Genomic DNA, 131,314 nt, shown 5'->3' with positions numbered 1-131,314 from the left:
GACTTTTATGAGGTCACAAGTTCACCTCGTGGGTGGACAGCTGGCGCGATTAACATAAGTAATATTCATTTTCCTCCTAAATCTTATAACATCTTGTATTAATTATGAAGTTTTTGTAAATATCATTATGATATGAAAGGATTTTGTCTATTTCAGTAAGAATTAAATAGTTAAAAATCGTTTTTGTTTTCTGCGAGCACAGCAAATTGACCACACTGTACCTGATGGTAAGTGGAGTGGATTAAAAAAGAATGTCGACGGACGAGAGTTGACTATCCCTCGGCAGTCGACAATTATGCATGAACTGAATGTACAGAGGCTGATTCCGGAACGTGACACACTTATGTGGGCCACTGCGGCGTGTTTTAACACCTTGTGTACGTTGGTTGCTATCCGGGCGGATATAAAATATATCCTACCATCAGCAATGAAGTATAAATGTCTAAAGAAAAAATGCTTTTACTAACATTTAATGAGCAACTATTAAATAGACAAAGAAGTAAATAATATAATATATTCAATTTGAATTCCTAAATTTATTTAACAATTTGTTTCTGCTCTATCTAACAAGATAATAAGTGTCTAGTACAATAGTGTATAAGTACAATATTTTAATGGCTTTTATATTTTGATAATATTTATCGAACTGCACCAAGTACAAATATTTAAACTTTGAGATGGGTGGAAATTCTAAAAGTCTGAAAACTTCATGTATTTCATTGGAGATAATAGTTTCTGTTTCATAAACATTATATTAATATTCAAAGTTAACAAAATTATCTGTATCTTCAATCTATTAAATTTCAAATTAAAGGTCTCCTTTGTCGACGGTTGAAACATCTCCAGAACTTTATTTAACAGAAAAAGATTTTATAAAGTAATTATTATACTTTATCTATATCATTAATTTTGTATTGTCGCCTAAATTATAATGTAGAAGCTAAACATTATAAATATGCTATGATTTTCAAATGTTTTTAGTCTATGCAGAGACTAAAGATAAGTTATAGGTAACGGGTTTTTTTGTAATATGACACGTATGTATGTACGTAGCATAAAGTCGAACCATATATGAACTAAAAAGTAATATAAAATTTCAGGCACGTGCCTTCAGATTATAATTTATATTCGGATTTGGAGATGTAAAAATAATAAAATGACAATATTTTTAATTATCATAATTATGTCGACTGGTGAAGTAATTTACCCTCATCCTTTGCTATTCCATCTGGTTCCTACTTTGATTAGCATCAAGTACGGTGAGGTCACTTCGCCAAGCCCGACTATAAAAAAAACTAACGAAACAATTTACAGTAAATATGCAAACGTATTATAAGCTTTGTTTATTTTTATAAATTAGGACATTGCGAAAGGTGACTTTGCATGGGAAATATTTTCCAGCAGATAAGGAAGCTCGTACCATCATTATTGACATCACAATTTATGAATTTAATAATTGTTTAAATTGAATAGTCTTTTAGACCATTTATATCAATTTCAATCTTGAAATAATATAATAATATCAGTCCAGTATTATATACTGTCCCACTGTTGGGCACGGGCCTCCTCTACTACTGAGAGGGAATAGGCTTTAATCCACCACGCTGGCCTAGTGCGGGTTCGTAGACTTCACACACCCTAAAAAATTCCTAATAGAGAATTTCTCAGGTGTTGAAATAATAGACGTTAATTAAGTGGCCGTATAGTATAATTCAGATTATTTCATGACGTACATCTTATAATTATGTGTGTTGTAAAATTTTCTTTTCCTATATTCTTCCACGATGTGGGGCTCGAGAAATCTGTTCACGATGCTCGGGATCCTACAGTCTCGTGCAGCCGCTGCGAAGTCTTCCACTATATTGAACACACGCACCGGCTGCGGCCCCTTCAGAAGCACTATCTCCGATTGTAGTTTGTAATTCGGGTTGTAGTCACGAGCGGCTTTTATCTTATTATAAAAGCCTTGTATCGTATATTTGATAAACTGGTGTGAATGGTTTGAGAAACTATTAAGTTTTTTGATACAAAATTGAACCTTTGCGGTCCAGTCGTGTATATTTGTTATTTCTGGTTCAAGATCATCTTTATTTCGCCCACTGAAGAGACAGTACATGTGCTTCACAATGGCATTTTCTAGTTCTTCGTTATTTAACTTGCCCATGTATTCGTCTATTTGTATTTTCAATGTATCTGGGCTACTAGCCAAGCAGTAAACTAGTCCCGTGTGACCTGAAAAAATTAATGCAATTTATTTTTAGTGAGAATTTTAATTGGCATTTTTAATAAAAAAAATATTTTTATTACAATAAATATAATATAATTAATTTGCTTGTTAAGCGAAATAAATATGATGTAAAATAGGTCGATTTATAAATATACCTCTCGGCTAAAAATAGCAATATCATACCTTCTTTTTTTCTATCAACGATGCCAATTCTAAAGCCACAGTGACGCCAAAAGAGAAACCCAGTAAATAGAATTTCGTATTCAATTGAAATTTTTCTTTGATATTCTGAAAGCAAAATTACGGGTTTACATCTAAATATATCACAATTTCACTTTCTGAACCTCCACTCGGTCCCATAAAGGCAGCAACACATAAAATAAGGTATTTGGTTTGTAATTTTAACAATAAACTTCGTATAAAATGTAGCCCATAATAGATTATCGAAATTTGGCAAAATATCAACAAGTTATATTATATTATTTAAATCTATTGAAAGCAGTAGGCGTCACAACAAAAACAAAAAAAACATAACAAATAAAACCCAATACTTTGTTGAGATTTTTCGAGAGACACTTATAGTTCATTAATTTAAACTTTTCTCTCGTTAAAAATTATTAAATAGAAATCGTTATGTTTTAGTTTGAAGATATCAAGTTTTCTTTATAGAATCTTAGATTGAAAATGCGTTGAGCCATTTCAGATATATTGTCCTCCTGAAACTCTAATCCTGTTTGGAACGTTACAGCCTTTATTTTTAGTCGACTGGACATCGATGTAAACACTTCTAAGCCTTCGAAACCCGGCATCATAAAAAGATAGGTAGCCGATGGATCTACTTCTATGTTCTGAAATTTTTAAATACATTTTCGAACTGCAATAAAATAGTCCAACTATCTTGGAATTTGATCACATTGTAATTTCCAATAATTTATACCTTTAAAAAGCTAAAAAATTCCTCTGCATCATCTCAAACACAATCAGTAGTAACGTTGTTAATGATTCCGAAATAAGTGCAAACCTACCTATGTTATAACTGCTGTTCAATTACAAGTGAAAATAATCCACTAGACTACACTATAATATTATGTAACAGTTCTTTAATTGTAAAAATGTAATTAAGTCAACAAATCTGAGACAACTATAAGTAAAGCTTCCATTGTGGTACACATTATCTCGTTATTAGCTTTCAATTCGTCTCGAGTTAGGGAATTACTTTTCTCGGAATTTTTTAACCTTAATAATAGCTACCAGACGAGATCAGTTAAGGTGACGTACCTCAGTTGAGTTATAATCACTGTTTGACGAAGGCATCAACACGATAGGTTCAGACGCTCTAATTTCATCAGGGTCCACGTCCACATATGAGAAGAGTGCATCCAGACCAGTCTTCACCTCCGTCTTGCTATCATTGTTTCCAAGCGTCGATAAACTGCGAATAAATATATCCCATGTTACGTTACAAAGTTTATAAAGTATTTCAATAGGTGGTGAATTGTTCTCAATTCAATAAACCTTATTCCTTCTCATTCACTATTCCTATATATTCCACTTTATTTTAATTCTCATATTAGTATACTATTAGGTGCCTCCTTGCTTAATCGATCTATATTAATTAGTGAATGACGAAATGAGCAAGTCATTTACCTGACTTGGTGCCTAAAAATAGTTTTTCTTTTAGATGTAAAGAGTATTGTTTACGACTACCAAAATTGCAAGTTACAATTTATTTTAAAGTGCTGGATTACATGTGAAGCCTTGCGATTTTGAGTTTTATGTTTCGTAATGATCTCTTCACTCATAATAACTCCTAGTAATTACAGTGTTCTTTATATGATATTGAAATTATATTTTTATCCTTACATTTCGCAAATTGGATAAAAATTTACAAGGTGGTTTGTTTATTATAACCAGATTACCTGACGATCTGAAGAACACTCTCAAATGTGATTCTTACCTACCTAGACCGATGACGTACAATAATAAATTTATTTCTTACTTATGAATTGTCATTTGTTGTAAATATTCAACAGGATACTTTGTTCCATACGTTGAGTATATAAGAGCTTTTATCTCTTGGAATAGTAAATTGTTTAAACCGAAGTTTATCAAGGGTATATTATCATCGCATGTATCAACATTTTGTTGACCTGGAAAAAAGGCAATTGCTTTATTTCATTGAATAGGTCTTTCTTCCTTTCTACTTGGCATTATACCAACATAGTGTCAAGGTTCTTCGTAATTTTATGCATCCGATTTTGAATATCCTCCTTACTATATTTTATATTCAGTCATAAATTTGATTTAAAAATACCTCTAGTATTGTTCATCATAGTCATATTTGACTATTTATTTATGTAATGGAATCACAAAAAATTATTCACAAAATCATATTTCAAAAATACATATATGAATGGGGCTACAACATTAATGTGTCGCTCGAGCGCATACTGTTATATTATCATAGATAACCAAGTGAAGCTATTATTACATTTTGTATGGTAAATGAAAATTCCAGGAACCAAAAGAATTCCTTTCCTAATCTTCTTCTGGAATGTGTGTGTATGGGTTGCGGTGATCAATTTTTTTTTCTTTTCTTTTTTATTTTTTTTTTCTCTTTGTTAGTTCCACAGAATCAATTAATAGTTACATGATATAAAATATTACTTACCAAGGATTTTTAACAATGTTTGCTCGAAATTTATCGTAAATGGCTCGTTAGTCATTGTGAATGTAACGTCTTTATTTCTTTCAATAGCAGATTCTAAAGACATGAACATTGTGAAATGGTACATGAAATATGCCACTAGAACTGTGTAGCATGGGTTTAAAGTTGAAAATATATTTTTTTTAAATCAAAATACTAATATCATTACTACCTCTACTTTTAGTCTTATTTCGAAGATGATCGCTGACAGTCCCCTTTGCCTTCGAAGTTGACAAATTTTCTTACTTTTGAATAAAATACGTTTATTTGTCTCATCTGGCGATGTGAAGGCAATGACTATAAAAGACCTAAGAGCAATACATTAATACACATTTATAATGAATGTAGTACAGATGGAGGCACGAGTAGTGAGCACACTTGTGATTGGTCAGTTTGATGTCAAACGTGCTGTTTCTCGCTATGAGATCTTTAGTCAATTCCCGTTATCTATAACACTGTTCATTTGTGATCATGACTTATATCACTTGCTGTATAAATATTTTTATGCGTATAATGTAAATATTTTGAAAAAACACACCTGAGTTCAGGAAATAATTTACTCGACACTTCATTAACATTGTGAACAATAGATAATTCCGCTTCATCAAAATCCTCTTTGCTGTTATTTATTTTATTAGAATATTCATAATTTTGTTTCATAAGTTGTTCTATTATACATATTCCATGAACTGGCCCCTTGAGTTTTGATTTTTCGAAGAAGGCGGTACAAACGTTCTCATCCAGTAGATCGTCTGAATATATTGATACAGACACGCCGCACCTATTCCATGAACTGGAAATATTAATTCATTTGATAATAATTATAAATTAATATTAGTAATAGTAACAGCACCATGTTTACATATTCTTCACACAACTCACGTCTCAAGATTTCGAGCGCAGTGGAATACCAAACGATACTTTGTAATTCAATGTTGGATGGTGTTTCTACTGTTTTTGGGCGGTTGTATCACTTAACATCAGGCGAACAGCAAGCTCGTCTCGTCATTCAAAGTAATGAAAAAAAAAACCTAATATCACTTTGACCGATCAAGGGATTGAAACTGAGACATCAGCACTTCAATTATACCGTAACACAACTACGCCACTGGGGTAGTCTTTTATGGAGTGAAACCGTTTTTTTCTGCTTTGCTCGCATGTCCATACTTTCATTACATACCTACGCTATTTGTAAATATTATCAATATGATAGTCATGAGCAAAAATTAAAAAAATAGCTGTAAAAGGTATAAAAGGAAATATAAAGTCATGTTAAAAACTGTGCTCCACAAAAATTTACTCAGATGTGAACCGTTAGTCTTGCCGTAGTTTATACTGTAGATATCCAGATCGTGTCTTGCAATGCAGAACCACATATTTTCCCCTTTATTGATAAGTCTATCAACAACTTCTATTCCTAAATCAGTTGCGTCACTGATGACTATTTGCGTTCCTTTCGAATATGTTATTGTGAAAGGAAAGATATTGTCAAAATTATATTAAAAATTGTTTCCATATATTTTTTCGAAACATAATTTTTGACATAATATTATTTAATCAATTTGATGTATAAATGTACGTTCATACTTTAGTTTAAACGTAGTGTACCATATTAAAATGATTCCCAAAGACTATAGAGTGGAGTGAATAGATCTGAACATACAAATGTTTGTCATTGGAAAACAATTTTAAACCTCGAAAAGGTTGTTATTTTTAATAGCAACGTTTAACTGAAATGCAGGAAATGTTTATGTTATAAAAGTCGTTTGTAATTACGTATTCTTGAAAGATATATTATTTTAAACGTCTCTTAAATTAATTATTATTATTTTAATACTTCGTAACCCATGGGAGAAGTTGAAGGTGAAGCGGCGATAGCCTAGTTGGTTGTGGAACGGTCTGCCGAGACGAATGTCCGCAGGTTCAAATCCCAAGGGCACACACCTCTGATTTTTCTAAAAATTATGTGTGTATTCTTTGCGAATTATCGCTTGCTTTAACGGTGAAGGAAAACATCGTGAGGAAACCTGCATACCTGAGAAGTTCTCTATAGGCATTTCGAGGGTGTGAAGTCTACCAATTCGCACTAGGCCAGCGTGGTGGACTAAGGCCTAATCCCTCTCAGTAGTAGAGGAGGCCCCTGCTCAGCAGTGGGCAAGTATATAATACAGGGCTGATATTATTATTGTTATTATTAACCCATGGTATAAAAGCGGACTTAATGACACAGGCTTATATTGTATACATACGTCGACAAAGCAATTTGCGGTATTTCTGCATTCTTCATATTGAGAAGTACTCGACCCTTAGACTCACTGGCAGTGAATAGCCGAAACGCCTTGCTCACTTCTGTGAGTGGGTACACTACGCGATTGAGAGGTTTTACTATTCCTCGGGCAATGCCTTCACTTATTCTGGCTTGAAGAAGCTGAAAATTTATGATTTGATTTAGATACTTAAACAGTAGTATAGACATTAGTTTAGGACAAGGTGGAGGAAGCGAGAGAAGTATGCCAGAATCGTGCAAAGTGGCAATCGATAGTCTCTGCCTACCCCAATGGGATAGAGGCGTACTACTACGGATGTATGTTAAGATTAACTCATCGCGTGATCCTGTGATGTTTGGTAGTGATTGGACTACCAGAACTCGTCTGGTTATAGATTACTAGCTTTTACCCGCGGCTCCGCCCACGTTATAAAGTTTTTCAGGCTAAAGTTTTCCGTTATAAAAGTAGTAGTTTCCCGGTAGTATATATTGTTTTGTGCGACAACGTGTTAGCAATGAAAGGCGCAATACGAGACTGACTATTTATTAAAAAATTCACAACCACCCGCCGTTACAATGTATTCACGAACTAAGGAAATAATTTATTTAATAGTATTGAAACACAACAATTTAAACAATAAAAAATACATAAGTAAATCAAAAAGATCAGAAAAGAAACCGCTGATTTTTAGCTGAACCCAATACATGATCTACTAACCTGCATATTATAACAAGCAACATCATGTTATATATTTAATATATATAATAAAATTGTAACAGGCCGATGTCCGTACACATTATTAGTGCAGCAGAAGCCAAAGCAACATTTTTAGAATTTTTGTCTGTCTATGTGTGTCAACACGCATCTTGCAAAAACTTCTGCATTAAATTGAATGCAGTAATCACCGATATATCGCTAAAGGTCTAACTTAAAATATAGGCACCATTTTATCCCGGGAAATTATAAAACGGAACTTTTGTCCCGGAAAACTTTTACAAGCGGGCGGAACCGCGAGCAAAAGCTAGTTCATAATAAACCAATTGCAGAGGTTCCATTATACTTACCATAGTCACAAAAGTACTGTAAAAATTAAAAATAACGCTTTTGTTTGTCACGTTATTTTAGGGCGTGACTATATTTTAGTTCGAGTATTAGCCAGTAGATGTCGCTACTTAAAGCGAAGATATAACATTGTTTTTATTATGTCAATAACTTTTCTTTTTTCTACTTGATCATTATGCCCTTGTAATGTAGTTCAAACGCATAGTAATTTTTCATATACGTACAAACACATATCACGCCATATATTCCCGAAGGCGTAGGCAGAGGTGCAACTAGGTTACCCATCCGCCGTGTGTGTTCAACGCATGACCAAAAATTTTCAAGCATTTTACTAAACGGATTTGATTAGTTTCGTGTATCATCGGCAGGAGTCTGTCCCCAATCTCCCTTGGAGTTGTTACCATCTTAAACAAATCGTGAGATAAACCCATACAAAAATTCCAACCTAGGACTTCTTGCATGCATATAACTAGGGCAAGGAGACGAAACATTCCTATTCACTTAATAACAATAGACGCAAAATCCAATGCAGGGTGCGTAGTCCATTTAAACCCACGATCCTTTGTTACGGGCCTAAAGAGAATTTGTTTCCCGCACAACCTCGTCACGTACTCGCTAACTGCCCAAAGTTACTGTATTCTACGCCACGTCCTGATAATTTTCCAGATTTCATCCGTGTCTATAGAATATATTAATCCGCGATGTCATTCATATAAAATACTAGCTGACCCGACAATCGTTGTCCCGTCTTAACTATGAATTTGCAGCGCGCATTCTGTCCATAGCTGACAGTTATTTTAAACAATTAACACTTATATAAAATTAATATTTTCGTTAAGTTTTCTTATTTTTTAAAAAAATTTTCTATCATATATACCTTCTCCTGACAATAACAAGCACAACAAAAAAAAAATGTGAAATCGGTTCAGCCGTTCACGCGTGATAGCGTGACCTAGGGAAATAGGGATTTATTTTTATATACATATATAGATAGATTTCAGTGTGATAACATTTTTTTGAAGATCAGGTTATGGGCGCATTGGATCACTTGGTTACAGAGGATTTTACTATAATTGGTGGTTATGTCGTATGTGAGAGTCTGGCTGAGTAGGTATTAGTGGCAGAGTCTAAAAATCTGATACCTGTCGACTCACCTTTATGTAGAATCTTATTATCATTAGAATCAATTAGAACGGTTTGCGGACGGCATTCATGCATATTAGTACCTATATGTTGTGTCGGATTCTCTTTTGGAAAACTGCACCTTTCGCTATTGTTAAGTACCAATATCTACTTCTACCACTATGCTATATTATGTGTGCCCTTGTGTTCAGATTTGACAGCTATGGTGACAATGTAGTATTGCCCGACCTCAATGACAAGACCAATGCCTTCTTACTTCTTAGCTGATATAAAATAATAGACCAAAGAGGCGATATACCTTTTAAAACATTAATTCTGATTAATTATTGTATGAAAACTATACTGAAATAAAAAAGTGTAAACTCTTACGTCGATCAGGGAATTCAACAAGTGCTTTCCCTTTTACTACTAATCTCATTACCCGCAAAATCCTCGTAAAATCTAGTTTAGTTATCAGCTATCTGTATATTTTATATACTGATCTTATTTTTAATAAAATGGACGGTATTGTGAAACTTAATAAAGGATACATTGCTTATTAGCTATGGTTGGTAAATCCTTTTTATTTTTGATCATGGACAACATATTATTACGTCTATATTGGATGTATCTAGTCTTACTAAAATCTCAACATCGCTCTATTTAAAATACATTGTTGATTCGTCTTTATTTATAGACGGAATACAAAATTAAAATAAAATACTTTTGATGAACTATCACTCGAAATAACAAAATCGTAGTCCGTAATTCCGGACACTTGAAAAGAAAACAAAGACGTAAATGTAAAGGTAAGGCTAACTGGTAAGATTAAGGTTGACTAATAGAAAATGCCTTCGCTATGAGTCCACCTTTATATTTTTTGTATATAGTGTAATAAATAAATAAATGGAATTCTAACCCAAAATCATAACAGTAAATGAAAATACAAACAGTTCTAAAGATTAATCCCATTAAAGCTTGTTTGAAAAATACACACTATGCAACACTAACCTAGGATTCCTAGACTGTGCCATATTCTAAAACTACTCAACCAGGAAAAATTCCCATCGGTATAGATAAAGACTGAACTGACAAATAGTGGCTATAAATTACTATGAACTACGGAATCCTTTTAAAGTACTCACTATTTGTATGGATACCGTACTTTACAATGAAATCGACGTTACCAGGTACAGTTTCGAAAATAAAGACGTTAGTAATGTTCTTCTTTATATTTTAGTCGTGTTTCTTTTTCCGGATGAACCGGGATGTGTCAGACCGGGTGATATAAAAGCAGGCCCTGGTACTAGTTCGGGATAACGCCTCGTAGAAAAGATTTATCCAGGAGTAATGGAACTTATGTATATAATTCAAAATCTAATCTATATGTCAGTTTTATTTAACAAGATTACAGTCATAAACGAAACGCAAGAGCATTTTAGCAATCTACAATTTTAAGATTTTAGTTTTGAAATCACTACTTGTTTCATTAGTTGCACCCGAATCGCTAAAAGCAGCCATATGGATTTCGCAGGTCGAAATATAAATGCATCATTCACATCTACTTCCGTATTTATGGAAGAGTTTTCTAGCTTGTTATTTTTAAGCATGATTTTTTCTATTACCTAACAAATGAAAATAATTTATTAAGTTATAAAAGATTATAACCATAAATAGTTGTAACAATCAAGATTACAAATTACATCTAACAACGCTAAACGACAACATAAACGAAACTAAGTAAAAAATTATTTCAAATTTCAATTTGCTTTGTATAAAATATACGACGTCCCCAAGCAATAATTTAAGAGTGAACGTCTTGAAATTGGCCATAAATTATTGTGAGCGAGCATTTGAGAGCCTTTTAAAAGGCATTCTTTAAAAATATTTACCGAAATATTAAATATTGAAATATGATCGCCCCTGTTGCCAAATACAAAGCGTGTAGTAAGATGTTTTATATACAATAGCATTGTTATTTTGTATCTAGTCGTCTTCCAGATCATTGACACGCGGAGTCTCGTTTGTATTATATTAGCTCCATTTTGTGATGTTTTATTGACCCCACAAGACGTATTAAGAACTATATAATGTGTTTATCTCGCTAGAAGTTGTACTCTTATCTCAGTGGATACTTCTGGACACACCCACGACTGCAGCTCATGTAAGCCAAGATCATGTGGCACGTATTTTATGAGACCCAGCGGTGAAGCTTGATAAGTCTCAGGGGCCACTAATTAGTCTCAACACGCATTGAAAATAATCAAATAAAAGATAGAGAGAACTTGTATTTTTTTCACTAATATTACGGATACTATTGGATAGAACGTATTTTCGTTTTGTCTATTTCTGTCGCGTAGCAGCAACACCCATTTCTGTGTTCCAGTTTGATGATTATTTTCATGTAAAATTTTTTAATTCAAAGTTGTACCTGCATTACTGTATGACCAATGCGTAAAATTTATTAGTGTTACTGATAGGTCACGAAAGATGATTACCCCACGCTAGTTGACACGAGCATACCAGTCTATTTTGAACCGTATATACACAAACTAATCTTGAAACGCAACTTACCTGAGCCACTGTGATAGGTTTAAATTTTGTTTACAATGGTCGCTCTCCTGACGGATATAAATACCGACTAGCTCAAAACCGGCACACCAAAAAAAAAAACAAAAGCATGTTAAACGATACTCTGAATTAATTAAAATTTCTACCCACTATTATACTGCACGTCCATGGTTTATAGTTACAAAGCATACATTATTTTTACAAGCTAATTTGTGTAGCGGAAGGTGTGTTAGGTCGGTACCGCGTTGCGAAGGATATCGTTTGTCATATTATTACGCCAGAGCAACCTTGTTAGTCAGGGTTGGAGAGTGAGTGAATGGAAGTGGCTTTAAATTAATAATAATAATAATAAATTTATTTCGAACTCGTCGGGTCTATAGAATTTTTGTGAGTTAAACAGTCTTACTTATCAACTTGTTTTAGTATTAATAGGTGGTTAAGAATTGATTAAAAAGCTGTCAAAACATCACCGGTTCCTAGTTGAAACGTACTTAAGAGGCAAGATGGCGCGTTTTTTTTACAGCTGATCGAGTAAATTTGTGTTTAGAGGTTAAATATTATTGTAAAGGCGGGGTATTGTGATTTTTATCAAAAATGGATTTCTATATGTATAATTTGCTCTGATGTAAAGTTCGCTATGTGTTGCTTGGTAATTTATTCATCGTTTTTGTTTTTGTACTCCAAGTTTTTGTAAGAAAAAGTTAAGCATTGATTAAAAGTTTAAGAGAAGATTAGTCAAGACGTAATTAAGCATGGCTTTGCGATATTTTTATAAGTAAGACTGAGTAAGGCTATGTTAGAAATAAGTTAGTATTATTTTATACAATTGAAAAAAGTAATGGCAGTCGTCTGCTATTTAAAAATTTCCTGGGGTTGTACTACGGGAGTTAAGGATTTGGTTGATCCTGGCCTAATTCGTATTGCCATTTACATAGCTTTGAAACTGTTACGTCATGTTTATACCCTATATCGAGATTTAGGAATTAAAAAGTTGGCTGACAGCAAATGTATTAAAAGTGGATATTCAAATTTAATAAAACCATACATAGTTGAAACAGATTTTGATGAAATATCAAGGCATCACGATATTTAGCTATTTTGTACCTATGAATATGAATCTCTCCTAGCCGAATTTCTGGCTACACCGGCTAATCTTAATGGAAATCAGCCAACTACGCAAGAAATATTAGTGCACAAGTGTATTCGTAATACATTGGTGTACTCACTGTTCCTTCACTCTCATAGTCCGGTGAGACGGTAATCCGACATGATCGGAGAGAAATCAAGGGCAGGACCAACGGCTTTACGTGCTTTCCGAGGCACGGGGGTATCGCACCGCTAAATTTTCCACTCCAAATTGCGACAAAGTAATTTTTAAATTAAAAACACCCAGTGACTATTATTTTTGGCCTGACTAAGAATTTGACCTCCCTGAACCCTGGACCTCAGCGTGGTAGTTGTATTTGTACTGCGTAAGCATAACGAATACGCCACCGTGACAGTCAAATCTTATGTAGTTATAACTATATACTTTAGATTACTGGTTCATTTCAACTATAATTTAATAATATATAATTTTAACCGTTTGTTATTTTTTATTTATATATAACACAGGCTTGAGGTTTTCTCATACTTGTGACCTATGATAGACGTTTGTTGCTTCTTTATAAAGTTTTCCGTTAAATTATGAACAGTGGTGTTGGTTACATATTTATTAATGCAGTACATGTGTAATTGAAATCTTTACTTATTTAATGTGTAACTATTTTCTGTTCCTCGTGAATAAAATAAAATTAAATAACATTTAATTCAACATTTTCGGTAATATATTTGTTTAATAGTTTTAAGTTGTATTATTGTGAACAAATTCGACTAACCTTAAAAAAAAACACCTTTTTTTATCCATCCACAATTACTAAGGGTTGTCGTCCTTCCATTAACATTCGAGGGCCATAAATTGTCTATTCCAGTAAATATTGTTCCACGGCAGTCATAAAACTTTGCTGTTTAGTTCCCGTACTAAAACAGAGTTGAGAAAATATTTTTAACATGGTGCAAATTAAGTTTAAGGCGTTGTTTTTGTTAAATTTATTTTAAACACGCTTCTCAGCTCTACAATCTTAGTAAATTTTAATTTTGCAACGTTGAAGTGAAAAGTGGATTAAATTGTATGTTTTTTGTGTGTTTAATAAGCTTTATGTATCCAGCTGTTTGTGTATAATATATTCGATTTTTTTTGAGAATATATTACGTGATATTAATTATATTTTTGAAAATAGATGCCAAATTTCTAACCTTACTAATTTTATGTCAGATACATGGTTTCTTATGTTTAAAAGGTACCGTATCGCATAAGGATAATTTTGCTATACATCCGTATGTCAAGATCTCACTTCTCCGGAAGGCGTAGTCGTACCAAGTTGAAATTTATATCAAATACCCGGGTCTACGGTTTCTTTCAGCAGTAAAAAAATTAAATTAGTAAGTTAATGCGATCAAAAGATATGATTGTTTTTATCGAATATTTTGTAATTCACTGGGGAATGAAAACCCATAGGGTACTTACCGTTGACATAGAATCATGAAATTTGGCAAGAAGTAATGTCTTATGAAGGCGAATGTTATTTTGGTCAAAACCTTTTTTTTATTGATTTGAATGACGTGACGAGCTTAACGTTCACCTGATGATAAGCGATACGACTGCCCATAAACAAAAGAAACACTATTCAACACCTTGAACTACAAAGAGTTGTTTGGTATTCCACTGCGATCGCCATTCTGAGATGTTAACTCTTATTGTGTCTAGTAGTTACACTGGCTACAACCACCTTCAAACCGGAACACAACAGTGACTACACATAGTTGCTTGGCGGCAGAAATAGACATTGCGGTGGTACCTACCCAGTCGGACTCTCAAATATGAGAGACCTACCACCAGTACCCTGTAACACCACCTTGTTGGTTATTGACATATGAGAACAGACCTAAATGCTCTAAAACATATTCGACACATTGTAAAGGACAACCAAATTATAGCGTACCAGTCATACATTTCCATAACACTACGAACATCTTTAATCGGTCGCATTGATTGCATTTCCGTGTGTGCTCGTTGAATTATTCCTGAATGGCGCTAGGTTAAAGAATTATGGTTCTTTTGTGTAACAACATAAAGATGATTTTGTTATACCAATCGTTAGGCCTGAAGGAAAATAGTATTTTAAGGGGCAGAAAATCATACGGACGTTTTAGTTTTTATATTTAAATTTAGGACTCAAACCGCAGCTTGCAACTCCTTTATGCTTGAATATAAGATTTCATTTTTAACTACCTTTTCGGTTTACTGGCGGAGTCCGCCACGTGAAGAAAAGTGCTGCAAGGCCTTCGAAACATCAGAAGAAAATTAAAATACAAAGAACCATGATAAAATCCGACAACTAGTATTATTTCGATATCTAGAGCATTTTCTTATCTCCTAGCAATGAAGTTACTTAGTTAGCTGATATTGTTTTGTGGACTTGATATTATTGACTTTGTCTATCTCAAACAACAAAGAGCAAATGTTCATCTATATTTACTTTTAGAAAAAAAATACCTGATAGTAATTAACGTTGGGTCCAAATTAAACCCCGACTGACGAGAGATGATTATCTCTCGCCAGCAATATAACTAAACCGGCATTTATAAATAAGATTTTTATAAAAAAACTAGCGACCCGCCCCGGCTTCGCACGGGTGCAATGCTGATACTAAATATACTACAGAAAAACTGTGAACGTTGTATATAAAAACATAGCAGCCCGCTCTGACTTCGCACGGGTATAGCATAACAAAATAACAGTATTTCTCCACTATTTAATGGATGTTATTATACATATAAACCTTCCTCTTGAATCTTTCTATCTATTAAAAAAAACCGCATCAAAATCCGTTGCGTAGTTTTAAAGATTTAAGCATACAAAGGGACATACTGAAATATGTTTACTTCAGTTTTCAATGTCGTATAAATTATTCATATAGGCGAAAATCAGAAAAAAATACGTGATCGTGTTTGATAAGTACATTTCGTTCAAAAATAGATGATACATTAATATGATTGTCGCGTAATTATTGCCTATGTATGATGAAAATCTTTTAATTTACTGAACGAGCTTCTGCTCGCGACTATGCTTAGAATCAAAAATGGATGCTAGAGTATCATCATCATCATAATCATCATCGTCAACCCGTTGCAGTCCACTGCTGGACATAGGTCTCTACATAGGGACAGAGCAAGTGACTTTGTTTTATACTAGTAGTGATATTAAAATCTCACAAGCCTATCCTACGCCTTAACGTATCGACAAACGATCGCCACCGCACACAATGCGATGTAATTGCGACCGATCTCCTTTGACAGAGGATTGTTTAATTTTTTTTCCAATGCCCCTACGGAAGTGCAATGAAATATTCTTTCTCCGGATCGCTCCTTCCGATTTTTATTTTGAATTTAATTGAAGTCGTGAACTGGGAAACGGGATGGGTATTTTGTTCGTGCTGGGACTTTTTCTATGAAAATTATGCGAGGATACCCTCATGGTAAGGATGCCCTATCCATGCATAAAAGAAGCTGTCTTTAATTTGAATCAAGTAGTATCGAAGTGTATAAATGCAAAATTAATTAAATATAACATCTGTTGCAAAATAATTTCGCTGCAGTAAATCAAAATTCACAATTCATGCTCATAGAACTGATGGCCGTTGGGGCGAAAAACTTCTGGAGTGGCGACCACGAACCGGAAGATGCAGCGTAGACGGGCCTCCTACGAGATGGACCGAGGACCTGGTGAGGGTTCGACGGAGTCCGATGGATTTGGGCGGCCCCGAACCGATCCCTATGGCGCTCAATGTGGGAGGCCTATGTCCAGCAGTGGACGATTCCAGGCTGAAATGATCAAATTCACCAACTTTTCTGGCACCCTTACATAATTTAAGCCATTTGAACGTCACAAAACACACCCTAAGCTAGGCAAAGCCGCATTCAAAAGCTAGTAATAACTGTCCGCGGCAACATCAGATACGGTGACAATATGCATAATGTAACTCGCACGTGGCGCGCGCTTATTTTGAATTATGACTCTATTACGTTGGGGTGACCAGAGATTTTGAGGCCTCAGATGGGATAAGTCTCAGAAGAATATTGCCGTTTATTCCTTTTTCGTTAAAGTCCACAATGCATTAAGCGGCGTGACCTAGTTGGGTGTGGACACGACTGCCGAGTATCCGGAGGTTCTGATCCCAGGGGCACACACTTCTGACTTTTCTAATATTATGTGTGTATTCTTTGTGATTTCTCACTTGATTTAACGATGAAGGAAAACATCGCGAGGAAACTTGCATACCTGAGGAGTTCTCTATAGGAATTTTTAAGGGAGTGTGAAGTCTACCAATCCACACTAAGCCAGCGTGGTGGAATAAGGTCTAATCACCCTCAGTAGTAGAGAAGGCAGCCCAGCTGTGGGACAGTATAATATAATACAGGGCTGATATTATTATATTTAAAGTTATTTTGACTGTGTCTTCATAGACAATGGTGACCATTTCATATTCATTGAACAACTTACTCATGTAAACTTGAGCTGACATAAGTATTTTATTTTCCTAAGCGCTTAACTCCACGAAGAGGTAATCAATGCCATGAAAATAAAATATACAATTAAATCAAAACCATAACATTTTGATTAATTTTACTGTTAAAAAAATGTAAGGATTATAAAATATAAATATTACAGATAGAATCCAACCACATAAAATAGTATCTTTTAGAAATCCTAAAAAGCCCCACAGCTTGGCGACAACACACGAGCCTCGTTACCTCAGCAGCTCGACACGTTCAGTGCCGTTTAAATCATGTTGCAATTTAAACGTTATATGACTTTTTATACTCTCTGAAAGGCACCTACAGAGTCTCGCGTACGGAAGGTGTATTAGGAAGGGTCTTTTACGTTGAAGAAAAACAAGCCTTATTACTGAAGAATTAGGAAACAGCAATTAGTGTGCCAGACTACCACAATGTAACTTCTGAGCCACCAAGCAAATGAGCTGAGTCTAGAAATACTTGGTTTTAATCCTCAACAAAATTAATCAAATAGAAAGATGGGATTTAGAAATATAAATTGTCATAGTTATTAGTCAAAAGTCTTATTGTAAGACATAGGGTAAATACCGGTTTGTCTAGTTTTGCGATTATGTCAGCTAGCAGTACGTTTAAAGGATTTATATTTTGCTAAGTGGGTCAATGATGTTTAATTTTAAATGGCTTCTTGATGAACGCGGCGAAATACCACGTAATGTAATTTTTAATCGGTGTTATTATTTATTCGTATACAATATGTGTAACGTCGCTTCACGTCAAGCGACGTGTTCATACTACTTTAGAAAAATAAACTAATTTAAAATTAGCTTTGAAACACGTTAAATGAAATTAGACTAGACGAACAGAGTAAAAATGGTGTCACAAAAATACTTTCAACCGAAAATTCCAATATTCCCAATCTTTTCGCATAAAGAGTCTATTATATTTCCAAATACAAGAAATTTTAACGTTATTCCTAAAACGATCTTATAAGTATCGTCGCACTATGAATTTCATAAAAAATAAAAAGTCAACAATAGAAACCGAATTGTGATAATCATTATATTTTTAGGTTATTGCTAAGTCTGTCAATTTGTTCGCAAATCTCAAACAGAAAATACTGTAATGAAGGAAGAGATCTTCCACTGCCAACCATGATCGACAGCTGGAGATATTAGGTCACTTTTCATAAGCCTAAGAATCCAATCACGCCTAATTTTAGGAAAGCTATGAAAATGTTAAAATATGATGAACAAGAATGACCATTGCAAATCGCTGCTAGAGTATGTATTCTCTAATGCTAGTAAATTACAAATGTTCAAGAACACAGTATAATAACATTTTGGCACATTAATAGCAGACATTTGGGCAGCCATTGCATCTAATCCAAACTGCAGGGCAACTTAAAAGTAATAAATTGCTCTTCAATGTACCACGACTCTGCACTCCGGTGGTTTAAGTGCACTGAGTTGGGAAACGACGTGTGATTTGGGATGTGGTATGTTTAATTTGTATTATTTAGGCTAATTTTTCTGTAATATTATAAAGATTAGGCAAGCTGTTTGTATGCCTGTTGCAAGTACTTACACGCAGAAGTTGAAGTTGATTTGGATGTTTGGTACCCAGAAAAATCATGCAAGTGGATTAATATAATGTAAGATACTTTTTATTCCGAAAATACACACTGCTGCAGAGATAAATCATCAGAGATTAGGAATATAACACAAGAGACATGAACATGAATGTGATACAGGTGATTAAGTATATATTAAAAATGTAATGAATTTAGGTCCTTTTTCCTGAATTGTTAATTTATAGTATGTTTATATTTTCGCATGCTGGACTATAATGATTCATTAACATATTTATAATTTTCCATATTATGCTCTATAGTTTCATAACTTAATGAATATATATTTTATGGTAGTTTTAATTATAATTTCCTACAAAACTAATTTGGATAGTATTTAAAGATACTTACCATATCTATAACTGAAATCTTCTTACATCACAGCTACAATGAGTTTCAACAAAGTTTCGGAATCGACTACGTAGATTCAGTTAAACCGCTTAATTGTTTTCGTTTGCAGCAACGATTTTTTGTCAGCAGCCAATCAGCTACGTTAATGTTCTTTATTGACTCCAATAAATACTGCATACGATGTGAGGAATGAGTTGACTCTGAAGTGAGAGGGAAGAGATTCGATGTTAGTAACATTTATTTGTGAATTCAGAGTCATGAAAAAAGTAGGTTAGACCTAAAAAATATCATTAACTTAAATATTAAAAATTATCTATGGCAACACCAAGTGGTAGAGTATTCTAGACAGTAATTAGCGACCGGATGAATTGTGATGGTACCAAAATATCACAGAAAACCAACATGAAACGGAAGTTGGTATGTGAAATTACCGAAGACCTAATAAATTCCTTCCCATTGCTATCTAACTTTTTTTATCGTTAATGATACAAAATTCATTCTTCTAGTACTGTTAGTCTTCATGCTGGTAAAATATATCATCAGGTAACTCCTATTCGTTTAGTTTCTGGTACAAAAGTCAATTAGCAAAACTTTTCAATGATACCTTGATATCAACTCATAGGCCAGGTTAGCATTCTAAAAAAAGCTAAGAGACAATAATAAGGTTGATTAAGAGGCTGAATAATTCATAATAGTATTTTAAAAAACATATTTTAACAACCAGATAACAACATAACATCAAAGTGAAATTCGACCTTAACTTCTAGAAGTTCGCCGTTCACTTATTTACTATAGCGTACTTCATAGTCTGAGTAACTTGTTCCTGATGATTACTCGACGTGTTAACAGACTACGCTAGTTCCAAACTACGGCTCAAAGTTCGTCCCATCTGGCTTCTTTGTGAAAACTTTCCTATTTATAATATTCGGATGCGTGCTTCGCTGATGTGCGGATTTCTTCGCGTTAATGTTTCTTTTTAAGTGTTGTAATGGTTAATTTGTAAATTTGTAGCTTGGTCGAGTTTTTCAATTAAATTAATTTACGGATTTTATCGCGGTTTTAATATTTACTTTTATCCTTCAAGACACCGTGAGCTCATTCTGCTAAGATCGGAACACCAACAGCTAAAAATTTTATAAAATGTTGTATATTTATAAAATGTAGGTAGATATTGTAACTCTGACTTTACGAATGAACAACACCTTAGTCCCTCCGTAATTTATATGTTTATATGAGGAAACAAGCAAGTAGGTCGTCTGATTAAGCAGTATTCATAAGCAGTAGCCACACGAACCAAAGTTTTTATTTATTATGATACATAGCATTGCCAACTAAGCGCCAGTTCCATCGCCTCCGAGTTGAATAAAACATACAAGCCCGAAATGCCAAATTCATTATTTAGCAGTTAAAGTTACTTAAATACTATTAAATTGTCTACCAGTCTCCTTCTTACTATAATCGTTGCAACAATTATAGTAACAACATAAAGTAAAGATGATATTCGGGTATTGACTCAAGAGGTCAGTTAAGTCTAAATCCTTGGTTTGAGACTCAATCGACCTCTTGAGTAGCGCGGTGCAGTACTCGATACTCTGTAATTCAAAATCGTTTATGGATGCATGACGCATCATCAAAGCGAGTTGCCAATTTTGGTTTCATTAAAGAATTCCAACATCTGATCAGTAGCTTAAGGATTAACCCTATACCTATATATATTATAGTATACTTACTAATGTACCATGTTTCTTTTATGATCTCAACCAGTAAACATTTTGCAACGTTCCATATTATAGAAATATTACCTTTAAAAATGAACTAACGAAATACTACTTGAATTCCCCGAGTTCGCTAATTGCTGGATACTTATAAAAAGATACTTTGAAAGGCCATTTCGAAATCTGCAAATTCTGAGGTTGTTTAAGCGGTAGACTACACATTAAGGTACATTAAGGCTCGCTATTCAGTGAGTTTGTGGAATTCCGTGGGCATATCTATGCTTAACGGAGTTTTTAAGACTAAATTTACTTCAAGTAGGTTTGCGGTTTGGATGTTGGTTTTAAAGTTGTAGATATAAAGCGTATAATAATATTATCAATGGGCTAATTTTCGTAATAAAATTCATGAATTTATTTTTCGACGTCCTATTCTTTGGAACTACTTCTCCGATTCTCAACATAGTTTTACTATTAAAAAGTTATATAACTTTTTCTCTGCTAAATATTGCACCTTCTTAATTAGTACCTGAGCGTTGACCTTGAATGTTTAGACTAATAACTAATGTCTCACTTCTTTACTCACTTCTTGTTAAACACAATAACTGGCAAAAAGGTTTCCACAATCTTGATTTTAAGCCTATTCAAAGCTATTAATCAGTCAAAACGTATAAATAAATAGATTTTTAATTCTCCTCAAATATATTACCAAAAACTTGTAAATCAGGAATAACTTCATACATCCGACACGAAAACTAACTAAGTTTTTGCTCATAACCTCAAAAAGGCGCCGTAACGAGGAGTTCAGGAGTGAAATTAAACTACAGCCTTTGTGAACTTCGAGGATTTGTGCTAACTTCAGTGTGATGAAGTGTCCCTACATAGAGCCTCTACAATTTGCCATACCGCTGTTCTGCATTGCGAAATATAACTTTACGTAGACTATTGGTCTAGTGGTATAGTATTTTGGCTTTGAAACGGGGGTTAGTGGGTTCGGTTACCATTTAATAATTTTTGGTTTTTACACTTGTTTTATGAAGAATTGAAATATTGATATGGCGATAGCGTCGTAACATTAATTAATAGATACATAGACTCGGCAAATTATGTGAATACTATTATTCAAATAATGCAGCTATCTGCATCTCTGCTCACTTCATCGTCTAAATAATGCGGCTTAAATGCCTTATCTTGGATGATATAGTATGCGATGACATTGCCTTTCTAAGATTTATAAGGAAATTGAAGACCGGGTTATGAATTCTAATCGCCAGTGACCGAGGCGTTTTGAGTAAGTGTGAAGCATTTGTCTTTTAGTGGTGAAGTAGTAGTTGGATAATAAACTGGAGAACGGGCTTTGTAAATCAAAGTTAAGGTGGTGTAATTTTTTTTTATTATGTGCACGGCATAATGATCTTACTGCACCTGATGGTGACTGGAGTGGGGTCCAATACAATGTCGACTGTCGAGAGATGATTACTTCTCGGCAGTCGACTCAATTATGCCGACCTGTTGGAACCCTATATACACAGGCTGATCCCGGAATGGGGCACACTTACGTGGGCCACTATGGCGGGTTTTAACACCTTGTGTACGGTGGTTTTTATTCGGGTGGATATGAAATAGTTCTTACAACCAGCAAATGCGTAAGCTCATCATCATTTCGTGGTCAACAGTTTGTTTGCCGTGTAATTTCTTTATAAAAAAATATTTCAAAAGTTCAAGAGATAACATAGGAGCCATTAAACTCTACTCGACAACTTAATTTTAGACTAGACATTTTCAAAGTATTTATTTTAAGAAAACATTTAATTTTCTTTCAAACTAATTATTTTATTAGACAATGAACTAATTGAGTTAACTTTTTGACAGCGCGAGAAAAAAGAAACAATTTGCTTAGTGGACTCAGAAAAATAATAATAAAAACTCCGCAGAAATGAAGCGGCAAAATAAATTGTAAAATAGCTGAAAACGCCTTCAGCAATTAGTACATTTTGTACAGATTTAAACAATCTAGAAGTGTCATATTTTTAATGAATTAGTTTTAACTTTTTTTTTTAACGCGCACGTTAAAGTGTCATTCGTATAACTGATAAGTGGAAGAGAGTCCAGAAAGAGTGCGACTGATGTGAGATGATTACCCTTGCCAGTCGACACAATTGTGCCGGCCTGTTTGAAACAAAATATACAGAGGCAAACCAAATACACAACAATCTTGTTATTATCTTGTCATTATTAAAGTCCATTCCTCTGCAAATATTTTAGCCAATACTCGCTGATAATGTAGTTTTTTTTATCAATGAACTGATTTTGTAATCCACTATTGACTGCTGCCTGAACACTGTTATAGGGGTTCTATGTTCAGCAGTGTACCTATTATGGCCAATGAAGGACAAATTTTCAGAATTAGAGCAATACTTGAAATATGTGATATTCAAAAAAACAATCAGCTTTATAACATTATTAATACAGGGAGATAATACACTAATGAAATTGAATTGATATAAACCAATATCTGTTCTGGTCATGGAAGCTTGTTAGCCAAAATAATTTGAACATTTATCTGTAGTGTACAATTATAGAGTTGCGGTGCGCGGTTTTGACAAGCTACGCGTAATGTATTGAATAATATTACTAAGTAAATCTGCCTTATATACAAACGTCAATGATTGTAAAGATGTTCCAATATTTGATATCGTGCAACCATACTAGTCATCATTTTATATTCGCTGGTGGTAGGATATTTTTTATATCCGCTCGGATAGCGATCACCGTACACAAGGTGTTAAAACCTGCCACAAAGTGTTATAGTGGCCCATGTAAGTGTGCCGGGTTCCGGAATCAGCCAGTATGTATCCGATTCCAACAGGCCGGCATAATTGTGTCAATTGCCGAGGGATAATCATCTCTCTTCAGTCGATATTTTACGGGACCCCACTCTTACCATCAGGTGCAGCAGGGTGACTTTTTTGTGCTCATATAAAAAAATATTAGAGTACTGTTAGATGAATCTATATCTATATACATATAATAAAATAGGAGAATCCGGTGTGCATTTGCATTGAAAGTAAACTAATAAAAAAATAAATTGGTGACTATAGAAGAGTAATAGAACACATATTAGCGATTATTAGAATTATTTTTAGTCTGTCTGCTTTCCTTCTTGTTTGGGTGCGCATTGCAAACATCTCCGAAATTACTGAACGAATTGTCACATAGTTTTCTCAGGTGCGCAGAGTATAATTTTGAGCAGAATAAAGGTTTTCTATCATTGAAATAGGATATAGGACTTTTTTCCTACTCCATGCGGAAGCACTCGCGGCCACAGCTAGTTATTTAAATAAAAATCATTACGATGAAAAGCTTTCATTTCACATTTAACAAATAGTGGTTTTACCCTGGTCAAGACATTCAAAGCAAAAGCAAAGAAGACAAAATGTACTAACGAGATAGTAGACACATCTAGTATGATATAGAGCGTTGACGACGCGCCCTGGTGCCTCATAATTAGGCAACTTTAATTTTACGCATTATTTGCCCACCTCGAGAGCTCGAGACTCGTTTATTGCAACAGTTTATAATATTAAAATAATATTCCATTTTTGAACAAGTTAATTGGTTAGAGAAATTGTCAACTCACGGTCTTGGGGGGTGTATACTTTGAATTGCTTTTACTTAGAAACTTTGTAATGTTTTTTAAACGTTCCGGGGTAAGCAGTGTATATCCAAGTGTTTAAAACAGGTCGAAAAAATTGTGTCGACAGGCGAGGGATAAACATCTCTGGTCAGTCGACACTCTTATTTGGACCTTAATTCACTGACCATTAGGTTCATTGTGATCATTTTGCCACGACCGCATAAATAAAGCTAATACGTTATTTTTATCTTATACCCACTTGTGTAAATTTCATAGTCTACGCCATATAATTCGTTTTGGTGGTGTTTCGGCAAAATGCCGCAAGCTTCCGCTGTAGCGTTTATCTAAAGCCAGTTTCAGAAATGTAATCAAATATCTACCAACATTTCCTTATTAGTAACAGAATGCTTAAAATTGGAGCAGTCGCTTGGAAAATTTACACTTTATAATAAAAATAATAATCTCTTCAGGCTAGGCTAAGCCTAGTATAGGGCTCATTGTAAAACAATGTTATTGTGTAAAAAAAAATTTAGACAAACATTTCTTTCATCTTTTTCTTTCTTCCTTCATATTGTTTTATTAGTGTTAATTTTAAATATAGCTTTTGTTTCAACGATACAAAACCATTTACCGAATTCAGTTTACACTTGACCAACGTGATATGACACATTCCGACAGAATACGTGAATACAATGACGTCACGCTCACAATATTTAGCGTGACGTCACTTTTGACAAATTAATCTCGTATCGAAACCGTTTTTGTTTTCCTTTCATGGCAGAATGGAAGCGTCGCGTCGCTTGTTTAATTTATCCGCTGGTCTTTTTTGAAATACCCTCTATAATTGATAAAAGTAATAGAAATTTTCATACTAAAATCTGTCGAGGTCTTCACTAGGTCTAAAGTAATGTTTAGTTTTTTACTCTGTGTTTCTTTAGCTGATCCTGACGACTCCTCTAATAGTAAAGTCAATGTCCTGGATTAATGCACTTGAAGAAAACGAGTATGTAGTTGGCCTGCAAAAAGCATTACAAATACCTACAAAAGAGTTGAACAGGTCTGTTTACCACCGTAAATTCATACACATAAAGTGCATACACTGTTTCATCCCCGTTTGCAGAACAATATAGCCAGCCTAATTACTATCAATCCACACTAGACCAGTGTGGTGGGCTAAGGCATAATCCCTCTCAGTAGTGACGGAGGGCCGTGCCCAACAGTGGGACAGTATATGATATAGGGCTGATATTATTATAAGTGAGGGTCTCAAGAGCAGTATCATGAAGTTGTTAATAAATCGAAGTGCTTGGTTCTGTTATCTCTATAATATTATAATAATATCAGCCCTGTATTATATACTCGTCTACTGCTGAGCACGAGCCTCCTCTACTTCTGAGAGGGATTAGGCCTTAGTCCACCACGCAGGCCTAGTGCGAATTGGTAGACTTCACACACCTTCGAAATTCCTATAGAGAACTTCTCAGATGTACAGGTTTCCTCACGATGTTTTCCTTCACAAAGAATACACACATGATTTTAGAAAAGTCAGAAGTGTGTGCCCTTGGGATTTGAACCTGCGGACATTCGTCTTGGCAGTCCACACCCAACTAGGCTATCGTCCCCTGTATGCTAACATTTAAACTACTTGGGTGCCATCCTTCAGTTAAAAATGTTAAATGCACGCAATAAATTATCCAGAGTGGTTATTTATAGTATGCACAAAGTTTAATTTATTTTTGACCCTGACTGATGAGTTTTGTTTGTAAAAATCCTTCAGACTAAGGGCAGAGGTCACGAGTTGCAGGTCAACTAGTTAGTATTTAGTAATTCGCCCTTCATTTAAAGACAAAAGTTAAGTAACATTTGGTTTTCACTAGTTGAATATTTTTTTCTAGTTTAGATTGTGAGGAGACCTACTCGAGGCAGGTCTTTTATATTTGTGAGTCTGCCTGGGTAGGTACCACCGGAATGTCTATTTCTGGTTTGAAGAACATTGTAGCCAGTGTAACTACTGGACATAATAAGACTTAACATCACATGTCTCAGGATGGCGAGTGCAGTGGAATACCAAACAATGCCAAGTAATTTAAAATGTTGGATGGTGTTTCTACTGTTTATGGGCCATCGTGTCGCTTACCATCAGGAGAAAGGAAAACTCGTCTCGTCATTCAAAACAATAAAACAGAAAAGAGACTTATTAAATGCTACGCTAACTTGTAAATTCAAACGTCCTCAACAGTTCCTGACACCCATGGTACAAAATACTTGAAGTTTACACAGATTCCAGCAATATTATCCATAAATCATTTAAACCAGCCCTACTCTCTACAACGCCGTACGATTGTGTAACCAACTAAAGTAATTAAAATTGCATATTCATACTAAATATTGACCTTTGTAACAATCGACACCACAACAAATAAAACTTAATGTAATCGCGAAGAAAAATAATTAAAGAGTTTACAATACATTGTTTAAATGATTGTCTCGGTGGAGTCGTCGTCTTACGATTCGACTGCAGTGCTGAGCTCTCGGGTTCGATCCCCGAGTTGGGCAAAGTCATATTAGGATTTTCTAGTCACTAGTACCCTGGAGTTATTTTTTTTATTATTGTTATTCACGAGAAGAGCTTGTCGTTCGCCTGATGGTAAGCGATAAGACCGCCCATAAATAGTTGAAACACCATCCAACACCTTGAAATACAAAGTATTGTTTGGTATTCCACTGCGTTCGTCATCATGAGACATGACAGAGTAAGTTTTATTATGTCCAGTAGTTATAATATTTTCCAATTTATGTCTAAACGATTACTCAGTATTTTATAATTTAATCCATACATTGATCGCAAAGTAAAGCTTACGGGCATTTCATATACAATTTCTGAAGTGGAAATCTCGCAGAACAATTATAAAATTCATTAATAAACTCTCAATGTTCTCAGTACTGCACCATTTAAAATTGGTAAATATTTAAAATTATTTCAACAGTATTTTGTTAAAGGACTCTGTAAGTACCTACATCAAATATTTTCAAACATTTGATAGAAATCGAGTTTTTATCTCTGAACTTAAATTTCATTTCTTTGTTTAACTAAATGAGAGTTATAAAAATGCAATTTATTTCTGCAAAATTTACAGATATTACTGAATGAGCAGGTAAATTTGGTTGTGGTACGTTTGGAGATGTTAAGGTAGACGATGATGATGATTTTTTTTTAAATTATTTCTTAATTTTCTATGTTCTTCATGAAAAACTATTTTAGCCAGTTCATTCTTGGAGAAGATGGTTATAACTTCACTTTCACTTTCACTTACATACTGCTATTGGCGGCAAAAATATAGAAAGTATTGCTACTTTTCCAGAAGGGTCTGTGAAAGCGAGAGAACTATCATCCAGTCCAGAAATAGACCTAGCTATGATAGGTATCTATGACTTCTTTGGAGGGGTAGGTGTAACTGTACAAAGTACCGTGCTGACGTCCTGGGTTCGAATCCTGAGTCGGGCCAACAAAATATTGTAACAGGCTATTCCCATCTTGAAAATTACACAGTCGCAGCTCTGAGTCAGGAAGTTGGAGGTGTAATATCCCCGTGCCTCGTAAAGCATTTAAAGCCACTGGTACCACCCCTGGTCTTGTTCTCGGATTGCCAAGCCATCTCACCGGACTGTGCGAGTAAAGGAACAGAAAGTGCACCTGTGTATTACGCACAAACTTGTGCACTATAATATCTCCTGCGTGCATGCCTGATCTCCTTTGAGATTGGCCGCCATGGCCGACATTCGGCTAGAAAGGATGTCTATGTTCTATGTTGAGGGGCTCCATTTTCCACATTTAGCTTGTAGCAAATCGGGCCGTTGTGCGTGATATGCCAGCTATACGTCTAGCTAGAAAGGAATCAATAAACCTATCTATATAAATAAAAATTGTCAAACGCGCCTTCAGCCTTTGTTATAAAAATGTATTGTCTACTGACATACACTGATCTTTATTCAATGCAAATAATGTAAGGTAATTAAACGCAATGTCCATTTTGTCACCTTGGTACGGCATATGTCCCTAGGTCGCGTTTTTTTAAGGGTCGCTTTGGAGGTCGACTGCGCTGCGGTTCATCAACTTAATTGAAAAAGTTATTTGAAATGTGACAAACTTTGTTCTAAACGGTATGTAAGTGTAATTGATGTGGCCGCACTTTAAACTTTTTCTTGTTACTATTGTGATAGTCAGTTATGATTGTTTCAATTATTTCGCTATTTGATTAAATTATATTGACTTAAGGATCTGATTTGGTTTATAGAATATTTTTTGGAACCCATCAATTCGACATTCTATTGGAAGCCACTCCATCAGGTGCAGTCTGATCACTTTGTCATGCCGGTAAAAAAAAACAACTGATTTGTCTTGTTTTACTTTTCTTTGGTCATCCTTTTACTATATTTTATATTTAAATCTACTGACACATTAGGTTCTACTGTTGATCATATTAATTTTATTTACTCGCATAATTGCCGTATTTTGAGTATCTGCATATTTATTTGGTTTTTGTATTTCATTCAGCCTTTAGAGGAACTTTAATTTAATTTTTATAAGGTCATACGTATAAATAATCGATTGTTATTGTAGTTCAAACTGTGGACAGTTTATTTCGTACAGTATCAATATACGCTCTGAAATGTACAATATTTATCTGCACGTGTAATTAAAAATTAATTTCATTGTGAGTTCCATTCTATAATTCCATAACGAGTATTTGTCTGTTCTAGGAACCTTCATTTGAAAGCGTGTTTATTAGTTTCTTTTTAATCAGCCAATTCAAAGATCTGGAGTTCTTCGTAGCGGACGGATTTTTTAACCATTAATTTCTAAAAATTTCTGAGAAGTTCTGATAATATGGCGGCAAGTAGAAATAACGACCTTAACGACAAGATTGTGATCAGTGGCATATCAGGACTGTTTCCAAGCTCGAACAGTGTTAATGAATTCATGCACAACTTATATAATAAGGTGAGTAAATATTATTTTATCTTACTAATTAACTGACTTCAAGAAAAGGAGGTTCTCAATTCAACGATTTTTTTATGTTTGTTATCTCAGAACTTTTGACTGGATGAATCGATTTTTATGATTTTATTTTTTTTAAAAGCTGATACTACTTGTGTGGTTTCATATAATTTACATTCTTGTTGGACTCTTGACTTCGGTGATACATCAGAAAACTCTTAAAATGTTGTCGTCAACGTATATTGATTTTTACTAACACAAAAAAGCAAAAAAAAGATTTTTAATATAAAATGATACCGCCTTCAAAAACCAAAAAATAATTTAACGTTATTTATATACTGGTTACCAATTTTTGGAGTCGGTGACTAATTAAAATTAAAAGCTAGGTTAATACTTGACCAAATGTACGAAACCAATGTTTAATTTCTAATAGTCACCGACTCCAAAATTGCTAACCAGTATATTATAGGTAACGTTTAATTTTTTTTTTTTTTTGGTTTTTGAAGACGGTGTAATATCCTACGAATATTGCGAAAGTTTGTAAAACGTTTGGATGTTTGAAACATTATACACGTAGTTGTATTGCGGACGCACTACGACCATGACTCGGATATTAGGTAGTTTGAGTCGGCCAGTGATATTGGGTTTATCGGTTCAGTGTCAGCCCGGAGTTTAGAATTTTGCTCGATATGGCGATAGGCTCGCCGACTACCCAATCATGGGAAAAGTAAGCGCACTAGTTGCACCTCTGACTCCCCCTTCGGCGATAAAGGCGTGATGAGTGTTGTGCATTGAATTAAACAATTTTAAAGGTCAATACTTTACATGATTAATTAACGTGTATTTGCCAATTATAAACATTTTAATTTAAATATAATAGATTGTAATTAACATATGATTCACAGTTTAAACGGGGTCACACGCTTTACATAGTTTAAATATGTTTATTCAATATTTTAATTACGATCAGTAATAAAGCGTATTCTATAGCAATTCAAATTTATAATAATGATATAATTTAACCGCATAAAACAAATAAGCAATGCCTTAATTGTGAATCAGTGATAACTAGTCAAGGCCTTATACATTCCTTTCATAGATGTGGTTTAAGAAGTAAATGAAATTGTTGTTAAAAATAAGCGACACGGTCTATAAAGGAGCTACACAGAAATACGAGGCACTGTATTGCGCTGTATATTGTGAGATACGATGTCCAAAATTGAGAGTCATGAAACCCAACAATCACCACAGGCCTAGGATACATGATAATTATACTAGATACCATGTGTCGAAGCTGAAACATGTAGTTGTATTTTTTAAATAAATATCAGTACAACACCAATCGAACCTGGAATTACGAACTAATGTGTAGAACTCCACCACTCGTCACCCTGAGACATTAGATGTTAAGTCTCATAATCCTCAGTAATTAATCTGGCCTCTTACTACAATGTCCCTCAAACCGAAATACAAGAGTGCTGACAGTTTTGCTTGAAGACAGTAGACATTAGCAATAGAAAACAACAAGATGTTAAAACTTTCACTTTTACAACGACTAAAATGTTATTTAGTAAAATAATATTTTTTTAGGTGGACATGGTGACTTCTGATAATCCGAGATGGAATCTCAATGATCCCAGCATACCCAAACATATTGGCATGGTGGAGGGTTTTGATAAATTTGACGCGCAGTTCTTCAAAGTCACTTATCCGGTAGGCAATGTAATGGAGCCTATGGGAAGGAAACTTCTTGAGGAAACTTATGGTGCTATTTTCGATTCAGGTATTAATTACCTCATAATTTATAAAATATTTCTTTAATGATGATAAAATTGTACAACATGTCGTCGTAACGCTTAATGGCTATCACCTATCATTAGTAGATCTCTTCCTTGTTTGTATCCTCAATAAAAAAAAAAAATGGTATACGAATCAATTCCCGAAAATTTAACAGAGACGGTTCTCATTGTATCTTCGTTTTATATAAATAACTGAAATATGAGACTAACAATTATCGCACAAAAGCATTTAGCCTAGATGTTACAACTGTTGATCTTTTTGAAGTTAATTCCATCTGAGGAAGTTAGTATTTTATAATTTAGGTTTCGAACGCTGGACCTGCAGGTCTACTACCAGTACACATTGCTAAGTAAATATTAAATAGTGATAACAATTACCATATTCTTTCTCTTTATTTAAATTTTAGGTACTAGCCTGGCTTCACTCAAAGAAAAAAAGATTGGGGTCTTCATCGGTTCTTCCTTCACCGATAGCAGTGCTATGATCATTTATGAACTTGGCAATTACGGAAATTTTATTATTAATGGGTAATTACCATATGTATATAATCCTCAGCAGAAAGGATACAAGTTTTTTTATAAAGACGGCAAAGTGACTATTGCACTTGATGGTTTGTCCAGATGTGTCCAGATAGAGTGTTGATTAATCAGAAATGATAATCCCTTGCTAAGTGACACAATAATGCCGGCCTGATTGAAACCGAACTTATAAAGGCTCAATCTGGAATACCGCACACTCACGTAGGCCACTAGATAGTGTAATTCTTGTGTATAGAACTCTCATGAGAATGTATCCTACCAACAGCAAAACCCAAATCGCTTTTTACTATCTCCCAAAGAAATATACCTCCTTTCCACAGCAGAACCACGCATGTTACCATGCAAAGCCACAGATTAATGGATAAAACTATCACGACTTGAACCTATAAGTATGCTATCTTTTTCTCTCTCTCTTTCGTTCTTTGCGGCACATCAGGCTTTAGAATCCCTCAGGTTTATAAGTAGGACCCAACCCTTTTCCGTAGCCTGAAGAGGCATCTTACTCGGCATGACTATGTAGAAAGGCATGAGACTAGCCATCTGTTGTCATTCAATATATTATCTGGATGGCATCGTGTTTACCATTAGGTGCAATGTCACTTGGCCTTGCCTGAATAATATATACCTATATATAACTGAAGCATTATTTTCCAATCAGAACCAGCAAAGCCATGTTCGCAAATCGTATATCCTACTGGATCGACGGGAAAGGTCCGTCATACAACCTGGACTACTCCTGTGCTAGTTCCACTGCCTGCCTCGAGGTCGCGTGCAGCAGAATTAAGGCGGGAGATTGCGACGCGGCTATCATTGGTGGTTGCAACCACTGTCTATATCCTAACGTGTTGAGAAATATGCGATGGTTAGTTTCTTTGATATTTTAAATGTGAAAATTTGAATTGTCCGTTAAAATGTAAAAATGAAAATCATATGTAAAATGTTAAATAAAATAAATGATATAATGTAATGTCAAATTATAACAAATGTGTAATGAAAGATTATTTAAATGTTACATTAATACTTATGAAGGAAATATGGTAACATTTTTATTAATGGTTACGTACTTTGTATGTTGATAGCGCGGGCCTTTTATGTTTGGATGGGAAGACAAAATGTTTCGATAAAAACGCCGATGGCTATGTCAGGTCCGATGCGGTGAGCTCGGTGTTTTTACAAAAGGGGAAGGATGCAAAAAGGTATAATGCTGGATGTTTTTATTATTAACAAACGAATTATACGACAATATAAATTGGTTGTTTAATAATCGCCATAATAACTACCCCTTCTGGAAAAAATATAATATCGTAGGACATTAGTGCGCCCCCGTTCCCTAGAAATTACACTTGAATGTAATAAAGTTCAATAATTTAAAAAATAGAAGGTTAGTAAAAGAATTATCTAGTGTAAATATAGGTTAAGCAGTGATATCTACCCAAATGAACGTTCGTGTAACAGCTTAATTAAAACATCCAACAGAGGTTGCAAAAAAAAAATCATAAAGAGATGTTTCAATTATTTAAGAGCGATTATTTTTCGTAATGATCTGTATCCACACAGTTAGCCCCTATTTTTATTTATTTTTACAATTTTATTCCCTTATTCTATTTATATCATCAACAATTTGGCAGGATATATGCAGAAGTGGTACACGTTAAAGGCGAATACAAAACAAAACCTGACGCTGCATTCCTGCAGTTACGAGAACCCGATGATTTACAGGAATTCCTAAACAAATTTTATGTGGAAGCAAAAATTGATCCAAGTTGTGTGGAATACGTCGAGGCTCATGCAGCTGGTATGTATGAGCACATAGTCGATCTTGTCAAACTAATTAGCCTTTTGAAAGAAATTGAAATAAGGATCTTTTTTTATTGTCGTTGCTCGCTATGATATATTAAGATTTATTTAACATGAGTACTATTTCCGAGGATAACCATAGTAAAAAGTACATAATAGCACTTACACACTTGCTTAGCATTCTTAATTAGCAACAACAAAATAAGCAATTGTTCATTACATATGCAGTTCAATGTTATCTTACCATAAATGTCAATACGACTACAACGGATTGAAATATGCGTGCTTTGATCTGCCTACTTTAAGAATTGTGTGTCTTGAGTAATAGATATCAATTAACGTACCCGTGCTAAGTATTCCAGACCTAACAAATATAGAATCAGGATACTAAAGTACACAAAGAGCTTCCCAAATGAGTAAAGGATTCAAAAATATAGTTGATATCTTTTTCTGTTTGATAATTTTAGCCATTGCGAAAGCAGATCGAAATGAAATTCAAGCAATCGGCAACGTTTTTGCTAAAGAGAAAGTAATTAAAATCGGTAGTGTTAAATCGAATATGGGGAACTGCGGACCTGCTTCAGGGGTGACTGCCCTCACCAAGGTATTGTATATTTATTTTAAACTATTTGATTCCGATAGGTGTAAAAACAGAAACATTAATATTAATAAGTCCGTTGTTGGAAAAATAAATTGCAAAATCTATTGTTTTCATAGAATGAACTTGACGGTAATTAATTCAATTTACTTGATCTGGGAATCAAGAAAAAAACTCCATATCCATAGTGCATATTCTATGCTGCATCTAGAACAATTAGCCAACAACCTGTGATTAGAAATTGTATTCTAAAAATAAGCACTGATTACGTTGCTGCTTTCCATTAATTTTGGGCTGTAATGTATAATGATTTATTTTCAGCTTTGCCTTGCTTACCATCAAGGAAGATTACCAGCTAACTTACATTACACTGAACCTCATGATTTACCAGCAGTACAAGATAACAGGGTTCAGGTTGTGACAGAGAATGAGGAGTTCAACCGAGGTTATACTGCCATAAATAGTTTCTCTATGACTGGTGGTAATTACCATGTGCTTTTGAAAGGACATTATAAGAAGAAGGTTAAGTTTAAAATCTGTTTTTTTTTTATATCAATTGATAGACTGCCTTGGTGGCGTAGTTGTAGTGCGTGCGTGGTAAGACAGCAATCTGAGGTCCTGGGTTCGAATCCCGGGTCGGGAAAAGTGATATTTAGGATTTACTGCTCGGTATCAGCCCGGAGTCTGGAATTTGTGTCCGATTTAGACGGAACACACTTGGCGAAAAGTAGGTGCCCTGATTGCGCCACTGCACACGCTTTCGGGGATAAATGCGTGATATTGTGTGTGTGTGTGTGTCAATTGATGCATCTACGAAACCGACAAAGATGCAGAAATCATTTTGTAGGTTTTCACAGTTGTCATTTTACAACCATAAGTTTGGACGTAAGGCTTGTCTTTGTTTATAGGATCCGAAAAGGTATCAATGTACAATCCCGCAAATGGTCTTGGCTTCTGGAAGACAAGAAGAATGTGCAAACAAAGTTTTTGATATGTTAAATAATCAACCAATAGATTTAGAACAAATCGCACTCCTGCGTAATATTTTTGCGGATGACATACTTGGACACACCGTGCGGGGATATGTCATACTTGGTAAATTGACTCGATTTACTAAAACAAACAAATTAAGTTCATTTTTTTATAATAAATTCTTAAATTTAGTACATAGTAAGAAAATAAGTAAAAACCAGCAGGTAAGCAATATAAATGCAAATTACAGACAGGAAAGATGTTAAAAAATTAGAAATAGATTACACATCAGGTAAATTTAAAATTGAAATAACTGTGTGTTAATTCAATAGCTCTTCAATGTACATTGGATTCAAGTACCGATGTCCTATCCAATTCTTATGTTGTCCATTAACATCAATAACTATAGTGATCCCAAATCCAATACTACTACCTATTACAATATGTTGTTTCAGACACAAATGAGAACAATGAAACAGTTTGTCTGTCTAAAAGTGTCAACCGCTACCCAGGTGTGAAACAGCCTGTCTGGTTCGTTTACAGCGGCATGGGTTCCCAATGGGGTGGGATGGGAGCTGATCTGATGCGGATACCAATATTTGCAGACGCTATGAGGAAGTGAGTTACATATGATTTGGAACAGTATGTAGTAACCATTATTTATTAGTCAATCCATTGTTTTTTAGAGATCTTGCGTCGGGAGTTAATTATGCAAAAGATCAGAAATTGGTCGTTTATAATCTCATAAAAAAATTCAAAGTCTATTGAAGCATCGCATATTGAGGTTAGGCTTTATCTAAGACGAAACATTTTATTTAAAATATATAAATGAAAGATAACTCCCCGAATGAATAACAAAGAACAACGCTTACGTTTCGGTGTAAGAAGATTTTTTCGCATTTCACATTTATCTTTCTTAAGCACCTTATAGTTTGCGATACATTTACTCTATTTTTATAAGCAAAGTGTAGATTTTATACGCTCGAGTATTAACGTTAGGGATAAATATTTTTGCTCCAAAGATTTCGGTCATACGTTTAAAAATCACTTTTCTTACAATTTTGAATAAAATAGTTAATATCAAATAATTAAAATTTTGGAATCAAATATTTTATATTAATAAAAAATATTTTAGTAGTATGAGAGTAATTTGTACATTACTTTGCTAAATGAAATCACGTAGTTATCTAAGATACTTCTGCTAACAATTTGCTAAAAATTATCCATAAAGAAACGGTTTTGGTCATAGAAGAAAGAAAGAAAGAAAACACATTTATTTCTCACAGCTTATAAACTATATTACGTACTAATACTATTAAAGATAAATTAAAATAAAAACAAAGAGATAAGATGCGGGGCTTCGTCGCATGGTCGCTGTGACATGTAGGACCAATCGGCATGAAACGTTGTGCTGTACCGCGTACAACAGTAAACGCTGATGTTCAATGGTCACATTGGGTAACATGCTGCTATTTATGGGTTTTGTCTGATTTTTGAATCATCGTGTAGTTTACTGCGAACATGGTATGTCTGTTCGAGTGTATGACTGACTGTATGAAGTTTTACTCTGACAAATTCTCATAGTGTTTTAGTAGTGGCCATAAACCAGAATCAAAATTACTTTTTATTGTTATTTATATAATTCGAAACAAAACACTTTTTCATTTTACATCCATTGTTAGAATAACTTATGGTAAAGTGTTGTTATCAAAAAGACAAATATAATATGGTTTATTAAAGCAATGTCAAAATGATCCTGTTTAATAATAATATTATTATATACAAAATAAAATAATATATACCAATAGAAATTATTATTAGTATAAACCAACGAAGGAAAGCAACATCAAATTTAATGGGCAGTATCAGATTACTTGAGAGGCTTAAATAATAAATCTGTATTAAGTTATAAGTCGCAGTAATTATTACATATTTTTGGCTTGGCTTCCTGATTTCTGCTTTAGGAAATGAGGTCGTCCCTTCCGTGTATCAAAATTGAGACTCGATACTGAACCTTTTTGTTACCTACTTGTTTTCGAATGCAATTAAAACTAACTCTTATCATCATTAAACTTAAGTTAAAAGATGCTTTAATTAATTTATCAAAATAATAAATTATGTTCTAATAACTAGCAGCTAATGATCTGCTTATTAGTTTAACTATTTATTGAAGTAATTGGCAGTTTAACAGTAACATATTGACAGCTCGTTACCGACATTTTTTTCTGTGCATGCAACAAGCAAACGGCACCTGCGCATAGCGTTATATCAACGGTATATTAGCTGTCCATAGATCAATATATTTCCATAATTTTAAAAGAAACCTAACTTTCATTAGTTGTATTAATTTTCATTAATGATATTATGATCAACCAATATTCAATACGGATTGCCGAGACGAATGTCCACAGGTACAAATCCCATGGGCTCACACCTCTGACTTTTCTAAAATTATAATATGTGTATTCTTTATGAATTATCGCTTGCTTTAACAGTGAAGGAAAACATCGTAAGGAAACTTACATATCTGAGACGTTCTCCATAGGAATTTTGAGGGTGTGTGTAGTCTACTAATCCGCACTAGGCCAGCGTGATGGACTAAGGCCTAATCCCTCTCAGTAGTAGAGGAAGCCCGTGCCCAGCAGTGGGACAGTATATAATATCCAAAACCTAACCCGACAAATCGGTTACCATTTATCGGTAGTCCGCGATATGGTTTTTATAACGCACATACAACCATCGAAACATTTCCATTTTTGCACGTGTCCAACCATATTACAAGTTATAAAATCCTCGTCCGTTTTAGGCCATTTCCAAACTCGTACAAATAGATCAGAACTGGAATAAAATTTTGCTTTTACGTTGGATCTGTGTGAGTGGTTTTGTGCCTATATTTATTGACCACGGCTTCGAAGCTTAAAGCTCCCTGTACGGAATAAAAGCTTCTAATGAAAAAAAAAATTGACTGCATTATTGACAAATTAATGACTTGCGGAACTGTTTAAAAGTTTGAAAGAAACATGGATCAGCTTGTGTATATCCGGTTCCAAAAGCCGGTACAATTGTGTCGACTGTCGAGAGGTAATCATCTCTGATGAGAGAGAGGTTTCTCGACTGATGAGTCGACAGTCTATTGGACCTCACTGTTCTTACCATCAGGTGCAGGTCACTTCCAAGCACGGATAAAATAAAAACTATCTTACTTTACTTTTTATAAAATGAGGGTATTGGAATATTATTATTTTTTCTTATTAATTTAGTTACCACATTATTTTTATATAGAACAGGAAAGATCATCATAGTATGTTCCTTAACATTGACTGTAACCAATTTTTTTTAGAATATCTATATTCCAAAATTAAAGATTAATTTTATGTCTTCCACAGGTGCAGCAAAGTTCTGGACCCAAAAGGTGTGGATCTTCTAAAAATAATAACGGAGCCGAATAACGCATTGTTTGACGACATCTTAAACAGCTTCGTCGGTATAAGTGCTGTCCAGATTGGCCTTACAGATATTCTGACGGCAATTGGAATCGTTCCTGATTATATTATTGGTAAGCATAAGTATACAACATCATTTTGTAATGTTATTAGCGGCAATAGACTAGTTGGGAAGGAACGGAATGCCTGATAATTTTTTTTCCGACTTACTTGATAAGTATTATATTATGACCAAATTACTCAAAACCAATATAAATTGTAGCCTATGTGTTATTTTTATGTATAACCAATATCACTGTAAAGTTTCATCCAAATCCGTTCAGTAGTTTGTTCGTGAAATAAGCACAAACATACATACATCCATCCTCACCAACTTTAGCATTTATAGTATTAGTAGGATAATTAGTTTTATATTATAATAAAAAATGGTTATTCTAGGTCACAGTTTAGGAGAAACAGTTTGTGGATACCAAGATAACACTTTCACAGCTGAAGAAACGATATTGTGTACCTACTGTCGCGGTAAAGTTTCCAAGGACACTTCATTTATAAAGGGCGCCATGGCTGCAGTAGCTATAGGGTATAATTCAGTAAGTATTATTCTCTTTACCTTAAGGTTATAGCTTAAGGTCCATTTTTCATACATTTTGTTTTACCTTTAATCTGGGTAACTAAACAAGTATTGACAAGTAAAGAATTTAAATTCACGTCTAGTTAGTGATTAGTTCTCGCAGTTGAAAGAAAAACGTAAAAATAATTAATATGCATGGATATTTCGGCCTTTAAAATTTAATACGACGAAATTTACACATTTTATAAATTACACGTTTTTATTTTAAATGTACTCGAACTGTACATTTAAAATAAAAAAGTGTAAGTGTCGCACAAAATAAATATCAATTCAAAATAATTTTAATATTGCTCGCCCTAATGCCACCACTACTCCTAGAGAATTCGTCTAAGCGGCACTCACACACTTAAAGCCAACAAGACACTCACGCACACGCCATATTCGCAATAAATTATAAATTAATTAAAAAGAAGTCAAGGATACCATAAAATATATTTTGGTAAAACACACTGGATATTAAAAGCATATTTCTTCATCAGATGGTGAATCAATGTCCTCCAGACATCGATATAGCTTGTCACAACAGCTCTGATTCATCCACTATATCGGGACCTTCAGAATCGGTGAAGAAGTTCGTCAATGAGCTGACTGCTCGTGGTGTATTCGCTAGAGAAGTGGCTTGTGCTAATATTCCGTATCATTCAAGATACGTATCAGACGCTGGTAAGTAGTAGTATAGCATCTGACTCAAATCGTAATGGTTTAACGAAGAACATTCTGCTTTCAACATAGCATCTGACGCAAATCTTAATGGTTTAATGAAGAACTTTCTGCTTTCTACGATGTGTCTTTTTTATGCGTGCATGGCAAAGTGATCCCAATGCATTTGATGGTAAGTGGAGTGGAGTCGAATAGAATATAGTTGTGTCAGTCGACACACTTATGCCGGCCTGTTAGAACTGGATTTACACAGGCTGATCCCGGGACGCAACAAACTTACGTCGGCAACTATAGCGGGTTTTAAAACCTCGTGTATGGTGGTCGGTAATCGGGCGGATATAAAATCCTACCACTAACCTTTTAGGTCTTTAAGTCTTTAAAAATAATATCTAAAATCCAGTATGCGATTAAATTTTGTACGTTATGAAATTGGTGTCATGTTTATGTGGAATTCGCTTCACTGTTTCATAAGCAGAGTATGGCATATGATCACGATTCAATCATGACAGTCCACGATTATTCAACGAAATATAAAGAGTTTATCACTAACAACTAATAAAGTAATTATCGATCTTATTGCTATAACTTAAATGGCGTTTTTTGCACGGTTACCAGTGCAATAACTAGGCATTATGCCACTTAAAATCTTATGTTCGATAATGACTCTAGTACAATATCACGCAGTACTTTGTAATTCAAAGTTCTGTATGGTATTAATCACTGTTTTTTGGTGGTCTTATAATTTACCATCGAGGGAGCGCTATACTCTTCTCCTTGTTTAAATGCAATAATTAACAAAAACCTATTAAAATCATTTAATATTTTCGTCCTCCAGAATTTAAATAAAAACAATCTTTTTCAGGTTCAGTTCTTCTAACACAACTCAGAGACTTAATAAAAGATCCCAAACCCCGCAGTAAGAAGTGGCTTTCGACATCCATACCGCAACACCAATGGGACGAGCCCCTAGCACAGTACTCCTCTGCTGAATATCATACAAATAACGCATTGGTAAGTAAAGCTTCATTTGGCAGGACAGTAAAATAATAAATGATAGGAACAGTGAATTCAAATCAAATCGAAATCATTATTTTACCCTACTTTAATATTTTGAAATTATCAAAGTTGCAACTGTTACATGCCACGATACACACTTCTTCTTCTTCTTTAAGTGCCTCTTCATTATTGAAGGTACTACCTTCTTGTATTTCTCTTTATCATTGGCCAGGCGGAACAGGCGTTCAGGAGGTGATACCGGTCCACTCCCGTATGTTTTACAGCCACAAACCACTAGTATTTCCAAAAATAAAAAATAGCATTATCTACTATCTTTTCCGAACACATACTTGAAGAAAAAAAAAAAGTTAAATTTTTTGGTTAAAGTTATTTAATGATCCGTAATTTTGGTGTCCTAGCATTCATTAGACAATTTATACAGCTTGATAGTTTTTACTATGTTTTATTATTCATTAAACATACCTCACTTACGCACTTTTAACATTCATTGATAAACTTCAATCTGACATGTGAACTACATACTGTTTGTTACTCCTTTTGTATCCATAATTTTATGCAAAAAAAAAAAAAGGATGTATGAAAATTTTAACTCGCCATTAACATATAAACAAGAATTCTGACTGCACATTTAAATAAATTCTTACCGCTTCTACGTACGCCATTTATTTATTTTTTAAATAAAAACTATTGGTGTATAAGTATAATAATATTAATGATTTCTAATATAGTTAGTTCATTTTCATCATTTTCAACTTTAAACATTTTTTATAGTACTTGACTGATACATTATTTATAAGAAGATTCCATATCAGTAAGTATGTACCATTTTCTAGAGTCCAGTATTATTCGAGGAGACAGCTAAATTGATACCTGAAAATGCCATAGTAATTGAGATAGCCCCACACGGCTTGTTGCAAGCAATTATGAAGAGATCTCACAAAAACTGTACACACATATCCTTGACCAAACGAGGGGTGAAAGATGGTGTCAAATTCCTGCTGGAAGCCATTGGAAAGTATGTAATAAAAATATTTTACCATTACTATCGTTTTCAATAAATTTATTCGCAAAAAAAGAACTAATAACTTCTGATTTTTCTAAAAAAAATAAGTACCAAGTCTACATACAAGGTTGTGGCGACGAATAGATGAGGGTTCCTTTATAGTGGCGACTACCTAAACGTAGCTACAAAGCTATTGAAGTGGGTAATGTTAAGACTCATTTTTCATATTGTTTGCGTATATATTAAACAAACTAAATAACCAGACAAGCACGAGGGTTCCGTACAAATTTAGAGGTAAAGTATCTGAGTATATTGTAAGATCAAATTCACAAACTTAACTTTGCCCGTCCATCCCTAGACATGGTTATTGCACCAACCGCAAATGATAAGTTTGTAATAGTAAATTCGCTTTTTAGGGTTAAGTACTTTTTTTTTTGGTTTCGCGGAGAATGTCCCTTATTACTACCGCCCAGCCTTCGTGGGGGGCGACTGAGCGGTTATGCTGGGGTAACCGTGCCTTACGGCCCGGCGTTGAGCCGCCCGGATTTGATGGTGACCTTCGGGCGACCGCCGGGCCGAGTCCCTAACCCTATATACAACTTAACCTATGTACGGCCTACCAGCTAAAACTCCGCGGTGGCCCTCTTCGGCGCATTAGGGACGGCCGCGGGCTTCCTCTGACGTTGAAGTGTCTAGTCTGCGACCGCAGCCGCCGCGCGGTGCCGCCTTGCGGCCCGTCTCCTATGGGGGTGCTCAGAAGCCCGCGCACCGAAGGACGCCCTCGGCGTCTACGGCAGTGTGAGGCCAACAGCACACTGCCGTCCATCCCGGGGGTCAACCGAAAGATGTGCAAAAATGCACAAAAATGCACTAGGGCGGACAGCCCCCTGCTGCAGGGTTAAGTACCTAAAAAAAGGCCTTATAGGATCGCTTTTAGTCCGTCCGTAAAGACTCAAGACCCTTTTTCTCGAGAATGCGTAGAGCTATCAAGCTGAAGTTTAAGTATATTAAATACTCGGGACTACCGTTTCAAACTCTCAACTCGGTCAGACGGATAGACCAACCACAAAGTGATCTTGTAAAGGTTCCCGTTTGAGTTACGGAACCCTAAAAATATAGAACACACTAAGATTAGTTACGTTTTCGGTTACAAAAAAAGTGATAGATTTACGTTGCGAAAATATACCTAACTTCTCATAAAATAAAGTCTATTTTTATGTTTATTAATAGTATTATATTGTGTCGTATTTTACCACGTCTTATCGTATTTGAATCTGTTTCATAACTATTACTTGTTTTCAAAATATTTGATACGGATACAAGCATTTTGTTTTAAATGTTGATATTTTTGCTTATAATATGTTCAAATTATTATTTTATTACGTATTTGTTTATAATGTAAACAAACTTATATTTATGTTTTTGTATATAAAAGCTTTTAAAATAGAATTGGATAAAATCCGGTTTGGATTAAACATACAATTTGCTGGTGAAATATTGAAAACATATTATTTATAAATAAATGTTTCAAATTCAATAATTTCAATAAATATTAAATATATTAATTACTAAGTGTTGCTCGCGGCTTCGTTTGCGTGAAAAGTTTTTCGCGCTACAAAACTCTAAACAATAAAATAAAAATAAAACTGCTATAATTTATAATGCCACTATAAGACGTTATCTTCATCTATTTAAAAATTATATTCCATTATTTCGCATGAGAGCTAAGTATCGGAATAGAAATTTATGTGTTAATCCAAGATATGGTTCTATCTGTGTGAAAGTTCATCCAAATCCGTTCCTCTATTTTAACATTTACTTTTAACATACAAACAAACCAAAACCAAACCAAACAAAGTAAGAATAATAAATTAAAATAAGAAAGTAATAATGATAATAATATTAACCGTGTATTAAATACAGTTCCACTGCTAAGCACGGGCCTCCTCTGCCACCTCTGACAGTGATTAGGCCGCAACGCTAGCCTAATGCGGGTTGGTAGACTTTCCAAACCTTTAAATTATAATGTGGAATTCTTTAGGTATATAGGTTTCCTCGCGATGATTTTCCTTCCTCATTAAAGCGCATGATAATTGATAATTGACTCGTAACTTCGAAGAGTCAGAGGTGTGTGCTTTGGGTTTTAAACCTACTAATGTTCGACAACAAGTTCCGTTCCCAACTAAGCTATCGTCGCTTAAGAAAGTAAGAACAAGGAAAGATATTGATTGATCAAAAGTGGTATTAATTATTTTTCAGAATGTACGAAGCTGGCCTGAATCCAAAACTGGACGCATTATATCCGAAAATAGATTATCCTGTGTCGACCGAAACGCCTTTACTTTCGCACTTTGTTCAATGGGAGCATAGTGAAGATTGGTAAGCTATTAAAGACAAGCTTTTGCCTGCGGCTCTGTCCGCTTAAAAGTTTTTTTCTAGACAATTATTTTCGCGAGATAAAAAGTAGCTCTTATTTTTTATATTTATTACTTACGTTTATAGTTGTTCTGTAGAACACAGAGACTTGTGCTGTGATATTTTTGGTACAATTTCCTTGAATTTATAATCTGAGTTTTCAGGCCTATAAGAACATTCAATAAATTAGAAAAGATTACAGCAAGATCGCGGAAAATCATCTTGTCAGTTCATGATGATGAGTATCAGTACCTTGAAGGACATGTCAGGGAAGGTAAGTGTTTTTTTTAATTACTATATTGAAGTCTTATGTGAGATTAGCGCAACTAACCTTATTAAGGGAGTTGACAATTGAAATTCGACCGGCCACCTGCCACCAGTCAACTCTATGCCAGTCAAAGTTTCTCCACCCGGGATCTGAACTTAGTTCATTCTGTTTATATTACTTATACTAGACTTAGAACGTGAGATAATAATTCTTGAATTTCTGTTAGTTCCAAATTGGCAACAGTGGCTTCAAATAACACAGCAAATGTGTCATATGGACATGATTTATACGCGACGTCGACATACTCAAAACAATCCTCTTAACCTAATAGAACACACAAGAGTGACACGTGGTTCTGTGGCCATATGTTGGTTGTAAGACTTAGCTTATGGGGCTTATGGCTTATGAGGGCATGGCTTCTAGTTGAGGATATTCATTTATAAATGCTATGTGTAGTAGCATATGTAACCTTCATTCTAGTTTCTTATATAATGTTCAATATTTTTTAAATTTATTATTACTCTTTAAAAGGCTACAATAGTATAGAATTTCAAAAACAATGTGATTGAATAGAATTTAAAATGTATAACTAACAAAGGATCAACGTGATATTACTATTTATATGACTGAATGTCGAAATGTAGCCTGCTTAGATCCTAAGCAGCATACCTGGACAAAATATTAACATCACTCAGAATTGGAAGATAAGACATTACGTGTTATTGGCACTTTGTTTCAAGAGGCATTATCCATTAATTCCATATCGTTCATAGATTATTTTTTATATATCATAAAACGCTTAACAATTCTATTAAAATTTTGTCTTTCTGCTTAATCATCAAAGAAAACTTAACAGATCTTCAGAAGTGGGCACAAACTTGCCCGTACTTCCGGCGGCCATCAATCATAAGTTTTATCATAAACTGACAAATATGCTAACGACACCAACAGCTATGCGCGTCTCCAATTTTACTGACGACCAACTTTAGCTTGATAAAAGATCTTAGTGGTTTAATACGTTATATTAACCGCATCATGAATTCTCAAGGAATAAGGTGGTAAACTTGGTACAAGTCCTAAATTAGTTTTTACTAATGATATTTCAATAGATACTGTAGATTTCAAGATAATAATATAATTCCGTAAACGCAGATAAAGCATTTTCGATCCCTCTGCCATTATGATTTATGTCAGTATTAATCAAATATATTATAATATGTTTATATTTCTCTTTGCCTTGTTGTAGACGCGCCAAGATATCTCAAATCTTGTCCATTCCATTCACATGTCTGGAAGAAATCGCGGAATGCAATAAGACCAGTAGTACTATTGTGTTAATTTTATTATTATTTTTATTATTATATTTATTTTTATTTTATGTTTGTACTTTCACTATTGATGTAACAATAAACTGTAATAAATACATAAATGTAGATATCCGACTCTGCAAAATGGATACGACATTAAAATGGTAGTCTTCCCTTCAAATTATTCTATTACGAGTGATAACCGGCCAACCACTTCTGCTTCTGAAAACTATCTTTTATTTCCAGGTAAAAACGTGTTACCAGAATCAGCTGTTCTGGTCCTTGTGTGGGAGACTCTCGCTATGTACCGAGAAATGGATTACAGCAACCTCTCGATAGTGTTTGAGAATATTCATTTCTTAAGCGAAGTTGTTATTAAACGTGATAGTTCTCTGAAGTTGTCTATAATGATTAACAGAGGAGATAGTAAGTTTGAGGTAAACCAAAATTATTTTATATCAGTCTAATTAATTTCTAAAGTTTGAATGAATGAATTAAAATGTTGAATTTGTATTATTACAGATACACTTTACCGTACGCAGACAGTTTTGCTCATTGCTTTTATATTCCAAACTTTACCACTAATATATTACTATTATACTGCATCGATATTTTAGGTTTGCTACGACAACACGTTAATAGCCACTGGTGTCATAAATGGTGTTAAAATGGTCCATTTCCAGCAAGTGTTCGAAGAAGAGGAAAAAGACGATGACATTATTTTGAACTCTGAAGATATTTACAGAGTATTTGAGACGCGAGGGTTTTCTTACGAGTAAGATATATATTTCAAAGAATTGGTGAATATAGTCTTTAGAGCTAACTAGACTAACATTAATTTACAATAAGTGAATACCCTACTTTCAAAACTTTTTGAACTTGTTGGATTAATAACTTCCCGAAATGTACCATAAAGATGATTATATTCCGAATCAAATTTTATGTAACGTTAACATGTTTCAGTGGACAGTTCAAATCGATCCACTCGTCAAACATCGAATGTAACAAAGCACGTGTCAAGTGGACAAACGAATGGGTTACATTCCTGGACTCTCTGATGCAACTGAACACTCTAACGCGAGACTGTGAAGGGGTGTCTGTGCCTAAATTCATTAGAAAATTGAGTATCAGTATGGTCGAACAAGATATCTATAGGCAAAATTTTGATGGGGACTACTGCAGTGCGGTTTTGAATCACTTACAAGGAATAACAAGGTAGTTAAGTATTATGGTTTGATATAAAATTTGTATGATGTTCATACATCAACGTTGTTGTTAGTTTATATGGTTTAAGTATTTTAAAATGAGAACCTTATTCAACTATATCAAACTAATATTTTGTTTAAGATGTGCAGGGGTGGAGATCGATACCGTTATTTTTACCGATAAGCCAGTTTACGAAAAAGAGTGTGATGTTTTGGAAACAAGATCATTCTTTCCCTATTATTCTATGAACAGAGTTGACGTAAGTAAGAAAGTAATGTGGCACATTATATAATTTTCCATTAAATTGATAGAAACGAGTGTCTGCCTTGTGATTTATAGTAATCCAAGGTAGGATAATCATATTAACGCGTTTAAATATTATAATATATTAGTGAGCACGGGTGTTCTTTACTACTGAAAGGGTTTCAAGCCTTTGTTCACTACGCTGTGTGGGGGACAGGCTTCACATACTTTTTAAATTCATAAACTCAGGTGTATGTGCTTTAGGTTTTACCCTACAGATATCGCTCTCAGCAAATCCTTCCATTTTCAACAAGTCCATTGTGTTTTTAATAATTCCTTTTTTTAGTTAAATACTTCGTTGCACATAATTTTGCAAATAGTATCTGAAAATGCTGATACCAATATAATTAGGGTAATTGCAACCACCAATTCTCAAGGTGAAATCATCGCCTCACTAAAAGAAGTAGCTGATAAAATGCCAATTGAAGTGGAAATAGAAATCAATCTAGTAAATGGACAATCAAATGAAATTATCGCCAAAACTAAAGATACTGAAAAAACGAACGTGCTTATTATTGAAAATCTGTTTGGGAATCAGCAGGTAAAACTTAAAGAAAATATTTATAAAAAAATAAAGTAGATGATATATTTTAACAAAATTTTATATCAAAATACATTTTTATTTTTAGACACTACATACCATAAGGAACATATCGGAAGAATCCTTCATATTGACGTTAGAACAAAGCGTTCCCAACATTCAACCGAATTTAAGGGAACATTTCACAATAATCACGTCTTTGTCTGATGGAAAGCAAATACTAATTTTACTAAAGAGGGCTCATTTGAAACAGGAGACTATATACGTTAAGATCAGTTCGGATAATAAATTCTCTTGGGTGCCACGTGTGTACGGCGAGTTGAAGACGACGAAACGTGTGGTTTTAATCTCGGAACGACAGGCTTATTGTGGCGTCTTAGGTAATTGGAACAATCTGACTAATTCATTGAAGTAATGTGAGTTTATTTCGGCAATCAAATTTTTGTATCGTGTGAGACGTCAAATTATATTTTATTGTGACCATTTCAATGTTGCTCATTAGAATAATGATTCTAGTTGTAACGATATTAAGTAGTATTTCAAAATGTTCCGATGTAATCGATGCTCGTGGTAAACCCTTATCAATATGTTACTGGCTTTATTACTTAAACTTGTATCAGTCGACTAGTTAATTAAAAATTAAAACGTATCGACAGACACGTGATTGGAGCTTTGTTTGCGGCAAAGATAAACAGAGTTTCTACGCAAGCAAACCTATTTATGTCATAAATACAAAAGTTTGGACATTTAGATTCTGGTTGCTCAATGACTCGTTACACTGATATGGATATAGAAGTTTGTTATGTTTATAGGTTTCGTTCACAAATTACGGAGAGATGGTGCGAAGAAATTATGTGCTGTTATTATAGATGATTTCCAAGCAGCTAGTTTTAACCCTGAAATTAATATTTATAAAGATCAAATTGAGAAGAATTTAGCAATAAATATTATGAAAAAGGTATGTTTTCTATTGTATTTAAAAAATATCAGATCCAAATACCGCCACAGAGTTATTATAAGTATTGTATGATATAAACAAGTGACGCAGCAATAAAGAGCTATGAGTTTTTTTGTCTCCAACATTTAGAATGTGTAAATATTATTGCTGATTTAAAATTATTAAGTGACCTATTTTCTTTTTCAGGGTCAGTGGGGTTCATATTACTATACTCTAAGCCCCAAATTTGTTACCCTTCGAAATGCTACTTTGACGAAAATAGCACCTAGTATCCAAGATGGGCTAGTCTGGGTGGAGCAAGCTCCAATAATAGCTAATAATAACTTAGTACAGGTATAAATATTTTCAGTAAATATCCCAGTTCCACTTTTCTGTTTTTTTGACCATTTTGTAGTTTAGTGCGAGTATGGCATGTGGAATGCAAGTTTCATTTATTCGTAATAAAAAAAAAATCTTATTGATCTAGGTTTCCTTCGCCGGTCTATCCTTGAAGGATTTGGAGAAGGCTGTGAACAACGAAAAAATTGAAGATACTTCATTCGGATTGGACTTCAGTGGTATTGACATAAGGTATGATTGTTTACATCTGTTACGCAATTATTTGTGTACTATAATAATTATGGTACTAAGTCAATAGCTGCTATTTTTTCATTGAGATAGTTTACATGATGAACAATACAATTTTTACACCATGTAAACGATGCAATATAAATAACTTGTTATAACAAGTTATTTATCTTATATGTATGTCTGAATGTCTTAAAGTCAACAACCCATAGATAATTCCTCTCCAAATCACAAATCATCAGGTTTCATTTTCCCGGCTCAATGTATATCTGTTGTTACTAGTGGTGACAGAGTAATGGGTATAATAAAAGGATCAGTGAGCAGCTCCATCGAAGCTGACTTTGATTTACTTTGGCCTGTTCCTGACCACTGGAGTTTAGAAGAAGCTGCCACAGTACCTCTGCCTTATGTTCATGCTTATTACTGCCTTGTAAGTTTATTTTTATTAATATTATGAACCTAATTTGTTTGTATTTGGATATACCGAATTATTTAGGAGTGCCATCCGATAGTCTTCGAGTATAAGCCTCAGATATTCTCAAAGAGATTTTTTATTACTATTTCAAGCATATTCTTGAACTTACGATTTGAGGTCGTATTGTCATCATCATCAGCAGTAATCAGTATAACCTAATTTTTTTTCTACAAGATCTGAGAATACTTTGATTCAGCCTTAATCATTTCGCCTTAATCATACGCGTTTTTATTGGACTACATGTTTTTTTTTTTATTTCCCAGACCATGAGAAGTGAGCTATGCAAGGGTCAAACAGTGCTTGTGACAGGTGGAACAGGGGCTCTCGGGCAAGCCATTATTTCATTATGCTTGAATATTAACTGCAAAGTCTTTACAACAGTCAGCACTTTAGACAAGAAGAAATTTCTGTTAAAATTATTTCCCGAACTGAATGGTGAGTAGTTTTACGTATACGATTTATATGTTTAATAGTGGTATTAGATTGAGAATTTAGGAAGCAGGTTTTATTTATTTGATTATTAAATATATTGTTATTTTCGCTATTATTACTGGCCATTTATATTTACATAACATCATAATAATACATAACATCACGCATTTTATCCCCGAAGGGGTATGCAGAGGCGCAACTAGGGCACCCACTTTTCGCCAAGTATGTTCCGTCCCATGATGTGATAGGGGGCGAGCCTATCGCCATATCGGGCACAAATTCCAGACTCCGGGCTGATATTGAGCAGAAAAACCCAAATATTTATATTTACTACTAAAATAAACTGTTTTGCACAGTTAAACCTTCTTCCATCGGATTTTGGCACGTACAATAGTGTTGTTGAATATTCCGTGTTTAAATCCAAACTCAACCAAATGGGACTGCATTTTTATTTGTCAAAACAGCTGTCTAACACACCGCATTGGAACAGAATCCTCCTTCTACGTTTCTAAAGGAATTTTGGTTTACAGATTACCTATACGTACTTACTGTACTCTTTATAATAAAATAGGATGAGAATGATTATTTTGTACTGTATTGTAACAAAAAAGAAGAAAAATTAAATCCTTTTAACAAAAAAAATCTCTCTTCAAATAACACTACAATGTAAAAAAAAATTACTTTATATACGGGTTAATACGAAATTATTAAAAGACAAATATGGTAATTAAAATCAATTTATTTTGCTTAAAACATGGTATAAATAATGTAATATTCATTAAAATGTAATTATAAAAGTTAATTATATAATTTAATTATTCATTTTTTAAATATTTAGTAATAGTAGTTATAATAAAACGTTCCCAATAGTTAGTACTGTACAAGTATAATATGTAACTTATTTTTAGGAGTCTGTACTTCAAAAAGAACTGTTATAGGATCACTCTTTGTTCATCCGTCTGTCTGTCTGGCTTCACAACCCTTTTTCTCAGGAACGCGATGAGCTATCAAGTTGAAATTTACATCAAATACTCGAGAATACGATCTATTTCAGCTGTAAAAAAATCAAACTTCTAAGTCCATGCGATCAAAAGATATGACCGTTTATGTCGCGTCTTTTCGCATTGTTTGTGATTTTACAAGGGAAATAAAACCTATAGGGTAACTCTCGTCTACATAGAATCATAAAAAACTGGCAAGACATTGAGTCTTCAGCACATGTAAAGAAGAACAAATTGAAAACTGCAAATATGTGCTTTCATAACAAATAAAGAAAAATTTACCATAACAAATATTATTTGCGGTCAGTGTAAAAACCATGCGTAAGGATCGAACTGCAAAGTTAAGTTTGTAAAGTTTGGACTTAGACAATTTTCCTACAAGTTTTAACGGAACACTGGATGAGTGAATCCAACTCGCATTTGTCCAGTTTTTATGTAACTGCATAACTAAGAAACTAAGCCACTGATCAGGTAATCAGAGGAACGTATAAATTAAGACAGTCGCCTATCAAAATCTTCCAGTGGCGAAGGGTGAAATTTTTCAAAACGTAACCCGGTGTGAAAAAATTTGCGTCAGTTAAGATATCGGGAGCAATTTATGGGAAAACAAAAACTAAGACAACGAATTAGTCTTGATTCGAAATCGACTAACGTTGACATACCTACTAAATTACCTATTATGCGTAAATAATTGAAACATTTATAAAATCGAACAATAAATGTGGATAATTCTCCTTCCATTAATCACAAATATAAGTACTTACCTATTAATTTGTTATAACAGCAACAAAAGTAAGTATTAAAATTATAACCTCCAAATAGGTAAGTATCCGTATTTTTTTTTTCAAAATAAAACTTTAAATGTAATTACCTCATATAGAAATAGGTATCACGATCGCCAAACAGACCAACAGTTTAAAGGTACTTACATGATAAACGTATATAATTATCAATTTAAATAATCAAGAAAGGTTATTCGTTAACTTTTGCTTGTATCGTTTTAAATTCAGTAAAATATAATAAGTAAGTATTTATTTTCTTCTAACACACATTTTGTGTCTAAAATCAAAAACTTTCTGATCTACTTTTAATATTTAACCATCTAAATACTAATATGTGAAATTACAGACTAATAATATACTTACGTAAAGGTAGACATTAAACTGATCACAGGTAGTTAATTCCATTATAATACACATTTACTTGTAGTTTCTAAATAAACAAAGCGCTGGTAACTAAATATCACAAAACTATCAAAAAATAAAATGAATATGACAATTTACAAACACCGCAACTTGGTAGCATAATAAATTATGACGTTTAATGGACGTAAAGAGTGACAACTATACGAAGTCGGTTAACGTGAAGCCGAAAATGCTCGGGTTCCCTTTCCCCATATCTTCCGCGCGATTCCGACAAACACTAGCATAGAAAGTCATACAAAGTGCTGCCATCTGTATTAAAAAACATACTACGACATTAAGCCGCTTGACAGCGGGTTACCTTAGGCCAGTGGCGTCACAATTTCACTTTGGTAACGGAATTTCTGGGAAACTAAATACAAGGTGCGCCATCTAACGTTATTTAAAACAGGTAATCGATATCGATTAAATTAACAAACAACGGGCTATTCGCCGATAAATGTCATTATTAAGTGATCATTAATTAATAAGTTAAGCTATTATAATTATTGTCCACTGTATGGTATGTTGTAAATTTATATTTGCCTATTAAATATTTTGTTTAGTATCCCCGAAAACCTAAAAGGGAAGCCGGTGGGAATCGGCTTATATGGACGCTTCGCCACTGAAACCTTCATAAACGAGTGCCAATTGAACTGCGTTTGACAATCGCGACATCCCTAATAATTATGTAAAATTTGATAATGACCAGTGAAATAGACAATACAAAGATACCTAATCAAATAGGCTGTGCCCCCCCCCCCCCCCCCAGGTATGTCTTGCGCGCTCAGTCTCCACACCAAAAGCACGCCTATGTACGATGGACATTTGCCGCCGCCCTAGCGAGGTGTGTAAAAATATATCAAACGAATAGCAGAATAAATATCCTAGATAATATTGTTTTGTATCACCTACCCAAGACAACTAATGAGAATATAAGACGGCACTTGAGAATTATAGATCAGCTTCAGTTGGTTTTAGAGAACGCGTGTAAAAATATTTGCAAAATAAAACCCGAAACCCTTAAAGAAACAATGAAGGTTTTGTCAATTTTAAGTTATCTCGAACAAAAAGCTGGGCGATTTTAAAAATTCTTTGTTCTTTCCAAACTTATATTCCAACGGGATCCGAAAACTTTCAGACTTTACGGATAAAGCTACTAAAACCTTAAAATGATAAACTTTGCAGAACATCACGTCGGTTACTCTGGAGACGATTCATTTCACAGTATGGTTACTATTTATACGAAGAACAAAGGCTGCGATTTAGTCATAAATTCTTCTACTGGCTCTTTGCGAGAGGTAATTATAAATATCCTTCTTAGTATTTTGAAAAGTCTATAAATGAAAAAGTCCTTACTGATGGGGCAAAAGGGCTCTGTAATTTAGTGACCATCCTTTGGATGTGTAGGTACTATGACTATTTTTCAATCTGTGTGATTTCTACTGTGTGATACAATAGATTTGGTAAATTCTTGTGAACAAACACCCTAAACAAATAATTAAATTTAAAAAATTACCATAAGATTTACTTCATATTTTTACTTCTTTTAGCGCCTATTTTATGATTACTTAATGAATCTTTCTCGTGAAATATAATATAAGACGACAAATTAGAAACGTTTTAACTATACATCCAAATTAATAATGTTACATCGTTTTTATATATTTTAATTTATTTCCAGGCTGCCATGAAATGTGTAGGCGTTTTCGGATTATTCCTGGACTTGAGTAAATATGATATGGACAATAATAAAGTTATTGGTATGGCATACCTATGTGGAGTTAGAAACTACAGAGCCGTGGACCTTAGTAATATATTTAGACCTGAAAATAATAAAGATAAAAAGGTAACAAATTTTACTATGTAATCATAACTTAGGTCTCCAAAAAGAAAGATCTTCATCTATACTTCTCGTGTCTGAGTTATTTGGATTAAACTAATCTTTTAATTCCTATCCATCAGCACCTAAGCTGCTCCAATATGGAAACTGCACTATATTTTTTCTAAACACGTTGCTGAAAAGATGGAGTCAACTCCTAAGGAGATATTTATATAAATTATAATAAAGTTCATAACACATTTTCAATATTACTATTACGTTTCTAGCTGTTACAAAAAATGGTTAGTGAAGGCATTGCAAATGGTATGGTGAAACCATTAACTAGAGTGATTTATTCGCCCAAAGACGTGGCAAGGGCGTTCAGATTATTATCTGCTAGCAATCATAGAGGAAGAGCACTTATTCGAATGAGAGATCCTATTATAACGAATCAAGGAATGCTGGTATCGCCAAGGTACGAATATACATCACGTCTTTTTCTGCGAAGGGGTTGGACAGAAGTCTATTCTAGTTCCAACCAAGGCACTCACTTTTCACCACCGTATTCATAGGGCGATTCTATCGCCATATCGGGCAAAAATGGTCACTAATAATATTATATTAAAAACAGCAGAGCTTCATCATTTCGCAAAAAGGATTCTAGATGAGACATTGTTTCATATAATATTACGTATTGGATGTTTTATCGATCATCTTCTCAAGTTTTACTTTCTAAATAGAGACAAGATTTCATGCAATACATAATTATATTTTTCCCCAAATAGTAAACGACTAATACATACACTAACATTTCATTTCAGATTAACATTATCAAATAAAGGAGTATACATAGTGATAAATGATAACAAAGACCTAGGAATCGAACTAGTTGACAGATTGGTTAAGCGAGGAGCTAGAAAAATAGTCATACACACGAGATCTAGACCAGTTTCTGGCTATACTCAAACTAAATTTGTGTAAGTTTTCTTAATTTAATGTTAATAGTAATCCTCTTTGTCACATTAATTGGCAATTATAATGTTTCCAACGACAGCTTAACTGCTAATTAATTATATCACGGTTGGAAGCTAGTAATTCGTTTAAAATATTAAACGAGGACCCTTGTCGCCGATTTCAGTTTCAATATTATCATTTCGCTGGTAATGTGGTTGGAAGCTTTATATATTTTTAAAATTTTAAATGAGGTTAAGATATAATATTTATGAATAAAGAATGAAGTATTATTTAAATCATAAAAAATATTTCGAGGAACTTAAGTTACCAAAGCGGGTGCAAATAATTAAGAAGTTTTCAGAACATGGATGAGAGAGGATGTGGCCATAAAATTAAATTCTGAAAACCTTCAAACTGAGCAAGGATGTATAAGGATGATCAAGGACGGTACTAAAATTGGACAAATTAAAGGGATATTCATTGTTCAAAATTTGGAAGGTTTGGTTAAAGTCAACCAAGATGAGAGTAATGAAGAATTTTCAAATAAATTTAGCAAATTAGTAATGATTGTGTCTAACTTAGATGTTATTACTAGAACCTATTGCAGTGAATTAAGGTAGGTTTAAAAATCAATGTTTTGTAGTCAATTATTAAATTTGATATTTTATGATTCTACTTTGAATGCAATGGTAAGCCAGGACATATCCAGTAAAATAGTCATCATAATAATACAAATAAGTGTTCAAACGAAACGTCTCCCGTGGCTTGATGTTATAATATTATTCAAACTAAACTTACCATTATTTTCATGATAAAAAATCCTAAAATGTTGTAAATAATCCACTCTGTATTCGCCATTTAATTTTTCCCAGCCATTTTGTGATACTATCGCCTTTATCACAAAATGACGCCGATGAGTACTCTGTAGCCATCGTCGAGAAGATATGTCGAGCGAGGAACGACATCGGGTACCCGGCCTTGGTTTTACGTTACAACGGTTACAATGATGTAAGGAACGGTGTTGTGTACATTATATAAAATTGAAGTGATGTGGGTTTTATTTGTGATTTAGAAGTATTGGTTGTATTGTACAAACGAAACCATTACACAGAAAAGTCATTAGCTATTAATTTCATGCCGTAAGTAGATAATACCGTTTCCTAGCCTAACGCACTACTATATGATACCTACTAGACCTTCGAAACAAAAAACTACCTCAAGTTAGTTCTTGTTACATGATACATTAGTTGGACTAACTCATTCATGACAATCAGGCTATGGAATGGTTTGTCTACATACGTGTTCCATCCTTCCTATAACTTGGGGTCCTTCAAGCAGAGAGTGAAGAATTATGCCGGCATGACTGTGCCGACCATCCAGGGATGCTCGTATATTTTGCCGGTAGGCATTTTCTTTGGACTTCACTTCGGTTCATATCAGCTGCAGTAAACTTTGCCAAGCCCTGGTAAAAAAAACTAGACAAAACTGTGTACAGCTTTATCGTGAATTCCTGAGTCTAACATCAAAGAATTTAATATATAGAATATGGTATTCAGGCATCGCTATTCCTGTTTCGATAAATAACATTTATTTTACAGTCAGAGAACAAATTCATCGGATCGTGTGACAAATTGTTACCTGCACCGAGGTCGGCGCTTTTCGATGCAATGGAAAAGAGTTTGAAGCTAAAACACAAATACGTTCGCACGTTCAATTTGAAGAATACCAAACGTTTGGATTTTATACAGAAAATATCCGATGTAGTGGGTGAGTTTTTTTAAAGTGAGAACTTGTTTATTACTATCGAACCGAAAACATTGCAGTTAGTTGCGGACCGGAGTATGTTGGCTTTAGTCAAAACCTAGATATTAGAAAACTGAAGTTAAATTAAAGTATTTTTAGAATATTGCTTATTATAAAAAAAAAAAATAAGAATGGGAATAAATAATATTTAGAGAGAGAATTCATATTCATAGAGGCTTGGTTTTAAAGAACTAAAAAGGCTTATCATTCCTATTATTTTATATTTTAGGTACAAAATTCGTAGAAGACGCAAACAACAAAAAGACCTTAGGAGATTTGAAATTAAATAATAGTACTTTGACAGAAATAAAGGCAATTATAAGTGAATCTTATAATGTAGATTATCATCTTGAAAAGATTCAACATATGACTATTCAAAGGTAAGTCTTTTTTCATTATTTCTTTGAATAACGTGACTAGCTTCCTGTTCGCCTAATGGTAAGCGATACGCTCACACTTATACAGTGGAAACACCACCCAACACCTTGAATTACAAAGTATTATTAAGTGTTCTACTGCGCTTGCCATACTGCGACATCCAGTAGTAACTACACACTGCTACTTTGTGGCAGAAATAGACCTTGTGGTGGTACCTACCCAGGCAGCCTCGTAAATATGACAGTCCTGCCACCAGTGCTATTAAGCTCTTTTATCAAGTTAATAATATCAGCCCTGTATTATATACTTGCCCACTGCTGAGCACGGGCCTCCTCTACTACTGAGAGGGATTAGGCCTTAGTCCACCACGCTGGCCTAGTGCGGATTGGTAGACACCGACACCTTCGAAATTCCTATAGAGAGAGAACTTCTCAGATGTGCAGGTTTCCTCACGATGTTTTCCTTTACCGTTAAAGCGAACGATAAATTCACAAAGAATACACACATGATTTTTTAGAAAAGCCAGAGGTGTGTGCCTTTGGGATATGAACCTGCGGACATTCGTCTTGGCAGTCCGTTCCACACCCAACTAGGCTATCGCCGCTTTTATCGACTTATCTGTGTATAATTTATAATTTAATTTTGTTATAAATTGAATGTAGAACCATAATTATACATTTTAGTCTCAAAAACCTTGGTAAGGACGATACAAATAAAAATGACGAAATTACAAGCGGACCTGGAGTATTTTACACGCACATCGAATCTGAAAAAACACACATGTTGGATTCACTTCCTGTTGTACCAATGATTACTTTATTAAATGATGGAACTGAGGTAAATATGAATGAAAGCTTTACTAAATATTATAAAAAAATACGGCAATATTTTGTTAACTTATGCAATATACCACTGTTGTACATTAATGATATACAGGGTAATTTTGACATCGCGTTACTAAATGAAACTACAAAGTTGTCTACTTGGAAATAACACTATACAATACGTTACTTGAGCTGTTGATGTAAAATAAAAAAGCGTAAGTTTAGAACAAAATAAATATTAATAAGAAGTAATTTTTATTTTACGCGCCCTAAAGCCACTACTACTACTATAAGAGAATTTGTTGCAGTGTCAATATCATTCATATAGTCAAAAATACACTCACGCACACGTCATATTCGCATTAAGCTACAAAATGATAAAAAAATCAGAAACTAAAACTAGTATTTTTGGTGAAAATATTAGTCATTAATGGATGATTTTTGGCACAATGTCAGCAAAGGTGGAGACGAGTATCTGGTTTCATTTAGTAACGCAATGTCAAAATGATCCTGTATAAAAGGATAATATGCGCTTACAGTCCCTTAAATAATTGACTTGTTCTGTGCTTGCATTAATAATATTGGGTTGAAATAATATGATAGTTTATGTGCACAAAATATAAACTATTTATTTATTGCACACTAAAGCTAGTGGGGTCATCCTTGTTTTGTTACTATTTTGAAATTAGTATTTAGTATTTACACCCATCGGCGCTGATTCTTCTTCATTGTGAGTACAAAACAGATTTTATCTAAGATGACGTACAGATCTGATGACCGGTCACATAACATTCGTTTTTAACAAAATAAAAACTACAACACTCGTCACAACTAATTTAATTTTAATTATTTCTTTCATAGTATTTTTTTTTTAGAATGATTTGGATCCACAAGGGACGTATCTTACGATGATACCAGGTTTTGAAGGCAGGTCAGATATATTTACGTCAATAGCAGAGAGACTGAAGATACAAGCTGTTACAATCCCATTAGGACCAGATATGCCACATGACAGCATACCAAAAATGGCTGCGGAAGTCAGAAAGGTAAAATTTAATACAAGATTTTAAAACTATTAAATGTCTAAATTGATACTATTGTATCGTCTTGTTGTTGCTAACAATAAATTACCTAATTATCATAAAATAAACCAATTCATAGTTTCTTGGAATTGCAAATAAATTTATGAACACTAATTTTATTTTTAGACCATGAAAACTAAGTTCGAGACGAAATCAAAGTTTTATCTTTTAGGATATTCATTCGGGGTTAACATCGCATTAGAATTGGCAGCATTGTTAGAGAAAGAAGGTTAGTAAGCCTTATAAAATATTTTAAATGTTTATTAAAGTTAGCTCTTAGTAAGTCTATTTAATGAACAATGATATTAAATATTGATAATTTAATGGAAAAAGTAGAAGAAAATTTTGTGACGGCCTTTAGCTAAGAGATCCTGATGTTATGCTCATGTGATTACATTAGGTCTAAATTGGTTCATTCGATGTTTATTTATTTATTTCAAACACACACACACACACACATACGCCTTCTATGTCCAAAGGGGCGGCGGCAGAGGCACAACTAATGCACTTTTTTGCCCCATAATGTGATAGGAAGGCGAGCTTTTCGTCATATCGAGCACAAATTCCAGACTTCGGGCTGACACTGAACAGAAAAATCCAATCACCTTTCCCGACTCGGGGATCGTACCCGAGCCTTCAGCACTGCAGTCTTACCAGAATACCACTGACACAGTCAATTATTTTCAAAATTATTAATCAATTCCGGAATTCTAAAATGACAGTTTTAAAGTATCTATTCACATAGTTACATAGTATATTTTCGCATAACATCCAACGAAATGTAATAATGATACACATAATTCATTTCAAATCACGAGCCCGCTTCATGGCCTATATTTGATCGTAACTAACCTTCATAAACCATATTTTCAGGTCACGAGGGCATTGTGTACTGTTTGGACAGCAGCCCAGACGCGTTACGGGTCCAGATTAACGTTTATCTAGGCAATATAACGCAGGCGCAACTGCAAAATACTGTCATAGAACATGCGTATTACCTAATAACTGGTTTTGAATCTATCGAACTAAAACATGATTTGGATAATGCCATAACGTGGTCGGAAAAGGTGGAATGCTGTTTAGCTAAACTAAAAGGTTTAGTGAACTACTCGAACGAGTATAAGAAGGTGATATTGGAGTCCATGTACCAGAGGTTTAGATTGGCCCAGGAGTATAAGCCGAAGATAAAGTTGCGTTCCGAATTGGTTCTCATAAGAGGCGTTCAGAATTTAGAACAGCTTTCAGATGATTATGGGCTAGGTGTTTACAGTGAGAAGAAAGTCAGTGTGCATAACTTGGGAATTGAGTATAAATTAGTTCCACGCGACTGCAGAGTCCCGAATATAATCAATAGACTGCTTGAGCCTTCTCTGCTAGAAATATTTAGAAAAAAGAATCTTTGCGATACATACGTCATTGAAGCGTGATTTGGTTATTATTAATATAGGATTTACTAATAAAAGGTTAAAAAATAAATGTATTTTCTTTGGTTACCTGGACTCTAAATCGTGTAAAATGATTTCTAGAAACCTTAAAGGATCATAATTTAAAATTGTTATGTTAGTGATTTTGGACTGAAAGTCCTTCTTGATTCCTAAAACCGACAACTACTTTTACTTTAGTGTCAGATCAAAAGATGTGTAAATTTCGGGTTTATTTAATAATGTACATTTAAAATTATACTCTGCTATAATATTATATATCAAATGAGTATACTTTGAAAAGTTACGTGGAGCGTGCCTAATTAAGATGAACACTAAGAAAAGAAAAAAAAAACAAGACGCTTTCAGACCTTAAAATATCAAATATTCAAAATATTTGGCACTGAAGACAAATGTTTGCTAAGTTATATTATAATCTTTACTTTTTTTTATAACAACATATCTCAAAATAATCTTAAATAGATTATATGACAGGAATTAAAATTAGATTCATACTGGAGGGTAATTTTAAAACAAAGCAACTAGGACCAAATAAATTTTGGAACGGCATACTAGATAAACTGCATAAAGATCATGATTTTTTGTCGTTACTTCTAACCGACGGATGGTATTCCTCTGATGCACGGGAAGATTTATAGTCAAATGGATGGTGTATCGTAAACCGCCGCGAAAATCCTGCTATCCTGATTTAGGATCTGTTTGACAATTCTGCGGTACCCACCGAGGATCGTTTAACATTGCATATGAGAGTCGAAGGCGCGGGCCAAGTATCGTCATACAGCAACCACCGTGAGTTTACCAAATCGTTGTCAAGTAGAGTGTGTGGTTACTCGATAGACTCGGGCGACGGGTTTACGGCGAGTTGGCATGATTATGTTGTGCGCCGGCCTGATGATAAAGTGATGATGGGAGAACATCCTAAAGTGGTTAAAGCTAGGCGCGTGCGAACTTAAATGCTGTGAAGGTACTCTTTTTTATAAGTAGGTTTTGCTCGCGGCTCCGGGCCTGTGCGAAAGTGTCCCAGGATAAAAGTGCTATAGATATTTCCGAATTAAAAAGTTGCTTATGTTCTTTGAAAGGTCTTAAAATATCTCCATAGCAAATTTTATCGCAATCGGTTCAGTGGTTCAGCCGTGAAAGGCTATCAGATTATTTTCACATTTATAATGAAAGTATGTATTTCAAAATCCAGAGGATGCTAAGAGATAAGCTATATCAATATTCCAACAGATAGACGCATAAAATTACGCTTTAAATATCAGCATTTTTTTATTAATAGAAATATGCTAGTATCTTTTGCAATCGTTAATATGAGTATCCAATTTGAATAACTTCACTGAACATATATTTCATATCAAACAGTCGAATCTAGTAGAAGTGTTTGATTATAAGTGGTAAATTACACGTGATATAGGCCTAATACGCATGTAGCATGTACGGTGTTCTCATTAAACGGCCAGATGCTTATGCCTTTGAGTAATTACATGACATACCATCGGCTGACCGGCAGTGGGACAACAAGTCTAAGGCTACGTTTCCACCAGATACGCGCGAGAACACGTAGCGACGGTGTGAAACATTTGTTTGTTGGTGATAGGGTATATTTTATATCCGCCCCGCTAGCGACCACCGTACACAAATTGTAAAAACCTGCCATCGTGGCCTACGTAAGTGTGTCGTTCCGGGATCAGCCGGTGTATATCGGGTTCTAACAGGCCGTCATAATTGTGTCGACTGCCGAGGGATAATCATCTCTCGTAAGTCGACATTTATTGGACCTCCCCCACCCCACTTACCATCAGGCACAGTAGGGTCATTTTGCCGTGCGCGTATATTAAAATTAAAGAAAAATAAACAATAGCTTGTACAATGTACATTTAAAATAATATAATAATAGTATCAGCCCTGTATTATATACTTGCCCACTGCTGAGCACGGGTCTCCTCTACTACTGAGAGGGATTAGGCCTTAGTCCACCACGCTGGCCTAGTGCGGATCGGTAGACTTCACACACCCTCGAATGAATGTACATTTACACAATTAATAATTTTTTCTACATATAACATTTTTTAAATTATAATTATTGTGAGCCGACGAGCTATATTGACGAACCTAAATTTTATATAAAACTTAAAGCAGATAAAGCAATCACTGATCGTAATTGTTTTCATACCAAATATGTTAGAGGTAGATAAGAGGTGTGAGGATGGGTAGCGAGGTTGTAAAACAGTGTATAACGTTACAAGGGTTTGCAGTGGCCTGTTCACACTTTCTGTGCGTAAGCGAAGTGATCTCACACACATTTATTTCACACACTTATTTCACGAGCCTATAAATGAACTGCTCTAAACTTTTTTTTTTCTTATCACTTTATCATGTAATGTAGTCTTTACCCTAAACTGATTGAAAAGAGCAACACCAGAGTTTCTTGCCCGTTCTTCTCTGGTGAAAACTGCTTTCCGAACTGGTGGTAGAGTTAATATTGACTGAATCTAAATAATGTATAACATTTTACAGATTCAAATAAATCATTTCATTTCATTTCATTTCTTCTGTCTCTTGCATCTCTTGCCATTATTTTATGTTCAAATACCTCACTTTTTTATTTCTAGAGCTGCACTAAATGGGTCTAAAATAATAAAGCGATACTATTAGTATTTTTCTTCTCGTTCTGTTTATTTCTCTCGCTCGCGTCTGGTGGAAACGCAGCCTAAGGCAGTAGTCTCACCGCTAACGAGAGGGTCTCGTTGTCAATTATTTTGTCGTTTGTGATGATCTCCTAATAATTTCGCAACTGTAATATATACTTGATAGGTGTTCGATCCTTGGTATTTGTGTGCAGCGAAGGGCTTGCATGATCCAAATTTAGGGACACGACAGTTTAATTGTTTAGTAATATGAGATTTAAGATTCATTCCCATTTTTATACCCAGATCGGGCACACATTCAGACTTCGGCTTATACAACAGAAAACCTAATATCCTCTAGCCAGGGATTCGAACCTGGAGCCTCAGTCCGGCGTATTAACGCGCACGCAATGTTACAACGCCATCCCGTAGGATATATGGATAAACACGTGATGTGTGTTTGCTTCTTTGTTTGAAATCTAAGCAAATTCGCATTTATAGGAGATGGACTTAAAAATCAGTTCACAGGAATAACACATTGGCCCGAAGTTTTTGCTTATTCTCAGAATCAGATATCGGAAATGTTTTTTGATTAATTCTATTCATATACAAATGTGAAACATGAACAAGTCGATACGTGGAATAATTTTGTATCGATAAATGATAATAGTCACCAAATAATATGTTTATGCGAATTTGAATTTATATTATTAAATATTCGGAACTGCAGTCTCTTTCAGCTATAAAAAATTAAACGTATACGCGATCAAAGCCATCTATCTAATTGCATATTTTTGATTCTTTTTTCGATTTCTTAAAGGATGCAAACTTATAAGGTACTTCTCGTTTTTATTTTATATACCAACTTATATAGTTTATTTATTTTATATATTAAATAAATAAACTTGATCATATACGACTTTGAAACTGTTGCTTGGTTTAGTAATAATTGTACACACACAAATAAATTTTATGAATACAAAATATTGACAGTTTACGCCATTTTGTGTCATATCTGGTGTATCAAGTTAATACCATCTTCGTTGTGCTTCATTTTTTTACAAAGCTATCTATCACGTCGCCCTAAGAGGAAACAAATGGCATAGTCGCTGAACCCAAGATAACGATGTGATTTACTCCAATTGTGTTTTTATATTCGGGTATAAGTATACAGCCCCTAATAACAATCATTTTACTGCTTATCTCGTGACTTATTGAAGACCTTACTCCGTTGTTATACGGTCTAGTTTATATTATCACATAGTCGCTACACCATTGAGGTATCTACTTAAGAATAATAAAATAATAAAGAGGACTTCGCTCTCGCCTTTGCTAATATTAACCTCTGTATTAGTGTTCTGCAAGACCATGTCTTCTTTCTTTTATAGAGGATCCGGCATATTGTTCTTAACGTTGGCCTAATAATGGATTGGTAGAATTTACTTATTATCTTCTTATCCATATGAATAGAAAACTGTATAAAAAAGTGATCCTTATGCTTTAAATTTTGTATTATTATGTCAAGTACTCGCATTAACCGAATGTAAATGTTGTAAAAGCGGCGATAGCCTAGTTGGGTGAGGAACGGACTGCCAAGACGAATGTCCGCAGGTTCAAATCCCAAGGACATACACCTCTGACTTTTCTACAAAATCATGTGTGTATTCTTTGTGAATTTATCGTTCGCTTTAACGGTGAAGGAAAACATCGTGAGGAAACCTGCACATCTGAGAAGTTCTCTATAGGAATTTCGAAGGTGTGTGAAGTCTATCAATCCGCACTAGTCCAGCGTGATGGACTAGGGCCTAATCCCTCTCAGTAGTGGAGGAGGCCCGTGCTCAGCAGTGGGCAAGTATATAATACAGGGCTGATATTATTATTATTAAATGTTATATACTTATAACTTTAATAGGGTTATCGATGAAAGATCCTCAATCTGTTGGAGATCACTGATTCAATAACACTACTAAACTATAATTAAAACGTATAATCTCCTAGTAAGAATTTAAAAAATAACTTAAAAATAGGGTAGGGTTTATTTTAAATAAATTTACCAAAAATTTATGACATCCTAAATCTACCGGAAAAAGAATTAAACAATTCCACGCAATAATAAATAAGTTATAAAAGCTTTTAAATTTAGTGGAAGGGGTAAGCTTCAATTAACGGTAAAAGCAAACTGTGACGTCACCGAGTATTACTGGCCATAACGGTGCGTATATCAGAAGGGGATAGCGCCATAACCCTATCACGCGCGCACTATTGCTCATAAAGAATTTCAAATATTAATAATTGATTTATTTTTAGAGCAATTTTGATGCTGATTTCACGGAAGAATTCCTTTTTCGTATCGATCTTGAAAAATATAAAATAATGTATAAAATCATACATACGAGCCTACCTTACTAATTGTATAAATTATTTATTTATTAGGTCGTATGACGGTACATAATAAGTAGAAATCATTTTAAGTAATTTGGTACACTGCAGTGGCGAAGGGTGAAAATTTTCAAAAGGGAACCCGACGAAATATTTTTTGTACAGTTAACATAATATAATACGCTGTTCATAATCAATTCAAATCAGTAAAATATCATAATACTTAATAATTTCCTTCTAAAATATTATGTCTAGTCTCTAAATTTAAGTACAAAATAATCGTATATTTTGAACATGGGTACCTAAAAGAGTTCAACAAGAATTAATAACGCACAAGCACTAATTACTTATACATTCTAAATTATTAAAAATATTTCGCGCCAATAGCTCAACATGAAGCCGCAAATTCTCGGGTTACCCTGAAGTACACAGACACGCACGCACACATGTAATTTTACGTCACTTCCAAAAGATTAGACAAAGACACCGTGCTGCGTGTGAAAGAGACAACAATATCGCGAGGGAAGCTATGCGCGGCCGGGTTCACTTCAAACACTATAAGGCGCGAGCACTGCGCGCGAGTTTCAATTTAACGAATTGATAGGAACGACAGATATCATTGAAGTATTGATTAATTTAATAAATATAAGATGACGTATTTGAATATACTATTTTGATTCTAATTACATTGTTATGTTTTTCTTTTATTATTTTTAATTAATTTACAAAAGTAACCCGGTAGGAATTGGCTTGTATGGACGCTTCGCCACTGGTACACTTGTTTAGTGTATATTGGCAGGAACAAAAAAATCTTAATTAAAATATAATAATCTACCAATTATTTAACAGAAATAGAAATCTGAGATAGAAACCAACAAAATGATACGAGAGTCAATGACCATCTCCCACGATCCGTCAAACGCTCGATGTTTCTATAGCAAAAAGGAGGTCACGTCAAAAACACCCTCACAAAAATATTTTTATCTTAACAATATTATTTAAAAAGTATAAATGAAGCAAAGATAAAAGTTTGGCAAAGTTCTCAATAACAAACATGTTGGATAAGTTGGCAGCTTTCAATATGGGTAATATCTAATCCGATTACGGTAATGTTCAAAACAAAGGTAACCAATTTTTACATTAACCTACATTCCGCAAAAAGTAAACTAGGTTTCTATGACTATCATAAAGATATCTAAATGTTCACCGTAATACACACCACGTCTTTATCTCCAAGGGGAAAGCAGATTCAACCAGGGCACCTTTATGTCATGCATGGTACGCCTCATAATGCAATGGGCGAGTCTATTACCATGTTGGGCACAATTCCCAACTTCGGGCTACTCAACAACACTTTGCTTAATCCAGGTTTCGAACAAGGAACCGCAGAGCGGTGTTAAGGCTCAACAAAATAACCATACCAGAGAGGCAGTCAGTATTGTTTATCTCCGAAGGCAGACGACCTAAAGACGCACCTGATGATAAATGGTCACCGTCGCCCATGGACGTCAGCAATGTCTGTGATATAGACGAACTGCTGCTTACTGTAAAAATAATTTTTTATACCTCGTTTGAAGAAGGACATGTCATAATGTCAAAGAAACACTGTTCTGTTCTGAAAGGAAGTTCATACCAGAGTGCAATCGAACAAATTATCTGGGAGTTTAGGAAACACACGCTCATTTATCAGCTTATAGAATTAAAAACGCCACACCATTATCTCCAACCCGAGCCAAATATAATAGGCTTATAAAAATGTCTTTCAACCAGCCTGAGGCTCGTAATTCTATTACTTAAGCTAGCTTAGTTTAGCCAGCTTAGGCGCATAGATTAACTCTCGGTTGGAGCCGGACTAAGCTACCTCAAAGGTCCCACAATTACCATCACTGAGCGTTTTTATCCAATTTAAGTATCTTATTTATAGCGGTTATGATTTTCCAACTTAATGACATGACGGGACAGATTTGCTTGAAGTTTATTAGGTCCATCCATAAAGTTCCAACAACATCAATTGCTAACATTGCAAATAACTTATGTACATTAACAGGTTTTGCGTTTACTTACTTACTTATATATTTATATAGTTAAATAACTAATATATAACTATTTATAAAATACAGATTATTAGAAAAAGGCCTAAAGCATTTTTCATGGAATGCAAATAGCACTTAGTGATTTGCTACGCAAAATTAAAAAAACATCTGGTCTTGCTAGTGGTGGAGTGTTTCCCAATAGAATGTCGACAGATGAGATATGATTACCCCCGGCAGTCGACACAATTATGCCGGCCTGTTGGAGCCGGATATACACAGATTGCGACACACTTACGTGGGCGACTATAGCGGGTTTTAACACCTTATGTGCGGTCATTATCCAGGCGGATATAAATATCCTATTAAAATTTTAATATCTTATGACTGTTTTTTTCTGCTCGTGGTTATTTCATACACATTCTCTTTAAGTTTACGGTATTTGTCTTATAAGTTTATAGCTATTCCTCTTGGCTCAGCCCGCGTTAAAGAGTTTACCTGGGATAATAGTCCTGCAATATATTATGCCGGGACAAAAAGATACCTAATTCTTTCACAAGATTTCTAACTATCTTCCTACAAAATTTTATCGCAATCGGTTCAGCCACTTAGCCAGGAAAAAGTAATAGTTACTTTCTTATAATATAAGCATGAATTTATTTGAATCCATTCAAATAAATAAGAAGCAATTTATTTACTAAATGTACGTGATTTTATTCACTACATTTTTCGAGGTGTTGCTACTCTTCATGGACAGTTTTGTCACTCTCTTATCGTGCTCTGTATCAGGCCAATATCATGTCTTCACATTTATTAGGAAAAAAATATGAAAGTTTTAAGTTTGTTTAGCTACTTATGCGGCTGACTGTACATCAGTGGCTAAGGGTCCATAAAATCCGATTTTTATCGGCTCACCTCTATGTAGAATCTAATTAACATTAGAACGATTTGCAGACTGTATTTATGCCGTAGTACCTATATCTTGTGTCTGGTTCCCTTGAAGCAAATTTCATCATTCGCAACACACACACGTACATAGACAATAAAATGTTAATGATTCTTTACCAACAAACATCGTTATCACTAATATAGCTATATATAGCACCAGAAAATATATTGCTTCTAATATAGCAGTTATTATCAACTATACTATAAAACTAGACCGTAATGAAAGCATACTAAACCTTAGGCAACTTAGAGCTAAGTTAAATTAAATTTGCTTAGGTTCGAATAAGTTAGACTGGATTATATTAGCCCAGAGTAAAGTTAGTACTTATTCTTATGTCGAACGAGGTTCAAGAATTTAACTAGTGATTAATTGGGTCTATTAATATCACTGAATGACGGAGGCCTGTGTTCTAACGAAACTTTTAAACGTCGTCGAGTTTTTAAAACTTAATGACGTCACTTGCCTGTTTTTTAAGCATGGGCCATTTTTATTCGCGGGCAAAAACGCGTTAACGGTACTACTGGGGGATGAGTGGAACGGTTATGTTGTTTTGCCTGTTCTTATGGCTCAATGTCGACACTCGGGAGTATAGCATCATGCGGATGAACATTGGACCGAGTCCATCCCTGACAAGATTTATATCTAATATTAAGTCTTCAAGATATTTATAGGCATTGTGTTGTAGACTAGCTTGATTGCCTGATCAAACAAATGGAATGGTAGCGAATCTCTGTAATGTCACTTTGCTTCTATTTATATAAATCATGTATGCACGATACAAAGGTGCACTCTCTGTTCTTCCACTTTCATAGACCAGTGAGACGCCAAATCCAACATGAGCGGACAAAGATCAGACGCAGAAACAACAGCTTACGAGCTTTCTGAAAAACGGGGGTATCACACCGCTGACTTCATGACTCCGAGCTGTGACTGACTAATTTTTAAAATGGAAAACCCAATCACAATTTTTTTGGCCCAACCTGAGATTCGAACTCACGACCTCAGCGGGGTAGTCCTACTCGTGCCGTGTGTAATTACAACTATGTCACCGAGACGGTCAAATCAGTATCAACTCTTATAATGTGCAGCCCATAAGCCTGTTACAATTTTATTATAATTAAAAAAATATACATAATGTGATGTTACAGTTTCTTTTTCTGTTAATTATGTTATAAAATTATGGTGTTAGTAACTAGTAAGTCATAATAAGTAGGTTGGTAGAGTATGTATTAGGTTCAGCTGAAAATCAGCGCTGCAGTTCTCGTTATAACCTAAAGCTAAGCTGGTTTTCGTTTTCTTTTCTGATTTTATTATATTTTGTTATTAGTTGAATTGTTATATTTTGAAGTGTTACTAAAATTAAATAAATTATTTCCTTCATTCTTTGACTTAATGATATGCTTATTCAATATTAATTAATTGGAAGTAACAAATTAAACAAAACAATTTATTCTACATACATGTCGCCGTACAAAGGTTGCATTATACAAATGAATGTGACTAGCAATTATAGAACGTCGTAGTGATGTAGACAATGTTACCAGTCGGGTTGCCACGTATCAAGTAGTAGTATTAATAATAATAAATAAAACAGTATTGAAAAAAGAAACAAAATTTTAAAACCACTAAAACAAGAAAAAAAAAATAATGGGCATGCATCTCATACTTTTTAACCTTTCATTTGACAACGTATAATATACTATAGATATAGTTAAAAAAAAATACACTTACTTTCATTCCTCCTAAACATAGTAGATCTGATGGTAGTGGTGATTCTTTAGGAGAAAGAAAGTACGACACTCATATTTTTCAAAATGAAGAGTTATCTGACATGCCTTATAAAGGTCCTTCGATTAAGTCGTCTTGAAAAATTAAGCTTGTTTTCTGAGGATAATTTTGCATTACTATGTCATAAACAAAACTATCTCGTTCCTTAGCCAAATTCAGAGGAAAATCGATCTCTCACCGCATGTTAATCAGGAATGTATTACACCACACAGTGATGATGAATTAGTGACTTCTCATTCGATTATTACTTATTCTTCATAATGGTGAATCTACATCTACGAAACAGCCGGCCTATTCTCTCATTGCAGTTATATCTTCACGTTCATCCTGGAATCGAGATTAATCCTCTATTCCATCAAATATTTCTTCTCTTCCCTCTGATTTAAATATATCCTACACCTCACAACTTAATTGTCAATGCCTCCAATCAAAAGAAACTCGACTAAACGAATGATTACCGCATAAAAAATTCTTTCCGTGCTACAAAGAAACAAAAAAAATTACTATTGTTAACCAACATACTTGTAACCAGCATACCTGAGAAGTTCTTTATAGGAATTTTGAGGGTATGTGAAGTGTGTCAATCCACACTAGGCCAGCGTTGCGGACTAAGGCCTAATCACTCTCAGTAGTAGAGGAGACCCGCGCCCAGCTATATAATATAATACTGGGTCGATATTATTATATGCGTTAACTTGGACACGTAGCCTAATTAAATTTTAACATCATTTTCTTATATTTGTTCATGTATTTACTTAGCAATTTCAATTATCCTCCGACTCCAAAATTGGTAACCAGTATAATAATATATAAAATATATTATGCTGTAATTAAATGTTAATATTTTTTTTATAAAGAAGTCTTGATTTTTCATATAAAATGCGAAGAAACTTTTTCCCCAACCTTATAATATATTTTTTTAGCTTTTTTTGGTCTTTAAGGTGATTTAATTTTTTGTAAAAAAAGATATTTAAAAAGAATATGTCGTATCTATTTTCAAGGTGTCAGATATTCCCATAGTAAATTTAACAATAATTGGTTCAGCAGTTTGGGTTGTTTAACCCTTTCTTTCTGGAGTTAGTAAAAGAAAAATGATTTGTTCATCACATAGGGGAACATAGTTGCACTTATAAGTCTAGGTACATGAGAATATTTAATTATTATTTAAATAAAATCGCTTATATAACTAAAGACATTTTATACTGGACAAAAAATAAATAAACGACTTTAAAGTAAACAAAGAAGGCAGCTCGGGCTGGCAGACAAGAAGAAATAAAAAAGATGTATATAATCTTATTAAGATAAAGGCAGGAACGCGTCGCGATCCTCATCGGTGAGGATGATAAAAGCCCTAACCTAGGTAGTATACCACCCTTTTACTAATTACCTAAGCGATGACTACCCGAAGAAGGGCAGAAAGATATTCCGGCCTCTTTTGTAATAAAATGTTCAATGAAGTGTTCGTGTAATTAAATATTTTGACGTGGTAAAGGCCCACATTTTATGGTGCTATAGAGAAAATACAAACTTCCGGATGAACATTGAAAACCTAGCAATTAAAGAAATTCAAAATTAACTTATATATTATGTCTGCTGCAAATAAACGGAAATTCTTCACTAACTCTGGAGAACCCAGTATCACTTGTTTGTGGCGAAATAATAGCAAAAGTACAAGCAAAGATTTAATACGAATGTAAATGTAACTGGCATTGAGTGGTATATGATTATTTTTCTCTATTTCTGGTACTCGACAAATCTATTAGAGGTAACCCTAGCTTAAACCTTGCTTCCCTCAATGAGTACGTACTAACCAGAATCATAATGCACGACAACCTTGAACAAAGTCAAAACCAGTGACATTATTCCAGTAATACATTAAAACTGAGTATAAAAGCATTGCGAATTACAATTACTTCAATCGACCAGCGAATATGGCAACGACTCCGCAATCATTAATTGTGGATAGCTCGAGTTCGTATTCAGACAGCCTTACCGGTAATGAGATTGTCATTACCGGCATATCAGGCTTGTTTCCAAAATCCGACAATGTTGTTCAGTTCATGGAAAATCTATATAACCATGTAAGTACGATTAAGTTTATAAACAATCAGACGCTAAGTAGATATGGACACTGACAGAACCAACACGACTGCTTCGGTAGTGTAGCTGTAATGCGTACGTGGTACGTATACTACCGGGCTGAGGACCTGGGTTTGAATCCCGGGCCAAAAATAATTGGTACTGCGTTTATTCATCTGAAAAATTACCGAGTCGCAATTCGGAGTCATCGGATTGCCGTCTCACCGTACTATGAAAGTGCATATTGCGCACACACATGTGCACTAGAATATTATTTATTTTAGTATTGTACCATTACAATTTTAAAACGGAAACAATCAAGAAATATAATTTATAAGTGCAACAATTTTTTACAGCTAGCTCCACATGCAAAAAATAGGTTAATGATACATTAAAATAAAATTATATAATTCACAATAATAAAATAAACGTCACATATTAAGGCCAAGTAATTATAATAATAGATTTATATAAATAGGATAACGTGTAAATTTATAATTAAAATATGAATTATACTTATTAAATTTCAAATAAACTAAATCTAAAATTTATAATTGTATAGTAATGTCCGACAATTTTTTATAGGTTTTAGATAATATCTTCTGCGTACGTGGCTGGCCTCTGTGATTGGCTCCCGTTGCCGTAATTCTGCTAGGAGGGATTTAATAAAAATATAACATAATATAAACATCCTTACTTATCATAAAACAAAGTTCTTCCTCCTCGTCTGACTATCTAAACGCGATAAACACAAGAACTACTAAACCGATTTTCATATGGTTTTTACCAATGAACCAAGTGACTTAAGAGGAATGTTTATGTTAATTCATTATAGTTTTGTGTAATATATAAAAGTGGTTGTAATATGACAATTATTATTGAAGATGTCGGAAAAAATAAAGCTAATTGGGAACTTTCATTGACAACGCAGCCCTTTGAAATACAACGAAACAATGTATGGTGGAATTGTTCCTCTTTTATTGGTCTACAGTCCCCGATAGCAGTGATAAGCCTATCTTTTAAAGATACTATAGCTATTTTAACGTTTTAAAACAATGGTCATACATAATACGAAAGCTATATACTCACATACATCTTTATCAAATTAAATACATTAGTTACATTCGGCATTTCATGCAAATTATAGTTGCACTTTACATTATTAAATTTGAATTAATGCTTATTCGCGCAGCAAAATAAATTCAAGCGGTCTCACACCAACAAATTACTTGCGGTCACTAACTGTTATTATGCTGAGGAAGCAGCCTGAGACATTAAGGGTTGCGAACGCTTAAAGTTTCATCCGAAAGAACTGTGATGCTGAATAAGCCGCGCGTAGATATACCAGTGATAGGTTCAATAAAAAATATGGAACAAATAAAGCCATGTAGGGTGTAAGGGAAATGGCACCGAAATCAGACAGGTGATAACGATGACATTCATGATGCCACTAAAAAAAATTGCGATCGAATGGTTAAGTACTATTTTACTAGGATGTTTAAATATTTTTACAGTGTCAAATGTGGATAGATAAATGAAAATAATATTTAATAAAAATAATTAGTATTTAAAAATATCGTAATGTTACATGAACACGATGGGGTATCGCGTATGGCTAATGCACCTAGTATGCAGTTGCTCTGTAGTTTGTACCCAGTTGTACAATCGCGATTAATTATGTCCGCCGGAGTAATAATAACTACATACCTAAAACTGACATTACCAGGTACTAAGTTAACAAAATCCCATGTACATACCTTTCACTTGCTTTCAATTTTAGTAATTAGTTAATTTAATTACTATAACTTGCAATAAAATGTCGGTTTATGCCTTAATCAGAAACTGTCTTATTTTATGATTCCACCCGCGTAACCTTGCCATTGACATAATGTCCCAGCGATGACACAGAGGCGCGTGCGCTGCTCTAAGCGCCTTCTGTTGCTTCGACTTTTATAAGCTATAATTTAGCTTAACTTTTCTCGACGTTTATGTGGGCCCGATCAATGGACATTACGTTTTGGATTTATATTATGTTGAATTGGTAATTTTGTTCGTTTTTAAGTTTGTGTTGTGATAAACAAATGATAAGCGCTTCCAGTTATAGTGCTTGTGAATAAGGTGTAAATGTGTTTCTGAGAAGGTCACAGAAATGCTTTTTGTGTTTTAAGACTTCACCTACCGACTGAAATTCCATATTCCCAATCGTCTAGCATCCCGCTGACTCTCATCAATCGCGTAATAATGGAACTAAATCAGTGCATTTAACAAAATTGTCTAATTACTTTCTCTAGCCGAGTGAGTTTGTACCATCGTAGTTCGCACATGGTTTCAATACGACCCCCTCAAGTGAGATTCTTGCTAATGTACGATACATTTATGAGTGTGACAATGTAAATTTGAGACGCGTCGTAGGATCGTGAGGCTCTTCGATAAACTACGCGCGAAGCACAGACTGTGTCGAAAATCCTACCATGATGTCCCGTCTTCCAAGACACTCTGGAATCCCCCGGCTTAGGGACTGCAGGGCCCTGGAGGAAAGTTGGGAGACGATAGCTAGGGAGCAAGTGTGAGTAAAGGATAGGGAAACCTCTTAGGATGGGATGAGGGCAGAAGGCCAGGAAATGTTTGCGAGCCCTCATAGGCCTCAATGTGAATTGGCAAACATAAGGTATAATAACCATGAGGATCCTCGTCCTCTCGAAGAAAAATGCTTAACATTGTGCTCTCCTTTGCTCCACAGGGGACTTGCTCTGTATACTGTCAGTTAACATAGAATATACACGTTGTTTTATTAAATAATATACTATTTTTGTTCGTGTGTAATATTCTAATTATTCTTATAGGTGGATATGGTGGAACCTAATAGACCTCAAATGTCTTTGAAACATCCTGATATGCCAAAATTTATGGGCAAAATCAACGAGTATTATAAATTCGACAATCATTTTTTTAAAGTGCCGTACCGCCAAACTAAATTTATGGAACCATACAATAGAAAATTATTGGAAGAGGCTTATAGCGCAATTTTCGATGCAGGTCTGTATAAGTTTTATACAATACTCTAGCTTTCTTTCAGATGCGCAATGCACACGCATTCGCCTACATTTACGATAATATTTTCGGTCAATTCAAATTAATATTATAAAGATAAACGCAACAAACAAACATAATGTCAACACATGACGTGGCCACATTAGTGGCCGTGGCCAATTTGGTAGATTTATAGATGTTAACACTTATTTTAAAAGAATTTAATCGAAGATATTTTTTATTCATTATCTCCATGGCTTGGGTTAGCCAGGACATGTAAATAGGCTAATGTTCTATTTGTACGGATAATGTTTGACTGCTTTGGAGGCGTAGTTGTATTCAATGGTCGTGCTTTAAGGTCCCAGGTTGACGCCCAGGTCAGGAAAAAAATCATAATTAGGTTTTTCTGCTTACTAAAGTTCGAAGTCTAGTTTGGTATCCAATATGCAAATAGACTTGCCCTCTATCACATCATAGGACGGAAGATAAATGGCGAAAGGTGAGAACCTTGCACTTTTGTCTATCTCTTCAGGTATAAAGAGGTGAAATGTGTCTGATTTTTAAAAATGTAGTGCTGCCTCACACCACATTTGATTTTTTATTGAATATAAATAATGAAGAGTTGACAATGTTTACTAAAAATTTTCCTATTATTAGGTTTGGATTAAAATGTCACCAAAAGCCTCTAAAATTCAAAAGAAAAAAAATGGGTATTTTAAAGTAAATATTTATCTTAATTTTTCAGGTGTGAACCCTGCATCGATATCAAGTGGAAAGATTGGCGTTTTTATTGGTTCTTCATTTAGCGATCAATCTACATGCGAATATTTATATAATAAAAACATCCATTCTCCTTATAAAGTAACAGGGTAATTACATTTTTAAATACATTAACAGTTGTTGGTAGGACGTATTTTATGTCCGCCCGGATAGCGACCACCGTACACAAGGTGTTAAAACCCGCTATAAAGGCCCGAGTAAGTATGTCGCGTTCCTGGATCAGCCTGTGTATATCTGGTTCTAACAGGCCGACATAATTGTGTCGACTGCTGAGGGGTAATCATATCTCGTCGGTCGGCATTCTATTGGACCCCACTTCACTTACCATCAAGTCCAAGAGGATCACTTTGTCGTACACGTATATTTGTTAGGACCGACTGCCCGAATGTCGTCAGCGTGTTATGCAATATAATACATACATACATACATAACATCACGCATTTATCTCCGAAGGGGTATGCAGAGGCGCAACTAGGGCACCCACTTTTCGCCAAGTATGTTCCGTCCCATGATGTGATAGGGAGCAATGGACAAATTCCAGACTCCGGGCTGATACTGAGCAGAAAAACCCAAATATCACTTCAATATAAAATGGGCTTTATTTTAATACTGGGACGGCAGTAGCCGCACTGCAACAGATGGTAAGTGGAGTAGGATCCAGAGAATGTAAACTGATGGGATATGATTACCCTCGGCCGGCGGCACAAATATACCGGCCTGTTTAAAACCGACTATATAGAGACTGAGTCCGGGACGCGACACACCGTGGGTCATTATAGCGGGTTTTACACCTTTTGCATTGTGGTCGTTATCCGGACGGAAACAAAGATCATATATACCGCAGGGCACAATGACTGTAACAGCTATTGTCCAGTATAGTAACTTCGCCAGGATATAAAAATGTATAATAAAATCCTTAATGGAACTTTAATAGAAATATAGAAATAGGAATATATTTAGGTTCAGTTCACATCAGTTACATCAGTTCACGGCGGTCACAGCACTAGGCTCCAGGCCCGTATCGTATCGCAGTTGACCAAATAAGAATTAACAATATGTATACATTTGCATATGGCGACCAAATCCATTCACATCTTCGGTTTTATTAATGGTAAAAAAATGTAATCACGCAAGGTTCTTTTTAGATGCAGTAAGGGAATGTTATCAAACCGCATATCGTATTGGATCGACGGCAAGGCAATGTCTTACACTATAGACGCTGACACTGCTAGTTCGACTGTATGTCTCACACAAGCTTATAAGGCTATTAGAAATGGATTGTGCGATGCTGCTATTGTTGGAGGCTGTAATCATTGTTTAAATCCCATGTTATCTGTTAGCATGCGAAGGTAAGTACAGTAAAACGCGGGCGAAGCCGCGAGCAAAAGCTATAAGTATAATTTCACGCTTAGATGATATTTTATTTTAACAATTTGCATTCTTTCAAACAGAGCCGGTCTCCTTACATTGGATGGGAAAACTAAATGTTTTGACAAGAACGGAGATGGGTACGTCAGGTCTGAAGCTTGTGGAACGATCTTCCTACAAAGAGCCAAGGATGCGAAAAGGTCAGCCAATATTTAGATACTAGATGTTAGTTATAGCTTCTCCCAAAGGTCTGTCCCAGTACAAAACTCTCTAAACATCGCAGTCGCAGCGTCACCTGCCTGACGTTAGCACCATTATTTAAAAAATCACTGCGCAAATTCCCAGTATAAAAAGTTGCCTATGTGTTCGTCCAAGGTATGGTCCAATCATGTGACAAATTTCATCCAAATCCTTTCATCTGTATCTAACATACCACCAAACATCCAAATATTTTCAAAAACTTTCCAATTATAATATAAGTAGCTTGAAAAGTAAGATAATATTCGTAAGAAGTAAATTACTTACTGATCTCATTTCTTGAAATAATGAAAGCAGGTGGATAAAGAAGAATTATGCTGCAAACAATGAGACATAATTAACTGTATTCGTGACTATTTAATTTATTTATATTTTGTAGGATATACTGTGAAGTGTACTATGCGAAGGAGAAATTCTTTATGAGCCCTGGTGGAGTTATGTCAATAGTGCACCAGCCAGAAGATTTGGAAAAATTCTTGTATGAGTTTTATAATGAAATCGATATATCCCCTGATATGGTGGAGTACATAGAAGCTAATGCAGTTGGTTAGTAAATGTGTTATATTTGTTAGAAGCAGTAATCGCTGAACAGGTTTGGATGAAATTTGGCACACGTATAGACCATATTGACCTTTATTCCGATAATTCGGTCGCGTGGAATTTTGAATTTTAAGTGAATGGCGCTAGCGTCATACAGATGGCGTAATAAATTGCCAAAGTAATTCAGGGATTTTGTAGTGGAATGGCTTTTTGTGGAGGCAAAGCCGGTAGCACATCTTATACATAAATATTATACATAAATATTAATACGCATTTAGTCATATTTACATTTCATTTCATTATATCTGTAGCCTTTATACTATTTTCTCCCAGGAATAACTCCTTCCGAGTCCTTAATCGTCGGTAATAAAAGGACCTCTTCACTTTTCACCTAGAGTTCTTCTCGCCATATCTTTTGTTACCCATATTCTTATAATATTTTCTCACCTATAAATAAATCTAGTTTATATCTCTGTATGATTTATATTGGAACGACAACAAGCACGCCATTTTTCGTTGAGAAAGTTTCATTCTTTGAGAAAACATTGCGGAAAATGATGTTGTACACGACTAACTATAATGACATAGATCTGCTAAACAAATAAATTATAATACTGACAGGTATCGCAGAAGCCGACAGTAACGAACTACAAGCAATTGCAAATATATTCGCTAAAAACAAAAGCATAAAAATAGGATCTGTGAAATCGAACATGGGACACGGTGAAGCTGCTTCAGGAATCTGTTCTTTGATTAAAGTAAGATTTTATGGCTACACATTTTTTATTTATTTTCCAAATACAACTATTTTACATGTAACAAAACGATCGTGTAGTATAGTGACTATAATATTTTATTCCTACGTATTACATTAGAAGCCATTGTGAATTCCGTCAAATATCATGAAAATATATATCAAGCTGGTTAGACAAAGCATTGAACACACGCAGCGCGCGCGTCAGTGGTGCCCTAAGAAGTTGGTGCGAGCTCGTGGCACAGAGAGCGAAGGCGGTCGCCGCCGCCGCCCTACATACCTTTCCTGGACCCACAGCCCAGCTGCTTGTAGAAGGCTGGGATTGTGTATTTTCCCCAGATTCGTTTAAAAAATATATTTACCAATAATTATTTCCCTTCTTACTTTCAATTTATAGTAACCTGTTATTCCCAGAACAAATCTAAATAATTTTGTAAACATTTTTACCTAACGTCGCTTAGTTATCTCAATGGCAAAGTAGGTAGCTATTTGGACTTGAACACATCGCTTTACAAATTAGATATGGTACACAGGCATATAAATCAAGATGCTGTAGTGGGTCTCTTAAATACAAGTATGGGTTGACTCGAATACATGCAGTAAGAAGAGCCTCAAGATAGCCGCAACGAATATATAAAAAGCTCAAACATGGAAATTTATAATATATCATAGCAATCTCTTTTTACTGCAACATAATTAATAATATTTCCAGATTTGTTTAGCTAATCATACTGGGATACAGCCGGCAAATCTTCATTATCATGACCCCCCAGATAACATAACGGCTTTAAAAGACGGACGCATTCAGGTGGTGACCAACAACATGCCGCTCAACAGAGGCTACGTTGCCCTTAACTCTTTCAGTTTTGGAGGATCGAACGCGCATGTTCTTTTGAAGAATATTTACAAACCAAAGGTACATACATCAAAGTTAAATCCTAATTTCAATTCGTTCATATATAGAACTAAATGATATCTTAATGATTTGCTGGTGGTAGGATATATTTATATCCGCCCAGATAGCGACAACCGAATACAATACGTTAAAACCCGCCACAGTCGCTCACGTAAGTGTGTCGCGTTCCGGGATCAGCCTGTGTCTATCCGGTCCCGACAGACCGGCATAATTGTGTCGACTGCCTAGGGGACACTCTCGTCAGTTGATGTTATATTTGACACCACTCCAGTTACCATCAAGTGCAGTGGAGTCACTTTTCCATGAACGTACAAAAAAACTTTGTAATTATCATTTAATTCTTTCAAGTATTTTTTATTAATATTTAAGGATAAAAGGAAATCCATAAGCCCAATTCCTCATCTGGTACTTGCTTCAGCAAGAACTGAAAGTGGTGTAAAAAAAATTATAAATTATCTGAAGAATAAACCCATAGATCCAGAAGAGATTGCGCTCCTACACAATTTCTACAGCACGGATGTGTCTGGTCATGCAGCAAAAGGCTATGTCATTCTTGGTAATTGAAATCTTTTTGCTTTTTATTCCTTAATTATCGATAAATGCAAGCATTTTTAGAATAGGTTTTAGAAAAAAAAAACATCAAAGAATATTTTATTCCAGGCGGTTCAAAATTTTAATAAAATTCTTAAATTATCGTAAAGATGATTGTTTAGTTACAAATATATAAAACACTGATTCTAACTGTTATGGTTATTAACAATTCAAGTATCACTCTTATTTGTGTAAAAAATCGTGACTGTAGATTCACGAAGTGGTAAGGTCGATTTTCATTCAAAAATTACAAAATTCTAAATAACTTTTAAATTACGCAATATCGGACAATAAACATGGGGTTATATAATTATACATAAATGAAATGATTTATTTGAATCCGTAAAATGTTATACATTATTTAGACTCCGTCAATATTAACTCTACCACCAGTCCGGAAAACAGTTCTCACCAGAGAAGAACGGGCAAGAAACTCTGGTGTAACGGGCATATATATGTATATATATCCAGATTAGTCGTCATTTGGCTATGCACTACTGTTTATTAAATAATGATTAATTCATTAAAACATATGTTTTAGATACCGACAAAAATGATAAAACAATCACATCTTCGGAAAGTACTCAACTTTACAACGGTGCGAAAAGACCAGTGTGGTTTCTGTACAGCGGAATGGGGTCGCAGTGGGCTTCTATGGGCGCTTCATTAATGAGAATACCAATATTTGCCGCTGCAGTTCAAAGGTAATTTATATTTTTTAATTATTACAGTTCAGGTAAGTATATAGTACTAATCTAGGCGATAATGTACAAGATCTTTACTTCTCGGTATGCCTCGACTTTTCTGTTTCAATTATTTCTATTCTTTAATATTGGCAGATTCATCGGGTACTTACGCCAAAATAAAATAAAAAACTTAGCGTATTTATATATTTTAACTCCATTCAATAATGACAAAGCACTTAATTAAACGCATGTAATTGCTCTTCTATTTATGTAAGTACCTACATCAATGCAAGATGTTGTAGATGCTGCAAGGTTCTAGAACCAAAAGGCGTAGACATCATACGGATTTTGACTGAACCGGATGAAACGATTTTTGATAATATTATGAATTCATTTATTGGCATCGCTGTCGTGCAAATTGGTCTCACAGACGTATTAAAAGAACTGGAAATTGTTCCGGATAATGTTATTGGTAAGTATCTACAATTAATTTGGTTTTTATTTACTAATTTAAGTACATCTGAATAATAACCACATATATCTCAAATTTCATCCTAACTATATCTATAGTGTCTTTGGTTTCAGAAACTCTAGAAATTTAATTTATAATAATACTAAAAACGAATAGTTCTTATTTAAAAAAATACCTATGCCCGCGACTTCCTAGGCGAGGATAACTTTTTTTTTTTCAAAATTATACAATATTGTGCTCCTAATTATACTTCGTCCACTTGTGAAAACTATATGACACTCCATTCAGTAATCTTGGAGATAAGCGCTAACAAAGAGGAAAATAGCGGGGTTAAAAGAATTTTTCATACCGCTGATTTTTATAATGTTGTACTTCTCTAGTTCATTACATTACTTTTACTACACATACCAGGTTCTGTTGTTCTATACATTAGATATAAGCTTTTTTGGTAATTTAAAAGTATTATTCTGTAGACAAGGTGGTGAGGTATATTGGAGCAGGTACTAGGACGTTTGATCTTAATAAGTGAAAAAGACACGGTTTTTCTACTGCGGGCGGCTCAATGTGCATATCACGTGCCAGTGTTAAACTGAGTGGCATCAAGTTTTAGGACCATATTGCCTTATCTATTTTGCATAGATAATGTGTATATTTGGCATATAATTAATATTTTAGGACACAGCGTAGGTGAGTTGGGATGTGCGTATGCACTTGGGTGCTTAACAGCTGAGGAAATGGTACTAGCTGGGTATTATCGCGGGCTCATCAGCGTGGAAGAAAAGCTACCTAAAGGAGCCATGGCAGCTGTTGGACTCGGGTATAAAGATGTAAGTTTCCTATCCAAAATAATATTTAATTCAATATAAAGCGATAAACCGCGGAACCTAAAATGACGAAAAAAATATTTTGTAGGTGTTACCTATATGTCCACCAGAAATAGACATTGCATGTCACAACAGCTCAGCATCATGCACAATATCGGGTCCTTGTGAAGATGTCATGAAATTTATTGTTGAGTTGAAGAGTCGTGACGTGTTTTTTAAAGAATTGAGGACTTCAAACATCGCCTACCATTCAAGATACGTCGCCAAATTAGGTAAATAAAAAAAAACTAGTAATGCAATACTAAGCGGCGATAGTCTAGTTGAGTGTGGAACGGACTGCCGAGACGAATGTCCGCAGGTTCAAATCCCAAGGGCACACACCTCTGACTTTTCTAAAAAATCATGTGTGTATTCTTTGTGAATTTATCGTTCGCTTTAACGGTGAAGGAAAACATCGTGAGGAAACCTGCACATCTGAGAAGTTCTCTATAGGAATTTCGAAGGTGTGTGAAGTCTACCAATCCGCACTAGGCCAGCGTGGTGGACTAAGGCCTAATCCCTCTCAGTAGTAGAGGAGGCCCGTGCTCAGCAGTGGGCAAGTATATAATACAGGGCTGATATTATTATTATTATTAATGCAATACTAAAGTTATTTTTTGTGTTGTAAAAACTTTGTAATCTTTTCTATGTTACATTGGTATTTTTGATGAATATGACCATAGGAACATTTATTCAAAGAGTTAGTTATGTATGATAAGTATGTGGTGCGATTTTTTTTTAGGTGACATGTTTCGTTCAAAACTAGAAGATATCGTTCCCATAAATAAATTGAGGACCAATAAGTGGCTATCTACATCAATTTTACCACAAAATTGGGACAAACCAGAGGCACAATATTGTTCAGCAGAGTACTTTAACAATAACTTTTTGGTAGGTAAAAAACAAGTTTTAATAATTGCCAAATATGCTAATATTTACTAATTTATTCAGTTCATTATGATATATATAATATTTTAGAGTTCTGTCTATTTCGAAGAAGTGGCCACAATGATACCAAGTAATGCAATAGTCATTGAAATAGCTCCGCATGGTTTACTGCAATCTATTTTGAAAAGTTCCCACGAGAGTTGCATACATGTGCCATTGGCCAAACGAAATCATCATGATAGTCTGGGTTTCCTTCTCGATGCTATAGGCAAGTAAGTTAGTTTTGACATCATATATGTAGTTTCACTGGTCTATAGAGGTATCAGTGCGAGGAAGAATTTCATATTTTTTTAAGGGTAGTCTTAAAATCTCTCTCCACTATCACTCCATCCAACAAGTTGCTTCAAAAATTGCTTCTCACTTTGCTATTTTTAAATATTTTCTAATTGTAGGTTATATGAAGCCGGTTTGACTCCAAAGATAGACGCGTTGTACCCGAAGGTAACGTTCCCCGTGTCAACTAAAACGCCCATACTGTCTCATCTCGTTGAATGGGAACATAGTGAAGACTGGTATATTATTATTATTATTCTAGTAGATAATCTATTTTAGTATGCCACAACTGATATTTGCTTACTACGATAATTAAATTTTATTTAGGTTGAAGAGTGGTGGCGCGTATGATAATATAGCACCATCTCGTGAGGTCATCTTCTCAGTCCATGACGACGAATGGAGTTTTATGAAGGAACACGCCAGAGATGGTAACGTAATATTTTGGTAAATATAGTTTATGTCGCGTTTGAATTTAACTTTTCCATTGCGTAATATTAGAAGTGCTGTGGCTTTCTCAAGGTGTCAGTAGAGCAAAATTAAAAGGGCGATATTAAAATAGATGGTTCTTCTAACCCACGTATTGCATCAGATCAAGAAATATGTTTATATAACGACTTCTTTACACTATAGAGTATCTTATTGTATTTTTTTTTAGTATCAAATGATGAATAATGTCAATTTTAGAAACAGTATTTAAGATTTTAGTTAACTATCCTGTAATGTATCTATAACGACAGGTTTGCCGTAGGTATTCCCGTGGTTCCCGAAGCTGCAATCCTATTTCTGGTTTGGGAAGAACTAGGAAATAGTCATGGCGTTGAATATAATAAACTTTCTATAGGTTTCACGAATGTTGAATTTCATGGTACTATAAATCATTTACAAGAAGATTTAATAAATATAAATGTCAACATAATGAGAGGATCTGAAAAATTTGAGGTTGGTGGACCAGATAAATTTAAACTATCCATGAAAATGGGCTATGGGTCGGGGGAAGCGAGTCTCAATACAGACAACACATTGATTGGACTTTTATAATAAGATTTGCTTAGGAATGAATACGCAGCGGTGTTTAACTATAATCCTAAAATAAAGTAATTTGCTGGTGTAAAGAAATGGTAAAAAATTACTACTACATGCGTCGAAGAGTTTATGGTACCAACCACATACTGAAGTAGTAAAAGACGGTTTGAAAAGGAAATTTGTACTCTTATGTATAGATCATCAGTATAGTCACGCAATGCCTAAGTTAATCTTCAGACCTAATGCACTGCGTATGGTTTATACCGATGTGGAATTTGGTGATGATATTCAAGAGCACGATGCGACATGCTATATTTACTTATATGCTTTGTACGGTACACATTCCGGCAGAAGCATCTGTATTATATCAAACATATTTTTATAATCAGTACTTATTAAATGTACTATGTAATATGGTCACCTATATTTAGATCTTCTTCCCATTTACTTAATGTCTAAACCCTCTTGCAGTAAGATTACGATCCGACATTGAGAATCAATGAATTCGTCAGCTAGCATAATCCTTGAGACGTGGAAGTTACGTTACATCTAACTTTTGGATAATTACTTTATAGTCGGACTATGAGGTTAGTAATAATCAACATAATTATTTGTTTTACTTTAAGGTGAAATGGAAAGGTGAAATAATTATTGCAACGGGTTACATACATGCTTATGATGAAAATTATTTGCACGATTATGTACACCTACTCGAAGCAGAAGAAAGCAACATGCGACTCAACTCGAAAGACGTGTATACAATTATGAACTTAAGAGGACATTCTTATGGGTACGCATTACGTAGCCTATTATTATAATAAAATCAGTTTTAAAAGAAGAAAAATGTAAATTGATAATTACAGGTAGTTAAATACTAATACTGGTAATCATAATCATCGGCCTCTAGCAATACATAGGTATCTTGCAATATTCGATAGTTTACATTATCGGCTCGTCGCATCCAGTTTCTGCCAGCGACCTTACGTAAATCGTAACTCCAGGTAAATAGAGGGCATCATACTCTACCCTTGCCGACCGGTGGTCTCCACTCTAGAACTCGTATACTCCAGCAGTTATCAATTCATCTACAGATACGATGAGCCCACTGCTAGTTTAGCTAACTAATCCCATATACTCTATCAGCAACTTTGGTTCTCTGTCGAATATTCTTGTTACGAATTTTATCTTTCAAAGAAATTCCTAGAATACCATGTCCCAAAGCTGGAGAGGGACTTTCAATTAGAATAATACAAATATACATTTAAATAAGTAAATCTACTTTATTTAGTAATATTATTTATATTTGCAATTCAAGGTCTAAAATGCAGTCCATACATTTGTGCAATTTCAAGCGTAACGAAGCAAAAATAAATTGGAATGGTAATTGGATTATGCTTCTTGACTCACTTCTGCAATTAGGCGCATTGGCGACAGATTATACAGATATGGTGGTACCAGTATATATAAATCAACTGTTCATAGATACTCTTAGACATGAGGCGCTACTTAATAAAGGAAAATATAATGCAGTAGTCACGGGAGTTGATGAAAAAATAATCCGGTACGTAACTACGTACTTAGCCGTTATCGATATAAAAAATACTTTTGGGGTTTTTATTGGATTTACTTTATCTTATTAAAATGCATTTCTCATGTATAAAAGATTATTCCAATGATATTCCGTGTATCGGTGGCAATCTGAAACTCGAATTTGTACAGTGTAATAAATTACACGTTGGACCGAAGAAATGAAATGGCGGCGGATAGCCGATGGTTACTTGAGGAGGCCTACGTGCAGCAGTGGACGGCGACGGGCTGATTAATTGATTAATATACTACGTGTAATGACAAATATTAATATGAGCTGTATTTTTATTCGTTCTGGTTTAAATATGTCAATTCTTCTACACGACGTTAAGATTGTGACCTTACTTTTTTAAAAGCATTGTTATATTCACGGCATGAAATTTTTCAGATGCGGACCCGTCGAAATAAAGAATATCGTGTATAAGCGAAAACCTAGGTCTAAAGATGAATGTGTTGTGCCACAAAAGGTGACGTAAATAAATAAGTTGCGTGCGTAAAATTTTTAAGCAATTTTGCCTACTCATTTATTGGCCACGTGGTAAATAAGCGATAAATGATTTGCGAGAAATCGTAGACTACAAATGGTTTGCCCAAACTATGATCAAATGGTCACCTTTCCCAGTATATTTTTTTGCATTATTAATAGTATAGTCAAGTATTCTAATCTAAGTGTTTGGAACAAGATATGACGATAAAAAATGCAATATGTTCTAAAAAATTGTTACTTACAGATTATTAATCCAGATTATTTATACGAAGAAAATAATGATCCACAAGAAATAAAATTAACTAGTATGGGGTGTGGAAATTTTGATAAATTGTATTGGGCTGCATTTAATGACATAAAATGCAGTGCATCAGTGCAGGTAATAAGATCTTTATACCGGGTGTCCCAGAAAATAGTGTCAAGCGGAGGTCTAGAGAGGACCCTGTGGGGTATCCGAATCAACCCCAATTACGTTCCGCAATTTTTCATAATTTTCGACTTTTGAAAATTTTTCTGAATTTTTGAGAATTTTCGATTTGAACGATTAAATTGTTTTTTTTTTTTAAAGTAGATGACTTATTCGAGATTTTTTTTTGTTGCAATAAATTTTTTATTAGTTGTACTTTTTTGCTAAAATATGGTGTTACTTTTTCCTATACTGTTAAAGGTTTCCTACGCTGGAGTATCGATAAAAGATTGCTACAGATTAATGGGAAATATACCTGAATGCGATTCTTTTGGCATGGATTACAGTGGTATCAATGAAAGGCGAGTTTTAAAATATTTCATATTTCTACATAATCACTATAAATGCTCGAAGACTCGATTTTTATAGTATTTGTCGCGATTCCTCTAGCCTTTTCACTATATATTTTATACGATGTGCAATATTTTTGGGTTTTCACATTTTGTACGTCACATTTAGTTATTAGTTTTTTTGTCATAATCTTTTTGATTCGGTAATCAAATTCTATGTATAAAAAAATATTTCATTAAATCTATTCTGTGAAAATAAGCTTTGACAGACTGAAAAGCATGCAACAGTAATTTAATGGTTTCCTATTATGGTACAGTATGATAAAAAATAAATAAAGCATTAATATTTTCATCAGGAATGAACGAGTGATGGGCGTCGTCAGTAGCGGTGCTATGGCGACTTCAGTGGAAGCCGACCTGGACTTGCTGTGGCCGGTCCCTGAACATTGGAGCTTGGAAGATGCCGCGACGGTTCCGATGCCGTATCTTCTAGTCTACTACGCTTTGGTATTATACCGATCATTGTATTATTGTATTATATGCATAATATTCATACGGTGGAGGGTAGGTTAGGTTTTGCAATGAATAAATCAGTCATTCGCTAGCTTCCGTGTTTCATTGTCGTTACCGGTATTTCTAATTATAATTAATACTACCAATATAAACTTAGTGAAGATATTGAAATTAAACTACTTTTCGGATTCTATCGCGGTTTTTTTATATTTTAGTTTTCTCTGAAAACTAAAATATAAAAAAATAGGGGGGACTGAGGTGTTCATCCGTAAAGTCAAAGTTACAATAAAACATAACATCACGAATTTTATCCCCGAAGGGGTATGCAGAGGCGCAACTAGGGCACCCACTTTTCGCCAAGTATGTTCCGTCCCATGATGTGATAGGGGGCGAGCCTATCGCCATATCGGGCGCAAATTCCAGACTCCGGGCTGATACTGAGCAGAAAAACCCAAATATCACTTTGCCCGACCCGGGATTCGAACCCAGGACCTCAGAGCGCTATTGTACCGGACATGCAATACAACTACGCCACCGAGGCAGTCAAAGTTACAATATCTACCTACATTTTACAATTATACAACTTTTTAAAATTTTAGCTGTTGGTGGTCCGATCTGCGCAGAATGAGCTCACAGTGTCTTGAAGTCTGGCAGCCGGTCTTTTGAGTTCCGATTTAATTAAATGTAGAACTGGATCCCAGGCTTGTGCAAACTTCCAACCATCTTCCCTATTGAAATTAGGATGTTTTTTAATTTCAATAGCCTCGCGAATCATCCTGGGCAGGAATCGGTGTTCTTTGGCGAGGATTTATATCTTGTTTAGTCGCAGATAATGATTGGTGCCCCTTTCAGAGTGTTCTGCGACTGCAGACTTCGTCGAGCGTCGGTGTTTCACGTCAGCTATATGTTCTTTAACGCGGGTCCCTATATTTCTTTTTGTTTGCCCGATATAAGAGACGCCACAGTTGCAATCTATTTTGTATACTCCCGGTTCTTGATGAGGTATATGACACTTGACAGGTGGTAAAAATTGACTAATCTTCTTAGGCGGCTTAAAATAAGTTTTTATGGAAGCCCGTTTCAGGATGTAACCAATCTTGTCGGTGACTCCTCTTACATATGGTAATACAACCGGAACACGTTCAACTGTGGCTGGTTTCACTCGGTTTCTGTGACGGCGGCGTGGAATTTGGAGCTTGTTGTCTCGCAGTACTTGCTTGACATGTTGCGGCTCAGCGGCCAGGTGTTTATCGTCACAGATTCCTTGTGCTCTCTGAAACAAAGATTTGCCCACGGTAGCAAACTGTTTTGAATGGTGATGAGATTCACCGTTCAGATATTTATCAGTATGGGTCGGTCTCAGTGAAGATGTTTCTCAGAAATTCTATATATAAATCGTGGAGTGAATTTAGATGTTAGGTATTTAGATAGACCAACTCCTTTTTCTCGCGGAAAAGCCGTTTCAACACTTGCAGAAATACAACCCGGAGCCATTCATTTTATCATATAAAATTCTAGAATAGAAATATTAGAAATATACTTTCAACTGTTTTTGGATTATTCATGAAACACTTATGCCTTTAAGTTTTATAATATTTGTTAATGACTTTAAATCCTTTGTTTCTTTTTTCATCTTCAATCAACAACGCTAACTTTGTATATCGTGTGTGATATGTTAGCTATATATAACTTACTGTGATGATATTCCAGACAATAAGAAGTCAGATCAAGAAGAACCACAGTATTTTGTTACTGGATGGAGCTACTTCCCTCGGTCATGCGTTCATATCTGTATGTCTTGATATTGGTTGCAATGTATTCACAACCGTTTCCAATTTCGCGAAGAAGAAATTATTGCTAAAGTATTTTCCAAAACTAAAAGGTTTGTTACATTTAAATTCAGAGTAAAAGTAAATTATTTATAAAAGCATAGGATAGAAAAACCGATATGAAAGTGTCTCGTGAAAATTGCTATAATATTATCGAGTTACATTATAAAAAGTAACTTTACAACGAGACGTAAAAGGAAACAACTTGATAGAGTGCGCGTGAGATGCTATCACGCAGCGTGCGCTCCTTTTGCGAACAATTGCAAATGGTGGACGTATATTTGAGGCGCATTTGCCGCACATTTTTCACGTATTCTTCATATTACCTAATGGGACAATCCTCAATTTTTGTGATCCACAAATGTTAATTTTGGGTATCACTTATGTAGTGGGAATGAGAGTCCCCATTTTGATTGTTCACTTGATACTATAGTAAATTGGGGTGGATTCAGTGCTGTGTATGTGACTCTAGATCTATATATTTATTCTTTCATTGCAGAAGAAAACACGATTGACTGTAGTATTAAAGATATCAAATCCGTAATTGGAACCAACGGTGATAGGTCTTTATGTGATTTTGTAGTAAACTGTGGACATGAAGTATTGATAGAGGTATATGGCAAATAATACGAAATAAATATGATGTATCCAAAATTAACAATACTTACCAACAAAGAAAATGTTTTAGAAATACTTCCGATGTGTCGCCAGCTTCGGTTACTTGTTAGATATCATTGATGTGCCGGAGTATAAAGTTATTGGAATGAATAATTTGACACCAGACAAGAATTTTATTTTAGTTTACTTACCCAATTTGTTCAGACCAAACCATTTGGAAGAAAAGAGAGTGAGTTATTTTCTTTCTTATCATTTAGCTCATAAATGATTTTTTGATAATTATATTGCAAAAGGTTTTATGAACCCATCGTGATACTTCAGTCAGATTGAAGTAGGTAACATAATGTACTAGCTTCCCACGGGTAGTACTTATTATAATCTATAACACGCACATTCACGCTTTTATCCCACAGGGGTAGGCAGTGACTATGGATTGCCACTTTACACGATGCGAATATACTTTTCTCGGTTCCTCCACCTTCATCAATCTTTTCATGCATACCCGCCGGTTCAGAGCACTTTTCACCTGGCCTTTACTAAGAATATCAGATATCTGACATTCCATGGTTCGGTTCAGTCGACCTCTACAGGCTCTTCCATCCACATTGATCTTATATATCCTCTTTGTCAGTCTCCTATCATCCACTTTCCCCAAATGTTCATACCTTCTTACGCTACGCCCATACCCTTCTTAATTTGTCATTCCACATATATCCACTGTATGTATGTACATATATATACTGTTTAAGTATCTCAATTAAATCACAAACTTTCAGCTTCTTCAAGCCAGAATAAGTGAAGGCATTGTCCGAGGAATAGTAAAACCTCTCAATCGCGTAGTTTACCCACTCACAGAAGTGAGCAAGGCTTTTCGGCTATTCACTGCCAGTGAGTCTAAGGGTCGAGTGCTTCTCAATATGAAGAATGCAGAAATACCGCAAATTGCTTTGTCGACGTATGTATACAATATAAACCTGTGTCATTAAGCCTAATTTTATACCATGGGTTACGAAGTGTTAAAAGAATTATAATTAATATAAAAGACTTTTCATGAAATAAACATTTAGTCTATTTCAATTGAACGTTGTTATTAGGGGTCGCAATACCGGACCATTTTTCAAAACCGGTATTTTCGGTATTGACCTAAAATAAATTCCGGTATTCCGGTATTTTCGGTATTTCCGGTATTTGAAGAAATATTAGAAAAATAGGAAATATACGTTAGTATTAACGTTAACTTATTATTATTTAAGTTAGTAATTAAATGTAAAATTTTAATGACAGTTACTGGTTAGTTAAAGGCTGAATGAAAAGAGATTATTTTCGTAAGCCAACGTTCATGCCGTTCTGATTTCTGAGGGCTGGCTCAAATCTCCTTACCTTCCTTCTACCCTTCCCTGGTTTCATTTTGATTAGAAATGATCGAGTTGACAGGAGAGGGGGCGGAGTCGCTATATATTTACGTAGCGACCTGAAATATAAAACTGTAATATCTTCCTATGCTTCTTATTCTGCTTATGCGAAATTTCTGTTTCTTGAGGTTTGGGTCAAGAGAGTGAAAACTTTACTGGATGTTACTTACTGTCCCCCATCTCTTGATTACTTCTCCAGTCTGAAAACAGTTCTGGAATTTATAGGATTAGAATATGCTCATCACATCATCATGGGTGATTTAAATACTGATCACCTTGCCAGCGACTCTTCCCGATCTCCTAAACTCCTTACTGTCCTTGACTCTGCTAAACTGCATGTCCTACCACTGCAAGCCACCCACCATAATATGGATGGTCACGACACTTGATTCTGCTCCTTCCCCTATTTTCTCCCACGATCAATTTCCCGCTCCTGGCTTCTTTCACCATTATCTCATCTACATGTCTTACGCCCTAAAACCTCCCAAGTTCCCCTCTAAGATATTGCACTTGTGTAGTTTTGGTCGCATTGATGCGGATAAGCTGAAAGGAGACGCTGCTAACTTTAACTGGGATCACCTATTGGCAGCCACCTCTGTTGACGATAAAGTCGCAATTTTTAACCGCGCTGTCACTTCACTCTTTGATACCCATGCCCCTTTAAAGAAAATTAAATTAAAACGTCCTCCTCGATGAGACGAAGGGATCGGGCTTTTTTCCAGTACAGAAGGGATCGTTAGGAGGTGAACTGATGCCTTTTTAATTCTGCAAGGAATCGGTGTAACCAGATGGTAAACGCCGACATATTCTCAGTAATATTTCTTCTTCCTCGCCAGTCAGTATCTGGAGATTCCTCGGAACTCTGGGTATTGGTAAAGTTAAAAACATAGATCTCCACGGTGCGACTATTGGTTTGGATGACATTAATCAACATTTCACATCTGTTACCATAATTGATCACCAAACTAGGCGTCGTACCATGGATTTCTTAGCGGGTCTATCCAGGCCTAACATTAATACTTTTCATTTTTCTTCTGTGCCGTTGGGTGAAATTAGAAAAGTCATCCTGTCCATTAAATCCCATGCCACGGGCTGTGACAACATCAGTCGTCGCATGACAATCCCTATCCTGGACCAAAATCTACTAATCATGTCCCATATCATTAACGCCTCCCTCAGGACTGATATCTTTCCGTCTTTGTGGCGAAGAGCTATTGCTATCCCTCTTTCTAGAATCCCTAACCCACATCACTTGCTAAGCATTTCCGTCCCATATCCATTCTCTTTTTCTCTTGAAAGTGCTCGAGGCCTGTGCTCACAAGCAACTGTCTGAGCATATGCACCGAAACATCCTACTGTGCCCACTCCAGTCTGGCTTCAGGCCTGGCCATAGCACTATTACTGACCTCCTCAAAGTGACTGGCGATATTAGGGCGGGCATGGAGGAATCCAATGTCACTGTTTTGGCTTTGGTTGATTTTTCCAACGCCTTCAATACAGTCAGTCACGACATTCTTCTTGCAAACCTCTCCCACCTTGTGATCTAGCCCAAGGCACTGAATTGGTTCTCGTCATATCTTCAGGGACGCCAACAGTTGGTGATTCTTCATCTAACTGGAGTGATATAGACTATGGCGTCCCTCAAGGTGGCATACCCTCCCCATTATTGTTCTGTATCTTCATAAACCTCTTAACAAAAATCTTCAATGTGCGTACCATGTGTATGCTGATGACTTGCAAATTTATCCTCAGGAGCAAGTCGATTGTGTGTCCGCATTTGTAGATAGGGTAAATAAGGACTTGACTTATATCAAAAATTGATCCGACAATTTCGGCCTTTCGGTAAACCCCGCGAAATTGCCATGAAATACCAGGCCATTATTGTAGGCAGCTCAAGGCTTTTAAACAGGTTGTATTTTACATCTATTCCCCCTGTTATGTTTCTCAGCTTTGTTTATCTGACAGCTTGCTGTTTGTTCAGCTTTGGTTATCTGACAGCCAACTAGATTTAAGTTGTATCACAATATTAGCCAATCACAACGGCCCTACGTCTACGCACTGCGAAGGCTGCCGTCAGCACTGAGAAACAGACTTGTTATCACAGCAATGCTCCGTCCTTAGATAAATAACGTCTATGAATAATGAGGAGACTTTAAAAGGAATGAGATTTTAAAGAATAGAAAATATTTCTAATAAATTCTAATAAAAATAACAATTAACAGTTAACACCACTGTGTTTAGAACAAAACAAAAGTAACAATATAGCCATAAGCCATGTATTTTGCTCGCTCTTTATAGAATATACGCCTATACGAATAAATGAAATTGCAAGCAGCTTAAATTTTTGCGATTAAAAACTCGAGAAATTAATAATTATACACACATTTTGTGCTGAATTTTATTTTTATAAAATACCGAAAATATCGAATATCCCGGTTTTTGTAAAATCAATACCGGTATTTTGAAGTTCTGAATTTGGTCCGGTATTCCGGTATTTTCGAAATCCGGGATACCGGTTTGCGACCCCTAGTTGTTATGTAAAATAACCTTTTCGTGGTTTATAACTGTTTCCCAGTGACAGTACATTTGTATGGTTTCAGATTTATTGATTTCCAGTCTATGTATAATCTGGGAGAATCATTTGTAATATGGTACACTACGTTTAAACTAAAATATGAACGTACATTTATACATTCATTGATAAAATAATATTATATTCAAAATTATGTTTCGTACAAATATATATGGGAACAATATTCAATATAATTTGGACAATATCTTTTCTTTCAGAATAACATATTCAAAAGGGACGCAAATAGTCATCAGTGACGCAACTGATTTAGGAATAGAAGTTGTTGATAGACTTATTAATAAAGGGGCAAAATATGTGGTTCTGCATTGCAAGACACGATCTGGATATCTACAATATAAATTACAGTAAGATTACCGGTTCACATCTGAGTACATTTTTGTGAAGCATAATTTTTAAGCATGACCTAAATAGCTGTTTATAACTTTTGCAGCCATTTGTTAGCTTCTGCTCATAAGTATCATTTTGCAATATTGTATTTAAAATAGCGTAGATATATAAGGAGAGTATGGACATGCGAGCGATGCGGGAAAAAAATTATTTTACGCCACAAAAAGACTGCCTAAGTGGCGTAGTTGCGTTACGGCACTATTGCATTACTGAGGTCTATAGTTTGATCCCCGTGTCGGTCATTGGTTTTTCGACTCATTGGTTTTTTTGCTTAGTATCAGCCTAGAGTCTGGAATTTTTGCCTGAAATGTTGGTAGGCTCACCCCCTCACATCATTGCACGGAATATACATGGAGGAAAATGAATGCATCATTTGCGCCCTTGCCTACCCCTTCGGGGATAAAAGCCGTCAGTATATGTGTGTGCTAAAACAGCTACTTAATTTTTACGTTGCTTTATTGAGATTCTAGTTGGATCAAAAATTTATCTACTAATTCTTAACGAATTAATTCATATTTTCAGTTCATGGAATACTTGTGGCGTGTCTGTATCAATATATTCAGACGATCTACTCGATGAGAAAGTTTGTAACGCCTTTTTCGAAAAATCAAAAGTCAACGGGCCAGTTCACGGAATATTTATAGTAGAACAAGTTATGAAACAAAGTTATGAACATTTTAAGAAAATAAATAACTGCAAAGATGATTCTGTTGACCCAGAAGTATCTATTGTTCACAATGTTAATGAAGTGTCGAGTAAATTATGTCCTGAACTAAGGTATAACTTTTCAAAATGTTTACATTATACATAATTTGAAAAACTAGCTTCCGCCCGCAGCTTCGCCCGCGTGGATTTCGGACTTCAAAAATGGACGAGGTGCTCAATTTGTCGGGATGTTTTTTAATGTATGGTGGTATGCAGGTGGTCCGATTGTCCGGTCAGGGTCTGATGATGGGATCCTGGTGAAATCGAAGGAAGCATATAGCATGATTCAGTATTCACGCGTGATGGCTTATTATTAGCGTATTTCATGTATAGCTTTGGTGTTTCTATACCGATTTCTATGATTCTTTTTTATGGAATATTTAATAATGTTAACTTTTTTAATTAGGGATGACTGAGAGTGTTATAAACGTAAGAGTAGACAAATATAATGAGAAAGCTTCGAACTGCTAAGCTATCGGGAGTTACACGTGTTATTGTGAGTCAACCATAAAAGATAGACATATGCTGTCGTGGGATATTTTTTATATAATTTTAAGGAGAACATTTCCGTCATACATTATTTCTGTGTAGCTTTAACCATTAAGGTTGCACACGCGACGGAAGCTCAAAAAATGGAGTAACTTCTCTCCCATTTTCCCAACATTTCCCTTCACTGCTCTACTCCTATTAATTGTAGCGTGATGAAAAGTATACTATAACCAGCTCAGGAGTATGAAAAATAATTGTACCAAGGTTCGTTAAAATCCGTCGAGTAGTTTTTGTTTCTATAACGGTTATACAGACAGACAGACAGACACACAAAAATTTTACTAATAGGGGACCGGACAGGTATTACCAAAAAATCTGAAATTCAGTTTAAAGTAAAGTTTGTAATATTAAAAATATTATCTCATATTTGTTTTTGTAAAAGAGTTGTGATTTGTATTTTTAAATCAATAAATAAAATACAATAATTATAATATTTTTAGTCTATTCTTTACGGCAAATGAAACACCAATCACGGCGCATGACGTCACACGTGGGTAAAATGTCATACCGCGTTGTGTTATTTTAATGCTTTAAAGGTGTTTTTTGACACAGAACTGCTCTAATAATTAATATTAATTTATACGGGACGTTGTTACTATCTTCCAGCTTAACGTTTACAGATTGTTTAATCGTTAATCATAATGGACCGCAAAAAATATCGTTGGTGCGTCGTACCTGAATGTAATAATACTTCTATATCTTTACCAAACAAATTATTTATTGATGTACCACGAAAAGCAGATATACGAATAAAGTGGTTGCAGTTAGCAAGACGAACCTACGACGGAATGTCTGCAGACTCACCGATTTAGTTTTGTGAGGATCACTTTGATGTAAGTAAATAAAAAATAGTGTTTCGGTTTAAAATAAATCGATGAATATTTCAATTAATTAAATCATTTGTACACCCAGGGAGGTTATGGTTATGAGATGTATTTATTAATGTTTTAGCTGCCACATGATATGGAATAGAATATTTATTTATATAGAATTCTGGTTGTTACACAGTAACCTGAGATTGCCCGAGAGTCTTGTTGCCAGATCATAAAATCTCTTTACCCCAGGATTATTTGGAATTAAAAATTTTACCCTTAAACCAATCATAAATAATTCGGTACTTTTTTTTTCTATATCCTTATCTATGCAGACGCCACTTCTTTCTTGACTTCCACTTCAATAATTATTAATTTAATTATCTCATTTTATTAGGAACAACTAGCTGTACACGAAAATTGTATTGAATAAAAATTATAATTGTTTCATGGCCTACAATTTTTGTAGGAAACATCTTTCTCTAAGCTCAATATTTATTACAATACCGTGAAACAATAGCTTTAATACCTTAACTCGTAGAATTACCCCAAAAATTACCATAAAAAAAATACCCTGCTGATTCAGTTTTACCCTAAATCTAGGGTAAATAACCCTAATCTGGCATTATTGAATCACTGTTCAAAAGACAAGACTTGTCAAGTTGCTTTATCCACGTATGACGTCACACGAGACGAAATGACATAATGTAGCGTTTGCGCGGGAATTATAGCTATTTAACATTTAGGCATGGTTTTATGTACTTTTTAAGCTTTATTTGTGCAAAATACTATTTTTCTTGGCTATTTATATCCACAATGATCAATTTAAAACACCTTCTGAAAATTTGTCCGGTCCCCTATTGCATTTTTGGCATCAGTATCGATCCCTAATCACCCCCTGATAGTTATTTTGGAAATATATTTCATGTACAGAATTGACCTCTCTACAGATTTATTATAAGTATAGATAGATTATTTATACAGTAAGTGGTATAAGTCATGATCACCTCTGAACAGTGAGATAAGAGGGGGGGGGGGGGGGATTTCGCATATATACAAACGTGTAAGTCAATAGACAACGAGAATTTACTAAAGAACTAATCGCTAGAAACATTAGCACATTGGACATCAAACTGACCAATCACAGGTGTGCTCACCACTCGTGCTTCCATCTGTACATTCATTATAAGTGTGTATTAATGTGTTGCTCTTAGGTCGTTTATAGTCATCGCCTTCACGTCACCAGATCAGACAAATGAACGCATTTTATTCAAAAGTAAGAATATTTGTCAACTTCGAAGACAAAGGGGACTGTCAGCAATCATCTTTGAAATTAGACTAAAAGTAGAGGTAAATAAATATATGAGTATTTTAATTTAAACAAATATATTTTTCAACTTCTTATCCAAGCTACACTATTCTAGTGACACATTCCAAGCACTCTTTTAATAATAATAAGCTTATGGATATCGTCACATCAATATTATGTTGTTTATTCCGATTTGACTTTTATTGCAGCAAGCGGAAAACATTGAAAATTTCTTAATAAATACAAGTTGTAAAAATCTTTCGACAATGTTCATGTCATTAGAATTTGCTATTGAAAATAATGAAGACGCTACATTCACACTGACTAACGAGCCATTTTCTATAAATTTTGAACAACAATTGTTAAACATTCTTGGTAAGTTATATTTTATATCATGTTAACTACTAACTGATCAACGCAACACATTACCAGAAGACGATTAGGAGAGGAAAAGGAATGCTTTTGGTTCCGGGAATTCTCATGTACCTTTCGAAACGTAACAGCAATCTGCCCTTAGTTGATTGTCTATGAGATAATAGTATGCACTTGGACTAACCTAGTCATGTAGTAGCCCCATTCACACATGTATTTTTGAATTATAATTTAGTTTAACAATTTTTTGTGACTTTAAAATACTATATATTTTTTTTAATAAAATGTATGATTGAACATATAATATTAATGGCAGTGCGGAGGATGCTCAAAATCGGATGCATGAAATCAAGAAAGTGAACCTTGGCACTATGTTGGTATAATGCAAGGTGGAAAGAAGGAAAGATATTTTTAATGAAATAATTAACATTTTTCCAGGTATACAAAATATTGATACATACGATGATAATATAGCTTTGATAAGCTTAGGTTTAAACAATTTACTATTCCACGAAATAAACGCTCTTATATACTCGATGTATGGAAGAAATTACCCTGTCGAATATTTACAACAAATGACAATTCAAAAGTAAGAACTAAATTTACTATCGTACGTCATCCATCTCTGTAGTTAGGAATCGCATCTGAGAGTGTTCTTCAGATCGTCAGGTGGTCTGGTTATAATAAACAAACCGTCTTGTAATTTTTTATCCAATTTGCGAAATGTGAGGTTACAAATATAATTTCGTTATCGTATAAAGAACACTGTAATAACTAGGAGTTATTATGAGTGAAGAGGTAATTAAGAAACATAAAACTCAAAGTCTCAAGGTTTCACATGTAATCCAGCACCTTAAATCATTTCTAACTTGCAATTTTGGGAGTCGTAAACAATAATCTCTACATGTAAAAAAAACTATTTTATTCTAGGGACCAAGTCAGGCCAATGACTTGCTCAATCCATCATTCAGTTATTAAAATAGATCAATTAAGCAAGGAGTCTCTTAATAGTATATTAATATAAGAATTAAAATGTAATGGAGTAAATATAGGAATAGTGAATGAGAAGAAATAAGGTTAAGTGAATTGAAAATAACTCACCATCTCTTGGAATACTTTATTAACTTTGTAACGTAGCATTGAAAATATCTGTTCGCAGTTTATTGATGCTCGGTGACAAAGATAGCAAGACGGAGGTGAAGACTGGTCTGGATGCACTCTTCTCATATGTGGGGCCTGATGAAATTAGAGCGTCTGAAACTATCGTGGTGATGCCTTCGTCATACAGTGATTATAACTCAAGCGAGGTACGTTACCTCAACTGATCTCGTCTAGTAGCTATTATTAAGGTTAAAAAATTGCGAGAAAAGCAATTTCCTAACTCGAGCCAAATTGAAGGCTAATAACGAGATAATGTACACCGAAATGAAAATTTTACTTATAGTGTCTCAGCACCAACAGGTGACGCAATTACAAGTAAAGAACTATCACATAATATTTATGTTACTTAAGCGCTAAACATCTCTTTGTAGATAATTTTCGCTCGTAATTGAACAGAATTTATAAGGCAGGTATTTTTATACTAACTTCAGAATTAATAACAATGTTTCCCTACTGATTGTGTGTGAGATGATGCAGAGTATTTTTAGCTTTGTATAGGTATTAATTGTTGGAAATTACAATGTGATCATACACTGAGATTATTACATCATTTTATTGCAGTTAAAAAAGTTTTTTTTTAAGTTTCAGGACGTAGAAGTAGATCCATCGGGCACCTATCTCTTTATGATGCCGGGTTTCGAAGGGCATTATGAAGTGTTTACATTGATGTGCAGTCGACTTAAAATAAAGGCTGTAACCTTCCAAACAGGATTAGAGTTTCAGGAGGACAATATATCTGAAATGGCTCAACGCATTTTCAATGTAAGATTGTATAAAGAAAACTTGATATCTTTAAACTAAAACATGACGATATTCTTTTAATAATTTTTAATTTAACGAGGGAAAAATTAAAATTAATGAACTATAGCTGACTCTCAAAAAATCTGAACAATATATTGCATCTCTTTTCTATTAAGTGACGCTTACTGCTTTCACCAGATTTGAATAATATAACTTGTTAATATTTTGCCGGATTTTGAAAATTATTTTGGGCAAGATTTTATATGGAATTTAGTGTTAAAATTACAAGTCACATATCTTATTCTATGTGTTGCCGCCTTTGCAGGATCGAGTGGAGGTCCAAAAAGTAAAATTGTGATATATTTAAATGGACACAAATTTTATTTTTCAGAATATCAAAGAAAATTTTCAATTAAAAACAAAATTTTATTTACTGGGTTTCTCTTTTGGCGTCAATGTGGCTTTAGAATTGGCATCGTTGATAGAAAAAGAAGGTATGATATTTCTATTTTTGGCGATGAGATAAATTTATAATCTATTTTTACATGATTTTTTTATTTGCATAATAAATAATTGATATTATGTTGATGAACACAAAAATATGTTTAAGATTAAAAATATGACTTCAAATTCTTAGTAAAAAAAACATGCATTGATGTTTTCAGGTCACAGGGGATTAGTTTACTGCTTGGCTAGTAGCCCAGATACATTGAAAATACAAATAGATAAATACATGGGCAAGTTGAATGACGAAGAACTAGAAAATGCCATTGTGAAGCACATGTACTGTCTCTTTAATGGGCGAAATAAAGATGATCTTGAACCAGAAATAACAAATATACACGACTGGACCGCAAAGGTTGAATTTTGTATCAAAAAACTTAAAAGATTCGCAAACCATTCACACCAGTTTATTAAATATACGATAGAAGGCTTTTATAAAAAAATAAAAGCGGCCCGTGAGTACAAGCCGAATTACAAACTACAATCGGAGATAGTGCTTCTGAAGGGTCCGCAGTTGTATAGTGAGGAGATTGCTGAAGACTATGACTTGAGCAAGTACAGCGCGCAGCCGGTGCGTGTGTTCAATATAGTGGAAGACTTCGCAGCGGCTGCACGGGACTGTAGGGTCCCGAGCATAGTCAACGGATTTCTCGAGCCCCACATCTTGGAAGAATATAAGAAGCGAAAATTATACTTAACACATAATAATAAGATACACTTAATGAAATAATCTGAATTATACTATACGGCCACTTAACTAACGTCTATTATTTCAACTATGGTTGTCCTTTAAAAAAATCTATAACCATTATTAAAATATAGCATAAAAGAAGTTAAATGTAAATGAGATTTCGTTATAAAAAGCTAAAGAGCAAAGACAATAAACATTATAGTTAGTTACTCAAGACTAAAACAGGATGCGAAAAGTTACTTACAGTTAATGAGAAGGCGGAGGCTGTGGACCAAATCTTCGTGTTAATTCATTCTAAACCTAGTAATACATTAACTAAATGTGATTATGAATAAACTTCTCATATCTATATGAAATAGTGGCGCACAATAATCATCATCGTCATCAGCCGCAGGGTGTCCACTGCTGAACAGGGGTCTCCCCCAAAGAGTTTCAGATCAACCTATTGTATGCGCCCACATCCAGCGATCTCCTGCGACTTTTATGAGGTCATCTGTCCACCTCGTGGGTGGCGCACAATATGGATGAAGTTTCTAGCAAGCACTAGTTGGTAGATCTGTTGAATGTAATGAGGCATTTCGAGTGATAGCAAGTCTCGGGGGCCGTCCATTAATTACGTCAGGCAATTTTTCCCCCTTCTCTATAAGCTTGCGTGAGGTTGTCCAAAATATATATTTTCATTTTAAATATGTTAAAATATGGCTTCCCATGATCGCGATAAATATTATTGTGAGAATCCGCCTGGGTAGGTACTAGCGCAATGTCTATTTCTGGCACCAAGCAGCAGTGTATAGACACTGTTGTCTTCTGGTTTGAAGGATATTGTAGCCAGTGTAACTACTGGCCATAATAAGACTAAACACCTCATGTTTCAGGATGGCGAGCGTAGTGGAACACCAAACAATACTCTGGAACTCAAGGTGTTGGATGGTTTTACTACTGTTTATGGGCGGGCGTATCGCTTACCATCAGGCGAACTTTTACTCAATTAACCCTAGAGTTTTCATAATATTGCGCTTTTTTTGTCAAAAAATATAGTGTATAAATATAATTGCTAGAAAACGCTTACCCCACGTAACATTGGGTAAGATTAAGCTAGACACCGTCCTCTCCTAAACGCCTCACATAATTAATGGACGCCCCCTCTTATTCAGTAGCCAAACACCGTTAAGTTCCCGAACAAGTTACATTAACGCAGTTTAGTTTTGTTTAGTGCAGTATAGTAGTTTAATCATCGATTATCTCGCGATTAAAATTCGATAGTAAAATCCAACCAGATGTTAGAATAAGCTTAGTCTGGGAAGCTTTAGGGTAATAAATTGCATCCATTTCATGAAAATTTATGGTTTATTGAAGGCGATACTTTTTAATACTTTATGCGCGGGGAGACAGTAAAATTTTCATATAAGAAGTAAAGAATCAACAGTCACCTTGCATTGCTAAGTCATAACGCTTTTCTTCCTCAAGGAGGTTATTTTTTATTATAAACTAGGTTATTCTCACGGCTTCACCCACGACAAAGATTTTTTTTATGTTATTAAAACTAGCTATGTCCTTACTAGAGTTTCAACCTATCTCCTTACCAAATATTATAGAAATTCGTTCAGTAGTTTATGAGTTTATCGCGTTTGGACAGAGAGACGAAGTGGAGACTGTTTTATAACATTTAACGATGATTATCTAACTTCGAATAGTTTATAGACTTTCATACCTGTTGCTACTATAACTCAACTGTGGTTCACCAACCCGTTAGACACTATCCCGCAGGCTACCGCTTTCTGCTTCGGTGTGTTCGGTTCGAGATCCCGGAGTCATTGTAAAGTGCGGATGGAGACCACCATGGGGTTTTTAGTCGGAAAACATCCGACATATCCCTACATATGCACTTCGGGGACCCAAGAGGATTATCCCCATGAAAAATAAAGAAAGGTTGCTGCTCTCTGTTGTTTTCAATACAATGTAAACAATTCACTATGCGATAATAATATATTATTAAATAATAATAATAATAATATCAGCCCTGTATTACATACTTGCCCACTGCTGAGCATGGGCCTCCTCAACTACTGAGAGGGATTAGGCCTTAGTCCACCACGCTGGCCTAGTGCGGATTGGTAGACTTCACACACCTTTGAAATTCCTATAGAGAACTTCTCAGATGTGCAGGTATCCTCACGATGTTTTCCTTCACCGTTAAAGCGAACGATAAATTCACAAAGAATACACACATGATTTTAGAAAAGTCAGAGGTGTGTGCCCTTGGGATTTGAACCTGCGGACATTCGTTTCGGCAGTCCGTTCCACACCCAACTAGGCTATCGCCACTTTTTATATTTATTAATATATTATTAATAATAAACAATTTATACATAACAATGTATTAAAGCCAGCGTTCGACAATTTCAGTTATTTTGAAAACAACTAAATATGCAGAAAATCGTTGTATTTTTAGAACAGAATACAATGCCCAATCAAACACAATATTGCAAAAACTTGCAGCTGTTCTCAACACACTCAAAACAAGCGTTTGACGCAAATATACTGGCGTTGCTGCAACGCGAAAGTACAAGTAACGGTGGACTCAAAAACAGTACGGATAAGGTTCAAAATAGCGCTGTTGAAGCGGGTTAGGAATTTTCTACAAAAGAATAGAGGGGAATGAAATTAACACCCCGGAAGTTTTTGTTAATATGGCAAACAAGATTAGCAATTCCTCCGTGGCTTGTTTATTAGTACCTTTATTATTTTAATAAGGATCCGTACAAGGTCTTGGTAAATTAATTTTTATTGTTAGTAGTGTTAATACTGGGATATTGTCAATGCACGTAGATATTGTCGTTACTGGGTCGGACATGCAGCCCTTGTATATTTTTAATGTTACAACTCTCCAGTGTTATTAACTTGTTTATTTTTGGTTCTATACTTTTTTTATATTCTTCCGATTTTGTTTTCGTTTCTGTGTATGTTAATTTGGCATTTTTAGCTTTTATTTTTTCATGGAAAATAACGTTATTTTTTACAACCATTATATGCATTAAAATAACATTATATTTACGAAATAGGGCTTGTCCCGACGTACCTCCTACGATTGTAACTTCGTCTTATTTCAATTACACAAACGGCTCAAAATTCAAACGATTGTTATATTATTAGACGCTTTTAACAATAATAGTATTGACAAAATGGCCGCTGACGTAACGAAGGTAAAATTAACTATAATGAAATTAATCCCAGTAGACTGTTTGGTTTTATTACGGTAAACGGAAATTATACGGGTGTCATACTAATTTATTTCTGGTCACAGTTTCACATGTACTAAGATGTTCATTAAAATATGATATATTTATTGTTAAGTCAAATTTATGATTTATTATATTCTGATTGAAGCGCGATGGGTTGATGGTATCTTATTAAAACCAAGTGAAATTGTATCAAAAAATATATTAATCATACCATAGTATCGTATTTTAGGTAGAATTCGCTAGTATGCCTGTGTACCCTCTGTTTGTTTTATATGAAAATACGTTATTTTTGTGTTGTGACTTTTTTCTTTCCGATGTGCGATATACAAGGCCATTCTGAGATTAATAAATGAAACCACATACTCGGCTTCTTGAGCGCAACACTTTAGAATAAGTCATGATAACCATAAATGTAAAATACAGGGGGCATTAGTATAGTAGTGGAATTCATCATCATCATCATTTCAGTCCTAGAATCGTCCACTGCTGGACATAGGCCTCTCCCATTGAGCGCCATAGGAACCGGCTCTGGGCGGCCCTCATCCATCGGACTCCGGCAACCCTCACCAGTAGGGTAATTACTACATGGAAACAGTTTGTCGGAGCGGCAATGTCATACTTTCAGTCAGAAAAACGCACACCATATTCGCTCTAAACACAAAACTGCTAAAAAAAATCAGAAAACTAAAACACGGATTTTTGCCGAATATACTGGTTATTTCTGGATGTTTTGGCACAATATCGGCAGAGGTTAAGAGGAATATAGTTTCATTTAGTAACGCAATAGCAAAATGACGAGCATGGCTGCTAATACTATTGTATCTTATGCTTCCATGTGTTTCATTGTGTCTTATATAGCTTTATTTTATGTAAATAAAGGTATTTAAAGCATAATAATATTATCATACATAAGTCATTATGAGCCTCACTAAGTTTAATGGACGCCCTGTTTGTTCAAATGGGTTAATGGACCTTTGTACAGGAAAGATTTTGGATCATTAACATTTAATGTGAAGAATCACAAAGATTTTTGCTAGTCCGACACGAAAACTGAATCTACACAAGTAAGTTTCATTCAAAAAACAGTTTTTAATTATGTTTTAAAGATTTTTGTAATGCTACTTTTGCAGTACGTTTTTGAAAGACATTACTAAACTGCAAAAGATTTTATGTTACAGTTTTCGAGTAGAAACCGGAATTTGTAATGAACTCCCTGTATCGGTGATCCCCTAATGCTATGACTTGTTCTTTTTTAAATGAGGCTTAAAATGAGTGATCACTTCCCGGTAGACCCCGGTTTGGCTGTATCTCTGGCATTGCAAAGTCCGGCGGATGATGCTTGCCATCAGGCGAACTGCTTGTTTGTTTGCCTACTAAGGCAACATGAAAAAAGAACGAGCGTTGGACAGCTTTGTCTAAGTTTATAAACTTATACTAATATTGATTAATAAATATAAAAGATTTTGGATTATTAACATATACTAGGTATTACTCGCGGATGCTGCGCGTAAAAGGCCATGCCATATATGCAAATACTACAGACACATTTCACCTTACGCCACTTTTCGACATATTATGCGTTCCGCTCTTTTTGATTGGGTACAAAGTCCAGACTCCGGACTGATACTAGGATGTGGCATAATTGCCTCGTTGGTATAGTTGTATTACGGTACTACTGCAGTGCTGAGGTTTCGATTCCCGGGTCTGGAAAGAAATTTTCCTAATTAGTATCAAAGCCCGAAATAGCTATGCTAATTTGTTTTTGAATACGGACTGTTTTGCGCAAAACATCGTGTACATGTAATTATTTTTATGACATTGTAAATCCTATTTTTTTAAATACGTCGGCAAATGAATATGTTAGTCACTTGTTATATATTTTCCTCCACCCACAAGTAACTACAATGTATACGCTAAACTATGCCTCACATAAACATTAGCAAGGACAGAGGGTGTGTCAATCCCATGCTAAAAAATATCTACATATGACGTTATAACACGGATATGACGCGATGAACATGACGCGACACGTACACTTCTCATGACAAATTAAAGAAAACAAATGACAAAACCGGTTCCATTATAAAGTTTTAACGAGAATATCTCAGTTGCTTAACATAACCTTTATTTACCCATCTGTTTGTCTGATTGTTTTTGCTTACTTTAACAGAAATTCGAGAGCAATTGTTGCTTTATTTGTTATTAATTTACGCACTCTACAGTTTTCAGCGATGTTTCCGATTGAAGTGTGAGTAACTTTGGTTATTCGAGGTCAACGTTAAACTTAACAAGTTCGAAAGGGGAGATAAGTATATATACTTATTTAAGACAATTGAACAATAAAAACCCTTTAAACCATTTGCAGTCTATTGTGCAATCTCTTTCGACTTGTTGCTAAAAAGACTACACTTTTAAACAGGCCGGCATAATTGCGTCGTCTTTGTAAAAGGTAATCATCTGTCGGCAGTCCACATTCTGTCAGAACCCCAATTCACTTACCATCAGGTACAAATGGGTCACTTTACCCGTGTAAAAGAATACTATGACGTCTAATCTTCTTGTATGTACATTTATTTATTTATTTACACTTTGTACACATGGTATACAGGTGGACTTAATGCCATGGGCATTCTCTCCCAGTCAACCTTGGGGTGGTGTAAAGAGGACGGAGGCAGGTGTATAATAAAAGAAAGTGAAAAACAAATAAAAAGAGTAAGTATATTCTAGTCCAAATATCACATGTCTAAAACGAATATAAAATTGTAAATTAGCACTAAAACTACAAGATACCGCAATAGTGATTCAAACAACAATAATGATACATTTAAATAACAATTTATTAAGCAATATCAATTATAATTTATGTCACAATAAATCTTTTCAAACTGACACATAAATGATATAAATCATAACTTACTTTAAATTCATCTTTTTACAATTTATGGACAAAGTTTAAGGCAAACATTCCTAGCAAGCAATATTCTCATCAGCATAATCTTCAGCCTTTTGAAGGCCACTGCTGAACATGGGTTCCCCTAAAGTTTTACACATTGACCTATTAGTAGTCCCTGATATTAGCACGTTCAAACAACCAAACCGATTAGTTTTATATATGAGTATAGATTATACTTTTCTTTTATATCAGATTTTTGCTTTCGCTATCGACTCTATTCGCATTTAAGTCCATTCCCGTGGTAAAAGCAGCGAACAACAGTTGAGTATAATGTTACTTGCTATACCTATATAAAAATTTTGAATCATTATTTTAGAAATCATTCCCTACATCCGAACTTACAGACTTAACTTCTTTATATCAATAAAGAAAAGAACGAAATTACCATGTTTTATAACCGATTGTCGGAGTAGATGCCGAAAAACCTAGAAAAGTTACTTTAGCTATAGCGTATCCATATACAAGCACATTATCAAAACTTAGTCGTATCCATTGCACACGTAACTCTTACCTGTCAAAAAGACGGGAAAACACATCTGTCCTGGATAGGGGGTACAAAGGTGGGGCGTAGAGGCCCACAAAATAAAAAAAAAAAACTCTAACCTGTCATCACCTTTACCCTTTACCCTACAAAACTCCTATAAATTCCAAAACAAAATCTAATAAACATACACTAACAAAATGAGCCTCAAAACTGGAGGAACAGGTAAGTAAAAATACCACTGCGTTTCTTTCATTGTATCGTAAAACAAACAATATTTCATTCCAATCATTGCCAAGTCCAAAAAGAAAATCTATTAGAGTCGCGCAATGCAGAATAGAGACTAGTTCCAACGATTACCTAAATTAGCCCAACAATTTCAAGTCACGTTGGCTTGGTGTGCTTGGACGTGGGCCCAGTCGTTCTGAGAGTTGAACTACAAGCTAACGTAGGCAATTTATCATGTATACAGATGCAGCACTGTACGCTATACAAACTTATGGAGGACTACGAAGTAAACGCTTTGCGTGAAAGGTCTATGAAGGTAGTCATTCTTATTGACCAAGAGAGTTAGTGGCATGGTTATAAGGTATAATGATTTTTATGTTTACACGAATTTTACGGATTTTATTGTGGTTTTGTCAAAATTATTGGTAATGTAACCCCTTAATTCTTTCCCAGATCCAAATGTAGAATCCAGCACGTCTTTTATAACTACAAAATTTTATTGTAAAATATTTAACGTAATTCACTTTACCTAACACCACGTACAGAATTAAAATATAATTCTTTACATTTGTTCGAAAGGAAATCTCAAGAACTACCAAATTCTAAAAAATCCTTTACCAATTGACTTCCATTCCAAAGCTGAGCCGCGAACTAAACCCGATACAAAAATAAAATGATTGTCACATCTCAATATAAAGCCCTGTCCCAGATTGATTACTCAACGATATTTTTTGCTATCTAGTCACGTACGGTATCGATTTCTGCCGTCACACAATCATACATAGCTTTAGTATATCACTAATGTTTTGTACGCCGTATTGGTGAGATACAGTAGGTTTTGTTTATGAGAGATCGGATTGTACGAACTTAAGAAGACCCAAATATGCAGAAAATTATTTAAGTATACAAGAAAAAGAAAAATGAAAAGACACTAATTAGTGTGGTATATAAGCATACTAAAATCGTAGATACGTCGCCAAAATCTAGAGTATAGTATTTAGAATTCAAACACTTATCACCATCTATTATTTAGATTTTTATATCAGTGTAATTTTCATGTTGGAAAGGTTTCTAGTGCATCAGAGTTGCTTGCCCATTCTTCTCTGGTTGTGAACTGCTTTCCGAACTGATGGTAGAGTTCATATTTACGGAATCAAAATTTATAGGTACCAATAAATTATTTTATTTCATTTAATTTCACGCTATAAAAAAAATTGGGCACACTTACCACATCTTATCCTTGTTTATAATATATTAAAAATGGCATGTTTATATATACACGATACTAAAACAATATTCTAAATCAGTTTAATGAAGTATTCGAACCGGATACGGAACTCCAACAACCACTTAACAACCGGCCGGCAAAATAGAAAATTGTTTAAAGTAATTACGTGACATTTTCACTTGAGTTCAAAACGAAATGAAATTAAGTTTCATATCCGGAAAGCTTTTAGTTTGATTCAAAGTTTCCGCCACGTCCACAAGAGTTTGTTTAGAGGAAAAACTAGGGTTAATTACTTTGCTATGTTAATTTAAATTAGGCTACAGGGAGAAAATATACACATTTTCTCACCTATAAACATCCAGGGAATAGATTTCCTTAGATATAATATACATTGAAGTTTTATACAGATAATGTTAAGTAATTACAATGAAATTCTTACTATATAGTTAGGGAGTTGATTTTTAGGGCCGGTGGTTGAGGCAATGTAAAACATTGTTAAAAATGTTTTTATTTATACCTGAATATGATGATTCAGACCTGTGAGGAATATTGGTTATTGAAAAATTAAATCATGGAGTTTATAAATAAAAAAAAAACAATATTTCTGGCCAAGAACCGAAACCTGTTGATTTTGACAAAAAAAAATGCTTTATTTTTCACGTAGGCGAACATAGTTATGAAAGTCAATGTACATGAGAATATTTAATTATTATTTAAATAAAGTCGCTTATATAACCAAAGATATTTTATATTGGACTAAAAACTATCATTCATCCATTCAATAGTTAATGAGGCTCAAATTCTGAGAAGCAATGACATGCGCTAAACTAAAGGAGATGACTCATTTCCTTCGATTGTTTTATATATCTTTGTAAATACCTGGCAAAGGCTGGAATCCGGTTAAAAGATCTGGTGTTTTTTTTAACTCTTGAAAGAGTAAACTCTCAAATATTCAAAATGTATAGTATCATAAATATATTAAATTGTCTAACTCAATACATTTTACGTGTTATTAGTTTTCATTCTCGAACAAACTCGAAGCCAGAGAGAAATACGACCACGTGGTGCTTAACACCTGAAAAATAAAATAATTCTTAATACCCAAATAAATAACGCACACAAATAAATTAATTTATTATATACGTTATGTTATGACTACCACGTTGGCGAAGGTGTATTGCATATGCGGTACGACACTTCTCTGGGGTCCCGGGCTCGAATCCCGGGTCGGGCGAAGTGATATTGGATTTTTGTACTCAGTATCAATCTAGTTTGAAAACGTGCTATTAAAGGGCACAAATCCTGGCCCTTATAATAAAGGTGAAATATGAATGCCCTGGTTGCCTCTCTGCCTACCCCATCGAGGATAAATACATGATAAATGTTTTTATTAATAACTACCTGACTTGCTATGAATATTGAATCATCAACCGATGTATTAAACGATATTGCAGCGCGCATTCTGTATCGCTGACAGTTATTTCAAACGTGTTATGTAAAATTATTATTGTCGTTAAGTTTTCTTAATTGTCTAATGTTCCGCTCAACTTCATTATTTTTTTCTTTCATAAGAATCTTCTAATTATTGTCAATTAACACAACAAAAAGGGATTTGCGAAACTGTTCCACCCATTCACACGTGCTGCGATGACCAAGGGAATAGACATTCATTTTAATATAACTAGCTGACCTAGGAAACTTCTTATTGCCATATTTTTTCTTTTGTCTCAGTGCCACACTCACTTTTCTGAGATTTTTAAAACATTTGCTATTTTCTATAGAAACCTTCTTGCAATAATGAACACAAGAAAGGAATATTTATCCAATTTGGTGCAATCGTTTGAAAGATATGCGAGTACAAACATTTCGGTAATTCATTTTTATTTTTATATATTATTATTTATTTTATATATTATAATAATAATCATATGAGCCCATATACTGTCTCACTGCTGGGCTCGGGCCTCCTCTACTACTGAGACGGGTTAGGCCTTATAGTCCACCACACTGGCCTTGTGCAGACTGGTAGACTTCACGCACCCTTAAAATTCCTATAGAGAACTTCTCAGGTTTGCAGGTTTCCTCACGATGTTTTCCTTCACCGTTAAAGCAAGCCATAATTCACAAAGAGTACTTACATAACTTTAGAAAAGTCAGAGGTGTGTGCCCTTGGGCTTTGAACCTGCGGACATTCGTCTCGGCAGTCCGTTCCACAACCAACTAGGCTATCGCCATTGAAAATAAAAGTATTAAACGGATTTATTCGCGGTTTTTACATTATTATTGTCTCCCGACGTTTCGAAGATTTTGCAGCCTTCATGGTCAAGAGCGGGACCGTAGGCTATCGCCGTTTTATTTTATCTTATAATATTAGTATTTCTCCCCCAATCTTGTCAAGTATCGTCACAATTATTAGCATTGCAGTCTGTTTATCTTTATAACACTGCTTACTAATCTTCAAAGCCGCACTAAATCCTTGAGTGACGTAACAAAATCCAAGCAAGGATTTAGTTTTAGTTAAAATGGAAATTAATCAAGGATTAGAAAATTGACGATCAACTTACATTTCCTTGGATTTTGAGACTTAAGTATATATAGATAATGATAAAAATCCTATGAAAAATATTTACCCTGTATAGCACTGGTGAAAGGTGAGATTTTTGTAAGGGAATTCAATTTTAGCTCTTTACGTACTAAACCATAATATATCATAACACCTATTAAACAAGGGTTAATATTAAATGTAAGTATTTCTGCAAAATGATCGTAGTAAATTTAATATCACTAAATCTAACAAGTTTCAACATTAGGCAGTTACTAAATACTTTTTATATAAAAGTCATTGAAAATATAACTACCTTATGACCACGGGCATAGCTACCACCATATTAGCATTATTATATGATGCCTCTGAACTTAGGGGGCCGCGCGTCATTAAGGAAGCACCAAAAAGTGCAATGCTGCCTTGAAGGCATTTTGAAAATTATTTCTACAAGGCCCCATAAAATAAGTTTAAGCTACACAATTGCCTATGAATGGAATTTATCATCTTTTCTTTTTAGTTTCTGTGCACTGTAAATAGTCTAAATATAATAAGGGACAACTTTAATTCAATTTTACAATGTTTTTACCGGTGCCTTAAGGTTATAGCTTAAGCTTAATTCACAAGTAAAGAATTTAAATTCACGTCTAGTTAGTGATTAGTTCTCGCAGTTGAAAGAAAAACGTAAAAATAATTAATATGCATGGATATTTCGGCCTTTAAAATTTAATACGACGAAATTAACCTTAACCGAGTTTTCTGCGTCGAAGATTCTTAAACCGTTTAAGTTTTAATTATTGCTTCAAGATCTCTAGCTCCCAATGAGCTGAGTCAACAAAATTTTACGTTTTATGAACTTCGATATCTCATTTAGTGTCAATATTTGTTCTTCCAAACTCAATCAATAGAATATTTTGGTCCGAGTATCTTAAACACTCCGACAACTTTTCATTTAGATTAATAAACAAATTTTAATTGAATTTATTTGAAAATAACATTGTGAATTTGATATTGTTTTGACAACTTCGTCGTCACGGTTTTGTTTAGTAACAGTTCTTGGAAATGGACTTTGTTTATTTCGACAATTATTTTGATTGTTAAATGAATATGAATGATATTTATACAATACCGATTAAGTTTTTCATGTTTTCTGGGAAGCTTGGAACAATAATCACCTCATGACTATTTGTCAATACTCTATCAATTATGTAGCAATACACATACTAAGGGTACATTTGAAATCTGTAGTGATTATGTTATAGCGAAAGCCTAGTTGGAAGTGAAACAGACAGCTGAGACGAAAGGCTGTAGGTTCAAAACACAACACACATCTAGTTAAACTGTTAATACAGCTGAACAATATAAATAATAAAATTAAATCATCGAGTGCAACGTTACAACCTTTGACCTAAATAAAATTACATAAGATATGTTAATGACTTGAAGAATATGTCCGGATATGTCCACACATATGTTTTTTAATATCGAAACTATCCGTGTAATGGTATATTTTATATCCGCCCGGATAACGACCACCGTACATAAGGTATTAAAACCCGCCATAATGGCCTACGTAAGTGTGTCGCGTTCCGGGATCAGCCTGTGTATATCCGGCTCCAACAAGCCGGCATAATTATGTGGAATTTCGAGAGGTAATCGTCTCTCGTCAGTCGATATTTTATTTGACCCCACTCCACTTACCATCAGGTGCAGTGGGATTACCTTGCTGTGCCTCTATAAAAAAACTATTGTAGAAATATGTCTTGGTTGGCGCCTAGTATTATATGTTTTGTTTTTAACGGCTGATCCTGCAGTCAACACCGGGAGGAACCTGCGAACGGTATATTCCTCCCGGCTTAACGACTGCAGGGGCCAGGAGGAAAGTGGGAGGGATGAATTGGGAGAGGAGTGTGGGGGAAGGAAGAGGAAGCACTAGGATGGCGGAGAGGAAAAGGTGAAATGTTCAACGAGTCCCTGTCCCCCATGCGAACTTGCAACCATGGGGGTGTAGGCATCACTTTTTGTGTGCCTAGGGCTGACAAATGTCCCCCCATGTATTGCCGTGCATGCTGTATGGAGACCAAGCGCACAAGAATTGCCTCAGGGGGGGGGGGAGTATTATATGTTTATAGGTGATGATGACCACTCACCCTCTGCCTTTCCACAATCTACTGGTGGTAGGTCTCTCATATGTGACACTCTGCCTGGGTAGGTACCACCGCAAAGTCTATTTCTATCGCCAAGCAGAATGTTTAGCAATAGTTAATTATTCAATAGTTACACCATAGGTTTACCACTATAACCACAGAACTACTACAATGAATTTTCTTATACTATGTATATTTTATTAATTTTCACATATCAGGATGACGAGCGCAACGGAATGTCAAACAATACTTTGTAATTCAAGGTGTTGAATGGTGTTACTACTGTTTGTGGGTGGTCGTATCGCTTATCATCAGGCGAACGGCAAGCCCGTCGCATCATTCAAAGGAAAAACAAAATACTCACCGCTGTAAACGTGTGTAAGGCAACTGGACTGAATTTCAATGACGTGAGGCAACAAGGCTTTTGAGATCTGAAAACACATATTTTTAATAAAAGGTTGTTGTATTTTACACATATTGACGATTATTGATCTCTGCTCTTTATTTTAAATACGAATGTGATTTTTAATTGTACAAGTTTATATATAAATAGATATAGTTTCAATTGCATTGCATATTCCGTGCCTTTTACATACGTATTCAGTTTTACACCTACAAACACAAAAAAATTTACGAGGATAACGGGGCCGGGACATAATGAGGTTAGGAATTTCATAGTTTTCTTTAGTTTAATTTTGCTCATCAGACAGCCATCTCGTATCAATTCGGATACCAATCACAGTGCCTCATGCTATCTTATGTCATCGCACTGAGAAGGCTTTAGAATGGAAAGCACTGAGAAACTGACATTTTATCATAGCAGCAGCATTTTGCTCGTAACTTCGCCCGCGTGATCAATATTTTCCGGGATACATTAACGAATTTTAGTTTTCCGGGAAAATGTAGCATTTAGGACTATTGTAGTTTCCTGTAAAAGTAGCACTCAAGACTTATGTAGTTTCCTATTACTGAAAAAATTTCAAGATCAGTTTAGTAGTTCCTGATTTGATTTCAAACAATTAAACAAACTCTTAATGAAATGAAATGAAATGATTTATTTGAATCTGTAAAATGTTATACGTTAGATTGCGTCAATATTAACTAGCTTAGTTTTATATATTAGTATATTATAGATTGTTATGTAGTCTATAGTAAGTAACGTTGTTAATACGTTACTTACGTTCCAAGCATATTGTCAGCTCGTTTAAGACATGCCTTGTAGATTATAATCAGGCTGATCAATTATGCTCATTTCAAAGGCCATTAACGAATCGGATAAGTAGGTAGGTTTCAAGATTTTTATTTTTTTTTTTAAACTCCTAACACATTTTTTATGTTTTATTCCTTATGTCTTAGAACTTAAGAAAGATTATCCTAACTTGGAACAAATATTTGCAGATAACTCTAATCTTGGTTCTAATAAAATACTCAATGCGAGATATATCAATAATTTCATCCTTTAGCTCAATATCTTTCCAAAATGAATGTTAATCCACGAGACTCATTGAATTGGTAGCAATGTACGGTATATTAAAAAATATATGAAACTGTTGTCCTTTCAACCTTCATGATAGCAATGAAGTATAAAATCCAAATAGATTCTAATATAGATCAGGAAATACTTTTTCCCCGGAATGCGACATATAAAATAAATAAGGTATAGATTTACGAACATACTAAATATATTTTTTTTATGACGCCCTCGCTAATCTATGTTTCTGCCATATATAACATATAAACGTCGTGCTATCACTATCATTGTTTAGGAATTGAAAAAGATAGCACAGTGATCAAAATAAAGGACAGGAAAGCGTACATTTTTAGTGTCATCTTAAAAGGAAATAAAATTATGAGAATCCAAAAAACGTAGGTCTTTAAAAGAAAATGATTAATTTGGCGTTCGTTTTTAAGAGTTCTCTCCAAGTATATATAAAATATATTAGTTAAATTTGTTGTCGATTAAAAACTGTCTTTAGACATCTTTATGCGTATACCACATACATATAATGCGTAATTACATGTTTTCATAATCTTGCGGAAATCTTTCGTTTGACATTACCGGACTCAACAAACTAAAGTCATGTCCATTTTGTAAACCAGCAACGCGCCCACAAACCATTTGTATGGGCGTAAGTGATTAATAATAATAATAATAATATCAGCCCTGTATTATATACTTGCCCACTGCTGAGCACGGGCCTCCTCTACTACTGAGAGGGATTAGGCCTTAGTCCACCACGCTGGCCTAGTGCGGGTTGGTAGACTTCACACACCTTCGAAATTCCTATAGAGAACTTCTCACATGTGCAGGTTTCCTCACGATGTTTTCCTTCACCGTTAAAGCGAACGATAAATTCACAAAGAATACACACATGATTTTTAGAAAAGTCAGAGGTGTGTGCCCTTGGGATTTGAACCTGCGGACATCCGTCTCGGCAGTCCGTTCCACACCCAACTAGGCTATCGCTGTCGTCAGTGATTGCCTTTTCATTATTCTCCCATTGGCTGTAGCAACTTGCAGTCCATATAGGCTATGGCCTGGGAGTCATAGGTTCAAATCCTAGATCCAACAGTTTACATGGGTTAATAACACTATTTGTTTGTTTTGGATCACTTAGAATGGTTTGTCATGCAGACCAATATTCACCATGTTCAGGCGTTGAAACGATCCTGACCGCCTGCTAGCAGATTTGATAAAGGTCGTAGGAACTTCCAGGATGCAGGCCGCTTCTAACAATAATGCATGGTAATATTAAGCAATATTCTTACCGCCGTATAATGAACCATATTGACATCTGGTACTGTTTGTTGGCCACGTACCAGAGGCTGTGATACGCTGACTCTGCCATTCCAGCACTCCGGAATGAAAAAGGCAAAATAATGTTTTTAGATGAATTATATCCTAATTTTGAACACTAATCTAGGCAAAGATTAGACGTTTTAACTTATAGCGATATTTTGACAATGGTATCAATGGACATTGGATAATTCTTTTTTTTTATTCGTGTATGGCAAAGTGCACCTAATGGTAACTGGAGTGAGCTTCAATAGAATGTTGAGTGACGAGCGATGATTACCCCTCGGCAGTAAACACAATTATGCCGGCCTGTTGGAACCGGATATACACAGGCTGCTCCCGGAACGAGACACACTTACATGGACCACTATGACGGGTTTTAACGCCTTATGTACGGTGGTCGCTATCCGGGCGGATATCAAATATATCCTACCATCAGCAAGTGGCATAGCAAGCATATATATTGGACTTAAACATAACGTTTTTACTCCTTATTTGTTACATTGACGTTGGGGCCCTAGCTTTATAAATATGAAATAAACACACAACATCACGCATTTTATCCCCGAAGGGGTATGCAGAGCCGCAACCATGGCACCCACTTTTCACCAAGTGTGTTCCGTCCCACGATGTGATAGGGGGCGAGCCTATCGCCATATCGGGCACAAATTCCAGACTCCGGGCTGATACTGAGCAGAAAAACCCAAATATCACTTTGCCCGACCCGGGATTCAAACCCAGGATCTCAGAGCGCTGCCGTACCGCGCATGCAGTACAACTACGCCACCGAGGCAGTCAAATATGAAATAAATTACCGCATTTATCAGCATTTCCGCGTAATAACACAAATTGAAAATTGGTAATATTAGTGCCATTACAGCCATAAAATTATTGGCCATGTCCACGGGTCCTCGGGCAACCTGAAATGAAACCGGGTTAATAGGCCAAGGTAAATGAATACTTATGTTTATATAAACAGAGTCACTCTTACATTGTATTACTAAATGAAACCACGTATTCGTCTCTACCTCTTCTAACATTTTACCAAAAAAAACTATCATAAATTTAAAAAAAAAATGTACTTTAGTGCATATATGTTGTGTGTAAGTGTATTTCTGACTGAAAGTATGACGTTGCTGTTTCTAAGAATTTCCTTAGAGCATGTAAAATTAAAATTACTTTCTATTCATATTTATTTTTTACGAAACATCTATGGTTATATTATGGTTTTATTTATTAACGCAATGTCAAAATTACCCTGTATTTAGCTCTATAGTTTCATTTATGTTGTAATAAGTATGTTATGACACGAACAAATTTCTGTTCACTATTAGCTCAGTATATATTTTTGGCTAAGAATAGTAGAAATACCTTATTATATGGGAAATATCTAACATAGCAAATTGTTATACCTCTGCTTATCCCTCAAATTAAGGACACAATTCGGATCATGGATGGACATAAAGTCGACAATCTTATATCTACAATATCTTATATAACCCTTTTTACATGTCGTTTTGAATAGTAAACAATATTATTTTCCTTGTATATTTGAAAAGCTAACAAATGCTCGGTTGAGAGAATTCTTACACCACGAGCGTGTCAGTAGTTTTCATTGTAAATTGCTCACCAAGCTTATGTAATGGCTAGAGCAGTGTGTCTTTTCTTTTGGATTTTCACATACATCGCTATATTTTAATAAACTTTTCATCTTGCAAAAATGAATGTTCGGTAAAATCCTTGCAAAGACTGACTACGTATGAGTGAGATATTATAGTCAACTTTTAGAATTATTAAAGGGCCACCAGCGATATCGAGACTGAACCTTATTGGTAGTGGTTTTACGGTCCATAAATGATATGCTGCGGACACAAGCATAAGATTGAGGAGGGTAGGATCCCAAACGAGCAGGTTACCCCCTTAATGGAAAATAGCTTGCCCTCAAACAGAAGCTACGTCAAGCTAAACTTTACGAAAGAATAGTATGAAATGCATCGCCCTAGTTAGTTAAAAATGACTCCTGTCTCGATTATAAAATAAAAAAAAATCCATAACGCGTTTATCCCCGAAGGGGTAGGCAGAGTTGCAAAGGCATTCACTTTTTGTCTGACGATAGGAACGCGCCTATTGCCATATCGAATACAAATTCCAGGCTCCAGACATTCTGAGCAAAAAAAACTCAAATTCACTGTCCCGACCCGGGATTCGAACCCCAGATTTCAGAGCGGTAGTCAATATATCTCCACAATTGTAGTTGTACATTACACACGCAAACTAAAAAGAAGAGTACTTACCTTAGTAGCAAATGCGAAGAAGCAAACCGTAATAGTGACAGAAGATAGGTTGACAAATATCATTTTGTTGAATATTTCATTTAGTTGTTCCGAGAACCTGTACGTGAATTAGATTAACGAATAAGTTAAAACTATTTTTTTGGATTTTATAGCGGTTTTATTATTTCGGGGGTCAGTACCCAATAACCATGAAGGCTGCAAAATCTTCGAAACGTTGAAAGAAAATTATAATATAAAAAAAACGCAATAAAATCCAAAAAAAATAGTTTATCTCAATGTCTAACATTCGCGTAAAGACAAGAAATCATTGACGAATTAAGTTACGATATTGTATATTTCTATTGTGAATATCACGAAAATGTGTTTCGAAGAAAACTATTTTTATTATAAACTAGGTTTTGCTTGCGACTTCGCCCGCATGAAATCCCATCATCTTCTGCCTTTGGTAGTCTACTGCCGAAATAGATTTCCAAAATAACCTTACGACCTTCCTTCGACCCCCCTGTAACCTTTATGTTGTTGTCTGTCCACCTAGAAGGTGGGCATCCAGCGCTCGCTGATACGTGATCTCCATTTGTGAACTATTTTGCTTCATCTGTTAACACTTTTACGAGCTTTGCTCTACCTACTGCTGTACCAGAATGAAAGTACAACTATATAATTTTCTGGGATAAAGAATCAGTATGTTAAGAGATTTCTGTGTTCACTTTTAACATCATTATTAAATTGAAACATTTATATTAATAAGATACTATATTTATTTTTATATTACAAATATGAAATTCACGATAGTTAGAACGGAATACTGAGACGTAGGTAGTCAGATTCATAACCCAAGATACCTCTGACTTCGAAGCTACGTCTATATTTTTGGCCATACCATCTATTAGAAAAGATTCTAACAACTGCTATAGCAGAAGATAGCTTCTATACAACCTGGCTATTTCTTCACCAACACAACTAAATATCAGCATAACATAACCACAATACATTTACAATCGACATAAACGAATTGCCATACTAATAGAATAGATATACGAAACGTTCGCGAAGTAAACAGATCATATAACAATAATTCAATTTGCCAGCTCTATATTGCATTGGCGAGATCAAAGGCGCCTTGCGTGCCATTTCCTTCCGTTTCTACAATCGTATGTAAATATAGTAGAGTTCGACGGGTTCCTTGGCGCGTATATCGCTTTTTATGTATTCTGTGGCAACGCGTTTAATTTAAACCGTCCGGATAAAATATAACTATAAATATGTAAAGGAATTTGGACAAAGATATTATTGCTATGACTTCCAAAGGAATAAGCTAGTTTTAATATGAAGCAGTATGTACCTAGATAAAAGAAACATAAGAAAAGCGTGTTTTATAATATGCATTTTCCATAAATGTAAATGATACATGTTATTTTGCATTTACTTATAATATATATTATATTGGCTATGTCATATTTATATTATTAATTAACTTCTTCGACTATCTAGATTTCGATTTCGTAATTTTTTTCGTTATCATATTTTAATATACTTAATATAATATTTTGCTCTGAATTATATTTTGTCCACTAATGAAAACTACGTGAAAATCTATTCAGTAATTTTGGACATGTGATTTAAAAAACAAATAGAATAGAATTCTAAAAATAGCTAATTTGTGTTTTGTTGCTCTTTTTTAGTCGCCCACTTTTTGCATTACTTTTCTTTCAATACACAGACACACCGGGTTTTGCTGTTTTCTTATATGTATAGATAATATAACATGTATGATGCTCTACTTTAAAAAAGTGACATCTAGCGGCATAACATAAAATACTATTGTTTTGATCTTTATCGGAGTTTTACTTAAGTATGAACTTACTTGATCAATTTTTGATGTTTCACCACAATGTCATGGAGTTCGATATTACTACTGTCTGGTAATATACCGAACCTTCCATTTCCAACTGGTTTCACGTTGAGCAAATCCTCCCTCAATAAACAAAACTCGGTGCTCAGATGCGAACACAATGATATCAAGAGAAACTCTGTGCCTAAATACGAGTAGACGATGCGAAACACTGAAACGAAAATTAAAAATGTTTATACCACTGTTACGTGGTAGGTCCCTTAAAAGTGTAGGTAGTATAATGGGCCTACCAAGTACATTACACAGGGCCCTGTATTCAACAATCTCAGTAGGTATCACCGGATTATATATTTATGTCGCCAGACAGCAATATGACAGTGATGTCATGTACCGGCATAAAGCATAATCACTCATCCTTACGAGACTTTTGCTGGTTATAGAATAAACTAGCTTTTGCCCGCGGCTCCGCCCGCGTTATAAAGTTTTTCAGGCTAAAGTTTTCCGTTATAAAAGTAGTAGTTTCCCGGGAGCCTATGTTCTTCCCAGGGTCTCAAACTGTCTCCATACCAAATTTCATCTTAATACGTTGGGTAGTTTTTAAGTTTAACACGTTCAGACAGACAGATGCAGCGGGGGACTTTGTTTTATAATATAATTTTTAGAACTTTTTAAGCGGAACAATCCCGTCATACATCATTGTTGCATAACTTTAACCGTTTACGTAGCACAGGCAACGGAAGCTCTCAAAACTAATAATTTTCCCCGTTTTTGCAACATGTTTCATTACTGCTCCGCTCCTATTGGGTATAGCGTGATGATATATAGCCTATAGCACTCCACAAACAAAGGGCTATCCAATACAAAAAGAATTTTTCGGATTGGACCGGTAGTTTCTGAGATTAGCGCGTTCAAACAAACAAACAAACTCTTCAGCTTTATATAATAGTATAGATTATTTTATATCAGCCCGGATAGCGACCACCGTCTATGAGTTGTTAAAACCCGCCATAGTGGCCCACGTGTGTCGCGTTCTCGGATCAGCCTAAGTATAGCCGGTTCCAACAGGCCGGCATAATTATGTCGACTGTCGAGGGGAGATCATCTCTCGTCAGTGGACATTCTATTGGACCCCACTCCACTTACCATCAGGTGCAGTGGGTTCACTTTGTCGTACCCGAATAAAAAGACTTAACTTCTTTGCTCGATGTAAGATAGTAAAGTATTCTAAAAGAGTCCTGCATTATTCAGTGGCTTAAGATACGTGCAACTATCGATCTTAGCTTAGCAGTTACAGAGGCCATTGTGGCTAGCATAGATAAAAAAAGTAAAACCTACTGCTGTAAGTCTCAAACAAGTAGACAGCGATGTAAGTTGGCCAGTCCGCAGAAGGATCAAATGGAAACGAGCATGCAAAAGGAAGGGCCAATCCAAATTCTTGGTCTAGGATATACTTGCGAAATATCGTCTCAAACAATGGAGCGAGGATGTATTGCCATGAGCCTATTATGTTCATCCAGTAGAAAGCTAAAATAATAGATTAAGTAGAAGGTGTATATTATCTGCAATACGCAAAAGATTACCTCATTTATAAAATTTCATGTCACCTAAAATCCAAAAAAAAAAATGTCTCCAATTTGAAAATAATTATGGATGATAAATATTACGAAAATATCCTGATACATAAAAGTTACTTGTGATCATATTATGTTTATTAGTTGCCCTCACGCAACAAACAGTTGCCCTAGCCATTTTGGATGCCACTTAATTGGTAAACAGTTGCTAATTACAACCTATATTTAAACATCGTCCCTTTGATATATGAGGAAATATGTCTAAGATCCCTACAAAGAGTGAAAGTAGACTATGGTACATACACATATCTACATTAAAAAACCAACAAAACAATGTTTTACAAACTATTATCACAACAGTGTTAGTGTTCGATTCACGCCACAAACATTTCTATTTACCGCCGTAGCAAAAGTTTAACTTCTTCAACAGTAAATTCTTTTTGTTCAACTGCCTCGTAGTTAGATTGTCCGTCCTCCACGTTTCTCCAAGTTGTAGTACCAGAGCCCTTATCTCTCCCTTGTGGATGATCACTATTATTGCTTTTAGTATTGCTAAAAATTAAATAATTATTAACTGTATTTTCTTATACTTACAGTCTCTTTCACAATGTTATAATTTTTCCATCAATTAATATTGTACAGCTATTTTCCAGTCATCATTAAAAAATATTAATAGAATTTATAACGTCGTAATCAAGTTAAAAATATTACATGAATAAAATAGACTAAATGTTAATTTTTGTATCAAATTTACGTGATGGGCCCCTTTTATGAAAATTTAAATATCGTTCCCAAAATAAACAGTAGTATCTGTATGCTATATATTTGGAAGTTAACAGCGTGTCTTGTATTTGGGCTATTTTTATAATAAAAAATAAATAATTATTTAATTAAATTGGAAAACATCTTTACCATCATATTTATTTCTTACCAATTAGGTACCTAAACTTGCGAAGAAGGACTTATCTAATGATGCTAAGCGCACGAATTTCCCTTGAATAGACTTGCAGTACAACGCGTTAAAGTGTGAATAGAAACCTTACATCAAAAGGTCACATTTTCTAAACATTAACAATTTCAAAACATATTTGATCTTCCTAAAATCAAGGAAGTAATTAAATTTACATCAAAGACTGATTGACGTACCATATCAGACTAATTTAATTAATTGGCAAGTTTCAATAGTAACTACGCGTGTAACCAAATGTACTTTCTGTGTGCTATTAATTCTGGAGCTTCGGATTCTAATTGTTACGGCTTTGTTTTCACCATATTTTCTAAGGTAAAGCCTTGTTTGGTTTAATCTGGTTTATCTACAGTATGAATGGGCCGGCTTGACTACCGCCACATGGGACGGATGTGACGGTTTTAATCCATTTTGTGTAGTGAAGTTACCGGACGCAATACGATGCATAAAGTTGATAGTTTTATTTCTATTTCTACAAAAACAAAATTTACCATCAATACCTAAGATATTATGAATCTTGTTCTGATTGCTGGTAGTCAAAAAACATGGGAACGTCTAATAGGGGACCGTCCTGTTTTTGATTTTGTTCATTATTCTATATGTAATGGTTAATAATACGAAAAAGAAACCCTCCTGCGAAAACTGCATTAAAATTGGTTAAACAATGAGCCAGTAATTCATATTATTTCAAATATTACTATGTGCCGAAGTGGGAATATCGCTTCATCTCTTTCTTTCGCACGCGTCGTAATGCCCGACGACGTCACACATGGGTATTGTGCTTCTTTTCTGTTTTTTTGTTACTTACCCCTTCTACTGAAATTGAAAGACTTATAACTTATTGATTTTTTACCGGATTTAAATAATTCTTTCTGTGTTATAATTTATATAACGTAAATATTTGATAATAATAAAGAACAAAAATGAGTCCGGTCCCCTGTTGGATTGCTCTTTTGTCAGCTGCGCAATTAAACAAATTCACAACCAAAATTCCTGACACTACTTGAAATAAATGAATATGTTTTCCATAGCCCGTTTCACTTTCAGCAGTTTTTCATTCGACGAAGCATTTTCCCGGGATTTGTTCCATATTCCGGAACGCCGGTACGAGACCGTTTGTGCGTACGGATGCAAATACCTCTCCTTGGAATTTTCGAGTAAATATTTTGCCGTATGAAAAAGCCTTAATGCTTCACGAGGATCTGAAGCAATTATTTTCCGGTATTTTTGTTAAATACGCGGAATGATACGGTAACGATGTCGGTTTACATCTTTTTGATATTCTGAGCTGTTTTTTACGGTTATAGATGTTTATTTTCCTTGTAAATTATTGTAGTCAGTTTTTAGCATTTACCCGATTATATTGAAGTACTAAAACATACTTTGCAACTATATTTGTTGAAGTTTAGCCAATGCTGCCGATATATTACTCAGGGAATGGATACGCTAAATATTAAAAAAAAAAATTAAGAAGAAACTTATAGGGCCTTTAGCTATCAACGAATCAATCAATCTGGACTATTGAAACGCGATAAAAACAACACATTATGCCTAAATATACAATAAGCCATATAGTTGTATCTGACGCACAGCGGCCCGATCTATTACGAGCTAAGTACGCAAAAAGGTGCCTCTCAACATAGTTGTATCTGAGCTTGCCCGTTAATGCTGCAGACAAAATTAACTACAGCGTTTTGTATGGCCATGACAATGTATCATGTAAGCCCATCACACCTAATGGTAACTGAAGCAGGGACCAGATAATGTCGACTGACCAAAGAATATTACCCCTTATCTGCTTGGCTTCTTTATTTAATACTCTATAAAAAAAAATATTTATCGAATTGAGTGAAAGTTTACAGCACTCAGCCTAATCACTTACATCTAACAATATAATCTAACTTTAAATTTAACAATATTAAGACAGCAATAACAATAAAATATATGCATCTTTTTAACTTACCTTGAGTGCAAACGACAAACACCGGCACAACGTACGCCAGTTCAAACAACTCCATTTGCCCCAGAAATATCTTCAAGGCATACACCGTCAGGGAGGAGTAGTAAGCGACCACGCACGATATGATATAAGAGTACCGCCAATATTTCTTAAAGTACGATGAATTACCATGAAAGAAGCCGATGTTACACCGTGCTAGCAGATCAAAACAAGCTATGAGAGGTTTCAAATAATCCCCTGGAAGGTGTGATAGTTCCATTTCTAACTCTTGATGTTGTCTGTAAGCGTTAGTAAAATGAGTACACGTAATTGTGAATGTAGTTAGTAAAAACACGGCTGTCTGCTAAGACATACATAAAAATTAATATGATCTACCAAACGTACAAGTATTTCAAGAGGATATTAATTATAGTAGCGAACACATAACTGAAGAAGCTAATTTAATAATTAAATTATGATAAAAATTCTTCTTTTACCTATTTTTATAAGTCATCAATTTCGTCCACCAAGTTTAGATTAGATAGTATAGTTTAGGACATCCTCAGCCCAGAACGTTAGTAGTGGTAAAGGTGATGCAAAACACCGTCTCATTGCAAATGGCACCTCATGTTTTATATTGTTGCGTATAAAAGAGAATAGTAAACAACACAACGCCCTTTTATCGAACACAATTTTTATTTATTACGTGACAAATTACACACTACATTCTGTTTCAATTTCTTTAAACCTTTTTCTTTAAATTGCATAGGGCAGCACTTCCCAAAGTATGGGTCGCGTGCGAATGTTACTTGGGACCCGATAAATAGGACGATACAAGGACAACCTGGCTAGCTGGATGACTAATGACTGACATTAAAGTAAATGAAGTTGACGTTAATGCTGAAGCTATTATGATAATGAGCGTCATGAAGGCCAAGCTGCTGAAGCTGTAATGATAAAAACAGGAAACAATTAATATACGCATGTCATTGTACGAGTACAACACTTATTTTCTTTTTTAAAAAGTCTGTCATTCGTGAAGTAATGCCCCATTTTCTACAAGACAGCCAAAAGTTGAGTCCACGAATCTCCAGTTTTTATTTGGTGGGTAGTGGTCTACTTAACTTTGGAAACCAGTGTTATAGTATACCTACTAAATAAATAACTTCCGTTCTCTTTGATCAACTATGGCCTGTTATTACATGTATTTATATATTATACCATTCCGGTAAACTGTTTTGTTAGAAATAACAGTGCTATAAGTAAGTTTGAAATCATTTCTTTATTTTATTTTATTATTTTTAATAACTTATTTGATTGAGCATTCAAATTTTTCGAGGTGTAAATGCATACTTGCAAAATTAGCCGTCTCACGCTAGGACCTTGGGTTATTTAGCATGGGTGACATTGGCCATAAAGAATTTTATAAGAACATTAATATAAGGATCCTCTATCATCCTAGTCAAGGCACTTCCAAGTTTTGCCAGATCATTACCTGCTGACAATTGTCGCTAGGTCATCCATACAGCCGACTCTTTCTTTCTTACTTTGACTTTCCAATGCGAAGCAGTTACTTTCCAAAATATTCTTGTCTTATGAAGACTAATGTAGTTTCATTACGGCTCGTGTTCACTTTGTGAAGTCAAGGCGCATCGAGCGAAGCGCATCGCTTCAGTTCCCGGTGATCTATCGCGCCTTTCAGTGTATGAGTTCTTAGCATAAGAAAAAGTGCTTCGGTCAATGTAACAAAAAAAAACCCTTAAATTTTATACATATACAAAGGCATGTTATATCTTAAAATATTGAATTTACGTGTGAATATTTCAACATATAAGTAATAATCGAAAAGCGCTATTACTTTTATTAAAACTACAAAGAACAAAGGACGCCATTAAGTGATTATTTTGGCGTACCGTCTAGCAATTTTGCTAAAATGCACCACAGTTTCAAACAAACGTTAAACTACAACGTAAACACAGAAACCTTAAACCCATACCAAGAAACAATACCTCAATAATGTATTTTACGTCATAAAACAATAACTGTTGCCATCATATGAATGGTTGAAGCATCCGCAATCGCGATACATAACAATTTGAATAACACTACCAGTTTAGCCTGACACCTCATTATAGAAAGAAATAAATAACATCTCCTTGATATTTGCATCGTGTAGTGGCAATCAGGGGGGTTAAGTTATGCTGGATGTCATGGTAATATTGCAGCAAGGAAATAAAAACAAAGGGGCGATGATTTGGTGCAAAATGTTGAGATGAGCGGGTTATTTTTTATTTACCTGTAGACTAAGCATTATTTTATTAACTAAGTGATTTGAATTAACGTAATGAAATGACCATTGTATAGGTCAAAAAAAGGATTCGTAGAACGTTTTGCTCACATCTACAAAATATTATATAGAAAAAAAAAATGCGCCATAAAATAATTAAAAAGAAATTCAAAACTATTACATAATATAAATTATTGTAGCTCCAAAATCTATTGTTCCTGTCAAGAATTAACTTTATTGAGTGATGACTGATCATTGAATGAAGAAAACTGAAATCGCAAAGGTAATTAAAAAATTGCTGCCTTTAACAATTTACTTTAAAAATTCAAGATCTTTTTTTTTAAATTGCAATAACAGTGTAATCTTCTTTGTCCTATCTTTATACCAATATAGGGTCGGCGACCGCAATTTTTCAAGCCAAAAGTGTGTATTTAATGTACCAAATGATAAAAAACCGAGCATTCTCAAGAAGAATATCCTAAATAACCATTATCTATTGCCCAGGCATGCCCGATAGGAGGCTCCAGACTTAAAAATATCTACCAATAACTTCAAAAACATTTCGATTTATCTCGGCTACTTTCTGTTATAATCATCTTTGACGACACAGTAACACCTAATCAAGAATTACTTCGCTAATTATTTCTTAGAAAATACGAGCGCTGTCGCTCGACGAAGCGTAATTACATCATTTTATATTGACACACAAGAAAATAATAATTTTATTTCTATTTTATCGTTTATGTCGTATTCTAATATATCAAACGAAAATGTTCCATAGGACCACGTACACATCGCTTCGTATTTATTAAATTGAGGTGACTTGTGACAAACATGATGAAAGTAAAAATCAATATGTAGAAAAAGAAGACAACTAGTAATCGACATTTACGTGTATTGCTTTAGTTTGAATTGGAACAATTACGTTTTCATATTGTACGTCCTAATGGTAAATTTATCATCTACATATATTTTGCAACAAAGTCCGCTTTTCTGCCTGTCTATATATTCTCGCTTTTCAAAATGTACTGAACGGATTTTTATGAAATTTGGTATCGGAAAAGTTTAAGACCCTGTGAAGGTTATAGGCTACTTTCTATTCCGGGAAAATATATAGCGGGAATTTTATCCCGGAGAACTCCATTACGCGGGCGACGCCGCGAGCAAAAGCAAAAGCTAGTATTTTAATATTTGGGCGTGATCCATTTTGTCAGCGGTTAGCATTGTTGCTATTACGAAACTTAATATCTACTATTTTTGAGATGTCAAAACAGAGCAATGTGATACTATAATTATGCTTACTGTTGTTAGGATGTGCTCGTCAAGCTCAGCCTTGGAGTGCTAATGGTAAAGACATTGTATTCACCATCGAACGATTTACTCCTCATTTATTTTATAAAAAGAAAGAAGAGAAAACTGAATGAAAAATCGCTAGTTTCCCCACCTTGGACGTGCCCTGACGCCGTTGTTCCAATGTATTCAGATAAAATCCGCAAACTCGGCAGCTTCGAAATGGTTATCATTAAGTCTGACGCAGGAACACAACTCGGGCATCAAAATATTCACGGTCTCCGCCGTAAAGTGGAGAAAATTGTTCTTTATTGTTACAGTCAGTCTTCTGAAAACGGGATGCATCAAAAGTACCCACATAACATACTAAAATTTATTAAACCTTATCTCAGATTCGAAGTCAGGCCTAGACTGGCAATATGTAAAAAAACTAAACATGTTTAATGCACGCTTCCCTTTTATGTTAACTGGAACTTTATCAATATCATTTTCAACTTATGTGATACTTTGATTTGACTCGTCGTAACAGTCTCTCATTTTAAAATTATATTGATACATTGAGTACGTAGTTAAGTTCATGGCGTGACCTCTGAAGTTAGGTAGAAATTCTACAAATGCTGGTGGTAGGATATATTTTATATCCGCCCGGATAGCGACCACCGTACACAAGGTGTTAAATCCCGCCATAGTGGCCCACGTAAGTGTGTCACGTTCCGAGTCCAGCCAACGTTAATCCGGTTCTAACAGGCCGGCATAATTATGCCGTCTGCTAAGGGGTAATCATCTCTCGTCAGTC

At 34.8% G+C, this 131,314-nt stretch overlaps 5 protein-coding genes across 8 annotated transcripts; 4 read left to right on the top strand and 1 right to left on the bottom strand.

Annotated features, from left to right (window-relative positions):
* Positions 1-29,520: 29,520 nt before the first annotated feature.
* Positions 29,521-61,351, top strand: LOC115444306 (fatty acid synthase). 3 transcript variants are annotated; one of them, XM_030170036.1, is made up of 41 exons: positions 29,521-29,571; positions 29,661-29,901; positions 31,489-31,681; positions 32,105-32,225; positions 32,896-33,099; positions 33,317-33,433; positions 33,866-34,032; positions 34,502-34,638; positions 34,954-35,154; positions 35,541-35,727; positions 36,060-36,222; positions 38,991-39,160; positions 39,486-39,637; positions 40,158-40,341; positions 41,201-41,349; positions 42,189-42,370; positions 44,618-44,737; positions 44,938-45,047; positions 46,595-46,785; positions 46,966-47,123; positions 47,312-47,563; positions 47,696-47,813; positions 48,144-48,398; positions 48,487-48,778; positions 49,211-49,356; positions 49,543-49,689; positions 49,823-49,926; positions 50,206-50,353; positions 50,662-50,833; positions 54,201-54,313; positions 54,697-54,861; positions 55,122-55,309; positions 55,656-55,811; positions 56,150-56,404; positions 56,661-56,796; positions 57,387-57,555; positions 57,821-57,971; positions 58,653-58,806; positions 59,669-59,839; positions 60,002-60,104; positions 60,749-61,351. In XM_030170036.1, the coding sequence occupies exons 2-41, from the start codon at positions 29,788-29,790 to the stop codon at positions 61,300-61,302; spliced, it is 6,969 nt and encodes a 2,322-aa protein (XP_030025896.1). In that variant the 5' UTR covers positions 29,521-29,571; positions 29,661-29,787; the 3' UTR covers positions 61,303-61,351. The 3 variants fall into 3 exon arrangements, with proteins under 3 accessions (XP_030025896.1, XP_030025895.1, XP_030025897.1); XM_030170035.1 differs by having other exon boundaries at positions 29,523-29,614; positions 29,705-29,901; XM_030170037.1 differs by having other exon boundaries at positions 29,542-29,614; positions 29,690-29,901.
* Positions 61,352-76,015: 14,664 nt separating this feature from the next.
* LOC115444308 (fatty acid synthase) lies at positions 76,016-88,509 on the top strand. 2 transcript variants are annotated; one of them, XR_005112220.1, is made up of 21 exons: positions 76,016-76,205; positions 76,945-77,068; positions 78,125-78,328; positions 78,431-78,547; positions 78,985-79,151; positions 79,767-79,903; positions 80,612-80,815; positions 81,185-81,371; positions 81,948-82,110; positions 82,395-82,564; positions 83,240-83,391; positions 83,477-83,660; positions 84,170-84,318; positions 84,406-84,587; positions 84,768-84,887; positions 84,976-85,079; positions 85,400-85,590; positions 86,301-86,464; positions 86,990-87,235; positions 87,650-88,127; positions 88,416-88,509. XR_005112220.1 is itself a non-coding variant. In XM_037437701.1 (20 exons), the coding sequence occupies exons 1-20, from the start codon at positions 76,019-76,021 to the stop codon at positions 87,735-87,737; spliced, it is 3,240 nt and encodes a 1,079-aa protein (XP_037293598.1). In that variant the 5' UTR covers positions 76,016-76,018; the 3' UTR covers positions 87,738-88,165. The 2 variants fall into 2 exon arrangements, 1 of the variants encoding a protein (XP_037293598.1); XM_037437701.1 differs by lacking the exon at positions 88,416-88,509 and having other exon boundaries at positions 87,650-88,165.
* Positions 88,510-90,602: 2,093 nt separating this feature from the next.
* Positions 90,603-99,181, top strand: LOC119189042 (fatty acid synthase-like). Its single transcript, XM_037437687.1, has 7 exons — positions 90,603-90,899; positions 91,346-91,458; positions 91,535-91,693; positions 92,241-92,419; positions 95,667-95,813; positions 96,379-96,633; positions 99,169-99,181. Exons 1-7 carry the CDS (start codon positions 90,716-90,718, stop codon positions 99,179-99,181), a joined length of 1,050 nt encoding a protein of 349 aa, XP_037293584.1. The 5' UTR covers positions 90,603-90,715.
* On the top strand, positions 99,074-101,565 carry LOC119189041. Its single transcript, XM_037437686.1, has 5 exons — positions 99,074-99,272; positions 99,441-99,606; positions 100,042-100,192; positions 100,763-100,910; positions 101,347-101,565. The coding sequence occupies exons 2-5, from the start codon at positions 99,498-99,500 to the stop codon at positions 101,563-101,565; spliced, it is 627 nt and encodes a 208-aa protein (XP_037293583.1). The 5' UTR covers positions 99,074-99,272; positions 99,441-99,497.
* A 10,151-nt stretch (positions 101,566-111,716) lies between these two features.
* On the bottom strand, positions 111,717-127,455 carry LOC115444305 (putative odorant receptor 92a). The gene is made up of 9 exons (XM_030170034.2): positions 127,439-127,455; positions 126,966-127,240; positions 124,435-124,587; positions 122,477-122,675; positions 120,613-120,709; positions 119,134-119,238; positions 118,291-118,379; positions 115,886-115,952; positions 111,717-111,907 (listed from the first exon to the last, which is right to left on the bottom strand). The coding sequence occupies exons 1-9, from the start codon at positions 127,453-127,455 to the stop codon at positions 111,845-111,847; spliced, it is 1,065 nt and encodes a 354-aa protein (XP_030025894.1). The 3' UTR covers positions 111,717-111,844.
* Between the last annotated feature and the right edge of the window lie 3,859 nt (positions 127,456-131,314).

The sequence above is a fragment of the Manduca sexta genome, chromosome 11 (assembly GCF_014839805.1).
Source record: "Manduca sexta isolate Smith_Timp_Sample1 chromosome 11, JHU_Msex_v1.0, whole genome shotgun sequence".
Lineage (NCBI taxonomy): Eukaryota > Metazoa > Arthropoda > Insecta > Lepidoptera > Sphingidae > Manduca > Manduca sexta.
The sequence above is the reverse complement of the archived record's forward strand: the minus strand, read 5'-3'. Positions and strand labels throughout refer to the sequence as shown.

Coding starts and splice junctions, on each gene's coding strand:
- LOC115444306 (XM_030170036.1), top strand. CDS start 29,788: ATGGCGGCAAGTAGAAATAACGACCTTAACGACAAGATTGTGATCAGT. Junction 29,902..31,488: donor TGCACAACTTATATAATAAG/GTGAGTAAATAT, acceptor ATATTTTTTTAG/GTGGACATGGTGACTTCTGA. Junction 54,862..55,121: donor AAAATAATAAAGATAAAAAG/GTAACAAATTTT, acceptor TTACGTTTCTAG/CTGTTACAAAAAATGGTTAG.
- LOC115444308 (XM_037437701.1), top strand. CDS start 76,019: ATGGTGGAACCTAATAGACCTCAAATGTCTTTGAAACATCCTGATATG. Junction 78,329..78,430: donor TTATCTGTTAGCATGCGAAG/GTAAGTACAGTA, acceptor TCTTTCAAACAG/AGCCGGTCTCCTTACATTGG. Junction 84,888..84,975: donor TGGGAACATAGTGAAGACTG/GTATATTATTAT, acceptor AATTTTATTTAG/GTTGAAGAGTGGTGGCGCGT.
- LOC119189042 (XM_037437687.1), top strand. CDS start 90,716: ATGATATTCCAGACAATAAGAAGTCAGATCAAGAAGAACCACAGTATT. Junction 91,694..92,240: donor ACCATTTGGAAGAAAAGAGA/GTGAGTTATTTT, acceptor ACAAACTTTCAG/CTTCTTCAAGCCAGAATAAG. Junction 92,420..95,666: donor CCGCAAATTGCTTTGTCGAC/GTATGTATACAA, acceptor CTTTTCTTTCAG/AATAACATATTCAAAAGGGA.
- LOC119189041 (XM_037437686.1), top strand. CDS start 99,498: ATGTTCATGTCATTAGAATTTGCTATTGAAAATAATGAAGACGCTACA. Junction 99,607..100,041: donor ACAATTGTTAAACATTCTTG/GTAAGTTATATT, acceptor ACATTTTTCCAG/GTATACAAAATATTGATACA. Junction 100,193..100,762: donor CAACAAATGACAATTCAAAA/GTAAGAACTAAA, acceptor ATCTGTTCGCAG/TTTATTGATGCTCGGTGACA.
- LOC115444305 (XM_030170034.2), bottom strand. Junction 124,588..126,965: donor GTTTGTCGTTTGCACTCAAG/GTAAGTTAAAAA, acceptor TTTAATTTTTAG/CAATACTAAAAGCAATAATA. Junction 120,710..122,476: donor AAACATCAAAAATTGATCAA/GTAAGTTCATAC, acceptor ATTCACGTACAG/GTTCTCGGAACAACTAAATG.